This window comes from Rhinoderma darwinii, chromosome 4 (assembly GCF_050947455.1).
Source record: "Rhinoderma darwinii isolate aRhiDar2 chromosome 4, aRhiDar2.hap1, whole genome shotgun sequence".
NCBI classification, from domain to species: Eukaryota; Metazoa; Chordata; class Amphibia; order Anura; family Rhinodermatidae; genus Rhinoderma; species Rhinoderma darwinii.
This window is the reverse complement of record NC_134690.1, coordinates 29763036-29907214: the sequence shown is the minus strand read 5'-3', so window position 1 is coordinate 29907214 and position 144179 is coordinate 29763036. Positions and strand designations below refer to the sequence as shown.

General features: G+C 43.3%; 1 protein-coding gene across 5 annotated transcripts; it reads right to left on the bottom strand.

The window, feature by feature from the left end:
* Nucleotides 1-53552: 53552 nt before the first annotated feature.
* CD2AP (CD2 associated protein) lies at nucleotides 53553-139393 on the bottom strand. Of its 5 annotated transcripts, none has more exons than XM_075860968.1 (18): nucleotides 139080-139390; nucleotides 111317-111477; nucleotides 95521-95665; nucleotides 92688-92788; nucleotides 89816-89936; nucleotides 82027-82223; nucleotides 80669-80756; nucleotides 75492-75586; nucleotides 74928-75026; nucleotides 74547-74583; nucleotides 72273-72335; nucleotides 69996-70155; nucleotides 65492-65634; nucleotides 57487-57599; nucleotides 57000-57086; nucleotides 56494-56696; nucleotides 56036-56099; nucleotides 53553-54911 (listed from the first exon to the last, which is right to left on the bottom strand). In XM_075860968.1, the coding sequence occupies exons 1-18, from the start codon at nucleotides 139081-139083 to the stop codon at nucleotides 54870-54872; spliced, it is 1923 nt and encodes a 640-aa protein (XP_075717083.1). In that variant the 5' UTR covers nucleotides 139084-139390; the 3' UTR covers nucleotides 53553-54869. The 5 variants fall into 5 exon arrangements, 4 of the variants coding, with proteins under 4 accessions (XP_075717083.1, XP_075717082.1, XP_075717086.1 ...); XM_075860967.1 differs by having other exon boundaries at nucleotides 82027-82226; nucleotides 139080-139389; XM_075860971.1 differs by lacking the exon at nucleotides 111317-111477 and having other exon boundaries at nucleotides 82027-82226; nucleotides 139080-139388.
* Nucleotides 139394-144179: the final 4786 nt, after the last annotated feature.

Sequence of the window (144179 nt, the reverse complement as noted above, 5' to 3'; positions counted from 1 at the left end):
TTGGAAATATGGAGAAGTGTTACAGGTGTGTATATACAAAAATATATACATACAACATATCATATAGTTATATTAATAAATAAATAAAATAATAATATAATGTAAACACAGATTTTGTATAAATGCAAGTGCATGTTCACCAATACTCATGTATATAAACATCATAGATAAATAAATACAGATATAAATATATATATACACATACACACACAAAACATACAACCAAGGTACAAAAATATATATATATTAAAGATCATGAAAAAGATACTGTATGTACATATAAATTCGTAGGGAAATGTCCGCAGATACAGGTATATCACTAAATAATAATAAATATATACATGCACGAAGAATATATAAAAATATATACAGAAAATACAAAAAAATATATATATATTAATTGACAAATATCAGTGCAGAAAAAATCCATGCATCCATATATTAGAATCTCCGTGCATGCAATATAAAAATAGACCAGTGCGGAATAGTATCCATAATAATACCTGCACACACATACCAATAAAAACAATACATGCATACATACAATACACTACAATATATGAAATCAATTTTACACAAACATATATATATATATATAAAACGTATATACAGCAATATGGTGCCACTAGAGACCAATTTAAGCAGGTTTTTTTTTATTTTATTTTTTTTTTTATTCCCCCCCCCCCATTGTACATATACAATAAATCACCCCACCCATAGATAACATGGAATTAGTCAGGCACGTATGTATTGATAGCTTCATCTCCAAGAATCCATGACCTCCAGTGTCCCCAATGTATACGTCTCTGACAGATAACTGTATTTCTAAATGCCTTCAAAACATGAGAAAAATCCCAAAGGAGGGTAGTTAACAAAGTAATGACTATACATGTATATAAAAATAGCAACTAAACGAAGCTATATAGATAATATGATAAAAACGTAATTAAAAACTAGACCCGCAGAGAGTCAGTGGTTCAGAGGAATGGAGCGAAACTAAGGGATTCATTGAGACCTAGAGGCTGCATTGACCCAAGGGTCCAAATCCAGCGTGCTTCGCATTGTGCCAATTTTTGTTTGATATTCCCCCCTCTCATGCTTGCAACAATGTGATCAATGCCTCTCACCTTTAGCTTTGTTGGATCACAGGAATGGTATGTTTTAAAATGGCGCGGTATAGGTTTTAAAGTTTCCACGACTTCCTCACTTGCTGCTCTTCTGATGTCAGACATGTGCTCTCTCACCCGCACTTTTAGTTCCCTTGAGGTAAGGCCGACATATACTTTAGGGCATGGGCACGTTGCGTAATATACTACAGCTTTCGTAGTACAAGTTATTGCATGTGTAATGGTATATGTTTTTGTGCCTGTAACATTAGGGAAAGTTGTTATACTCTCTACGTTAGGACATGCCACACAATGCCCACAAGGGGAACATCCCCATTTGGCTCCCTTTGTCCCAAAAGGATATTTTCTCATACCTGGGTCATAGTGACTCCTCACAAGGTGATCTTTTAAATTTTTCCCACGTCTTGCTGTTATACTGGGATACCTAGTCACATAATTAGTAAGAATTGGGTCCGTGAGCAAGATTGGCCAGAACCTTTTAACAATTTCCTTCATTTGTGGCCATCTAGAGTGAAAGTTGGTTATAAACCTCACCTTGGTCTGTGTATCTTTTTTCCTTTTGGTGAATAGAAGATCATCTCTGTTAGCATGTTTGGCTCTATGATATGCTTTCTTAATGGACCGCATGCTGTAGCCTCGTTCAACGAAGCGGTTTTTTAGGTCCTTAGCTTGTTCCTCGAATATGATATCAGAGGAACATATCCTCCTTATCCTCAAAAATTGCCCAATAGGGATTGCCTGTAGGGTCTGTGGTGGATGAGAGGATGAGAAGTGCAGTAAAGAATTAACAGAGGTCTCTTTTCGAAATACGTCACTCTGCAGAAATCCATCCGAGTCCTTGGTTAGTTTAATATCCAAGAAATCAATGTACTGGCTGTTTGATTTATATGTAAATTTGAGATTGATCTGATTGTTGTTAAGATCCAACATGAATTTATCCAATTCAGATAGGGTGCCCTTCCAGATGACCAGGATGTCATCAATGAACCATGCCCAAAACAGGACCCGGTCCATTGAATCATCCTGGCCATCTGTAAAAAGGTCCCTTTCCCACAGTCCAAGGAACAAATTGGCGTATGAGGGCGCGCAGGCTGCCCCCATCGCCGTTCCCTGGAGCTGTAAGTAAAAATTGCCATTGAAGGTAAAAAAGTTATGCGTCAATGTGTATTCAAGTAGCTCAACAAGAAAATCACACATAGGTTTTTCTAGATTGGTCGTGGACAAAAAGAATTTAGTGGCCCTGATGCCATCAGCATGTCTAATACTAGTATACAGAGATTCAACATCAATCGTAACTAGTAGCATATCGTCATCAATGCTGATGCCACTGACTTTTTGGAGGAGATCCGCAGAGTCACGAATATATGAAGGGAGGTTGATAACCAAATCCTTCAAATGATGATCAATATATCTACAGCACTTCTCTGTGATACTGCCCCTACCTGAGATTGGTCTTCCAGGTGGTATTGTGTCATTCTTATGCACTTTAGGGAGCAAATACAGTGTACGGACAATGGGTTCAGCCGTTGTAAGTGCGGTTAGTAAGTCCTTGTTGATAACATCTTCTTGTAAAGCTTTTGATAGTATCTGCTGCAGTTTGGATCTAAAAGAGGATGAGGGATTAAATGTGAGTTTTTTGTAGCATTGTCTATCTCGTAATTGTTTATAGGCCTCAGCCTCGTACATATGGCAAGGCCATACCACCACATTCCCGCCTTTGTCGGCAGCCTTAAACACTACATCCTTCAATTTTTGCAAGTTATTTAAACTTTCCCGCTGTGCTGTAGTTAGATTGTCATGTCTGATATTAGCAGGAATATTTTGAAACTCTAGTGTGACCGCCTTCAAAAATGAGTCCACAGCTGAGCACAAACTAAGTGGGGGAAATTTCTTGGATTTCATACGGACACACACTGGGATTTTACCTGGTACAGTAGTGTCCTGTTCTTCCAGTAAGTCCTCTAAAATCGCTAATGCTTGTTGCTCTTCTGCAGTTGGAAAAAGGTCCGCATGATTGGATTTGTGGAACCATTTTTTGTGTATAAGTGATCGACCAAACATATTGAGATCTTTTACTGCAGAGAAAGCATCAAAGCGATTACAAGGTGAGAACGTAAGACCCTTAGCAATGACTTCTCTGTCTGTATCTGAAAAAATATGCGTAGATAGATTAATCACCTTTAGGCGATGGGTCGGATCCTGCATATCTGGTCTTTTCTTGTTTGCCATTTGTCTCTGCGTGAGTTTTCTTTTAGGACGTGAGCCAGATGATTGGTTATAGCGAGAGAATGCATTTTCTGTTTCACTAAGGGAGGATATAGAAGAAATGGAGGGTATGCGACTCCGTCCACCTATTCTATTCCTCCTCCATCTATAGACCCGATTTTATTGGAAATCTCCAACATCTCTAGTGAACTTTTTAGATTTTGTGGCTTGTATCTCTTTCTCCCACTCAGAAAATTTAGCTTCAAGGCCCAATTTAAATCTAGACATAGTCTCTGCAGATAGAAGTGCAATCAATTGAGATTGAACCTCTTCAATTTCTGTGTCCAACAAGACGAGTGTGTCTTGATTGAGTCCCACCAACAATTCCATAAACCTTTTAGAGCTATTATTGCAGACAGCTTCCCATCCAGTGATGAAATTTTCATCACTGATTGGAAATGAGGGGAAAATTTGGATCCTAAGACCTCTAGGAATAAGACATCTCTGAATGTAATTTTCTAAAAATACTTTGTTCCACCAGACTTTCATTCGTCGATGGAGTAAATTTTTGTATTTATGCTGAAGTTCGCTCACATTCTCTGAACCACTAAAACCAGACACTGTAGACTCATCCTTAAAAATTTGATCCATCAAGGATCGCCAGGCGCCATCTCTGGCTTTGTAGTCCATGGGACCCACAGTACCTGATTCTGTGTGGAACACAGAGAGAATTAATGTAGACAACCAATATGTACACAAGCAGGAATCGTGTGAACTCCAAAAAAATATATATATATATATCTTTATATGTCTATAAAAGTCAAGGTAACACACATAGTTATATCTATAGACTGAGAAGAACACACATATAACCCAATATGACCTGGTACTCTGACCATAACATTACTACGAAACCTATAGAGAAAAGAGGTCAAGTACACACAAGATATTGCAATAGAAAAGATTCTTTATTAACAAATTCAGGAAACAGGACAATTTAAAAAATGAGTCATACAATGTAAGTTGGCGTCAGCCCATGTTGTGTATAAATATTAATAGTAACACAATGTCACAAATGAGTAACAAGACCCGGGATCAGTACTGTTGTATATCAAACAGTCTTTAAATGCATATGGCTATATGTAGAAGAGCAGCAAGTGAGGAAGTCGTGGAAACTTTAAAACCTATACCGCGCCATTTTAAAACATACCATTCCTGTGATCCAACAAAGCTAAAGGTGAGAGGCATTGATCACATTGTTGCAAGCATGAGAGGGGGGAATATCAAACAAAAATTGGCACAATGCGAAGCACGCTGGATTTGGACCCTTGGGTCAATGCAGCCTCTAGGTCTCAATGAATCCCTTAGTTTCGCTCCATTCCTCTGAACCACTGACTCTCTGCGGGTCTAGTTTTTAATTACGTTTTTATCATATTAGGGATTTTTCTCATGTTTTGAAGGCATTTAGAAATACAGTTATCTGTCGGAGACGTATACATTGGGGACACTGGAGGTCATGGATTCTTGGAGATGAAGCTATCAATACATACGTGCCTGACTAATTCCATGTTATCTATGGGTGGGGTGATTTATTGTATATGTACAACGGGGGGGAAAAAAACACAAAAAAAAAACCTGCTTAAATTGGTCTCTAGTGGCACCATATTGCTGTATATTGTAGTGTATTGTATGTATGCATGTATTGTTTTTATTGGTATGTGTGTGCAGGTATTATTATGGATACTATTCCGCACTGGTCTATTTTTATATTGCATGCACGGAGATTCTAATATATGGATGCATGGATTTTTTCTGCACTGATATTTGTCAATTAATATATATATATTTTTTTGTATTTTCTGTATATATTTTTATATATTCTTCGTGCATGTATATATTTATTATTATTTAGTGATATACCTGTATCTGCGGACATTTCCCTACGAATTTATATGTACATACAGTATCTTTTTCATGATCTTTAATATATATATATATTTTTGTACCTTGGTTGTATGTTTTGTGTGTGTATGTGTATATATATATTTATATCTGTATTTATTTATCTATGATGTTTATATACATGAGTATTGGTGAACATGCACTTGCATTTATACAAAATCTGTGTTTACATTATATTATTATTTTATTTATTTATTAATATAACTATATGATATGTTGTATGTATATATTTTTGTATATACACACCTGTAACACTTCTCCATATTTCCAAGATTTGTTCACATATTATTTAACATGTCCTTTATATTTTCACTATCTAATTCATTTATTCACCACTTACACCGTTATTAATTTATTGTTCCACTTTATTTATCTATATATTCTTTGTACATAGGTACAATACACTGTACATTGGTTGTATATATATTTATATAACACTTTTTTATTATTCCACACAATTTTCACATATTTATTTATTAATTTATTCACTTTTCTTCGGTCCTCTTCCTTTATTCAATTATTTACATTTTGTATCATCCTTATTTATTATGGACCGTCTTTCATGTCACATCACATATACTTGTGTTTTCTTCTTACAATTTCCCTTATTGTTCGTTTCCTTTTCTTTTTCCTCCTTTTTGTTTTGTTTCTTCCTTTTTTTGTTTCTTGCCAATCTACCTGCACATAGATCGCAGTTGCATCCCCTACAAATAATGTTTTATCATTTTTAAGTTTCCCCAATGTACTTACATATCTTGACCGCCAATGTCATCAGTGTCTCCAAATTTGCATCTCCGCTCTGAGTACTATCTGGGAGGAGGAGGTGTGCGCTGGCGGGGGGTGGGGGAGTGGCTCACTCACTCTCGGCCGAGTCTCTGATCCTGGTTGGACGTGGGCGGCGCTGTCAGACAGCGTCCGCGCACTTCCGCCTTGATGACTCGGCACCGGAAATGGGGAGTAGCCATCTTGCTACCCCCGGCCTGTCGCGAGTACCTCCGACATTACCCACTGCCACCAATTACGGTCTAATTATGCCCATATTTAAGGGAGGGTCCCGCCGGGAAGACGCCATCCCCGGACGAAGGCATCAGCCGAAACGCGCGTCGGGACTGGCGTCTCCCCCATGTTGGCTATATGAATCCGGGTACGTAATACTACTTTCTTCCTATGCATCTGGCTATCTGCTGGTATTATGACTCAGATCTTCGACTTTCACCTGTATTTGCTTTAGTGCTACCAATCACACTCATGACTTACACTCTTCAACATTTGTAAACTGTATACCTTATATATGAATGATTTCATCCATGTGTATTGGCCACATATATTTATAACCTCTATACAACAGGCAAATAGTGGTTTCAACCTGAGGATCTGCACCACCTGCACCACCTATTCATGATATGTTACATATAGCCATATGCATTTAAAGACTGTTTGATATACAACAGTACTGATCCCGGGTCTTGTTACTCATTTGTGACATTGTGTTACTATTAATATTTATACACAACATGGGCTGACGCCAACTTACATTGTATGACTCATTTTTTAAATTGTCCTGTTTCCTGAATTTGTTAATAAAGAATCTTTTCTATTGCAATATCTTGTGTGTACTTGACCTCTTTTCTCTATAGGTTTCGTAGTAATGTTATGGTCAGAGTACCAGGTCATATTGGGTTATATGTGTGTTCTCCTCAGTCTATAGATATAACTATGTGTGTTACCTTGACTTTTATAGACATATAAAGATATATATATATTTTTTTTTGGAGTTCACACGATTCCTGCTTGTGTACATATTGGTTGTCTACTACTGTATGTAAGCCTACTACACTGTGTATTCGCTCAAAAAATGGCGACAGACAGTTTAGGAGGTTTGAACGTTCAATCCCCTCCTTTCTCCTGGCACTAGCCAGGATAAAGGAGGGGGGATACTGAGAGCTCACTAGAGCGAGTGAGTTTTCTCAAATTTTGCAGCATAAAGCAATGAGGTTGCTTTACCACATGCCAATGCTGCAATTTTGGGAATTGCTCCCTCTAGTGACCAGCACTGGGAAAGGTTATAAATTAGAATCTAATTTATAATATTTCCTGACTCGTGAAAAAATTAGAACAATATGTAATCATTTATACACTAACTGTTTAACTAAAAAAAAAAAATTCTAGCGACACATTCCCTTTAAATAATGGGGGTTTTTTTAAAGTAAAAAAAATATATTAAAAGTTCAAAAAAAAAACTTTTTTGCATATTTTCCATAAAGTCATGGTAAAAAAAAAAGTTTACATAAGTGGTATCGCCACGTCTATTACAATATAATGTTATTTAACATGCTCGGGGAACGCTGTAAAAAAAAAAAAAAAAAAAACTACAGCGGGATGAAAAAAAACTATGCCATCACGCCGCTAAATCGACGGAAAAATATAAAAGTTATGGCTCCCAGAAAGTGGTAACACTATTTTGTTTCCACAAAGTTTTTGTTTTATAAAAGTGGTAAAACATGAGAGAAACTATATAAATTTGGTATCTTTGTAATCGTATCAACCTGTAGAATAAAGTTAACATGTCAATTTTACAACACGATGTACATCGTAAATACGAAACCCAAAAAACAAGGGAGGATTCGCAGTTTTTTTCCCATTCCACACCACAAATATTTTTTTTTTCAGTTTCCCAGTACATTATATGGCACATTAAATAATGCCGTGAAAAACTACAACTTGTCCTGTAAAAAACAAGCCCCCAAACAGCGATGTCAATGAAAACATATAAAAATTATGGTTTTGGAAGGCGGGGAGGAAAAAATAAAAATGAAAATCTGAAAAACGGCTGCGTCTCCAAGGGGTTAAGCTCTACCTAGATTTACATATCAGCCATTGGACATGATGCATTATGGGAATTAAGCAAAATATAAACAAAGGGATTTCTACATTTCCATTCTAAAATATTCAAGTTTTCTTTTCATTTGTATTCGACATGGAAGTAATCAGCGTAGGGGTTTGTTTTCAAGTCTAATTGTAGAACAAAAACAAATGTGAAAAATTTACCTGAAATTTTCATTTTCTGGAGTCCGTAGGCAGCACACTTAAGGGTATGTTCACACGCTGAGAGGCAGTTACGTGTGAAAAGACAGACTGTTAACAGCTGCCTCGTTTCACACGTAAAAGCTCCTCCTCGTAATTTACGAGGCGTCTGAGACGCTCGTAAACCTTGAGCCGTGCTTCATTGATTTCAATGAAGAACGGCTCAAATTACGTGGCAAAGAAGTGCCCTGCACTTCTTTGCCGAGGCAGTAAATTTACGGGTCGTCGTTTGACAGCTGTCAAACGACGACTCGTAAATAACAGGTCGTCTGCACACTACGTCGGCAAACCCATTCAAATGAATGGGCAGATGTTTGCCGACGTATTGCAGCCCTATTTTCAGACGTAAAACGAGGCATAATACGCCTCGTATACGTCTGAAATTTGGCCGTGTGAACATACCCTAAGTGTTAAGATACTTCATCTGGCCGAATAGAAGAGACATATTACTCAGCAGTAACAATTAAACAATTAGGAGTTCCCAGGTAACCTTAAATAGAGCCCAATGCCCTTCAGAAAGCGTAGCGTATGCAGCAGTATATATATATATATATATATATATATATATATATATATATATATATATATATGGTGGGAAACTTGTGCCGCCTACGGACTCCAGGAAACGAAAATTTCAGGTAAATTTTCCACATCCTGATCATCCTACGGCAGCAAACTTAAGGGACTTAACAAGCAATGAGAATATGGGGGGGGGAGGGTTTAGGCTTTGGATGCTCCCACTAGTATTTTTTTGCCAAAAGGCAGAACCTTCAGAAGAAAATAAGTCGAGCCTATAATGTTTAATGAAGGTCGAGGAAGAAGACCAAGTGGCTGCTTTGCAGACTTGGATTCACTGGTGTGATATATGAGTAAAATATAACATTTATTTATAACTCTCTAAAAACAGGGGTACAATCACCACTGTGAAAAAGCCCCACCGTGTGTATAAAAACGTATTAAATAATAAACTCTGAGTTCTAATTCAATTGTGAACCTACTATAGCTCAGTGTTCAACAAGAATATCAATACGGAATCAGCATTTGAAAAATGGGCATAACAATACTCTTGACCCTAATTCACACTAGAGTCCGTGATAACCGCACCGGAAGTTCCTAGTGTTGAGGTATACAAACAATGCTAGTGTTCCCAATGCTAAAAAATTCCTATTCACAACCGACCCAACGCGTTTCAATACTCATCATCAGGGGTCTGTAGCTTGGTCACTCTGGCCAGGGATGCCAGCGATATTTAGTTCAGCAGCAGGTATTCTGCTGTACTCCACGGAAGCATGCTCGCATAGATGTCAGCGGCATGCTTCATTCTGGGACTCTGAGTTATTTAAAGCATCTGACTCCTCCCCCTGTCCTCGGCACCGCCAATCGAAACAGCCAAACACACTCACCAATCGAATTCGTGACACCTGTCCATGTGACTCCCGGCCATCAGCTGACAGCCAGGAACCAACATCGACCGCATCAAAAGCCGAACGCGCAGGTGCAGTAGAGGCCACAATCGAGTCGCCCATGCTGCCGGGAACTCACCACTGCAAAGAAGGAGTATATCGATATTTAAGAGTTTGGGTAAGTGTTGCGGATCAGCTCAAAACCCGCAGCTGGACTGCCATTGATAAAACAACTACACTGATAATACATATTGTGTAGATAAATGAATGTCTACCCCACTACAAGGTGTCATTGGAACACCTACTGAATAAGGAACCATAGCCAGACTGCCCACATGATGATCATTGATAATTAAGAGACCACCTGTCATGACAACCATGTGGGTCTCTTGCTATCCTGAAGGGAAAACTGGCCATGGAAATGCATGTTTAAATGAATGTTCAAATAAAACATGCATAATTTGTCTGCTCATTTAAACCCCCTGGTTGTGTGCACGCCAATCTATAGATCCACTGGGCTTCCTTTCGTAGTATGAGGTTATCCCAGTCACCTCCCCGTTTGGGAGGCCTAATGAGTTCAATTGCTTGAAATTTAAGACATTCTGCACGACCCTGATGTGTAGCGTGTACATGTTTGGATATAGGAGTATCTCTAGAATTCGCAATATCGCCAACATGTTCTCTGATCCGGCGCCGAAACTGCCGCACCGTTTTTCGCACATAATTCAGTGGACATGGACATGTTATCAGATATACCACCCCTGCTGTTTTACAATTGACAAAATCACGAATGTCATATTCCAATTGCGTAACGACACTCCTAAACTTGTCACCTTTTTGAATAACCTTTGCAGACTTGGTCTAAGGGGACATGGCATCTTTCTGCCCAGGATGTGGATGTGGATCTGGTTGAGTGGGCCCGAATATCTAAGGGGGACTCTAAGCCTTTCAAGGAGTAGCAGTCCCTGATGATTTCTTTGAGCCATCTAGCTAGTGAAGCTTTGCTGCCTTTTTTCCGCTTATTTGGCCCCTGGAATAGGAGAACCAGCCCTTCGGATTGTCTAAAGGGGGCCGTTATTTCTAGATATGCAAGTAGGGACCTCCTTACATCTAAGCATTGTGAACCAATAGGGGTATCAGAGGCTGATTCTACTGGTAGGACTGGCAAAACTATCTCTTGATTCAAGTTGGAGCTGGATGGTACTTTTGGTAAGAACCCTGGCATTGTTCTAAGGATAACACACTCGGGTAAGATCCCAAGATAAGGCTCTTTACAGGACAGAGCTTGCAACTCGCCAACCCGCCTTGCGGAGGTAATAGCTATCAAGAATAGGGTTTTATATGAGAAGCTTAAAGGGAAGGTGTCATGAATTTTTTTTTTATCATATTGCTTTTAATATGATATTAACATAAATTTTATTTATTTGTGTTCTCATGTTCTACTTTTTACTTTGTTCTTACTTTTACTTCTCTTTGGGGGCTGCCATTTTTTTTTCATCTCTGTATGTGTCGATTAACGACAGATACAGAGATGGAATACGGCACATACAACCTTATAGAGAATGCGAACGGGAGCCGTTCCATTCTCAGGAGCGTACGCTGTCTGTGTGGGAACGGCGCATGCGCCGCTCCCACACAGACCAAAACGAAGCTCGTTCGCAGAGTGAAATCCGGCGCCATTTTCATGTGGACCAGAAGGCGCTGCCGGACAGTCAGATGACGAATCCGGCCGCGGCTTCTGGCCATATGTTCAGGCACAAGGAATAGGAGCGTAGACCAGCGGAGGCGGCGGTGGCAGGTAATTTATGTTTGTGTATGTGATGTGTGTATTATGTTCATGTGAAACTGTCTGGTGAGCCCTGTATCTAATCCTCCTACACTGTGCAGTCGCTCAGAAAATGGCGGCACACAGTGTAGGAGGTTTGAAGATTCAAACCCTTCCTTCTCCTGGCACTAGCCAGAAGAAGGGAGAGGGGATTGTGTGAGGATACTAGAGAGTGTGTCCACCCAAAATTTGCAGCATAAATCAATGAGGTTGCTTTCCCACATTGACCATGCTGAAATTTTGGGAACTGCTCCCTCTAGTGCCCAGCACATGGAAATTAGAATCTAAGTTATAATACTTCCTGACTTGTGAAAAAATAAAACAATGTGTAATCACTTATATAATAATTGTTTAACTGAAAAAAGATATATATTTTCTAGCGACACATTCCCTTTAAGGCTTATACTCTGAAGTGGTTCAAATGGAGCATGGCTGACGTGCTTCAAAAGAATGGGCAACTTTCAAGAGGGCAGAGGATTGTGATAGTATGGCCTTAATTTTTGAACCGCTTTCAAGAATCTGGTTATCAGTGGATGGTTGGAGAACCTCCCCTCTGAATTGGCATTAATGGCCGTCAAATGCACTTTTAATGTATTGGGCTTGAGGCCTTTCTGGTATCCCTCTTGTAGAAACTGCAATACTATGGACACTGTATGTGGTGACCTGTCATTATCCTGACACCATTCAGAAAATTTAAGCCATATTCGAGAATATATTTTCATCGTACTGGGTTTCCTGGAGGCTAATAAAGGTATTGACTACTTCATCAGAGAAGCCCTTATTTTTTAGAGACTGTCGTTCAGTTTCCATGCCGTTAGCTGTAACCTCACTAACGTGAGATGAAACCAATCCTCCTGTAGCAGGAGATCTGGACGTAATGGAAGTTTCCAGAAGTTGCCGTTCGAGAGTTTCAACACGAGCTGAAACCATGCCCTTCTGGGCCAATGAGGAATGATCGCTATGGCCTTCACTTTCTGGTCCCTTATTTTCCTCAACACCGGAGGACTGACAGGAATGGTAGGAAAGACATATATGAAGGTCTTTTCCCAACTCAATGATAGACTGTCTATGGCATATGGGTGATCTGACCTGTTGAGGGAACAGAACTTCCTTAATTTGGCATTCTTTGCGGTCACCATGACGTCTAAAGATGGCTTGCCCATCTTTCTTGTGATTTGAAGGAAGACTTCCGGATTCAAGCTCCATTCTCTTGGTTGAATCTGCTTCCTGCTCAGCCAATCCGCTTTCAGATTCCACACTCCTCGAATGTGGACTGTGGAGACTGATCTCAGATTGCGTTCTGCCCACCGCATAAACTGACTGCATTCCTTTCTGAGGGAATTGCTTCTGGTTCCCACCTGCTTGTTTACATAAAACACTTCGGGGAGGTTGTCCAACTGAACTTGGACATCGTGACGATGGAGTAAAGTCTGAAAGTGTAATAAGGCTAGTTTGATCACCCTGAGCTCTTTCATGTTGGACGAAAGGCAGCTGTCGGATTTGGACCATTTCTTTTGCACCCATGATGTTCCCACATGTGCACCCCAGCCTGAGCCTGAGGCATCCATAGTGAGGAGCATCCGATGAACTGGTCTCAGAGATCTGCCTTGATCGAGATGGTACGGTACCAGCCACCACTGGAGGTCCCGTTTCACATCCGGAGGCACTGATATTAAGGTGTCGAGAGACACTATTCCCTTGTCCCAACTATTTAGTATGTTGTATTGTAACATTCGAATGTGTGCCCTTGCCCAGGGTCCCGCCCCAATAGCCGATGATGTTAGAAGGCCTAACACTTTCATGGCCTGACGGATAGAGCAGTGACTCAATGATATTCGTCGTTGAACTCCCTGACGGATAGAACATATCCGATCGCTGGACATTGTCAGTGACATTTTCTGTGTGTCTACCATAAAGACTAAGTATTTCAATTTGGTGCATGGTGTTAGATGAGACTTCTGGTTTATGATGAAACCATGCAAGATGAGCATGTCTAGAGTGACTTTTAGGTGTTTTATAAGCATGTCTTCTGACGGGGGTCTCACCAGCCAATCGTCCAGGTACGGACATACGAAGATCCCTTTCATGCATCGTACTGCAGACAGTATCACCGCTACCTTCGTAAACACCCTGGGTGCTGATGTTATCCCAAAGGGCAGGCAGGTAAACTGAAGATGGAAGACTTGATGATGAACAAGAACTGCTACCCAAAGAAATTTCCTGTGTTTCTTCGGGACCGGGATATGACGGTATGCATCTTGCAGACCGATAGTGGCTAGAAAATCTCCTTCCTGGATAATATTTAGGACTGATTGTATAGATTCCATTTTGAACTTTTTCTTTACAAAGAACTGGTTCAGATATGTTAAATCTATCACTAGCCACCACTTGTCTTCTTTTTTTGGAAAGGCAAAGATAGGGGAGTACACTCCCCGACCCCGCTGAAGATATGGGACTTCTTCCAATGCTCCGTTCCTTATGAAGTCTTGAATGAGACCGAGAACCCCAGGATTTCTTCCCCTGTTTATACAGAATTAGTTTTTTTGGAATGGTGTTTAGTTCCAGTGAGTAGCCATTCTGGATGGTGGATCTGACCCAGGCGTCTATGGACGTTTTCAGCCATGGGTGAACAAACTTCCCTAGTCTTCCACCTACTGGACACTCTTCTCTCTTGGCGTCATAAGTTAGCATTTCTTTGAAAGGGTTACCCTCCTGCTTGCTTTTGAATCTTTCTGCCTGTCACTCCCACAAAAATATTTTTGACGCTTAGGGGACCTTTTGGAATGGTTTTGAAAGGTTTTAAATGGCGGCCTCTTTGGAGGCCGTGGGAAGGAAATCCCTTTTTCATCATTTATCAATATAAGGATGTCTTCCAGCTGAGGGCTGAAAGAGCGAAGAGGGATGAGTAGGCTTTTTTTTTTTATATAGAATCTGCTCTGCGATCCATTGGATCCTTTAAGAGTTAGGATTCCTCTGAATGAAACAAAGATTTCTTTGATAATCTGGCGACAGCCAGATCAACCTTGGGCGGAACATCCCAGTTAGAACTGAACTTGGGATCTGTTTTGTAGGTGTGTTTAAACCTCGCCTCTTGATCGATACGTCTCTCCGGCTTATCCCAATCCTTCTGGACCCAATCTGTAACAACAGGATGGGAGGGAAGGACTCTGTCTTTGTTGACCGGAAAATATTAAAGTTGTTCCTTTTTGGGTTTATGAGACACATCTTTATCGGTCCCGACGGTCAGTTTGACTGCTTTTAGCAAGTGCGGGACCTTGTCTTTATATAACAGATAAATATTATCTACAGGTTTCCGATCAGAGTCCTCTGAATCCAGATCCTCCTCCGATAGATCATATTCGGAAGGGGAATGCGGAGAGGGCGACCGCTTTCTACCTTAAGATTTTTTCGTTATAGCAGCCGACTTAATCTCCTGAAAGGTATCTGTAAGCTGATCTTTAAACCAAGATAGAAACCCCACGGCTTCAGTGTGGAAGGATTGTTCAGGAGGTCTGCAAGAGGAGCAAAAACTCTGGTCCCAATCCCCTGGCAACGGTTGCTGACAACCTTTACACATATTGTGCTTGAAGTTCCTTTTACATTTCCTTTGAGATGCAAGACTTGCCATCTGGGAAAAAGGCATGAAATTTACAATCTTATCTGTAAGTGGCCTCAAGGAAGCAAACCCCTCTCACATTATGAAAGTTAGGTACCTTAATCTCCAGGGTCGAGCAGCTTAACCAACGCCGTAGCCCCGGTTTCACGGTCCTTTCTTGAACCGCCGGGATCCCGCGAGACTTCCGTTCTCGCACATGCGCAGACCGCACAGAAGCCGGGAGAGTGCACAGGGCATGCACCGGTGTACACCTTACCTCGGCGGTGGCCATCTTGGGACACCCGTCCGGAGGTGTATGGGATCCATGACTAGGAGCCAAGGGACAGGTAAAAACCTGTATGCCGCTCCAGAATGGAAGCGTGGCTTCTCTTTACCTCCAGGTAAGATTTTTAGAAGCCAGGCCGAGGGACCGAGAAAACCCCCAGTATACAGCCCCCCGTGTCCTCATGGGTCGCAGCTTAGGGACAGAGGAAACCCTCTGTATAAAGCATTTCGGTATAGATGTCTTCAACTATCCGTGTTCATAGAAGAGAAAAAATACACTTTCTGAAGGGATTTGGGCTCTATTTAAGGCTACCTGGGACCTCCTAATTGTTTAATTGATTACTGCTGAGTAATTTGTCTCTTCTATCTGGTCAGATGAAGTATCTTAACCCTTAAGTGTGCTGCCGTAGGACGATCTGGAAATGTTTATGCATCACATCTATTCACTTCATTTTTGCAATTTTCCTTTACAGAGGATGTTCCTTCAACATGACCATGTATTACATGGAAGACCATTCATTTCAGTAATTAACCCCGGGGCAAGAGCAAGGTCTGAGGAGGCTTCTGGACAAAACAGTGTCCAAATAATGGCACACTACAATACACAAAAAATAATGGCACCATACAATAAAAAAAAAATGATGCCACCACAATACCTAATTTACAGAGCTATAGAGTGCTTAAATAGAGCCATATATTGGCCTAATCCCTCAGTTGTGACAGATCCTGGAGGCCCATACATGGTGGAGGTGTAAATGTGGCAAAAACCAGTGCAATGTTGAATTCCACAGGTTCACCTCTATTTCAATTGCGGAAAACCTCATCAGGATGTCTCCTTACTATTCCACTGTAATGTACATACACATTTTTGTTTGTATCATGTCTCTTAATAAGGCCATAATCTTTGTACAGCTTATTTCACTGCACATAGTCCTTGAAACCTTCATTATTGGCATATTCCTCTCATACACCTTAGCTGCCGTTGGCTTGGTAATAGATGATCTTACAATGGAAGTGGTCTGTGTTCTTGTACCCACCAGCTTTTCGGTAGTGGGAAATATGGAAACTAAACCTTCTATAATTCTTGAGGTGTCCTGGCAAAAAAGTTCCAAGGAGTTTATGCTGGTAACTTTGCCTACTGACAGTGCTACATCCGGAGTCACACAGCAGCTGCCTGCCACCATACTTTGGCACAATACCCCCTTTGTTCGGGTCACCTAGCTGATCTGTGAGGTGAAGAGTTCTTACATTTTTCAAAATACTGATGTAAAGATGGGGTAGGGAGACAGACAGGTGAGCCCTAATCTACCCGCCACTCAGTCCCTGCCTACTTGCAACGGCCCGTCCTAGGTGACGGCGTACAACTGGGCGATGGTCCCTACTCTCACTATGTGCACGACAAACAAACAGACAAGGGTACAAAGAAGCTAAGGGAAATGGGGCAGATGCCCAGGCAACACCGTGAGCTACAAGAGTAGTGAACGAGCCGAGTCAAACCAGGAATGTACGAGGTACCAAACGCAGAGCGGGAGAGTAGTCAGTAAAGCCAGGGTCAATATGAAGCAGAGGACAAATAGTACAAGCAGCAGCAGAGCCAGGAAACAAGCAGAATCACAGGCAAAGGAGGAGCAGGAAATGAAGGTATAAATAGACAGAGGGCGGGAGCTGGCTCCGTCTGGCCAGGCTGTGATAGGCTCTCCCACTCCTCAGCCTCCCAGCCTGAGTGGTAGAAGAAGGAGTCACTCTATCAGACTTAGTAGCAGGTGCCGACTGACTAACCACGGGCGTCGACATAGAAGCTGTATCTGGCAGATCTATTACAGTACACCCCCTTTTATGAGGGACCACTGGACCCTTTCTAGGTGGACCTGGCTCATTGGGGCACCGAAGATGGAACCTCCTGAGCAATACCCCAGCGTGAACATCCCGGGCGGGTACCCAAGTCCTCTCCTCAGGCCCGTATCCTCTCCAATGGACCAGGTACTGGAGGGAGCCTTGGACCATCCTGCTGTCCACAATCTTGGCCACCTCGAATTCTACCCCTTCAGGGGTGAGAACAGGGACCGGAGGTTTCCTCGAGGGAGCCAAGGACGGGGAGCAGCATTTCAGGAGGGAGGCATGAAACACGTTGTGTATTCGAAAAGACGGGGGTAACTCCAGTCGGAAGGAGACAGGGTTAAGGACTTCAATGACTTTGTACGGCCCAATATACCGGGGAGCAAATTTTTTGGACGGGACTTTAAGGCGCAAATTTTTAGAAGACAGCCATACCAGATCCCCGACCACAAACAAGGGGTTAGCAGAACGTCTTCTATCTGCCTGAGTCTTTTGTATGCTCTGGGACGCCTCTAGGTTCTTCTGAACCTGGGCCCAGACTGTGCACAGTTCCTGATGAACGACATCTACCTCGGGATTGTTGGAACCACCAGGTGAAACGGAGGAGAACCATGGATTAAACCCAAAATTACAGAAAAAGGGGGAGACCCCTGACGAGTTACTGACCCGGTTATTAAGGGAAAATTCAGCGAGGGAAATGAAGGAGACCCAATCATCTTGACAGTCAGAGATAAAACACCTTAAATATTGTTCTAGAGACGGATTAGTCCTCTCAGTTTGGCCATTAGTTTCAGGATGGAAGGTCGAGGAGAAGGACAGATCATTCTCCAACTTCATACAGAAGGCTCTCCAAAACAATGAAACAAATTGTACCCCTCTGTCAGAAACAATATTAAAAGGAACCCCATGGAGACGCAGGATGTGTTTGACAAACAAGGTAGCTAACATCTTAGCATTGGGTAGTTTCTTGAGGGGCACAAAGTGGCACATCTTACTGAAGTGGTCTACTACAACCCACACCACCGACTTGCCTTGAGATGGAGGCAGATCGGTGATAAAATCCATGGAGATATGGGTCCAAGGTCTCTGGGGAATGGGCAAAGAACATAGTAAGCCCGCTGGTCGGGACCTGGGAGTCTTGGACCTTGCACAAATTTCACAAGCGGCGACGTAGGCCTTAACGTCTTTAAGCAACCCAGGCCACCAATAGTTTCTGGCAATGAGGTGCTTGGTACCCAGGATGCCTGGATGGCCAGATAGTGCAGAGTCATGATTTTCCCTGAGTACACTTAGCCGGAATTGCAGGGGAACAAACAGCTTGTTCTCAGGAAGGTTCCCGGGAGCTGAACCTTGATCAGCCGCAATTTCGGAGACTAAGTCGGAATCAACAGAGGAAATTATTATACCTGGGGGCAAAACACAAGCAGGATCTTCCTCCGAAGGAGGGCTGGCCATGAAGCTACGCGACAGTGCATCAGCTTTAATATTTTTAGACCCAGCCCTATAGGTGACCAAAAAGTTGAATCTAGTAAAAAATAACGCCCATCGAGCTTGTCTCGGGTTTAGCCTCCGGGATGATTCTAGGAAAACCATTCTTGTGGTCGGTAAGGACCGTTACCTGGTGCCTAGCCCACTCCAGGAAGTGGTGCCACTCTTCAAATGCCCATTTAATGGCTAAGAGTTCGCAGTTGCCAATGTCATAGTTACTCTCAGTGGGTGAGAACTTCCTGGAGAAATAGGCACAGGGACGGAGATGGGTGAGGGACCTGGTACCCTGGGACAAGACAGCACCCACTCCCACCTCGGAGGCATCAACCTCCACGATGAATGGCTCCATTTGGTTAGGCTGAATCAACACTGTGGCCGAGATAAAGCACTTCTTAAGGACCTCAAAAGCCTGGACCGCCTCAGGAGGCCAGTGGAGATCAGCACCTTTGCGAGTGAGATTCGTAAGAGGCTTAGCGATGACCGAGAAGTTAGCAATAAATCTCCTGTAATAATTAGCAAACCCCAGGAAGCACTGTAACGCCTTCAGGGAGGCAGGTTGGACCCATTCAGCCACAGCCTGAACCTTGGCAGGGTCCATGCGGAATTCATGAGGAGTGAGGATTTGACCCAAAAATGGTATCTCCTGCACCCCAAACACACATTTTTCGGTTTTAGCAAACAGTTTGTTTTCCCGAAGGGCCTGGAGCACCTTCCTGACATGCTCAATGTGGGAGGACCAGTCCTTGGAAAACACCAGTATGTCATCAAGGTACACTACAAGAAATACCCCCAGGTAGTCTCTTAAAATCTCATTTATGAAATTCTGGAAGACCGCGGGAGCATTACACAACCCAAAGGGCATGACGAGGTAATTGAAATGACCTTCGGGCGTGTTAAACGCAGTCTTCCACTCATCCCCCTCTTTGATGCTGATAAGGTTATAAGCCCCCCGTAGTTCAAACTTAGAGAACCATTGGGCCCCCTGAACCTGATTAAAGAGATCAGGAATCAAAGGAAGGGGATACTGGTTCCTTACAGTGACCTTATTCAAGTTTCGGTAATCGATGCATGGCCTAAGACCACAATCCTTCTTCCCTATGAAGAAGCCAGCACCTACCGGAGAAGTAGAGGGGCGAATGTAACCCTTGGCCAGGCATTCCTGGATATACTCTCTCATGGCTTCACGTTCGGGACAAGAGAGATTAAATATCCTACCCTTAGGGAGCTTAGCTCCTGGTACCAAATCGATTGCGCAATCGTACTCTCTATGAGGAGGTAACACTTCGGAGGCCTTTTTAGAAAAAACATCAGCGAAGTCCTGAATAAACTCAGGTAGAGTGTTCACCTCCTCAGGGAGAGAAATACAATTAACAGAAAAACAGGACGTCATGCATTCATTACCCCATTTGGTAAGATCCCCAGTATTCCAGTTAAACGTGGGATGATGCATCTGCAACCAGGGTAGGCCTAAAACCAAATCGGACGATAATCCCTGCATCACCAGTACAGAGCACTGCTCCAAATGCATGGAGCCAACAAGGAGTTCGAAAACATGGGTATGCTGCGTAAAATAATCATTAGCAAGAGGAGTGGAGTCGATACCCACTACCGGGACAGGTTTAGGCAATTCAATCAATGGCATAGCTAGAGACATAGCAAATTCCACAGACATAATATTAGCAGAAGACCCTGAATCCACGAAGGCACTGCCGGTATGAGACCTACCACCAAAAAAGACCTGAAAGGGAAGCAAGATCTTATTAGGTTTCATATATACGGGAAATACCTGTGCGCCCAAGCGACCTCCCCGATGGTGACTTAGGCGCGGAAGTTTTCCGGCTGCTTATTCTTACGCCTAGGACAGTTGTTCACTTGATGCTTGTCATCCCCACACTAGAAGCAGAGACCATTCTTCCTGCGGAACTCTCTACGTTATGGGGAAACACAGAGTCCCCAAGTTGCATAGGTTCATCCGAGTTTTCCGTGGAAGAACGAAGCAACGGCACCTCAGGAGCCATCATGGGGGAGCCAGAGGAGAAGGCACAAAAACGTTCAAGTTGTCGTTCCCTGAGACGTCGGTCAAGACATACCGCTAAAGCCATAACCTGATCTAGAGAGTCAGAAGAGGGATAGCTAACTAACAGGTCCTTCAGGGCGTTCGACAGACCCAATCTAAACTGGCACCTCAAGGCAGGGTCATTCCACCGAGAAGCTACACACCACTTCCTAAAGTCCGAACAGTACTCCTCAACGGGTCTCTTACCCTGACATAAGGTCACCAGCTGACTGTCGGCAAAGGCAGTCTTGTCAGTCTTGTCATATATGAGCCGGAGAGCAGAAAAAAAAAAGGTCAACAGAGGAAAGTTCAGCGGCGTCGGGAGCCAAGGAGAAGGCCCATTCTTGGGGCCCGTCCTGGAGCCGGGACATAATTATACCCACTCGCTGGCTCTCAGAACCTGAGGAGTGGGGCTTTAGACGAAAATAGAGCCTACAACTCTCCCGAAAGGAGAAAAAAGTCTTCCGGTCCCCTGAGAACCGGCCAGGTAACTTGAGGTTGGGTTCAAGAGGTGAGATGGGGGGGCACTACCAGGGTAGCATCATGCAGGTTGCCTCTCTGAGCCAGGGCTTGGACCTGTAGGGAGAGGGCCTGCATTTGCTGAGCCAAGGTCTCAAGGGGGTCCATAGTTGTGTCAGGGACCAGGGTAGAAAAGGAATATGGGCCTGTGATTAAGTAAAGATGGGGTAGGGAGACAGACAGGTGAGCCCTAATCTACCCGCCACTCAGTCCCTGCCTACTTGCAACGGCCCGTCCTAGGTGACGGCGTACAACTGGGCGACAGTCCCTACTCTCACTATGTGCACGACAAACAAACAGACAAGGATACAAAGAAGCTAAGGGAAATGGGGCAGATGCCCACGGCAACACCATGAGCTACAAGAGTAGTGAACAAGCCGAGTCAAACCAGGAGTGTACGAGGTACCAAACGCAGAGCAGGAGAGTAGTCAGTAAAGCCAGGGTCAATATGAAGCAGAGGACAAATAGTACAAGCAGCAGCAGCAGAGCCAGGAAACAAGCAGAATCACAGGCAAAGGAGGAGCAGGAAATGAAGGTATAAATAGACAGAGGGCGGGAGCTAGTGGTAGAAGAAGGAGTCACTCTATTCTATGAGACTTAGGAGCAGGTGCAGACTGACTAACTACGGGCGTCGACACAGAAGCTATGTCTGGCAGATCCATTACAACTGATGTCTTTTATACCCTTGAGAAGTTGTGAGACAGTCTTGGGGTGCCTCTTTGGTTGTCTCATGCATCCCACATTCACTCTTCTCTGTGGTACTTAATTCCCTCTGTAAGTTACTTTGGTAAATATTCCACAACATCAGACAGGCTTTTTCTAATTGTTTCAGGAGCCAGTAATACCGCTCTCCTGGCCTCTCCTTCCAGCAATAATATAGCCAATAATATAGCAAGATCCACTTCATTAGCCGGTGAGACTCCATATAAGCGTGCTGCACATTTTAGTATCTCTGTTCACAGCATGTAACAGCCATTGTATTTAGTCACACTGCCTGTTCCCGTTATCATAGGTAATAACATTGCAGGTTAGCATGGGCTTGCCCCCATATTTTCATGTAATTGTCTGTATCCTGCCGACTACGCCATAATGTAAGGGTGGCAAACCCAGTGCAAGTTTCAGCAGTTCTTAGCCTCTCTCCTGTAGCCATCTTGTCCTTGACTTGTGTCTTAGTCTCCACCGCCCTAACATAAATCTGATCCTGAATACTACATTTCTATTCAGTTCCACTGCATTTGGAAAAGAGGTTCTGCCGGAATAACCCCATATATTATACATACAATGAGAACTATTATGTGGGAAGAAATAAGACAGGTTAATATGCAACCGATAAACACAGGAGCCAAGGTCTCTACTGAGTCACCTCATCACTATTATCTACAAGATAATGGATTCGGGTGTAAGTATAAAACATTCAGTGCGGTTCAGGACCTTATATCCTCCCTCAATGGTTGTTAAGTAGATATTAACTTACACACATACTGCATATACGTTTACTGTTTAGTTGAATCACAAGATGAACATCTAGACACGTCTGGTTAGTCACATACTGTATATAGACTCAGTCATTTGTAGGAATTGTTAGAAGGAAACACCGTAATAATTTATGCCGGACATTTCGGTTCTCCCGAAGCTTTCTTGACAAAATACTTTGAAAGTGAATTGCTTAACGGAGTGCCGAATACTAGAATCTGTTGAATTATTGTAGGGGTCTGATTGGGGTATGTATTTATTTAGGGGTCTGATTGGCGCATGTATTCATTTAGGGGCCTGATTGGTGCTTGCATTCATTTATGGGTTTTTGGTCTGGGGTCTGAATTAATTTTAGCATCTGGTCTTGTGTTTACGCAGGTGACGTGGGTCCTGTTTGTGGAGGTGAAGATTATGTCCAGGCGTGCCGTGGCGGTGGAAAGAGCCTGCAGGAGCCAGAAGCAGCTGCCTGAACTGCAACTTGGTGAGAGACTTGATCTTCAGTGCAATGATTTTTTTTTATGTTGCACCACCTGCACACCTACTGTCTCATCCTTGGCCTTCCACAGGGTATCAGGGTGCATATTCCCTAGGCCACACTCCAGCACTCTCCTCCTACGGAGCTCTGCCACCTAGTCTCTCCCCCTTTTCACCTGACAGAGACCATGTCAACCTACTGTCCACAGAGCCACTGCCAGTTTGTGTCTCGCTCCTGCACCCCTCCCACCACTTTCCATTACCACTTTCTGATGGCGGCCGTAGCCAGCGTAGTCTATTGGCACCAGATGAGATGATTGCTTCTGCCACTGCTTTCATTGATGTTTACTAACACTGCTGTACATTGCCCTGTGTTGCTCTGCAAATCACGAGCTGTTCCCATGAGATAGTCCGTCACATTTATTTAATTAAAGACACATTTAAACCCATTTAAACTGTCCAGATGTTTCTACATGACGTCTTTGTATGATAATATTGGAATCTATCCAGAAGTTTGTTCCAATCACTTGGCTGACAAATTAAAATATCACTGGGAAGCGATATATTGTAAGTATGTTTTTGGTGTTTTGAGAAATAAGCATCTTCTTGAGCCATATGTATACGGTCAGCCATCTAGAATGACGGTTCAGCACTACACATGATATAAGGCGCGGTAAAACACATTTTTATAAAAAAGGTATGTGTGCGAATAATCTTATGTATTTAAAGTAAGAAAGTGATATTTAACTTAATAGGTGTGTTTTATGGATAATCGGAAAGGTCTGTGCAATACATGATTAATTATATAAATGGACCTCTGTGGTATCATAGTTCATGGCCTGAAAGAAGCCGGTCCAGGCAAAACTCCAGTCAAACTGTTTCGCTGAATGTCACATGAATTTCATATGTTGTTTTATGCCGTTTTAACTGGTTGAGGACCACCCACTTACAGTGGCCGGTACAGGTCCTTAAATCCAGCACCACATTAGATCTACAGCACAGGCTTTATCTAGCTGTCCAGTCTAAATGTCGAAGAACCTGGAGCATTTTTCACCACTTCTGTCTTCTCTGGTTTCACATACACAGCGCTCAATGTATATTGTGTACAGAATAAAGGCAGCAGCAGCAGCGCCGCTGTCTCTATCGGTCATGAGCTCTTGTCACTTGTTCTATGATGGCCGAGATGCCGGTAGTAGGAGGCGGCCGCTCCTAGAGCTAACTAGCAGTGACAATAGTCGCTAGAACACGGCTGATTTCCCTTGTAACATTTGAAAAACATGGTATAAAAGAAAAGTTAATTAATAAAGGTCTTTTCTGACCTTTGAGGGACAGACCGTAATAATAATAATAAAAAAAGTAAAAAAAAAAAAAGGCTAAAATTACATTTTAAAATAAATACCCACCCGAAAAAAAACATTCCTCGCGCCAATCACTGCCGTAACAATAGCCCTGCCACAATTACCCTAAAATAGACATGTAATATATCAAAATTTACGGTAGACAATGACGATCAAAAATAAAAGGTCTAAATTATTACCCTAAAAAATTAGCTAGAAAGTAAAAAAGAATATTTTTTACAATTATTTTCAAACTATAAGCCTAAAAATTTGAAAATTGCAAAAAGGATGTGTTTAAAAATGCTGAAAAAAACCTGCATTGTTTAGAAATATTTTTTTTTTTTGCAAGAATCAAGTCACTAGCTCAAATAATAGAGTTATAGCGGTTTCAAGAACGAGAGCTAAAAATGGCTAAATGAGGTCTGGTCCTGAAGGATCAAAATAGCCCGGTCCTGAACCGGTTAAAACAGATGTTTGTATGAATAAGTCCCACAAGAATTTTTTCAATCTGTTTGAAACTTTATTGCACTATGTCCGTATGTGTTTGGCTTTCACTAAAATAGTGCCAGCCTGCCCTATGCGACCACAATGGATGGGAGTGGAGTCGTGGGGATTGACATGTCATGCTGGAGCAGAACGAGAAATGCAACAACCCTTTCTATATCCTGGATACTGGTAGAGCGCAGTAAGAAATCGGACCCTATCTTTCAACTGTTGCTGCCCCCAATTATTATTAAAGGGGTTTTCCGAGATCTAATATTTTTTTTTTTGCCTTTTAATGAACCCCCCTGAATATATCTTTTTCGTTTTCTTTGTATTTTCGATCATTAAATCTTGTCCGTTGTCCTCCTGCTGTTTATTTACATCGCTCCGTTTCGTCAGTGCCATCTTCCGCTCGTACTGGGTATGCGCAGTGCCGTTCATTAGATTTAAAACCTAATGAAAGGGCCGATCATTGTACAGAGAATGCATGGTTCAGAGAGAGATTCTTTGAACTGCTCATGCGCAATCTTCATGCCCCGTCAACTGGGACAACCCATCTGAACGAACGTCACAGATGATGCACCGTTCAGTGAGAAGACTTTGGAAGTTCAGAAGGGCGATGAACGGTCGGGACGTCATTGGAAGTCCTGAATTCCGAAAGGGGCAGCGTCACGTGAAAGTATTTGCGATTAGAAGAAATCAAGATGTTTCAAAAGGTAAGTATATTTCAAAGTTTGTTTAATAGATATTTATTATGTGATAGTAAATCGTTTTTTTAAGTGGAAAACCCCTTTAAGCGTTTGTAGGCAAAAAAAAATTTTTATACAATGATTTGATTAACTTCAAAAAAGGTCATTAATAAAAGGACAAAACAGTGACAAATATGCAACTTTTCATGTGGGGCTGCATAGTAGCTCCATACAACATAAAACCACTGCATGCACTGTGACAAAGTTCAGATATAGCATTAGCAGGTGGCACACCCTCCAAGTCTACGGATCCTGGCAGTTTTGTACCAAATCAAGTGAATTCAAGAACATTCAGGGAAGCACCCATGACTCACTGGTAAAAGATATGGGGGAAATATGTGCCAGGCACTTCGTGTACTTTTTTTCCACTTTCAGATTATGCAGGATATGAGGCAGTCGTGAGAACATCCTGTAAGTGCCACTGAAAAATTATTTCTAAAAACACACAATTAATACCTTGCTTCACCACAATGTTTCTTACTGTTACAACTGTGTGTGATTATTCTCAGCTAAAAAGGTCACTGCCTCCCACAAGGTCAACACACTCTTCTGCTGCGGTCATCAATCCTGTGATCTGATTGGCTGCAGGGAGGTCTATACTCGCACCACCTTATGACTCTTCCCCGTCACATGCAATCCTCTTGTCATGAACAAAGCCTTATAAATAAACAGGTCACTGCCTCTTACAAGATCTGAACACTTCTCACCTTCTGCTGTCATCATTCCCATCATTTACTCCAGCCCACTTCATGAGGCTGGAGTAAATGAGGTGTAACTTGAAGCTCCTGGGGCCCAATGCTAAATCTGTCACAGGTCCCCTACCTTTCTTACTATGTGACAGGGGTGCCTTTGGTGCAACTGCAACCTCAGCTACAAAGCTTCATCCCTACTCCATCGTATACAGGCAGTCATGTCCTCACCAACATAAATCTTATAAACGGACAGATCACTGACATTCACAAGATCAACACACTCTACTCCGGCTGCGGTCATCATTGCTGGGATCTAATTGGCTGCAGGGAGTTTTATCCCCACCCACTTCATGACTTTACCCCATTTCATGTAGCACGGTCCTCAGTGACATAACCTTATTAGACAGGTCACTGGCTCCCACATGCTCAGCACACTCTTCTCCTGCTGTTGTTATTCCTGTAATTTGTTCCCTATGCCGTGCATATATATTTTTATATAGTAAAGGCCTACGCTAGCCCCTATACTGATAAAATAAAAAAATAAATAAAAAATCATGCCATATTCCACATACATACAGTGAAGGAAATAAGTATTTGATCCCTTGCTGATTTTGCAAGTTTGCCCACTGTCAAAGACATGAACAGTCTAGAATTTTTAGGCTAGGTTAATTTTACCAGTGAGAGATAGATTATATATATATAAAAAAAAAAAAGAAAATCACATTGTCAAAATTATATTTATTTGCATTGTGCACAGAGAAATAAGTATTTGATCCCCTGCCAACTATTAAGAGTTCAGCCTCCTCCAGACCAGTTACACGCTCCAAATCAACTTGGTGCCTGCATTAAAGACAGCTCTTACATGGTCACCTGTATAAAAGACTCCTGTCCACAGACTCAATTAATCAGTCTGACTCTAACCTCTACAACATGGGCAAGACCAAAGAGCTTTCTAAGGATGTCAGGGACAAGATCATAGACCTGCACAAGGCTGGAATGGGCTACAAAACCATAAGTAAGACGCTGGGTGAGAAGGAGACAACTGTTGGTGCAATAGTAAGAAATTGGAAGACATACAAAATGACTGTCAATCGACATCGATCTGGGGCTCCATGCAATATCTCACCTCGTGGGGTATCCTTGATCCTGAGGAAGGTGAGAGCTCAGCCGAAAACTAGACGGGGGGAACTTGTTAATGATCTCAAGGCAGCTGGAACCACAGTCACCAAGAAAACCATTGGTAACACATTACGCCGTAATGGATTAAAATCCTGCAGTGCCCGCAAGGTCCCCCTGCTCAAGAAGACACATGTACAGGCCCGTCTGAAGTTTGCAAATGAACATCTGGATGATTCTGAGAGTGATTGGGAGAAGGTGCTGTGGTCAGATGAGACTAAAATTGAGCTCTTTGGCATTAACTCTACTTGCCGTGTTTGGAGGAAGATAAATGCTGCCTATGACCCAAAGAACACCGTCCCCACTGTCAAGCATGGAGGTGGAAACATTATGTTTTGGGGGTGTTTCTCTGCTAAGGGCACAGGACTATTTCACCGCATCAATGGGAGAATGGATGGAGCCATGTACCGTCAAATCCTGAGTGACAACCTCCTTCCCTCCACCAGGACATTAAAAATGGCTCGTGGCTGGGTCTTCCAGCACGACAATGACCCGAAACATACAGCCAAGGCAACAAAGGAGTGGCTAAAAAAGAAGCACATTAAGGTCATGGAGTGGCCTAGCCAGTCTCCAGACCTTCATCCCATCGAAAACTTATGGAGGGAGCTGAAGATCCGAGTTGCCAAGTGACAGCCTCAAAATCTTATTGATTTACAGATGATCTGCAAAGAGGAGTGGGCCAAAATTCCATCTAACATGTGTGCATACCTCATCATCAACTACAAAAAACGTCTGACTGCTGTGCTTGCCAACAAGGGTTTTGCCACCAAGTATTAAGTCTTGTTTGCCAAAGGGATGAAATACTTATTTCTCTGTGCACAATTCAAATAAATATATATAATTTTGACAATGTGATTTTCTTTTTTTATATAATCTATCTCTCACTGGTAAAATTAACCTAGCCTAAAAATTCTAGACTGTTCATGTCTTTGACAGTGGGCAAACTTACAAAATCAGCAAGGGATCAAATACTTATTTCCTTCACTGTATATTATGAAAAGGATCACTTTGCCATACGTTTAGGCCGGTGACAACTGTGGGACACTCCAGGAATAACGTTATAGGTGGTTTTAGAAAAAAGTAACAAAAAAAAATTAAAAAAAATGACGTGACAGGCTGATATGATGCTCGCAGTGTAGAAAAAACATAGGTAATCCTAGATTGATGTATGATCTGCACAGAGGAGGTGGCCTTTCCTTTTGACACTTCATGTCTCCAGTTGTCGGGACTCAGTCCCCAAAAGCAAAATAAGTGATAAGTCCGAGACGTCTGACAAACCCCTCCATCGCCTGAGACTTTACTAAATATACTAGTTGTAAATGCCGTACAGTTGTAAACCCTCCGAAATGATCACTCCTACAATTATCACTCCCACAATGCAGCGGATCACGGGATCTGTCCGCAAATGACGTTCATTATAAAACAATATCATGTTTTTTTGTGGCTCTGGAAGACGTATCAACCTAAACTATTGAGTTTCCGCCAAAAAATGCTCAAGCAGAAGTCGTCTTGTATTTTACTGTGTCAAAGCAGAGTCTTGACCTTAGTCACGGTCAAAAACCGACACATGGATCTGAAGCAGAAGATGTTTAAAGGGTAAATACACTTTCAAAAAACTTCTGACATGTCAAGTCGGGTGACCGCTGAGCCGCTTGGTTTCTGATCGGCTTTTCTCAGAAAGCCGAGCAATTGGTGTACGGGCTCAATAGAAAATCTATACACCAAATGCTGGGCTTTCCAAGAAAAGCTGCTCAGAAAATAAGCAGCTCAGTGGTCACTCGAGCACTTCTGCCGCTGTGTTTTAGCGATCAGTGGGGGTCTCAGTGCTCGTACCCCAACCTATCAAAACTTCTGATATGTCGCTATGACATGTTAGAAGTTTTTTTTAAAGTAGCTTCACATGTCTGACCAGCAGCTGCAGAACATGTTGAAGGCTATGGCCCACAAAAGGACTTTCCATTGGTTACAAATGTCCGTTTTCTCACCACAGTTGTACTGTATAAAGCATGTAGCCAGGCCCTGCAGCTACCATGGAACTTGTGGAAAGGATTGACCCATTTTAGGTTGGCCCCATTTCCTTAACCATGGGAGGTGTCCTGTACACCCTCCAACAAGCTTCGAAATGAAGCAAGGAAGAGGTCACAGGTCATGTCATTCTTTTATCCTACAAGGGTTGGGAATGGCCAGAGGTCAATACCAGGACTTCCCATCCTGGGATGAAGGAGGTGGTTTTAAACAGCAGAGCAATGAATGGGGAAACTTCCCCCAGATTCATGCCATTCCTAGAAGAGTTGAACATTTGTGGAGGACCAAAAGGAGTGGCCTGAGCCAGCAGCACGAGGGAGGGGCGAACTGGCATATCATCCTTCCAAGCGGTTGATAATTGAGGAGGGATAAGCGTCACGGACCTTCCATCCTGGGACGAAGGGGATGGTTGGTCTGAAGAAGCAGCGCACTGGAAAGGGTAATTGGTCGCAGGGTCAAGCCATACTTCTATCTTTCAAGAGTGGAGAGGCAGGACAAATGCCAGGACCTCCCATCTTGGGATGAGGGGGGGTGTCCCAATCCAGCAGCGCAGTGGGGGGGGGGGGTAAACTGGCCCCATGGTCTTACCTTTCCTTCTATTATGGCTTAATATGGCATCAAGGTCTTCTATACTGAGATGAAGGGTGGCCTGAACCCACATCAGGAGGAAGCCTCATATTATTAGCTATTGGACCCAAATCCTCTCTCTATGTCCTCAGGCCGGGTTCCCACATAACGTAAACGCCGCAGAATTTCTGCAACGGAATTCTGTGTGAAAATTCTGCAGCATTTACAGTGGCAGCAATGTGGACGAGATTTAGAAACTCTCATGCCCACTTAGCAGGAAAAAAGCTGCAGCGTTAACATTAATAAACTGATCGGTGGTGCGGAATGTAAACCTGCAGCAGGTAAATTTTTGCTGAGTTTTTGTTGCTTTCTGTTGCGTGTTTTCAGCATTGAATTCAATGGGGATGCAAAACCCGCAACAGAAAGCTGTGATTCCGCCGCAAAAATCGCAACTCAGGAAAGAAAAAAAATGTCATACTTACCCAGAACTCTCTGCTTCTTCCTGAAGTCCGGCCTCCTGGGATGACATTTCATTCCATGTGACCGATGCAGCCAATCACAGGTTGCAGCGGTCACATGGACTGCACACAGAAGAGAGGGAGGGGGGTTAGTATAAACGTTTTTTTTCCCCCAGCGCTGCTTTCCACGGCAGAAACTCCGGCGTGGTGTGGTTTTTTGGACAGGATGTGCTGCGGGTTCCAGGTCGGATATGCTGCGTGATTTTTACGCAGCGAATCTGACCCGCAGGAACCCGGCCGTAGGCTTTAAATATTTTTGCATGGATGACCTTGACTATTCAATCACACAGAACTGTGCAATGCTTGTGCTAGCTGCTAAGAGTATATATTTATATATAATTTTTGCCGATCATGATCATATTTTAGGAATCATTCATGTAGAAATACAGATAATACCAGAGGCCTCCGGAGTCTCGTCTCATAATTGTGCTTCATCTTCAGACAAGCGTAGTAATTACGAGTCACAGGCGATGGAGGGAATAGCCGGACATCTCTGACTTGTCACTTACTTTGCTTTTGGGGAATTAGGGACTTGGCAGTTAAAGACCGGAAAGGCGACCCTTCGATGTGCGCTTTATGCATCAGTTCAGCATAACTGGAGGCACCAACTGTTTGATTCCAGCAGAAGTATACCTATACCTCAAAATAAGTGATTGCATAAGTATTCACCCCCTGGTTGACACGACCACACCAGTTACTGGAACAGCGAATCAGTTACCGCAGTTGGCAGATGTTACATTATACTGGTGAGGACTGGGAGTCGCATAAACGCTCAATAACAAATGCAAAGAAATAAAAAGATGCGGCGCTAAAACATATACAAACGTAATAATTTTATCGGACGTGGCATTACTGCGAGATTAAGGCTATGTTCACACGCTTAACAAAATATGGCTGACAATACGGAGCGGTTTTCAAGGGAAAGGCCATTTTCGGAGCTGTTTTTCTATTGAGTCAATGAAAAACGGCTGGCAAGCACTTCTATTACGGGACGTCTTTTTACACGCCATTACTTAAAAATGAGGTGTAAAATAACGCCCCGTGTTTCCGATTTTTCAGCCGTTTTTGGGTGAAAATAGCTCGTGTGAACATACCTTTACTACACTAAACGGACACCTGTCCTGGGCCTCGGCCTACAAAATTTATTCAAGATAGTTCAGTTTCTGGTATTAAGAAAAGAAAAAAAGCGCACGAAAATTTCAACGAAACATGCTTTTTTTTTTACGGTTTTCTTAGTGGCATTTTTATTTGCCATTTTGTACGTGTCTCTTTTCTGGCTTGTTTTTTTTTTTTTTTCTTATGTCCTATAGAGAAGTTAGAGGAAAATATGACGGGAAAAAAAAACTTCACACCCAGAGTAAGGTGTGGTTTTTCCAGAAACAGCCCTGACCCAAAAAAACGCCACAAACCAAAACGCTATGTATCCTTTTCAATTACTCACTATAAATATCTGGCCAGTGTTTTTAACCTAAAGAAAAAAGTTGTGAAAAACATCTTAAACTCCATGAAAAATGTAGCAAAACTGCGCGTGTGTGAACACAGCCTAAGTTTGCTTTCCCACATACTGAATGGCACCTTCTTTTGTCCGCACATCCAATTACTTCTGGGCCACACCATACCACACGATTTACCACAAATTGGTGCGATTTTGTGAGGTGATTTTTGGCAATTGATTTTTCTTTTGCCAGAACTCGTTTCACCTGTAGAAGCTGTTCAGCAATCGGCTGTGCAGAAAAAAAAAAGTGGAGAGATTTCTACCTTCCCATTTATTTCACTTTGTTAGCAGTTTTCCAGGACTGATAGCAATTGTCATGCCAAAATTGCAGTCAGGAGACATTTTTTAACCCCATGTCGTCCACATACGTATACGTATACCTTACACATTGCAATGTATCCCTTTAGACTGTGCAGTGATTGCAGCTCAGGTGTTTCCTGGCAGGTAAGAAGATTCCAGAGAAACCTGGTACATTGGTGCCATCTAGTGGTAGAGAACACCATAACCACGTTCTCACTGCTTCCAACACATCAACTTTGAGGGTATGTTCACACGGCAGCGTCAGTTACGGCTGATATTACGGGGCTGCTTTCAGGAGAAAACAGCTCCGTAATTTCATTTGCATGTTGAGGCGCTTTTTCGCTGCGTCAATTACGGACGTAAACGGAGCTGTTTTTCCATGGAGTCAATGGAAAACGCCTCCATTTAACGTCTGAAGCGACAGGCACTTCTTTGACGCGGGCGTCTATTTACGCCCCGCCTTTTGACAGCGGGGCGTAAAAAAAAATGACCGTCGGAACAGAACATCGTAAGACCCATTCAAATGAATGGGCAGATGTTTGCCGACGCTATCGAGCCGCATTTTCGGACGTAAATCGAGGCGGAAAACGCCCAAATTACATCCGTAAATAAGCCGTGTGAACATACCCCAAGAGCGGACTGTACACTCAGGGCCTAATATATCCGCCACCCCTTGTCAGGCGCCATTGTAACCAGATCATCAATGTTGTTCATTTCACCGGTCACTGGTTTTAATGTGATGGCTAAACAGTATACAGTGCTAGCCATAGCGCCCCCCCCTCCCCTGACTAACCATAGCTACAAACATTGCCAGTCTGAATGTGACCCTATAATTACGCCATTGGGTAGGAAGCGACACATGAGACGCCAGCTGCTCATAGGTCACCCCCTTCTTCTACAGGAGGCCCGGGGTGAGTGATATGTGGACATTTTCTAGCCCAGTATTGAGACATGGAGGAGTAAACAGAAGAGAACTCTGCACTAACCTCAGTGATCCCTATTGAATCTCCCAACCACCTGGTTTATATAAAAAAAAAAAAAGAAAAATGAAAAGATGATCCAGAAATATAACTCGGCACTCTTGGGTTAAATGGAAATTTATCAAAATATTTTATTTTAAACTCCAGATAATACCGGCAATATTAATATATACAACAAAGATTTAAAAAAATCTCCTGGCCAGGAAAAGAGAACATACAATAGCCCCTCTATGCATAAGCCAAATCCCCCAATGGAGAAATAACATTCATTGTATATAGATTTCTTTAACAGAGTTTTGAAAAGAAAGAAATTCAATAAAACCGCTGGGTTGTGTTCACACTTACGGTTTTCAACCATATATATGGTTTTATCCAGAGAGTGGCCAGAGTTCCTATTTCAAGTGGTTGGTAATGATGTTTTGGAGAGAATCTTTTTATACAATATAGTTCTCAACATAGGAAAATAGCCCTCTTATATTCAGGGGATACATTTTGCAGTGTTTTTTCCTCTCTTTCTATGGTCAGATCCTTGGTTTTTATAGGGATCTTATAGTAGATGGTCGTCTATTCATAGACCCTAGGGTCAATATTAGCCCTCTCGATCTTAAATTTTAGAGGAGGGCACTTTTATTGCTCATGTGGATTTTTACCTTCAACATCCAGCGAGCGCCAGGAAACCATACGTAGGGGCAACCAGCCCAACAGGCGGAATGGAAGACCTTCACCAGGTTAGCATCCACTTATATGGCCATGTATTTCGTTTAAGGCCTCCAAACCTCCACCATCACATCAAATGATGCTCTCCTTTTCGATATACGTGCATTCCATACTGCACTCCGAGAGACACGGGACCCGAAAGAGCAGGACCGCACGCCGGAAGCCAGGTAAGTTCAAAATTGTATGATATCCTTTTTCCACGTGGTGTCTCCAACATTGGACAGGGATTCACAGGGCAGGGTTTAGACGTCACTACCTGCCCTGTTTGATTAGGTCAGCTGACGCGTTTCATCCCTGAACGGGATTTCCTCAGAGCTGTTTGACGAGTGCTGCCAAATACGTTCTATTTATAGTGACCCAAAATTCATTTATTGGCTCCATAGTTACAGACGTAATCTTCCATGGAAAAGGTCTAAACTGTTATGAAAAATGTATACAGATCTTTCATAAACAACAATAATCAATTTTAACAGCAAATGAAAACAATTTTATAAGATCCAACAATTAATTCATATATCCATTAGTTCATGTTTATAAAATATTATATTCAGTATTCTCATAGAGAGGACAATCAGTGGTGCGTCCCCCCGCAATTTGATTAAATTCCTAAAGTGCAATAATTACAGACAAATGTAAGTCCTCCAAAAGAATATTCACACTACATAAATTTTAATTGTCAATTTGTGTACTTATTTCTACATGAATGGAATTGGCCGGAATTATCGGCATTTAAATCTAATAATAGTATTATGGAGAAATATGATTCTTCCAACAAAAATCCTTTTGCTACACAGTTTTAGTTATTAAATTGTATTCTTAATTATACATAAATAAGATTTAGTAAAATTTATTAGCATTTTAATATAATAGATCATTTTTAAAGGAAACAATACATTTATTCCCTCATGAATATTTTTTCAAAGTAGAAAAGAGAATTAAATAGATAACATTTATTTGATTTATACCAATCTATATATGTATGGAATTCATGAGCCATTCCAGGGGAAGCAGGGAGAGAGGACCCTTGCCTGTTAAGGCATCAGGACCCGAGTCCCCACTGACCCCGGAAATTGTCCCAAAAATATCATTAAATCAATGTAATAATAAAATACAATTTTACTACTTGATTTCGTTGTTACTTTTTTATACAACTGTTATAAATGGGAAGAGTTGTCAAGGCACTCCAGGGGGGGCAGAGAGCGAGATCTCATGCTAAGAGGGGCAATAGACCCAGAGTCCCCAACACCCATGGGAAGCTTCATGACAACTTCCCCCAATACAAAGGATTACAGGGAATGGATAGTACATTGTTTATTCACCCAATGAATTAAATATTCAATATTGGGAGTCAAATTTCTCATTCCTATTTTGCAAAAGACATTTCTTAATATATAGGAGATGGGATATTCAGACCAGAAGCATATTATCTATATCAAATTCCAAGGGAAAAATGATTAGATTTATAGATTTCATATTTCATTCCAAAAATAGTAATTAGCCTCCTACTTTTAATCTAAGCTTTTCTTTAAAAGATTATTTATTTTTTTATTTTTCTTATATTTGTGTATTTATTCAAAAGGCATTAAATGTTGGAATAAGTTCTTATAGTCCATACTGAATTCTAGATCTTTTTTGCATGGGAAATTCAAGAAGTAGGAGAGGGAAATAAGACCATTTGGATTGAATAACCAAATGCAATTCCACTAAAAAGGAGAACAAATGGAGACCACTGCGGACGCTGGTAATACAGCCATTCCAGTGGAAATCCATCAGCTCCCAACAATTTAGGCTCAGAGGAACATGTTACATTTTATTTCATTATTCAGTCCCCTAGGATTCAAAGTTCCGAATGTGTAGATCCACATGATTTATTTTTGAAGAAGTATCCGGTTACGATCGCCTCCCCTCCTGTCTCCAAATAGTTGATAAATCCCCATAAATTTCAAGCCAGTTGGTGATTGTGCATGATATGTTTTGAAATGTGCAGCTAGAGGATTTGTTATTTCACCTTTCGTGATATCCAGGATATGTTCATTTATACGTATATGTAGTTCTCGCTTCGTTTTCCCAATATATTGTTTCCCACATGGGCAAACAATAGAGTAGACGACCATAGTTGAACGGCAGTTGATAAAATTGAAGACTTTAAATAGCTTCTTATGTTCACTGTCGAAAAAGGTGTCTGATTTCAACACATACTTACAGCATCTACATGAACCACACAAACATTCCTTTTGGACGTTTCTGTAGCCATATCTCATTTTCTGGGGTTCTTCTCTTAAACTCAGAACTCACTAGCATATCCCTCAAAGTGGGGGCCTTTTTAGGAACCATGCTCGGGATATTCCCTACTATTGAGTTGATTCTTTTATCCAAGGTTAAATGTGGCCAATTTTTTATCATTACATTTCGAAGTATATTCCAATGGGACCCATACCTTGAAATAAATCTAACCCTATTGTCACTGTTGTCTTTTTTACCTCTCTTGAGGATTTCCTCTCTATTCTGTCTGAATGCCCTATTATATCCTTTCTTAATTAATTTTTGGGGATATCCCCTGTTTTCAAAGCGAGATGACAGATCTTGTGCTTCACTTTTGAAATCCTTGAAATCAGTACAATTACGATGAATTCGAAGAAATTCACTTATCGGGATCCCCTTAATTTGAGAGGGAAGATGGTGGCTACTTGCTGCTAATAGGGTATTACCTGATGTTGGTTTTCGATATGTGGTCGTTTTTAATCTATTTCCCTCCCTATGGATGTTAAGGTCAAGGAAGCTAATAGAATTTTCACTATAAGTAAAGGTCAGGAGGATATTTAGTTTGTTGACATTCAAATCCTTGATAAAATTTTCCAAAGAATCCAATGATCCCTTCCAGCATAGGAGAATATCATCCATATATCTAAGCCAAGTAGAGGCACATTTTCTGAAGAGGGGGTGCGAGTATACTATAAATTCTTCCCACCATCCAGATGTAAACAGGCGTATGATGGTGCACAGGAGGATCCCATGGCCGTTCCATGAGTCTGGCGATAGAATTTGCAATCAAAAGAAAAACAATTATAATTTAAAACGAATTCTAACATTTCTATAATTAATTCGTTCTGATGAGCCCAATCTCCTCCTCTCCTCTCCAGAAAATGTGCAACTGCTCTTAGGCCGACATCATGTGGAATTGAAGTATACAATGACTCCACATCCAATCCAACCAAAAGAAAATCTTCCTCAGAAGTCAAATTATCAATTTTGTTTAGGAGATCCCCTGTATTCAATACAAAAGAAGGGAGTGTACGCACAGGAAGGAGGACCAGTCAATGACACCTATATCCCTAAGCATGGCCTCCAAAAACGCATGCGTGAATCTATTGGAGTATATGCTTGGCATGGTACTACTCTTTTTCCACAATCCTGTATACTCTGGGATGATATCAATGAGATCCTCCTTAGGATCATCTGTATTCTCCAATGGATTACCTTCCCTCCATAACTCATACCAAAGTATTCCAATCCGTCATTTCCAAATTAGGGATCATTCCAAATTCCATTATTTCTCTCTGTGATTGTAATTCAATATTCTCATTTTGACTGTTCCCCTCATTTTTTTCCCCATGCCAAAGTCTCAAAAGGATCTTTCTAAGAAAGAGGTGGAGATCTTTACATATCTCAAATTCCTTTCCAGGGGTAACAGGTGAAAACCCTAATCCACGATTTAATAGAGAAATATGGTGTATTGATAAGGGGAAATCTGTTAAATTTATTATATTATTAACATTGTTTTCTATCTTCCCCTGCGTTGTCTTGTATTTGGGTCCTCCTTTTTTCTCTACTATTCTTTCCTCTCCGAATTTCCCTCTGTTTCGGTCCCCTAAAAAAGATACCTTTGATTGTGATTCCTCAATTCTAATGTGTTTCCCCATCTCATTGTCACTAGATGGGTCACTTGTAGTTTCCCCATCTGTTGACATAAAAGTATTCCTTCTTATTCGTAATCTACTTCTATTCTGTCTCTCCTTATTTTTTGAAAAGGAGAAAATTTGTTTTTGCTCAAAATCAAAAAGTATCCCTTTGAAAGGTTTTCCTTTTACGTGTTGATATTTCCTGAAGTTCCATTTCCACCTCTTTTTTGAGACTATCATTTAATTTTTCAAATTCTGGATCCTTACAGAATATATCCAATTTTGTAACACTCTCTTCAATTTCCATATTCATCGAGCTTAACATATTTTTCTCCTCTTCTATTAATAAATCCATCAAATTCCTTGAGTGTCTCAAGCACTCCTCATCCCATTTTTCCAAAAAGAACTCACTTTTAAAATGTGATGCAGGTATTGTACGTCTACGTAGACCTCTTGGGGTTATTTTGGACATTTTATATGCTTCTAAGCTCTGAATATCCCATTTCCGTCTCAAATGACTCAAGATTAGTCTACGATGATTTTTAAATAGACCATATATGTCTCCTCTCAAGTCCGCTGTGTTTTTATTCATTTCACAATTCAAAAGTGCAGCAATCCGAGCATCCACCTCTAAATCTAGGCAATAAGCCATACTGAGGACACACCACTGATCGTCCTCAAAACCAAAGAGAATACAAACTAATTCAACTCTCAAGGTATATAAACAAAAAAGGAGGGAAAAGACACCCTCCAAATAACTTATATAGAAAAAGGATGTGGTTATAACTAAACCATACCTAGGAAACCCAAAAATGCATTGTAACCAGATCATCAATGTTGTTCATTTCACCGGTCGCTGGTTTTAATGTGATGGCTAAACAGTATACAGTGCTAGCCATAGTGCCCCCCCCCCCTCCCCTGACTAACCATAGCTACAAACATTGCCAGTCTGAATGTGACCCTATAATTACGTCATTGGGTAGGAAGCGACACATGAGACGCCAGCTGCTCATAGGTCACCCCCTTCTTCTACAGGAGGCCCGGGGTGAGTGATATGTGGACATTTTCTAGCCCAGTATTGAGACATGGAGGAGTAAACAGAAGAGAACTCTGTACTAACCTCAGTGATCCCTATTGAATCTCTCAACCACCTGGTTTATATGCCAGCCGGACAGTTTGTGCCAGAGAGCCTTGTCCTTTAGCCCACCCTATGATTCAGTGGTCCAGAACGATGGCCTAGTTTCCCCCCCCCCCCCCATTTTACATGAACCAATTCCCCAGTCACTTCTACCTGCAGTCCTAAGAAGTTATGTTAAAGTCTGACATTAGAATAAAGTGCTCCACCCTTGAGCATAAGCGGTGTCTGGTATTGCGGCTCATCCTATTCAAGTGACAAATCAGACAACCTCAAGTTAAACAGTAAAAATATGTATATTTATTTTCACCTGTGTAGGGGCCTCTGGTGGAACCTGGAGAGGAGGATTCCTCCTCTCCAATGATAACCAACACCGGAGCTCTCAATAGGTCACTGTGGTGATTTTGCTGCCCACAAAACCACGTTTCCCTGTCTATTTGCAATCCATTTGCTAGAAAAAAACCTTCCATAGTGCACGCGCGTCATCCATATTTACGAAAAAAAATTTATGTCACCAGTTTGTCCCAACCCCCTGAGTAAGTCACATGATCCGCAAATACGGACAATAAAATGGCATGACAGTCCTGGGTTCTTGCGGCCCCCATATGGATACATATGGACGTGTGCACGGGGCCATATAAAAGAACAGGTCTGTGTGTGGTCGGTACCATCGCGGATAGCACAGTCAAGAGGTCAGGCCCAAGTTTATGCATTGCATCCAAAAACAAACAAACCGCATTCTAGTAGATTTCTAATACAGTGAAACTTTCTTCAGAGTGAAAAATTAAGGCCCCATGCACACGACCGTAGATTTTTTTCCATAATTGCGGACCCATTCATTTCTATCATTCAATCATGTTTAACCCCTTAGATGCGGCACACAATAGTGACCGCCACACCAGAGTGGTTTTAGCGGGAGGGGGCTTACTCAAACACCCTACCGGCACCCCACGATGCAATCGAGGGGTCCTAATGGTTTTTATGGCAGTCGGGGGCATAACAAAGGCTCCCAGGTCATGCCTGTTGGGCCATGTCACAGACAGAGTTTTACACGAACAGGCATAATACAGTACAATATAGAAGTATTGCAGTGTATTTTCTAAGCGATCAAAAGATCACACAATAAAATCCCCTAATGAGACTGAGGCTGGGTTCACACGACCTATTTTCAGGCGTAAACGAGGCGTATTATGCCTCGTTTTACGTCTGAAAATACGGCTACAATACATCGGCAAACATCTGCCCATTCATTTGAATGGGTTTGCCGACGTATTGTGCAGACGACCAGTAATTTATGCGTCGTCGTTTGACAGCTGTCAAACGATGACGCGTAAAATGACTGCCTTGTCAAAGAAGTGCAGGGCACTTATATACATTATATGCGGGGCACTTCTATACGTTATATGTGGGACACTTCTATACGTTATATGCGGGACACTTCTATACGTTATATGCGGGACACTTCTATACGTTATATGCGGGACACTTCTATACGTTATATGCGGGACACTTCTATACGTTATATGCGGGACACTTCTATACGTTATATGCGGGACACTTCTATACGTTATATGCGGGACACTTCTATACATTATATGCGGGACACTTCTATACATTATATGCGGGACACTTCTATACATTATATGCGGGACACTTCTATACATTATATGCGGGACACTTCTATACATTATATGCGGGACACTTATATACATTATATGCGGGACACTTCTATACATTATATGCGGGACACTTCTATACATTATATGCGGGACACTTATATACATTATATGCGGGACACTTATATACATTATATGCGGGACACTTATATACATTATATGCAGGACACTTATATACATTATATGCAGGACACTTCTATACATTATATGCGGGACACTTCTATACATTATATGCGGGACACTTATATACATTATATGCGGGACACTTATATACATTATATGCGGGACACTTATATACATTATATGCAGGACACTTATATACATTATATGCGGGACACTTATATACATTATATGCAGGACACTTATATACATTATATGCAGGACACTTATATACATTATATGCGGGACACTTATATACATTATATGCAGGACACTTATATACATTATATGCAGGACACTTATATACATTATATGCGGGACACTTCTATACATTATATGCAGGACACTTCTATACATTATATGCGGGACACTTCTATACATTATATGCAATGATAAAAGAAAAAACACGGCGCCACCTTGTGCAGATCAGTTGGTATAGGTGAGACAATAAAGCAAGAAATGTGCTCACCTGGATACAAAGTTTTTGGGGCATGTATAGCAGAAACCACAGTGCTGCTGCCAGATCCGAGTCGGTAACCAGATGGGACCGCTTAGGTACAGAGAGTTGCAGGAGAAAAAATGGATCTTTCCAGGGGCGCTGCTGTGTGGTGGAAATGATAGGAACGAAATCCAGAGATATTGATAATAAGTTCAATTTATTTGAGTGAGTGGCTACGCGTTTCAACGATGAACAATCGTCTTCCTCAGGCCATGTACACATTACAATGGACATAACTTATATAGCATGTGGGTTCAAATTACCATGAGTGAAAAAACCGCCAAATCTGTAAAGGTCAAGGTGCGATCGTGACGTAACTCCCAGTTTTTTTCATTATTCCCACCGCGAGGCAGTGGATACGTAATATATTTAGTATACAAGCCAAATAGTTATTTATAAACAGTTATACAAACAAAGGGGCAATAAAAATGATAATAAATGAATAAATGAATAAAAATGTGTGAAATATTCACAAACGTCTCAGTGTCATTAATATACGAACATGGAAACACACATTAGTCAGTTAACATAATATGATGAGAACAGTAGAATGAATATATGAAATAATAAAAAATCATTTAGACATACGGCTACAGTAGAAGTCAATGTGTTGCTGGGTTACAGTGAGAGACGCCGGGACGCGGCTTCGTTACCAGGACAACCGAGCAGAGAGCGAAGCGACAGAACCAATGGAGAGATCTGCGCTTGCTATAGGTAAGTTATTAAAAGCTTAAAAACGGTTAAAAAATGCATTGTTAGATTAGAGAATATACATGAATACTGTATTGGTCATAAACATTCTTTTGTAACTACAAGGATAAAACAAAAGTAAGAGGATTGGATTTTGCACGATTCTCAAAACTGAGAAGTCCTATTGTAAGTGGAAATACACAGTGTATTTTTAGCTCTAGTGTGTAATTCTATAAGGGGAATGATAATTTTAAAGATAGGGTACAATAAAATTAATAGTTTTGAACAAGGTTAAAATTTGCAATTATATTGCTAGGTTGACAGTGTCGGACGACGGGACCGGAGGATCCAAAGACAGTCGGGAATAAGACGGGCAGAGCATGCTGCAGGTAAGTCGATGACAAAGAATCAATCATGTTTAAAATGATTGGACGTGCAGTATTTCATATTTAATATTTAGACTAAAGAAGGAAAGGCACGGCATGAATGACCTTTGTGGATAGCACGGTTTACGTAGTAGAAAGAGAACGCATAACCTATCAGTAAATTTGCCATTCAAATTTAACAAATGTTTGTTGTTATGTAATGATTAGATTTATGGAGATTGTTTAACCTCAAGTATTAGTTTACGAATTTACGAATACTGAAGGTGTAGATTAATCCAATGATGATTCAGAGATATCATTTAGACCCCCTGGGTGCAATGTCTGCAATTTAAAGATCCAATAGTTTTCCCTCTGTTTAAGCTTATTGAATCTATTGGGAACATCATGTTGTATGTCTTCAATGGGTGTAACTGTGATTTGATTAAATTGGCATTTATGTACATGGGTGAAATGGCGAGACACACTATGTTTCAAAAAGCCTGTGTTCACATTGAATCTGTGCTTGTTTATTCTGGATCTCAGACATTGTGTCGTTCTCCCTACGTATTGGAGTTGGCATGTACATTCCATTAAATAGATTACATAGGCACTGCTGCAACTTAGGGCTGACTTGATTGGAAAAGACTCTTTTGTGACTGTCGATGTGTATGAGTATTTTTTGTTGTTGATGCTATTGCAGCATAGACATCGTGAGTGGCCACATTTGTAAGAGCCATTGGGTCTAGATAGAAAAGTGGTTGATATTGTTTTCGGTTTGCGGATTCTGCTGGGGGCCAGAATATTTTTCAGGGTCAGCGACCGTCGGAAAGTGATGCTTGGATGGGCAGGTATCGCATCTTTAAGGTAAGGGTCACTTTTTATAATGTGCCAGTATTTGTGTAAAACTGATCTAACTGTTTTGTTACCTAGATTGAAAGTTGTAATAAAATTGGTGTTGTATTTATTTGGTTCTGATTCTTTTTGTACAGGGTTTAGGCAGGAATCCTGAGATAATAATGAGGCTTTACGTCTTGCATCTTTGATTAGTTTTAGAGGAAAGTTTTTATCTCTGAATCTTCTCTCTAAAGTGTTGCATTCTGATTTAAAATTTCGGTTGGTACTACAATTTTTACGTACTCTTCTAAATTGGCCGAAGGGTACATTTGTCAGCAGTGCCTATGTAATCTATTTAATGGAATGTACGTGCCAACTCCAATACGTAGGGAGAACAACACAGTGTCTGAGATCCAGAATAAATAAACACAGATTCAATGTGAACACAGGTTTTTTGAAACATAGTGTGTCTCGCCATTTCACCCATGTACATAAATGCCAATTTAACCAAATCACAGTTACACCCATTGAAGACATACAACATGACGTTCCCAATAGATTCAATAAGCTTAAACAGAGGGAAAACTATTGGATCTTTAAATTGCAGACATTGCACCCAGGGGGTCTAAATGATATCTCTGAATCATCATTGGATTAATCTACACCTTCAGTATTCGTAAATTCGTAAACTAATACTTGAGGTTAAACAATCTCCATAAATCTAATCATTACATAACAACAAACATTTGTTAAATTTGAATGGCAAATTTACTGATAGGTTATGCGTTCTCTTTCTACTACGTAAACCGTGCTATCCACAAAGGTCATTCATGCCGTGCCTTTCCTTCTTTAGTCTAAATATTAAATATGAAATACTGCACGTCCAATCATTTTAAACATGATTGATTCTTTGTCATCGACTTACCTGCAGCATGCTCTGCCCGTCTTATTCCCGACTGTCTTTGGATCCTCCGGTCCCGTCGTCCGACACTGTCAACCTAGCAATATAATTGCAAATTTTAACCTTGTTCAAAACTATTAATTTTATTGTACCCTATCTTTAAAATTATCATTCCCCTTATAGAATTACACACTAGAGCTAAAAATACACGGTGTATTTCCACTTACAATAGGACTTCTCAGTTTTGAGAATCGTGCAAAATCCAATCCTCTTACTTTTGTTTTATCCTTGTAGTTACAAAAGAATGTTTATGACCAATACAGTATTCATGTATATTCTCTAATCTAACAATGCATTTTTTAACCGTTTTTAAGCTTTTAATAACTTACCTATAGAAAGCGCAGATCTCTCCATTGGTTCTGTCGCTTCGCTCTCTGCTCGGTTGTCCTGGTAACGAAGCCGCGTCCCGGCGTCTCTCACTGTAACCCAGCAACACATTGACTTCTACTGTAGCCGTATGTCTAAATGATTTTTTATTATTTCATATATTCATTCTACTGTTCTCATCATATTATGTTAACTGACTAATGTGTGTTTCCATGTTCGTATATTAATGACACTGAGACGTTTGTGGATATTTCACACATTTTTATTCATTTATTATCATTTTTTCATTTTTATTGCCCCTTTGTTTGTATAACTGTTTATAAATAACTATTTGGCTTGTATACTAAATATATTACGTATCCACTGCCTCGCGGTGGGAATAATGAAAAAAACCGGGAGTTACGTCACGATCGCACCTTGACCTTTACAGATTTGGCGTTTTTTTCACTCATGGTAATTTGAACCCACATGCTATATAAGTTATGTCCATTGTAATGTGTACATGGCCTGAGGAAGACGATTGTTCATCGTTGAAACGCGTAGCCACTCACTCAAATAAATTGAACTTATTATCAATATCTCTGGATTTCGTTCCTATCATTTCCACCACACAGCAGCGCCCCTGGAAAGATCCATTTTTTCTCCTGCAACTCTCTGTACCTAAGCGGTCCCATCTGGTTACCGACTCGGATCTGGCAGCAGCACTGTGGTTTCTACTATACATGCCCCAAAAACTTCGTATCCAGGTGAGCACATTTCTTGCTTTATTGTCTCACCTATACCAACTGATCTGCACAAGGTGGCGCCGTGTTTTTTCTTTTATCATTGCATATAATGTATAGAAGTGTCCCGCATATAATGTATATAAGTGTCCCGCATATAATGTATATAAGTGTCCCGCATATAATGTATATAAGTGTCCCGCATATAATGTATATAAGTGTCCCGCATATAATGTATATAAGTGTCCCGCATATAATGTATATAAGTGCCCGCATATAATGTATAGAAGTGTCCCGCATATAATGTATAGAAGTGTCCCGCATATAATGTATATAAGTGTCCAGCATATAATGTATAGAAGTGCCCCGCATATAATGTATAGAAGTGTCCCGCATATAATGTATAGAAGTGTCCCACATATAATGTATAGAAGTGTCCCGCATATAATGTATAGAAGTGTCCCGCATATAATGTATAGAAGTGTCCCGCATATAATGTATATAAGTGTCCCGCATATAATGTATAGAAGTGTCCCGCATATAATGTATAGAAGTGTCCCGCATATAATGTATATAAGTGTCCCGCATATAATGTATAGAAGTGTCCCGCATATAATGTATATAAGTGTCCCGCATATAATGTATAGAAGTGTCCCGCATATAATGTATAGAAGTGTCCTGTATATAATGTATACAAGTGTCCCGCATATAATGTATATAAGTGTCCCGCATATAATGTATATAAGTGTCCTGTATATAATGTATACAAGTGTCCCGCATATAATGTATACAAGTGTCCTGTATATAATGTATACAAGTGTCCTGCATATAATGTATAGATTATATACAGGACACTTATATACATTATATGCGGGACACTTGTATACATTATATACAGGACACTTCTATACATTATATGCAGGACACATATACATTATATGCGGGACACTTCTTTACAACGTAATTTGAGCCGTTCTTCATTGAAGTCAATGAAGAGCAGCTCAAGATTTACGAGCGTCAAACACGCCTCGCATAATGCGAGGAGCTTTTACGTCTGAAACGAGGCAGCTATTTTCTCCTGAAAACAGTCTGTCTTTTCAGACGTAAAAGCCTCTCATCGTGTGCACATACCCTTAAAGGACGGGTGTCGCAAAAAAAAATTTTTTTATATCAATTTGCTTTTAGGGTTTTATTAAAAAATGTTTTATTTATTTGTGTGTTTGTGTTTTACTTTTTTTATTTTTGAACTTTTTCTGGTCTATGGGGGCTGCCATTTTTTTTCCAACTCTGGGTGTGTCGGCACATACAGCCCCATAGAGAATGCGAACGGGACCCGTTCCATTCACTATGATGTACGCCGTCTGTGTGGGAACGGCACATGCGCCGCTCCCACAGTCAGCTGAGCGACGTCCGGCGCCATTTTCTTGTGGACCGGAAGCCGCGGCCGGACAGTAAGATGACCATTTCCGGTCGCGGCATCTGGACTTGTGTTCTGGAGCAGACGGACTGGAGGGAGCGGCAGCGGCAGGTAAGTTATGTATGTGTATGTTTGTGTTTTTTCGTGTTTTAGTGTGTGATTACTACTGTATGTAAACCTACTACACTGTGCATTCGCTCAAAAAATGGCGGCACACAGTGTAGGAGGTTTGACTGTTCAATCCCCTCGTTTCTCCCGGAACTAGCCAGGATAAAGGAGGGGGGATTCTGAGAGCTCACTAGAGCGAGTGTGTTTTCTCAAATTTGCAGCATAAAGCAATGAGGTTGCTTTACCACATGCAATGCTGCAATTTTGGGAATTGCTCCATCTAGTGACCAGCACTGGGAAATATTATAAATTAGAATCTAATTTATAATATTTCCTGACTAGTGAAAAAATTAAAAAAATTAGAACAATGTTTAATCACTTATACACTAACTGTTTAACTTAAAAAATAAAAAAAATAAAAAGGGGAACGTTACACAGATTTGGTATCGCCGCGTCTGTAACGACCCCAACTATAAAACGATTGCTTTATTTAACCCGCACGGTGAACACTGTAAAAGATAAAAAAACAATGCCAGAATTGCTGTTTTCTGTTCATCTTGCCTTAAAAAAAAAAATATGATAAAAAGTGATTATAAAGTCACCAAATCATTGTTTTGCAAGAAACAAAAGCGTAGTCGACTACACTATTGCTTCAGGCAAAACGACGGGTCCGGTGCACAACAGAGACAAACGGAAACCATGGGCTCCGGATCAGTCACCATTGAAATCAATTGTGATGGAAACGGAAACCTCCCGTTCTGATGGAGACCTCCGACAGACCGTCAGAACGGGACCCCAACGCAGATGTGAACAGAGCCTTATCGGTGTCAATTTAAGACCCAAATAAAGTGTGGCCAAATTTCAGGGTTTTTTTTCCTATTACCCCACCAAAAAGTTAATCAATAAATTATACGTACCCAAAAATGGTGCTATTAAAAAATACTTGTCTTGCATAAAACAAGTCCTTATACAACGATGTCAACAGAAAAACATTTAATAAAAGTTATAGCTCTGAATGTGGCGATGGAAAAACTTAAAAAATTGCTTGGTCATTAAGGTTTAAAACACCTTCGGTATTAAAGGGGCTTTATTTTGGAGTGATGTAAAGACATGGAGCTGCATAAAAACTGCTGCACCAAGAGAGGGCAGGGCACCGGGTAGAGAAGGTAGCCTTGATTGATCCCGGCGATCGCCAGGACAACTAACAGAGCGGCTGGGTGTAACTAGACCTAGCACAGCTCTAAGGCCCCCGCAATACGGTCCGCAATTACGGACCCGCGCGGTTCTATTGGCCACGGACACCTTTCCGTATTTTTACTGATGGTGTCCGTGCTGAAAAAAATTATAGAACCTGCCCTATTCTGGTCCGTAATTACGGCAAGAACTCTTACACAGAAGTCTACGGGAGCTTCCATAAATACGGACGGCTACTGATGTGCATCCATATACCGTCCGTATTTACAGAAGCGTCGCTAGGCAACATGCAGATGACATCATTTGCATCCTCCCTCTTTTTTACGGATCCGTATATACGGATGGAATACAGACCGTATTTACGGACAGTATTTAGGGATAGATGAAAATACGGTCGTGTGCATGGGGCCTAAGGGTAAAATCACACACAGAGTTTTGATGGTCTTTTTGTGAAGTTTTTTTTTAACTAAAGCCAGAAGTGGATCAAAGGTCTGTTGCACAAGACCGTTGTGCCACTCGGGCCGTTTTTGACGGCATCCGATAATCTTCACGGACCCATTCACTATAGCGGGTGAATCGGGTCCGTGAAAAATAGTCTGAGTCTGTGATCCGAGGAAAGACAGAACATGTCCTACAACATGTCGTGTGCATGAGGCAGAAAGGAAAGAAAAGGTAGAGAGAGAGAGAGAAGACTGACGCATCTCCGTTCTTTGGTGTCCACCCGAGTTTCGCTCAAAAAAGGGAGCCAAAAAACTGCATCAAAACTCTGTGTTCTGGTCCTGGCCTAATTATGACAAGATCAGGTCTGTTTTGCCCTGTAACTGGGGCTGCTATGCCCCAGTTAGGGCACGTTCACACCGCTTATTTTCAGCCGTTTAGCGGGCGTAAACGTGCCGAAATACGGTTGAAAATACAGAAGCTGAACGCCTCCAAACATCTGCACATTGATTTCAATGGGAAAAATGGCGTTCTGTCTGGGGTCTCTTTTACGTGGCCATTCGTAAGAACGGCGCGTAAAAAAACGCCCCCCGTAGAAAAAAAGTGCATGTAACTTCTTGAACCGTTTTTTCATTGTCTCAATAGAAAAACAGCTCCAAAAACGGCCGTAAAAAAACGCATCAAAAAAAGTCTGAAAATCAGGGGCTGATTTCACTTGAAAACCGCTCTGTATTTTACGGCCGTTTTTAGTCTGCCATGTGAACATACCCTTACAGGAAAAATATGCAGTGTTAGGGTTTGTTCACACGCAGTAGCAAAATACGTCTGAAAATACAGAGTGGTTTTCAAGCGAAAACAGCTCCTGATTTTCAGACGTTTTTGTAGCAACTCACGTTTTTTTCGGCCTATTTTATGGCCGCTTTTGGAGCGGTTTTTCAATGGAGTCAATGAAAAACAGCTCCAAAAACGTCCCAAGAAATGACCTGCACTTCTTTTTTACGCTTCTAGTTACGCACCGTATTTTGAAAACGACACGCAAAATTACGCCTCATGGGAACAGAACACCGTAAATCCCATTGCAAGCAGTGGGCAGATGTTTGGAGATGTAATGGTGCCATTTATTCAGGCGTAATTCGAGGCGTAAGCTGCCCGAATTACGTCTGAAAACACATTGTGTGAACAGACCCTTAAAAGATAAAAAATAAAAAAAATTGCTCCACAAAGGTCTGAACTGCTGGGGGGACAAATTGGTGGCAAAAAAAAAAAAAAAATAGAAGCAGAACACTTTTTTTCTAAATAAAATAAAAAGACAAAAAGAAAATAGAAAAATCCTTTCAAATAGCTTCAAGTCATGCCTCGCTTACCTCTAATTGAAAAACGTCTCACCCACGTCAGGTAGGGCCAGACATTAGGGCCAGACATTAGGGCCAGACATTAGGGCCAGACATTAGGGCCAGACATTAGGGCCAGACATTAGGGCCAGACATTAGGGCCAGACATTAGGGCCAGACATTAGGGCCAGACATTAGGGCCAGACATTAGGGCCAGACATTAGGGCCAGACATTAGGGCCAGACATTAGGGCCAGACATTAGGGCCAGACATTAGGGCCAGACATTAGGGCCAGACATTAGGGCCAGACATTAGGGCCAGACATTAGGGCCAGACATTAGGGCCAGACATTAGGGCCAGACATTAGGGCCAGACATTAGGGCCAGACATTAGGGCCAGACATTAGGGCCAGACATTAGGGCCAGACATTAGGGCCAGACATTAGGGCCAGACATTAGGGCCAGACATTAGGGCCAGACATTAGGGCCAGACATTAGGGCCAGACATTAGGGCCAGACATTAGGGCCAGACATTAGGGCCAGACATTAGGGCCAGACATTAGGGCCAGACATTAGGGCCAGACATTAGGGCCAGACATTAGGGCCAGACATTAGGGCCAGACATTAGGGCCAGACATTAGGGCCAGACATTAGGGCCAGACATTAGGGCCAGACATTAGGGCCAGACATTAGGGCCAGACATTAGGGCCAGACATTAGGGCCAGACATTAGGGCCAGACATTAGGGCCAGACATTAGGGCCAGACATTAGGGCCAGACATTAGGGCCAGACATTAGGGCCAGACATTAGGGCCAGACATTAGGGCCAGACATTAGGGCCAGACATTAGGGCCAGACATTAGGGCCAGACATTAGGGCCAGACATTAGGGCCAGACATTAGGGCCAGACATTAGGGCCAGACATTAGGGCCAGACATTAGGGCCAGACATTAGGGCCAGACATTAGGGCCAGACATTAGGGCCAGACATTAGGGCCAGACATTAGGGCCAGACATTAGGGCCAGACATTAGGGCCAGACATTAGGGCCAGACATTAGGGCCAGACATTAGGGCCAGACATTAGGGCCAGACATTAGGGCCAGACATTAGGGCCAGACATTAGGGCCAGACATTAGGGCCAGACATTAGGGCCAGACATTAGGGCCAGACATTAGGGCCAGACATTAGGGCCTCGCGCGACAGACTTTATGTGACGGGCAGCTAGAACAAGGTCGCACAGCTTCTTGTACAGCGATGTCGTCGAATAAAGATAATCAATAATAAATCCATAAACGTGAATTCAGTACATTGATCAACCATGTTCTTCACGCGCTCGTCTTTAGGGATAAGCGTCACAGTGGGTATTTGGAGCCTGCGAATGCGATGCAGAAAGACGCAGCGATGGCAACACACACACACGAGGGGTCTGAGAAAGAGATGGAAAGAAGACACGAGACACTTGTGGAAAATTCAATCATTTTATTATCTGCCCTGAAAGCATGCATTATATTACAGCACCTGTAAACAGTCAATTCAATGCGCTGACAGGAGCAGCTTTGTGGGATTTGGAATGTTTTTTAGTATAAACGCTTTTTCCTTGATAAAGTTGACATATAACGGACATTAGTGACACCCCCGGTGGCTGGAAACAGTCATAGCAGCTTACAAAGAATGATGCCAATTATCCCAATTGCACGTTTATCAAATTTATTGCTACATGAAAAAAAAAAAAAAAAAAAAAAGACCATTAAATTGTATTATTATTATTATACTGATTGTCTACATGCAAATTCCTGTTTATAGAACCAGCCTGAGCATGCTTTACAAGCAGCGATAAGCGACCCGTGACCTCAAGGGGAATTTCAAATCCCAGGACTTCAATAAAAGCTCGGTTGCTGGGACTTGTAGTCCTGCAGGCCAACTGTGACATCACAGCCGCTGGATCGGGTAAGAGATCGCGGTCATGTCTCTCAGATCCAGGATAGCAGCGGATCGCTTAGATTTTAAAATGATAGAATATTGCCCCTGAAAATAAAAATAATAATTCCCAGTAACTACAAATCCTTATAGTGATTGTCCGCTATTTAAAAAACATTTTGTTTTGGTTTTTATCAAATCTATTTTCAAAATTCTGTGCCGATTTATTTCTTAATCTAGCTTTACAACTCTGGCTGCCTGAAGTCACCACTAGGGGGAGTTTACTGCATACATTATACTACATAATAACACAGTATACAATAGGCTCCCTCTAGTGGTGGCTGCAGGCAGTTAGAATGTTATATATTAACTGCATTTCTATGCAGGGGATTTGGAGCTTTGGATCATAAAAAAGGAGCTCCAACCAATATAAAGATATATTAGGAAATGTGTCAGAACAGAATTTTGGACCTAAAAATGTCATGTGTTAAAAGGTGGACATTCACTTTAAGTTTTCCCTCTCCTGTAAAGTTGTTAAATAGTTAATGCAGCCATTTTTTAGTGGGTGGAAACAAATATGGCTACCATAACAGCTCACGTAGATTTCCCAGACTTTTTTCCAATATGGCGGCAGCGCACAGATCTCTGTAGGATTTGCTGTTCAGGACTCTAGACGCGCTGAGTGACACCACAGTAAAAGCTGAATGGCGGCCATATTGGTTATCACACTTTTTTTTTTTTTGCTGTAAACAAAATTATTAAGCTGCTTGACAGAAGAGGGAGACTCAAGGACTTCTATTTACTGGAGATGGACATGCCCTTTAAGTTGACCATAGCAGGTGTACGAAATATAAGAAAAATACAAGTCAGACAAGACATTGATTACCGTTTCCCCCCCATAGACAATCACACATACCATAGAAGTTAAGAAAATTTGTGAAAAAATAATTTGAAACCAAAATTGTATACATGGTCATTTAGCTGAACAGTTTTTTTTTAGTTTTTTTTATAAAATATACATATTTATATATCTCAATGACGTGGGAATAAATGAATTTACACTTCTTATTGGGAAAGGGTTAAAAACGTATAAAGTATTGCATAGTGCTAAACAGTCTCTTCTCTACTGGAGGCTAAAAAAAATAGCCCCGTGTTAAAGTGGCAGATCTCATCTTTACAAGGAGGAGGAAACCAAATGGGTGGAAAGAGATTTCTAGGTGAATTTGGGAATAAACCACGTGCAATGCTCCTACTCCGCTGCGTATACCGCGAGACAGCCGCACTTTACACAGGAGCAATGCACAAGAAGCGCAGAAAGGGTTAACCCAGTAGGCGTTTCGATCGTCCCCTTTACAGACCCTCGTACCGGAGTTAAAGGGGTTGTCCAGTTTCACCAAACAAAAAGTTATCCACTGTATAATAAAAAGTTATACAATTTTCCAAAATACCTTCTGTATCTATGCCTCACGGTTTTCAAGATCTCTGCTTGCAGTCATTTAATAAGAACCTTCATTGTTTACTTCCAGTGACTAAATCTGTCCTGGTCATGTGATGGGCACACAGGTGCATGGTTTGTTACAGTACAGTTATCAGAGCTGTGTACTGATCACACAGGTGCATGGCTCGTTACAGGACATTTAGGGTGCATTCACAAGGTGTGGTTTTGTCGGGACCTTTGTTGCGAGGCCAAAGACCGCGCCGTTTTTTTGGCGCGGTTTGCGCCTGTGTGAATACAGCCTTAAATCAGAGCTGTGTCTTGTAACGAGTCACGCACTTGTGTAATCAAGACACCGCTCTGATAACTGCTGTAACAATCCATAAACCTGTGTGATCACCACGTGACCAGGACAGATTTATATACACCAGAAGCAAGCAATAAGGGTTCTTATTGAAGGACAGCAAGCAGAGATCCTGAAAACCGTCAGACATTGATACATCGAAAGCATATTGGCAAAATGTCTGCCTTTTCATTATACAAAGCCTCATATGTTTAAAGGGACAGTACGCAGTATCCATTCGCCAGCGGGACAGAACAGTGTCCATCAGCATTGCTGAAAACCGTCTCAGCGTCATGTCGCACTTTAGTGGCAGCCTCCTGTCTAACGTGCAGCGGTCTCAGGACAACGCACTCTGACACAATCCCTTCAATATATCCTAGTGCAAGTGACTTGATGTCCAGGTATATATATTTAAAAAAAAATGCATATATGAGATGCTTCCAACATACAGGATATTAACATATAACCATTTAATATAAATCTAATTATACACAGCTTGTCGTGAATACTCAAGCTGCGCGCAGGCACAACCGTGGGCGATTCTGGGTAAGAAAGCTAAAATATACAAAAAAAATAATAATAATCTATATATATTTCCCTGTGTAGGAAAATACGAGCTAGCGATGATCTAAGGCTATTGTAGACCCCTGACAGGACTATATTACAGATTATCCCCTTATTCAGAGCATAGACATAGGTTTTAAAAAAAAAAAAATTACAATTAGAAGTTTTCAATAAAAGTCTGATACACAACTCCCTCTCTTTACATACAGTTCAGTAGTATATTCAAGCAAACCCAGTTACGCACAGGAGGGTCGCGGTTCCAGCACAGTAAGAAGTTAAGGCCCCTTTTATCTTAACGGCAAAAAAAACTAAAAAAAAAAAAATACGAAAAACAAAAAAAAATCATGAAAAATATTGTCTTTAAAAAAAAAAAAATCTGTATAATGTAATAGGTTTAATTATTATGCATCAGGGAATGGGAAAAATAACAGATCATTGAATATCTGGGAAGGACTTTAAACTCTGACGTGGCAGGAGCCGGGCGCCTCAGGACATCTGTATGGCTTTCTTCAGCTTGTCGATCTCGCTCTGCATGGGATAAACCAAGAATGAGCTTTGGTTACTAAGAATCATGGCGAGGTGTGTATGTGCGAGACATAGGGCAGAAGACTTGCAGTGCGGGAATCTAGATGTAAGACGTGGGTCCCTCTCCCGCTATTAAGTCAGAGTACAAACAAAATACCTGACCTGTTTATCTATTACATGGACACCATTCATTCAAATGTAGAAAACACATTTTCATAAACCCTAATATGAGTTAATAGACGGGAGTCTTCTCTTCAGGGTCCTCATCTCTTGGCCAGAGTGGAGAGTGGTTACAAATAGCATCTCTCTGGAGGACCTGTATTACTTAATTTCACCTGTGGTGGCACTGCAGGGAAAATGAACACTTACGGTCAGGTTTCCCCACAGATTACAGCTGATCGCTGGGGGTACCAGCAAGGGGACACTTGGTGACCAGCTTATTGGCAAGGAACCCTTCTAAGTAGGGACTATCCAAAGCGGAAAATCCCCCTTAAGACGAGTCTGAAGAATACATTGTGTACCAGGAACTTGTACCCCCCCCCCCCCCCCCAAGGTGGCACTGAACAAAACAGAACTCATCAGCTATGATCAGCTCCAACATTGTGCAGCGCCATAAGGAGCATGAAACCCCATAGATTTCAAGGGAGAATTTTCCATATCCCCATTTTAGTGGGGATGTAGCTCCCAAAAAACGCAACAAATAAATCTTCTGACATCACAATGACATTGAGCTCCATTCAGAAGCTGCCGTGAAGATAGTAGTATGTGCTGTGCAGCCTTGTTTACCCTTCCTGAATCTTCTCAGACAGTAAAAAATGTATCATCATCTTATAATGTTATGACATATCGCTCAGATATGACAGGTAGAAGTACGACCTGGGGGACCCCCATCGATGATGCGAATGGTTGGGATCAGGTCCGAAATGCCATAGGTACTCCAGTATACCAACCCCCTGTACATCAGAACTTGCTTCAGGAGGATGAATACATTGAGGGACTACACGGCCACATTTTCTCTATGAAATACTTATAGGACAACTTCATTACCGGCTATGTGGCCCTTAGGCTCCTGGATTAGGAAATTCTGTGGCCCCTCCCCCACAATACAGACCACAAAATTCACTCACTTCTAGACTGCTCCGCAGCACTCTTTCCTCTTCTAAATCTCTTTTTATTTTATCCAGTTCATTCCTAGGGGAAAAAAAAAAAAAAGTACAAATAAAACGTGAGTTTTGGTCTGCGGAGATCAATACTCCGAGCAGGCGTGTGCCAAGAGTGGGAACTTTTGTCATTCGTCTGGGCAGGGATGAGTCATAACTTTTTATCTATGAATAGTGCAGTCATTTATACTTCTCAATCCAGAGACATCCTGCGGGAAACAACACATACCGCGCAGTCTAGGATTCTTCATCAGGAGTCTATGCAACGGCAGCGCAACAACCGCATACGTCGGGGCTTTATATTTGGCACAAATGTCGGGAGAGTTTCTCGGCGTATGAACCAAACGTAAAGATTAAATGCGATGTGAACAGAGCCCATCACCCCCTACATTATACCGTTCTATATATATAGCAGCCCCAGTTACCTATGTTCTTTCCTGAGCGCGTGCACTATAGTCAGCAGCTCGCTGATCTGAGCTCGTAACTCCTCCACCTCGTTTTTTCTTCCATCCGTGAGATCAAATTTTGGTTTAAAGTCAAGAATGACAGGACTCAAAGGGGCCGGGCTGGGTTTGGAGACGGTCGACGTGGGTGTGAATATCGACGTGGAGGCCGTGGTCACTGATGGCTGAAAAAGAAATAAAAGGGTACGTTACAAAATAGACGATTGAAGTCTTTTCACTTTTATCCTCAGCAGGAAACATTAGGGCCACTTGTAAGTCGCGGTAAAGCTGCAATATTACCCCGTGGTCCCGAGCCGGAATAAAGCGGTGTTACAATTGCCAACCCATACGTGTCTGAGAGTGGGGATGCCACTAATGCTTTACTAAGCACCGGCGGCCTCTCCATTATAGGCATTAGTGGGGGAGATGGCGGTCTAAGCAGTTGAACCCCCCTGATCTGATGGGACACAGACGACATTGCTGGATACCTTCTTTACTTCCGGCGTGAATGGTTTGACACTTTCCTCCTCATCCTCATGATGTATCTTTTGGTCCTCAGTCAAGTGTTTATTTTGCTACAACAAAAAATAAAAACGTCCATTAGTCTGTCACGATCAGGCAACGAATGCTATTAAAGGGGTAGTCGCATTATACACTTTACTGGCATATAGCCAAGATATACCACAGATGTACTATCGGCGGGGCCCTGACCGCTGCAGTACCTGCGATGGCTGGTGGTAGAAAAGCAAAAGTGAATGGCTGTCCATGCGGCCACTCGGAAAAAGGCTACCCAGCGCCTTTGCCACTTTGGTTCAGCAATTGGGGGGGGGGGGTCGCACAGCAGTCGGAGCAATGACACCAGTGTAAATAGAGCTTTAGGATGAGATTAAGATGAGATTAGGATGAGATTAGGATGAGATTAGGATGTGGCTAGTACCTCCTCAAGAACTGATCTCGGCCATTCATTGTACTTACAGAATGCAAACCATTGAAACGTCCCGGTGGTCTCTTGCCGGGCATCTTTGGTCTGCTGGCAGTGGGGTGGGAAAGGTTTTCTGAGGTAGTCGGCACATCGTCAAAGCTGATTTCTGAGGGAGCCAAGGAACGGAAGAGAGAACAGATGTTATTGTCTCTGAATTAAGGCATTGGCTGGTCTGTGCAGTATATAGGAGAATTGCTTAAATAGCACCAACCCAAAACAATGCATATTAGGGACACGTAGGCATAGACACCGACGGCAATTCCACTTTGCAGCGGCAGATTTGGATCGCTCCCACAGCCAAGGGATCAAAATTAAAAAATTAAAATTATTTAGGGGATTGTCATTTAAGCAATTCTCTGATATATTCTGCAAACAAGCCCTCAAATCATAAAAGTATAGATCTATTTTTACCACTATTTATCATATATAATAAACCAGACACAAATATGCCATGTAAGACCCACATGCAACAGCTCTGCGGGCACGTCAATGACGTATTTGCTGCTTTTTTGAGGAGAACCACCTCACACGTATGTAGATTAGAGAGAAAACAATTCACACAAAATGATGTTGATACAGGTTTGTGAGCATTCCTATAAAATCATGTTCTGTGTCCAGCCATGCAGTCAAAATACAATTGGATATGTGAACAACAAGTAAATCTGTACAGTTTTCTATTTTCTGATATGTCATAGACCAGACCTGGACAAAATCAGGGCCCAGGTCGAATAGAAAATCCACCCTGACATTAGCTTTTTGTCCATCATGCATTTGCCGGCCGGCCGGCTGGCTTGCTGTGACTACTGGGAGGAAGGAAGACTTATTGCGACTATTGGAGAGCGGCTTGATTTGGGGGGTTTGCTGTTAATGACTACCGGGAAGCAGCTTGCTGTTAAGATTGTTTTACTACTAGGAGGTGAGGGGAGGTCACTGCTGGAACTACATATACTTTATTCTGACTACTGGGGGTGCAAAACCAGGCTTGCATTTCCCCAGTTGCAGGGTGCACCCGTCCTTACAGCAGGTCATTGCTGGCCTCTAACTTATGGAGCTGGCATCTAAACCTGGCAAAAAAAATTCTGTGCCAGACATAGACCCGTATAAGAAGTTGGTTGCTGAGTGAAGCCGATGGGGCAATGTGCTTGGACCCCTACTGATACTAAATTTCTCAGGTTATTCATCATAAAATAACATTACACTAATGGCCTGTTCACATCTGCGTTGAAGGCTCCATTAGGGGCTTCCGTCGCAGATCCGTCCAAAAATAGCGGAAACAATAGCGAGGCATGCTGCGCTATTGTTTCCGGTAAAACCACGGACACCCCGACAGAAATCCATTAAATTCAATTCCATCGGCGCCGGTTATCTCCCTCGTTCAACGGAATTTCGTTGTTCTGCTTCTGTGACGGAGCAGAACAATGGAAACCCGAACGCACATGTGAACAGTCCCTAAATAATAGTTTTCTACATTCACATCCAGAGCTGCATTCAAAATTCTGCTGGTTGCTGGAAAACAGTTTAGCCCCACTCTGCTGCAAGTCATGTGATGCCTTACATTAACTGTGTAACTGCCCTCAGAACTCCCAGAATGCATTGCTCTCTGCTTACAGCAATCAAACAGAATTCTGAATTCAGCTTTAGGCATGAATGGAGAAGAAAATATTATGTAACTCCAAACCGATACAAGGTAAAATTTATACCTGTCAGGTCTTGGGAATAAAAGGAATTTTTCTTAACTACCGCTTATGCCCAGAGATAAAAGGTCATGAAAAATTTCCTTAAAGAGGCTCTGTCACCACATTATAAGTGCCGTATCTCCTACATAATGTGATCGGCGCTGTAATGTAGGTGACCGCAGTGCTTTATATTTAGAAAAATTATCTATTTTTACCACGTTAGGAGCGATTTTAGCTTTATGCTAATTAGTTTCTTAATGCCCAAGTGGGCGTGTTTTTACTTTAGACCAAGTGAGCGTTGTACAGAGGAGTGTATGACGCTGACCAATCAGTGACCAATCAGCGTCATGCACTTCTCTCCATTCATTTAGTTAGCGCATAGTGACACTGCGTTGTTCGCTATGTGCTGTCTTATTCTAACATATTAACGTTACTGAAGTGTTCAGACAGTGAATAGACATTCCTTCCAGACAGGACAGGATGTCTATTCACAATCCCGGCACTTCGTTAACGTTTGTTTGGTACTTACAGCAGAGCAAAGCGTAATCTCCCTGTAACCTGTCATTTACAGCGAGATCTCGCTTTGCTCTGCTGTAAGTACCACAGAAACATTAACGAAGTGCAGAGATTGTGAATAGACATCCCATCCTGGCTGGAAGGAATGTCTATTCACTGTCTAAACACTTCAGTAACGTTAATATGTCTGTATAAGCCAGCACATAGTGACACTGTGTTGTTCAATATGCACTCACTAAATGAATGGAGAGAAGTGCAGGATGCTGATTGGTCACTGATTGGTCAGCGTCATACACTCCTCTGTACAACTCCCACTTGGTCTAAAGTAAAAACACGCCCACTTGGGCATTAAGAAACTAATTAGCATAAAGCTAAAATCGCTGCTAATGTGGTGAAAACAGATCGTTTTTCTAAATAAAAAGCATCACTGTCACCTACATTATAGCGCCCATCTCCGTATGTAGGAGACAGGGCACTTATAATGTGGTGACAGAGTCTCTTTAAAGAGGCTCTGTCACCAGATTATAAGTGCCATATCTCCTACATAATATGATCGGTGCTGTAATGTAGATAACAGTGGTTTTTATTTTGAAAAACGATCATTTTTGATCGAGTTATGAGCAATTTTAGATCTCGATGTGCTGTCATTAAAGAGGCTCTGTCACCAGATTCTCAAATCCCTATCTCCTATTGCATGTGATCGGCGCTGCAATGTAGAGAAGAGTAAAGATTTGTTTTTTGTTTTTTTTAAACGTTCATTTTTGGCCAAGTTATGAGCTATTTTATATATATGAAAATGAGCTTTGAAATGGACAACTGGGCGTTTTTAACTGGGCGTGTTTACGTGTATGACGCTGACCAATCAGTGACCAGTCAGCGTCATACACTCCTCTACATTTATTTACACAGCAGCGATGTGCAGCCACATACACAGAGATTAACGTTAATCAAGTGTCCTGATAATGAATACACATGAAATCCAGCCTGGACGTCATGTGTATTCACAATCCTGACACTTCTGACTCTTTTCTGTGAGATTCCAGCAACGGATACGAAATCTCGTTTACCTCCGTAATCTCGCGAGATTTTGTTTCACTTGCTGGAATCTCACAGAAAAGAGTCAGAAGTGTCAGGATTCTGAGTACACATGACGTCCAGGCTGGATTTCATGTGTATTCCTTATCAGGACACTTGATTAACGTTAATCTCTGTTTATGTGGCTGCACATCGCTGCTGTGTAAATGAATGGAGATGAGCGTATGATGCTGACTGGTCACTGATTGGTCAGCGTCATACACGTAAACACGCCCAGTTAAAAACACAATACACGCCCAGTTGGACATAACGAAAAAAAAACCGCCCAGTTGTCCATTTCAAAGCTGATTTGCATATATATATATATATATATATATATAAAATAGCTCATAACTTGGCCAAAAATGAACGTTTTAAAAAAAAAAAAACAAAAAAAAAAACTTTACTATTATCTACATTGCAGCGCCGATCACATGCAATAAGAGATAGGGATTTGAGAATCTGGTGACAGAGCCTCTTTAAGTCCCACACAAACTTTACCGAAGTGTCGGGAGTGTGAATGGACATCGCGTCCTGGCTGGAGGTGATATCTATTCACTTTCAAGACACTTCAGTAAAGTTAATGTGGGAGTATGTGACAGCACAGCGAGATCACGCTGTGCAGGGAGTACAAATGGACATGAATGGAGAGAAGCGTATGACGCTGATTGGTCAGCGTCATACACTCCTCTTTACAACGCCCAGTTGGACATTAAGAAACTAATTAGCATAAATATAAAATTGCTCATAACTTGCTCAAAAATGATTGTTTTTCCAAATAAAAACCACTGTGATCTACATTACAGCGCTGATCACATTATGTAGGAGATAGGACACTTATAATCTGGTGACAGAGTCTCTTTAAACAATATGGATGTAAAAGGCGGAATATGTGAACACAGGATATAATTACTTATCTGCCCTACAGAAAGTTGCTACAGTTTATGAAGTTATTATATGTTAGTAGTGTAATATAATCTATAAACGTACAAATCAGGCAAGTCTCTGAGCAGCGTGATGTGCCCTTATAGATACATGGTTAAAACATAAAATTCTGTCTGCCTGAAGCCACCACTAGAGGGAGCTCCCTGCATACTGTTGTTATAAAGGTCAATGTATAAACAGCATAAAGTAATCTCTGCCTAGTGACAGAATCTTATCCTTTAACCCCTTGTAGGCACGGCCAATTTTTATCTTCGCTTTCCATCGTCTTATTCCAAAAGTCGTAACTCTTTATTTTACCGTCAACATAGCCGTATGAGGGCTTGTTTTTATTGTGGGACAAAGATATCGTTTTTAAATGGCACTATTTAATGTACCATATAGCATAATGGGGGAAAAGCTGCAATCCCTCCATTGTTTTTTGGGGTTTTGCTTTTACGGAGCTGACCATGCAATAAAAATTTCATGTTAAATTTATTCTGCAGGTCAACATGATTACGGTGATACCAAATTTATATAGGTTCATTTATGTTTGAATACTTTTAAAAAAAAAAATTGTTTTGAGAACCATAACTTTATTTCTTTTTCCATCGATGGAGAGGTACGAGGGCTTGTTTTTTTGCGGGGTGATCTGTATTTTTAATTGGTGCCATTTTGGGGTACAGGCAACTTTTTGATGATTTTTTTTTTTTCTGTGCGTTAGCGAAGTGACCAAAAAACAGCATTGTGATATTTTTTTTTTTTCACCTGGCGGGTTCAATAACATAATTATTTAATAGCTTGAATTCATACAGACGCGGCAATACCAATTATGTTTTCCTTTTTTTATTGCTTACATGATTATTTATGAAAAGTGGGAAAAGGAGGGATTTTTGAACTTTTAGTTCTCTTCTATATATTTTTTAAATTTTAAATTAAAGATTTTTTTTCCCTCAGGGGTCTTCACCATGTGATCATTAGACCGGTCATACAACACCCTGGCAAGGCTTAATAATAGAACACAGAAGGCAGACCTGGATGCCTTCAATAGGCCTCCGGGTGCCATGGTAACTGATCGACACCGCACGATCAGGGGTGTCATTTGGGCTAATAGTAAAGCGGGCCTCTGCATAGTATGTTGACAGATCCACTTTAACTCTAGGATTATAAACACAGAGCTCCGTATTTTCACAGAGGTTAAACCCTTTAAAGATTTTTTTAAGCCAATAATCAATACAGGACCTATTAATAAAAAAAGGAACGGTGTTCAAGGTGGACATTTACTTGAAGTCTCAGGTGCATGGATGACTTCAAGCTCATGCACACAAAATCATCAATATAATTATTTTTTTTATGAATACACTGGTGATCACAGGACTGTTCCAATTTGGACTGTGATCGCAGGTTCACCAAATAGTATGACAACATCATGGAGGAGATAAGTAGGAGAGAGTAACCCCGTTGTTAGGAATCTTCTATGCAGTTTACACCTTCACCTCTAAATCTCAAATCTAAAAAAAAAGGATGACTCTGGTGAGAGAATATGATCTTACCAAAATGGAGAAGGGTAGGGGAAGTTCCTGATACGAAAGAAAGGATACATGGCAAACAGGAGAGGAAACAAAATCTGGAAAGAAAAGTCAAGGAGAGGAATGTCTAGAACAAAGATTGTGAACTAAAATTATACTTTGCAAAGCAGAAAAAAAAGAGAAAACATTTGAAGGAGAAGTAGATTCTGGACATGCTGAGAAAGGAAGAGACGCAGGCAGAAGGAGAACCAATCCCCCTGGGGCCAGGATGTCATGTGGAAGATCAATGAAGACCGTACATGTGGGACGCACCCTGACGGGATTCCACCTTTATGTTCTATAGATCTCTATACATACAAAGCTCCACATGTTTTAATGCTGCGTAACCTTATAAATTATTTTTTTCCCATAATGCGTGCTGATCTTCAGTACCTTCTACTCCATTCACATCCTAAGCTGCACTTAAAACTCAGCTGGTTTCCACGTCTGCCACATCTTTCTGCTTGTGTGCACAGAGGGTAGAGTGGTGATAATGCAGAGGGTACATAAAGTACCAAAAGCTTGAAACAATACATAGGCATCAAAGAATCTCAGATCCTTGCAGTTATGGGTGTTTGTCAGCCCAGCGCTGATAGACTTCAAGTGGATGATCTCTGAATTCTGATTGCAGCTCTGGATGTGACTGGCATATGGAAAGGCATTGAAATAGCGTGCTAAAATGGAAAGACATCTGTGATTTTAATCTGTCACATTACCTGTGATTTCAATGTTAAGACAACAGAAACGATGATGAACGATTTCCCCAAAAAGTAGGGATCAGAGGGCCAGAAAAAGTGAGCCCCACTCCTGAAACCTTAGAAATAGGACCCCTCCCCCCTTTCCTGGAGCCAGAAAAGTGACATATTACCCTTATAGTTCTGCTAAAAAGCGGTGAGGGCTCACAGAGGTGCGCAGCTCATGTAACAAGCTTTTTCAGACCCTGTGAACGCCCCACGGTAATGGGTCAAAATGCGCCCTCTAGTGTTCATAGGAATTCCCAAAGATGTAATAGACAAATTGTCTGGGCTAGTAGGAGATAGTCTATAGAGACCTTTAACATGGAAAAACTATTTTTATATAGGTTTGTCATTACCTGGAGCTTAAAAAAAACAAACAAAAACACACAATACTTTGAATAAAATAACAAAGATTGCATCTGAAACTTATTACATTTTTAGATCCCCTGATATGCAGTTTTCTATCTGCTCCTAGTTTCAGACTTTTCTCATTTAGCCGTGTCCTTGTTGGATGTGAGATGTGTGTCCAGGATGCTGCTGCCTCCACTATAGCTCTCATGTATCAGCACAGCCTCATCCCTGTACTGCTTTCTCCTACTAAAGCCCATGAAGCATTTACGACCTAGTCCTGACAGACACTGATGTGGAGGAGAGTGTGACTTTCCCCTCCCTCCCCCTGCAGAGCGTCCGTTGGTTCTCTCTTCTCTGTACACTGATACGCAACCGGTGTCATCTCTCCACCCCCCTCAATCCCACATACTGGTATGTGTGCTTTCCTCTCTATCAATACTCTGATACTGACAGCCTGTGTGATCTGCCCTCCCTGAAGACTTGGATGCTCTCCCCCACTCTAATCTGCTGTGTATAGCGAGAGCAGATTAGTCAGCCACGACAGAAGCAGCGTTCTGTCGGATCAATGTCAGAAGCATCAGGACAACCAGCTATGCACAGGAGTTACACAGACTCTACAGCAGCAAAATGGCAAGACATTTTTAATGCAGAATTTTTAGAAAGTTGCCAAATTTAGTACAAAAGGCGTCCATAGCCTTTAAGTTCTATTTTTATAATGGACATCTTGGAGGGAGAACAGGACGCCAAAACGTATATGCAGTGCGAATATTGGCCCTGCATAGTAGTAAACAAGCTATTGTAACAATGTTACTTCCAGGCTCCAGGTGAGCAGCTCATTGCAAACAAATATGCATGCGTGGCAAAAACCTTATCAAGAAGAGACAGGGATGAAGTGCATGCTCCAGAACCGTGCCAGAAACGTGTGAGCTACTGAACCGTCACAGGTAGCATGCAAACCGAATACAGAAAACCGTGAGGAGTAAAGTAGCACGTTCCATGGAGAATATTATTATTATTGGGCATAAATGGGCTCAGGATTATCGGGGACAGAATGAGAGCGGTGATGATTAACACGTCCACTCGGCACACAGAGGTCATGCAGCGGAGACGGACTACCGCCAAATATAGACAGCTGCCGTATCTCCACCTACTTACCCTGTTCTTTTGGACTTTTTAATGCACTCTGTTCCACCTCCGCAGATTTCGGTCGACTCAGAATATGTTCTAGATCCATTTTCGTTTTACTAAAAGGCTCAGGATCAGCCTTTGGTCGATGAAGAGGCGAATCCCCATTAGACCTAAAATGAAATGAGCAGAGATATAATTATCTGTAGAGCGACTATGAAAGACATGATAATGTGCTTAGCTGTAATGTCTATTACAATTCCCTAGGTGGAGCTGTATGCCCAGGTGTAATGTCTATTATATTCCAATAGATGGAGCTATATGCCCTGCCAAGAACATCTGAGCTCGGACCAAAAAACAAAGCCTATAAAAAAATAAATCTAAATATAAACTTAAAAAACGTTGTGTAGCTCTGAGTAGGTGGCCACTAAGCTGCAATTACTGGCAAAGCCCATGGACAGGGGTGGAGCTAAAAAAAATTATAGGGGTCATGGCCACTTTCTCAGTCATGTACCACCCCCCTTAAAAGTGAACATATACTTTGAACAGTTTTAAGTGATGCAATGTATTTGCAAAGTTACTGATCCTGAATTACATCCCAACGCTGCATTTACAATTCTGATGGTTGTCATTGGCAAGTCAAAAAGCTTGATGTCAGACACACCCCTAACGAGCTGAACAAGCTCTGTGCAGACACTAAACAAGATGGAAATATTGGGAGATTTCAGCTCTAAAGCCTACAGAATTGTGAATGAAGCTCAGGAATATAATACATGGAATGTAAATTTGGTAGAAATGCTAGGGCAGCTTTGTGAAATGCAACTTAAAACTGAATTTTCAAATAGTAGGTAAGGATCAGACAGAGAGTCCCCCTAGAGCATTAAACAGGAGTGTCCAGGATTAAAAAAAAAAAAAAAAATTTCTTCCAAAAATAGTGCCACACATGTTGGCAGGTTGTGTCTGGTATTACAGCCTATGCTGTAAAATAAAGCTAAGCGGCAATACCAGAAACAACTGATCGAGCCTTTCACGTACACAGTTGGTGTATAACTGTAGCATCCGTGACTACCTAGGCAGCCTTGTAGCTGCGGACTGTGTGCTAAAACGTAATCTAGCTAAAGAAACAAAGGGCATTCTGAGAATTGTAGTTCTACAGCAGCATAAGAGACACAGGTGACCAAATTGCTTATGAATAACAGATAAAAGGCTGTAAATGTAAATCAATAGATTAAATGTATCGTATATCATTCATAATCCATTTATATACCAGGGATTGGGGAACAAGAAAACTAATCTGCATGATCAACTCAATCATTACATCTCATTCACAGTTTATGATAGTATAGCAGAGCTGACAGATCCTCTATACTGCACCACACAGGAGAGCAGACAGCTCCTCTATACTACACCACACAGGAGAGCTGACAGCTCCTCTATACTACATCACACAGGAGAGCTGACAGCTCCTCTATACTACACCACACAGGAGAATAGAGAGCTCCTCTATACTACACCACACAGGAGAGCTGATAGCTCCTCTATACTACACCACACAGGAGAGCTGACAGCTCCTCTATACTACACCACACAGGAGAGCTGACAGATTCTCTATACTACACCACACAGGAGAGCTGACAGCTCCTCTATACTACACCACACAGGAGAGCTGACAGCTCCTCTATACTACATCACACAGGAGAGCTGACAGCTCCTCTATACTACACCACACAGGAGAGCTGACAGGTCCTCTATACTACACCACACAGGAGAGCTGACAGCTCCTCTATACTACACCACACAGGAGAGCAGACAGCTCCTCTATACTACACCACACAGGAGAGCAGACAGCTCCTCTATACTACACCACACAGGAGAGCTGACAGATCCTCTATACTACACCACACAAAAGAGCTGACAGCTCCTCTATACTACACCACACAGGAGAGCTGACAGATTCTCTATACCACACCACACAGGAGAGCTGACAGCTTCTCTATACTACACCACACAGGAGAGCTGACAGATTCTCTATACTACACCACACAGGAGAACTGACAGATCCTCTATACTACACCACACAGGAGAGCTGATAGATCCTCTATACTACACCACACAGGAGAGCTGATAGATCCTCTATACTACACCACACAAGAGAGCTGACAGATCCTCTATACTACACCACACAGGAGAGCTGACAGATCCTCTATACTACACCACACAGGAGAGCTGACAGATCCTCTATACTACACCACACAGGAGAGCTGACAGCTCCTCTATACCACACCACACAGGAGAGCTGACAGATCCTCTATACTACACCACACAGGAGAGCTGACAGCTCCTCTATACTACACCACACAGGAGAGCTGACCTGTCCTCTATACCACACAGGAGAGCTGATAGATCCTCTATACTACACCACACAAGAGAGCTGACAGATCCTCTATACTACACCACACAGGAGAGCGGACAGATCCTCTATACTACACCACACAGGAGAGCTGACAGATCCTCTATACTATACCACACAGGAGAGCTAACAGCTCCTCTATACTACACCACACAGGAGAGCTGACAGATCCTCTATACTACACCACACAGGAGAACTGACAGATTCTCTATACTACACCATACAGGAGAGATGACAGCTCCTCTATACTACACCACACAGGAGAGCTGACAGATCCTCTATATTACTCCACACAGGAGAGCTGACAGCTCCTCTATACTACACCACACAGGAGAGCTGACAGATCCTCTATACTACACCACACAGGAGAGCGGACAGCACCTCTATACTACACCACACAGGAGAGCTAACAGCTCCTCTATACTACACCACACAGGAGAGCTGACAGCTCCTCTATACTACACCACACAGGAGAGCTGAAATATCCTCTATACAACACCACACAGGAGAGCTGACAGCTCCTCTATACAACACCACACAGGAGAACTGACAGATCCTCTATATTACTCCACACAGGAGAGCTGACCTGTCCTCTATACCACAAAGGAGAGCTGACAGATCCTCTATACTACACCACACAGGAGAGCTGACAGATCCTCTATACTACACCACACAGGAGAGCTGACAGATTCTCTATACTACACCACGCAGGAGAGCTGACATGTCCTTTATACTACACCACACTGGAGAACTGACAGATCCTCTATACTACACCACACAGGAGAACTGACCGCTCCTCTATACTACACCACACAGGAGAGCTGACAGATCCTCTATACTACACCACACAGGACAGCTGACAGATCCTCTATAATACACCACACAGGAGAGCTGACAGCTCCTCTATACTACACCACACAGGAGAGCTGACATGTCCTCTATACAACACCACACAGGAGACCTGACAGATTCTCTATACTACACCATACAGGAGAGCTGACCGCTCCTCTATACTACACCACACAGGAGAACTGACAGATCCTCTATACTACACCACACAGGAGAGCTGACAGATCCTCTATACTACACCACACAGGAGACCTGACAGATCCTCTATACTACACCACACAGGAGAGCTGACAGCTCCTCTATACTACACCACACAGGAGAGCTGAAATATCCTCTATACAACACCACACAGGAGAGCTGACAGCTCCTCTATACAACACCACACAGGAGAACTGACAGATCCTCTATATTACTCCACACAGGAGAGCTGACCTGTCCTCTATACCACAAAGGAGAGCTGACAGATCCTCTATACTACACCACACAGGAGAGCTGACAGATCCTCTATACTACACCACACAGGAGAGCTGACAGCTCCTCTATACTACACCACACAGGAGAGCTGACAGATCCTCTATACTACACCACACAGGAGAGCTGACAGATTCTCTATACTACACCACGCAGGAGAGCTGACATGTCCTTTATACTACACCACGGAGAACTGACAGATCCTCTATACTACACCACACAGGAGAACTGACCGCTCCTCTATACTACACCACACAGGAGAGCTGACAGATCCTCTATACTACACCACACAGGACAGCTGACAGATCCTCTATAATACACCACACAGGAGAGCTGACAGCTCCTCTATACTACACCACACAGGAGAGCTGACATGTCCTCTATACAACACCACACAGGAGAGCTGACAGATTCTCTATACTACACCATACAGGAGAGCTGACAGATCCTCTATACTACACCAAACAGGAGAGCTGACCTGTCCTCTATACCACACAGGAGAGCTGAGTGTTGTACTCTTAATTATTAAATTCATAGAGCAAAAATATCTAGAAAATGTTGAGAAATTAAAAACACATCGTACAATACAAATTTGTACAACTTTTCATTATTCAACGGTCACATGTGTGGGGCCGTTGCGACTGACTTGATGCCACGATCAGGACACTGGTAAACGCCTGGGTCACGGAGTCAATAAATGGCCTAAATATTTTTTTTCATGAAAAATATGCAGTTCATAAGTGAACATAAGCTTTACCCTAGTACTTTCCTATTACTATTGAGATACAGCCCATAAAAACTTACTTGGATGGAGGCGTGGAGAAGGATGGCTTTTCTGGTCTTTTAGGTGGGATGCAGGCCGGCTTTGGTAGGCTATTCGACTTGTTTACAAGTGTGGGCTTCTTGGGAGGTACCTGAGGAGCGGCTGGTTTGGAAGGCTTCGGTTCCGGAGATGGCTTTTCATCTATAATAAGGTGATGGAGAGATAAGAGACACTCCTGCAGACACATGAAATCATTCCTACCACCTCCTTATAGAACCCATATTATTTTACATTTCCCCCATACCACCTTCCATTTGTTTTATTTTTTAATCCTTTTCTTCACTGTAGAAAATATTGTATGCAGCCAGTAGTTCTGGTAATTTCATGTTACTATGAAGCCTGGATGAGGCATCACATAGGAGTTTTGTCAGATCACAACTAGCAGTAGCTAAAGTTATATGGTGCAATCAGATATGTGAGCAGTGTACAGGAGAGCCAAGGATGCCGGTCTCAGACACAGAGAAATGCACTGGATAAGCTGCAGACTGTCTGCGCAGCAGCATGCATGTCACATGCAGTGTGCAAATTCCAATCTACTGCAGTGAGGGTATTTGGTTGGCAATATTATTACATCATCTGCAGGAAAAAGTAAGAATTGCTATGCAATGACCCAGAGACATTCTGCCTGGTAATTTATCATGTGTAAACCTACAAGAGACAGCAGTGACAATCATTCCTCAGATTTAAGCAAGCCCTGATCATCAGCGGAGGGAAGCTCTGCGAATCCCCTTAGTCCCCTGCAGTGACCCTGTAGCATTATATGGCAAACCATGGAATACATGGTCACGCTGTGTCCGCCAAAGCAGGAGTCTCTTTTTTGCAGCAACTCACCTTTCTGGCTCATAAAGGGTGGTCCCTATGATTTCCAAAAAGCCTAGTAGGGCATATGGACAGCGGTTGTCTAGATGAGACAACTTAGTGTTATCTCTAAAAGTGCATCTCCACCTTTAGGCCCTTAAAGGGAACCTGTCACCAGCATTTCTCCTATTAAACCAGCAATACCTGGAGGTTGTGGGTGAAAAATCATTTCTATATAACCTATAATTTATCTTCTAAGTAGTTCTGCACATTTAGTATTCAGAATTTGTGTTCCCGTGCTGTATGCTAATGAGCATTCAAGAGTCACATCTTCATTTCTCAAGTCTTTCCGAGTTCACCGAGTTTTCTTACACGGTTAGGCTTCGTTCACATCTGCGTTGGGGTCTCGTTCTGACCTTCCGTCTGAGGTTTCCATCAGGACGGGACCCTGAACAGACACAAACTGACAATACGCTATTGCTTTGACGGGTCCGGCGCACAACAGACACAAACGGAAACCATGGCACCGGATCCGTCCCCATTGAAATCAATGGTGATGGAAACGGAAACCTCTGGTGTCAGTTTGTGTCTGTTCAGGGTCCCGTTCTGATGTCAGAACGGGACCCCAACGCAGATGTGAACGAAGCCTTAATGGAGCTGTGTAAGCGCTTATTTTTTGCAGTAGAAGTTTTAGTTGGTATCATTTTGGGGAGCATAAGACTTTTTGATTACTTTTTTGGGAGAGGAGATGACCAAAACATAGCAGTTCTGCAGGGAAGATTATCTTGAGGCTACATTCAGACTGGCGTATCAGATTCCCGCGCGTGAATCTGGTCCGTTATGCAGCAGTGCTTTGCGAGTAGCATGCGTTAGTCACGCACTCGCACATCTTTTTTTCTTTCTTTATTATTTTCAATTGAATTGATGCGCAAATCACGCAACGCACACGGATGTGCATCCCTGTGCGGTGCGTAATTTTCACGCACCCATTGTCTCCAATGGGCGATAGTGCGTGAAAAACGCACCAATATAGGACACGCAGTGAGTTTTACGCAATGTACACAAGCTGCATGAAAACTCCTGCATGTGTGAACGGCCCTAATGAAATCAATGGGTCCGCGTGCTGCGCGTGATTTCCCTGTGCAGCACACGGACGTTATTCACGTTCGTGTGAATGGGCCCTTAAGTTTAGTATAGGGGGATGAAAAAAGAAAATGAAAAAAACTAATTTTATAATTCATTAATTTCACATGAAAAACACTCGGAAGCTCTGACATAATAGAGAAGTGAAAATGAATATGGATTATAAAACCGTGAGAGCTCCACTAGGAGATGCTCCTCGGCTCTTCAGAAGCTCCAACGTTTGCGTTCAAACACCTCAGCCTTTCATGAACAATAATTTGAGTGAATATACAAATCATCATCATCATCATCATCATCCAAACATCTGCCAACCTCACCTCTCTCTTCTGGTTTCAGTGGAGTAAACCTTTTGTCCCCTAAACGAAGCTCCGGCTTTGGCACTATTTGAATGAAGAGAAAACGTGAGTCTGACAAATTGACCAACTTCTTAGAATAATCATATAAAAAAATTTTACGTAAAAATCCTCCCCTCTCCCACTTATCTGAATAGTGCGGACTGGATTATAAAGGAAATAAATGTGTAATAACTGCACAGCAACAACTCATGAGATAGAACAGAGATGGTGATCACTTTTCTAAGGATTTAGTGTCAAGCGATGGTCCCCTTGCTAGGGGGAGAAATACATAATGTTGTCTACGATGGTGTACGCAAAAATAGAATGGACTCCCCCTCTTTCGCTGTAATAATGTAGGTACAGATAATTCTAACTTCTGTCTCTCCCTGTAAATTATATATGTGCCTATAGAACTGCAGATAATGTTTATATCATTATAGGCAGAGAAAGAAAGGCAGTACTACTACTACTACTACTACTACAATCTTTCTTCCAGTGAAAATTAAGAAGGCACCAATAGTACTGCCTCCCTGTAAATGAAGAAGGCAGATAGTACTGCCTCCCTGTGAATGATGTAGGTATAGATAGTACTGCCTCCCTGTGAATGATGTAGGTATAGATAGTACTGCCTCCCTGTGAATGATGTAGGTACAGATAGTACTGCCTCCCTGTGAATGATGTAGGTACAGATAGTACTGCCTCCCTGTGAATGATGTAGGTACAGATAGTACTGCCTCCCTGTGAATGATGTAGGTACAGATAGTACTGCCTCCCTGTGAATGATATAGGTATAGATAGTACTGCCTCCCTGTGAATGATATAGGTATATATAGTACAGCCTCCCTGTGAATGATGTTAGTATAGATAGTACAGCCTCCCTGTGAATGATGTAGGTATAGATAGTACAGCCTCCCTGTAAATGATGTAGGCACAGACAGTACAGGCTGTCTCTCACTGTAAATTATAGAAGGCACAGATCGTACTGCCTCCCTGTAAGAGATGTAGGTACAGATAGTACTGCCTCCGTGTCTCTCCCCATAAATTATGTAGGTACAGACAATACTGCCTCCCTGTAAATTATGTAGGTACAGATAGTACTGCCTCCGTCTCTTCCTGTAAATGATGTAGGAAAAGATAGCACTGACTGTCTCACTGTAAATTGGTACCGCCTCCCTGTAAATTATGTAAGTACAGATAGTATTGCTTTACTGTAAATGATGTAGGTACAGCTAGTACTGCCTCATCCTGTAAATTCTGTAGTTACAGATAGTATTCCTTCCATGTCTCTCCCTGTAAATGATGTAGCTGTAGATAGTACTGCCTCCTTGTCTCTTACACTATGTAAATGATATGTGTAGATAGTACCGCCTCCTTGTCTCTCCCTGTAAATGATGTAGGTACAGATAGTACAACCTCCCTGTCACTCCCTGTAAATGATGTAGCTGTAGATAGTACCGCCTCCTTGTCTCTCTTACACTATGTAAATGATGTAGGTACAGATAGTACTTCCTCCTTGTCTCTCCCTGTAAATGATGTAGGTACAGATAGCACTTCCTTTCCCCGTTTGGTAAAACATGCTGCAGCCTTAGGCTGGGTTCACACGAGCACATTAACGTCCGTAATGGACGGACGTATTTCGGCCGGAAGTCCCGGACCGAACTCAGTGCAGGGAGCCGGGCTCCTAGCATCATAGTTATGTACGACGCTAGGAGTCCCTGCCTCTCCGTGGAACTACTGTCCCGTATTGAAAACATGATTACAGTACGGGACAGTTGTCCTGCAGCGAGGCAGGGACTCCTAGCATCGTACATAACTATGATGCTAGGAGCCCGGCTCCCTGCACTGAGTTCGGTCCGGGACTTCCGGCCGAAATACGTCCGTCCATTACGGACGTTAATGTGCTCGTGTGAACCCAGCCTAACATTCATTCTCACAGCATGGAGCACTGAAAGCACCATTGGAGGAAACATAAGGCAGCTGGGCACAAAAACTAAAAGACTATTGTTTTAAAAAGTAAGTGAATGTCGGATATCCACGAAGGGTGCCCTTTTTTTAAATCACCATTAATATCAGGCAAAGATTGTGTGATAGGAACGGTGACAGGGGACAGTAACTGGTGATGGTCTTCAGCCAAGCACAGGACGGAGATGTCAGCAGCAGGAGAGGCTATGCAGAGAAATACAAACCCACAACACAGCCCTATATCTAATAATGGACACGTCCAAAAATGTATAGTGGCAAAATGTTGTTACATACCCGGACTTTTTATAGGAGGTGGGGGCTTCTTTGGCTTCTGTAAGAAAACAAATCACCCGTAATTATAAAGTATATGAGACATCTGAACACGCCTGATACATATAATCTAATATACAAGTACTACACAGTACTAGCCACGGGCAAATAGTGGAAAATTATATCAAATATTTCCCCTGCAATCTATAATAAATCACACAGGAAAAAGCGGTATGAGGCTCCATGCACACGACAGCATTTTTAGGTGAGAAATCATGTCTCTTGGCGGATATTTCAGTAACTAGGCCCAACATGCTGTACTTCTCATGTCCCCCTGCTGACCAGCTCAGGAATTGTCACAGCCGCGGTCATTATTATTAAATGAAGATAACAGACCCCACTTACTTCCTTTTCAGACTCTTGGATTATAGCAGCAAAGTTGTCAGGAAAGACGCCCTCCTTTCCATTGAGCTCACCTCTCCACCAGCCCGGATCTCCGGTGTCCTGAGAACACATCATTTTCAGCAATGCACGAGAATAATGCAGATCTCCAATGTATTCCATCACCCCTCCCCCATCATACATCCCCAAAGGTCTTTACTCTCAAGTGCTCTCTTTTATCTGCCATTAAAAACTAAACCTGTACTGTTCCTAAATGGACAGTAAAACCTCCGCCCTTCTGAGAACCTCCAGACCAATTACACACACACGTACCCCAGCCACATTTTAGCATTCGTAGACTTGACACCCCAACCCTTGAAGCTCTAATGAAGTGAACTTCGATCACCCTGGGGTTATATGGCTATGACTAAGTTTGGTTCACTAGAACTGTAGGGGTCCGGCAGTGGTACTATAGACATTAAATGCCGCTGTAATATGGCAAGTCCTAGAAAGAGGCCTTCTTTTCTTTAAAGCATTTTGAAATGGTTCTCTTTTAACCCTTTGTCAAAATCAGGGTCAAAAACTTACTTTACTTATTAGGTGGATGAGGTCTCCTTCTTTAAAACTAAGCTCATCATCAATGGTCCCATCGTAGTTGTAAAGTGCCCGGCACATCTCTTTGGCTGTGAAGATAGAATATAAATTATGAAAAATCCTTATAGTGCAGCTAAACGTTTGACAAACCTCTGACATGTCATAGTGACATATCAGAAGTTTGGATTGGTGGGGGTCCGAGCACTGAGACCCTGACCAATCGCTAGAACAAAGCAGCTGAAGCCCTCGTGTGAGCGCTCAGCCGCTTCTTGTCTGTTTGCCTTTTTCTGGATATAAATGTATCGGTGTACGGACTCAATAGAAAGTCTATGAGCCCGAACTCCGATACTGCGGCTTTCCAGAAAAAGCCGAAACAGACACGAAGCCTCTGAGCGCTCACACGAATGCTTCAGCTGCTTCGTTCTAGCGATTGGTCAGGGTCTCAGTGCTCGGACCCCCACCAATCCAAACTTCTGATATGTCACTATGACGTCAGAAGTTTGTCGAACATATAGCTACACTTTAAAGAGGCTCTGTCACCAGATTTTGCAACCCCTATCTCCTATTGCAGCAGATCGGCGCTGCAATGTAGATTTTTTAAAAACGAGCATTTTTGGCCAAGTTATGACCATTTTTATATTTATGCAAATGAGGCATTCTAAAGTCCAAGTGGGCGTGTTTAAAGTAAAAGTACATCTGGGCGTGTATTGTGTGTGTACATCTGGGCGTGTTTACTTCTTTTACTAGCTGGGCGTTGTGAATGGGAGTGTATGATGCTGACGAATCAGCATCATCCACTTCTCTTCGTTAACACCCAGCTTCTGGCAGTGCAAAGACACAGCGTGTTCTCGAGATCACGCTGTGTCGTCACTCACTTCCTGCCCCAGGTCCTGCATCATGTCAGACGAGCGAGGACACATCGGCACCAGAGGCTACAGTTGATTCTGCAGCAGCATCAGCGTTTGCAGGTAAGTCGATGTAGCCTCTGGTGCCGATGTGTCCTCGCTCGTCCAACACGATGCAGGACCTGGGGCAGGAAGTGAGTGACGACACAGCGTGATCTCGAGAACACGCTGTGTCTTTGCACTGCCAGAAGCTGGGTGTTAACGAAGAGAAGTGGATGATGCTGATTCGTCAGCATCATACACTCCCATTCACAACGCCCAGCTAGTAAAAGAAGTAAACACGCCCAGATGTACACACACAATACACGCCCAGATGTACTTTTACTTTAAACACGCCCACTTGGACTTTTGCAAGCCTCATTTGCATAAATACAAAAATGGTCATAACTTGGCCAAAAATGCTTGTTTAAAAAAAAAAAAAACAAACGTTACTCTTATCTCCATTGCAGCGCCGATCTGCTGCAATAGGAGATAGGGGTTGCAAAATCTGGTGACAGAGCCTCTTTAAGTCCCATTTCTTTTATATGTAAAGGACTATGCCAAATAAATAAAACTGCACATAGGGGGCAGTATTATAGTAGTTATATTCTTGTATATAGGGGGCAGTATTATAGTAGTTATATTCTTGTATATAGGGAGCAGTATTATAGTAGTTATAGTCTTGTATATAGGAGGAGAATTATAGTAGTTATGTTCTTGTATATAGGAGCAGTATTATAGTAGTTATATTCTTGTATATAGGGGGCAGTATTATAGTAGTTATATTCTTGTATATAGAGGCAGTATTATAGTAGTTCTATTCTTTTATATAGGGGGCAGTATTATAGTGGTTATATTCTTGTATATAGGGACAGTATTATAGTAGTTATATTCTTGTATATAGGAGCAGTATTATAGTGGTTATATTCTTGTATATAGGGGGCAGTATTATAGTGGTTATATTCTTGTATATAGGGGGCAGTATTATAGTGGTTATATTCTTGTATATAGGGGGCAGTATTTTAGTAGTTATATTCTTGTATATAGGAGCAGTATTATAGTAGTTATATTCTTGTATATAGGAGCAGTATTATAGTAGTTATATTCTTGTATATAGGAGCAGTATTATAGTGGTTATATTCTTGTATATAGGGGGCAGTATTATAGTGGTTATATTCTTGTATATAGGGGGCAGTATTTTAGTAGTTATATTCTTGTATATAGGAGCAGTATTATAGTAGTTATATTCTTGTATATAGGAGCAGTATTATAGTAGTTATATTCTTGTATATAGGGGCAGTATTATAGTAGTTATATTCTTGTATATAGGGGCAGTATTATAGTAGTTATATTCTTGTATATAGGGAGTAGTATTATAGTAGTTATATTCTTGTACATAGGGGAAGTATTATAGTAGTTATATTCTTGTATATAGGGAGCAGTATTATAGTAGTTATATTCTTGTATATAGGGACAGTATTATAGTAGTTATATTCTTGTATATAGGAGCAGTATTATAGTGGTTATATTCTTGTATATAGGAGCAGTATTATAGTAGTTATATTCTTGTATATAGGGAGCAGTATTATAGTAGTTATATTCTTGTACATAGGAGGCAGTATTATAGTAGTTATATGCTTGTATATAGGGGCAGTATTATAGCAGTTATATTCTTGTATATAGGGGCAGTATTATAGCAGTTATATTCTTGTATATAGGAGCAATATTATAGTAGTTATATTCTTGTATATAGGAGCAATATTATAGTAGTTATATTCTTGTATATAGGGGCAGTATTATAGTAGTTATATTCTTGTACATACAGGGCAGTATATAGTAGTTATATTCTTGTATATAGGGAGCAGTATTATAGTAGTTATATTCTTGTACATGGGGGGCAGTATTATAGTAGTTATATTCTTGTATATAGGAGGCAGTATTATAGTAGTTATATTCTTGTATATAGGGGGCAGTATTATAGTAGTTATATTCTTGTATATAGGGGGAAGTATTATAGTAGTTATATTCTTGTATATAGGGAGCAGTATTATAGTAGTTATATTCTTGTATATAGGGGCAGTATTATAGTAGTTATATTCTTGTATATAGCGGTAGTATTATAGTAGTTATATTCTTGTATATAGGGGGCAGTATTATAGCAGTTATATTCTTTTACTTTAAACACGCCCACTTGGACTTTTGCAAGCCTCATTTGCATAAATACAAAAATGGTCATAACTTGGCCAAAAATGCTAGTTTAAAAAAAAAAAAAAAACAACCGTTACTCTTCTCTCCATTGCAGCGCCGATCTGCTGCAATAGGAGATAGGGGTTGCAAAATCTGGTGAAAGAGCCTCTTTAAGTCCCATTTCTTTTATATGTAAAGAACTATGCCAAATAAATAAAACTGCACATAGGGGGCAGTATTATAGTAGTTATATTCTTGTATATAGGGGGCAGTATTATAGTAGTTATATTATTGTATATAGGGGCAGTATTATATTAGTTATATTATTGTATATAGGGAGCAGTATTATAGTAGTTATATTCTTGTACATGGGGGGCAGTATTATAGTAGTTATATTCTTGTATATAGGAGGCAGTATTATAGTAGTTATATTCTTGTATATAGGGAGCAGTATTATAGTAGTTATATTCTTGTATATAGGAGCAGTATTATAGTAGTTATATTCTTGTATATAGGAGCAGTATTATAGTAGTTATATTCTTGTATATAGGGAGTAGTATTATAGTAGTTATATTCTTGTACATAGGAGCAGTATTATAGTAGTTATATTCTTGTATATAGGGGGCAGTATTATAGTAGTTATATTCTTGTATATAGGATCAGTATTATAGTAGTTATATTCTTGTATATAGGGAGTAGTATTATAGTAGTTATATTCTTGTACATAGGGGAAGTATTATAGTAGTTATATTCTTGTATATAGGGAGCAGTATTATAGTAGTTATATTCTTGTATATAGGGACAGTATTATAGTAGTTATATTCTTGTATATAGGAGCAGTATTATAGTAGTTATATTCTTGTATATAGGTAGCAGTATTATAGTAGTTATATTCTTGTATATAGGGAGCAGTATTATAGTAGTTATATTCTTGTATATAGGGGCAGTATTCTAGTAGTTATATTCTTGTATATAGCGGTAGTATTCTAGTAGTTACATTCGTGTATATAGGGGCAGTATTATAGTAGTTCTATTCTTGTATATAGGGGCAGTATTATAGTAGTTATATTCTTGTATATAGGGGGCAGTATTATAGTAGTTCTATTCTTGTATATAGGAGCAGTATTATAGTAGTTATATTCTTGTATATAGGGGGCAGTATTATAGTAGTTATATTCTTGTATATAGGGGGCAGTATTATAGCAGTTATATTCTTGTACATAGGGGAAGTATTATAGTAGTTATATTCTTGTACATAGGAGGCAGCATTATAGTAGTTATATTCTTGTACATAGGGGAAGTATTATAGTAGTTATATTCTTGTACATAGGAGGCAGTATTATAGTAGTTATGTTATTGTATATAGGAGGCAGTATTATAGTAGTTATATTCTTGTATATAGGGGCAGTATTATAGTAGTTATATTCTTGTACATAGGGGGCAGTATTATAGTAGTTATATTCTTGTATATAGGGGGCAGTATTATAGTAGTTATATTCTTGTATATAGAGGCAGTATTATAGTAGTTATATTCTTGTATATAGGGGCAGTATTATAGTAGTTATATTCTTGTATATAGGGGGCAGTATTATAGTAGTTATATTCTTGTATATAGGGGCAGTATTATAGTAGTTATATTCTTGTATATAGGGGGCAGTATTATAGTAGTTATATTCTTGTATATAGGGGGCAGTATTATAGCAGTTATATTCTTGTACATAGGGGAAGTATTATAGTAGTTCTATTCTTGTATATAGGGAGCAGTATTATAGAAGTTATATTCTTGTATATAGGAGGAGTATTATAGTAGTTATGTTCTTGTATATAGGAGCAGTATTATAGTAGTTATATTCTTGTATATAGGGGGCAGTATTATAGCAGTTATATTCTTGTACATAGGGGAAGTATTATAGTACTTCTATTCTTGTATATAGGAAGCAGTATTATAGTAGTTATATTCTTGTATATAGGGGCAGTATTATAGTAGTTATATTCTTGTATTATAGCAGTTATATTGTTGTACATAGGGGGCAGTCTTAAGCAGGAGATGGGTTAAAATATTGGCACTTCTAGCCCTTACATCCCATAGAGAAAACAAACCTTTAGGTTTGCTGTCTGTTTCCGTCCTGGAGAGATCTGAACTTATAGTTCGAGCTACTTTAGTCGGAGGTGTCGGAGTGGGTGATGGCTGCAAAAGAGTAAAGTAAAGCCAAACTAAAAACCATGCAAACAAAATTCAGCTCTCATTGAGATTCAGCTACTGTACGTTTAAAGGGTTAATTCTATCACAGAAAATGATGGCACATTGCTAGGACATGCCATCACTTTCTGATCAGTGGGGGTCTGACTGCTAGGACTACCATGATCCTGAAATTGAAGCGCTGCATCCACTACAAAGTTTTTCCCTACACAGCGGTGCTCGTGGCCACTAGCAGGAAAAACAATGAAGGGGCTACAGTGCTAGACTAGTACCGTGGCACAATCATTTTTAGGATTGGTGGGGGTCCTAGAGGTCGGACCACCAACAATCAGAAAGTGATAACATATCCTAGCCATCGGTGATGAGAATAACCCTTTAAATGTGAGATATTGAAGGGAGAACAATACATTATGCAATAATGACCAGTACCTCACTTTAAATCAAATTGAACCAGGATTATATAATTCTAAAATCTCTTCAGGTCTGAAAAAAACTCTAAACTGTTTCTCCTGGGCGCTCGCTCCGTCTGTGTGAGGCTTATTCGACGTGACGTCTCATGATCACATCCTCCAATAGCAGCGATGAAGATTAGGTCCCTCTGTACAAAAATACCATGCCGCCCCTGCTATTAAAGAATGGAGCCACATGACGTAACATGGACAAATCATCACAGAAGCAAAGGGAGCACGTGGGAAAGACAGAGGACGTTTTCAGAAGGTAAGAATACGGTGTCTTTCTGTTTTTATTTATTCCCAACAGGCTGTGCCTATTTTTAAAAGGCCAGATTATCCACTTTTATTACACCGTTTCCAATATTGTTTTACCCCCTACAGATCACTCCATTGCTAGAAGCAGAATGGTAAAGAAAAGTCAATGCTGGAGGAGAGATAACTCCCTCCATCTGCTACATCACCCGTGCCCTACTTTCTATTCTTAGGTCATGTGTTCTCAGGCTGCGTAGCAATAACTGTGCTCCATATCCAGTTTCTTAGATTACACCCAGAAACTTCAGGTTCGTTAGATTATGGAGGGCGAGTGTGTACAGGAGTTGGAGCACCGGGATTACAGACCATTCTTGCAGAGAAATCACAGGACGGCTGAGCAAGAAGGGAGAACCATGAAGCTGCATTTTACTCCAGTAATGAAAAACTACCAACCACCACCTATCCCATGTGCCCACCTAAGGGCTGAAGGGCAATACAGTGCCTTTCACCCGCAGCTTGTCTCGTGGAGCTGGTACCATATCCAGCCCGTTTACCTTGTCAGGCCTTTTCACTTCCGGTTCAGAGTTGGGTATCCTCGTTTTGAGCCTTACAGAACCTTCTTTGAAAATGTCTCCAAAACCGACTCCCATGACTTTCTTTGGCTGTGCCACAGACAGAGGAGGCACTTCTGGGTGAATAGCTGGAGATAATATTGGAGATGCAGGGGAGGCAACAGTGGCAGCCGCTGATTCTGCTATAAAACAAAGAGCGCGTGAATATCCAGACTCATGTAGACCGCAGAAAAACATTCTCCCATCGATACAATGCGCGTTCCATTCTTTATTTGTTTGATTAGAACGCTCACTAAGAAAAGAAAGTTAAAGCGTACCTACAACTTGAGGTGACTTTCCCAAATAATCTGTCATGTTTGTACATGAGGAATAACACTATTCCTGACCATTATATGACTTGTATTCTGCATTATTTAGCAGTTTTTCCCTTTGCAAGCTCTCTCTCTAAGGCCTCATGCACACGACCGTATTTTTGTCCACCCATAAATACAGGCGTAAATACGGGTCCTTGGTCACACGTATTCGACCCGTATTGTGCCAGTATTTACAGACCCGTGCCCGTAAATACGGGTCCGGTGTCACCCGTATTCCACCCGTATTTACGGGCACGTTTTCTCTGCAAAATTACACTGCACTAATCGGCAGCCCCTTCTCTCTATCAGTGCAGGATCGAGAGAAGGGGCAGCCCTTTCCGTAATAAAAGTAAAAGAAATTCATACTTACCGGCCGTTGTCTTGGTGACGCGTCCCTCTCTTGACATCCAGTCCGACCTCCCTGGATGACGCGGCAGTCCATGTGACCGCTGCAGCCTGTGATTGGCCTGTGATTGGCTGCAGCGGTCACATGGGCTGTAACGTCATCCCAGGAGGCCGGACTGGAGGAAGAAGCAGGGAGTTCTGGGTAAGTATGAATGTCTTTTTTTTTTTTTTTTTTTTTACAGCTTTATCTATATTGTGATCGGCAGTCACTGTCCCTGGTGCTGAAAGAGTTACTGCCGATCGTTTAACTCTTTCAGCACCCTGGACAGGGACTATACACAGACGTCGCCTAGCAACGCTCCCGTAATAACGGGTGCACACACGTAGTCACCCGTAATTACGGGAGCCCCATAGACTTCTATGGGCTGCCCGTGCCGTAATTACGGCCAGAAATAGGACATGTTCTATCTTTTTCAACGGAACGGGCACCTTCCCGTAAGCATACAGGGAGGTACCCGGGGCCAATAGAAGTCTATGGGCCCGTAATTACGGGCGTTTTTACGGTCGTGTGCATGGGGCCTAAGGGTATGTTCACATGCAAACAAAAAAAAACGGCTGTAAAATACAAAGCTGTTTTCAAGGGAAAACAGCCTCTAATTAACGGCCGTTTATCTATTGACACAATGAAAAACTGCTCCAAAAACGGCTCAAGAAGTGACGTGAACTTCTTTTTACACGCCGTTTTTCAAACGGACGTGTAAAAAACGCCCCGTCGGAATGAAGCGCTGTTTTTTCCATTGAAATCAATTGGCAGATGTTTGGAGGCGTTAAGCTTCCGTTTTTTTCAGTCGCTTTTTCAGGGCGTTTACGGAGTCAAAAACGACAGAAAAAAAGCAGTGCGAACATACCTAAATTTCACATTTTCCCTGAGCTAGTGGATGAAGCCAAACTAATATCATGTCTTCTATACACAGCGAAGTGAACATCCTGCTCTCCTATCTCTGTCGATCAGAAATACAGAAGCTGCAGCAGCATGGAAGAGATTACACAGAAGTGATGAGCAGTGGAGCAGTGAATCCAGCACTGGGGTAACATATACATCTTACTATGAGCAGCTGGAGCCCATCTGTCAGTCTCCCTCCCTCTCTTACTCTGCTCCTGCTCCCTCCCCCCCCCCCCACTCCTCTCCATATCCTTCTATGGGCAGTTATAACCTGATCGCTCAGTGAGTCACCAGCCTAATAAATTCAGAGAGTGAAAAGTTGGGATAAAAATAAAAAACAATTCTCTCTAATCAGCTATATTCCAAAGTTTCTTACATTCTCTTGTACTATTGATTCATGCAAAGTTTGATCAAAGTGCAGAGACTATTTAAGCAATATCTTAATATACATGGAGCTAAGGCTATGTTCACATCTGTGTCAGGGCTCCGTTACATCGGAGCTTTCTATCGGAATGGAGCCCTGACTGACACAAACCGAAACCAAATGTTTCCGTTTCCATCACCATTGACTTCAATGGTGACTGGTCCGGTGCCAATGGTTTCAGTTTGCCTCCATTTTGCAAGGTTTCCTTCGTTTTGACGGGATGAATACCGCAGTGGACTACAGTATTCATCCTGTCAAAACGACGGAACCCCTGCACAACGGAAGCAAACTGAAACCATTGGCATCGGACCAGTCACCATTGAAGTCAATGGTGATGGAAACCTTTGGTTTCGGTTTGTGTCAGTCAGGGTTCCATTCTGACAGAAAGCTCAGACGGAACGGAGCCCTGACGCAGATGTGAACGAAGCCTAATTCCTCACAGGTTAAGATCGCTGCTTGTAGTCGTTGAACGGAAGCCTTCATTGATTAGTTCCAGAGGATATAAATCTGTCCTGGTCATGTAATGGATGGAGACACAGGTGCACTGCTTGTTACAGTACAGTTATCAGAGCTTCATCCTGTAATGAGTCGTGCACCCGTGTGTCCACCACAAGACCAAATTTAAAAATCAGAGATCTTGAAAACTGAGTGAACGATCCATATTAAGAAATTGCATAACTTGTCATTATGCAATGAATACGCTTTAAAAAGGAGTTGCTCTACAAAAAGTCTAGGTGTAGACCTGGCCGTACACTGCGAGATCATCATTACGATTACTCAAAACTCGTCAAACATGAGGTTCTCGGCCGCACAGCACTCGCCTGCTGCACGTGTGGGCACCATAAATGAAAGATGCTAAACATATTGGGGAGATTAAATCTTAAAACCGCTTAAAACTAGACCAGGCAGGGTAAAAAGTGCACCAAATCTATCACAATGGCACATGCTATATGGTCACTTTGGCGCATCCTGCTAGATACGTGTAAGCACTTCCTTACGCCACCTCTTGGTTGGCTTACCTTAGAGCAATTTTCTTGTGCGATTCAGCGCATCTAAGCCACACCCCTTGTAAATTCTGGCGCATTTCGCTTAGTAAATCTCCACCACTGTTTAAAATGTATGAAACTTGATCGATCACACATCAAAATTAGTGTTTGTCCAATCGTGACGTGTCAACGACCGACTCCAGAATGCTCCCGTTATGCCAGGATCACACACCGTTTTGGTTCAGTTGTTGGTGCCGTTTTTTGAGTCATAACCAGAAGTGGATCGAAAAAAAAAAAAGTTTCCACTCCTGTGCGTGTGATCCTGGCTCTACCAGTAGTATAATCAGATTTTCTTTATGCTCATGCTTTTGAGGTTGCGGATTACAAGAACTGAAACACGATGGAGTTGTCTTTTGGATCACCGTTCATATAAGTGATCTCCAACACGCGGCCGTCCAGCTGCTTCTAAACTACAACTCCCAACATGCCCTGATCATTACTGGTTTACACCTCACAATGGTAGTAATAATGGCGATGGTTAGCAGTGTCTCTTATTGACCGTCACCATCCAGATGGGTCCGCTTTCTTATTCCGGACAGTCCACTTGTCTGCTATTTCAGGTCACCCAGTGTGTATGGAGACAACACGTTATTTACATTGGCTTCTAACTCAGCAGAGCGGAAAGTGCCATCTGTTCTACGCAAAGCAGGACACGACTAGTTTATTATCTCTGAGATCTCAGACATCGTCCGGTGACCAGGGTATTACCATATAAGCCAGCTCTGCGCCACACTGCGGGCATACTGCAGAGACTATAGAGCCCCCACACCCACTCAATGGATCGGACATTTCTTATGCACTTTAGTAATAATCTACAGTCTATTATTGTAATCCTGTTTGCATTGGGTTACATGAAGCCACGTGGCAGCAGGAGCGTTCACAGTAAAGCTCTGCACCAGAAGACGCTGGGGTACTTTCCTGTCAACCGGCACTGCCATCCATATGTTTTACCAAGCATGGCAAAGGACAAATTGCTCCTAAATCCCTGATTCTTGCTGATGCTCGTACACCCTGTGCTTTCTGGATCAAAAATATATATATGTCCTTCTCAATTAATGAAATTCCTTTTTGATGATATTCGATTTCAGTAACTCAATTCAAAAAGTGAAACTCGTATATTCTATAGATTCATTACACAGAGAGGGATCTATTTCCAGCATTATTTTATTTTAATGTTGTTGATTATGGTAACAGTTAATGAAAACCCAAAATGTTAAATATTACATAAGCCCAATTTCAAAAACGATTTTTAATAACGAAATGTTGTTCTACTGAAAAGTATGTACAGGATATGCCCTCAATACTTGGTCAGGGCTCCTATCTTGCATGAATTACTGTAGCAATGCGGCGTGGCATGGAGGCGATCAGCCTGTGGCACTGCTGAGGTGTTATCAATGCGGCGTGGCATGGAGGCGATCAGCCTGTGGCACTGCTGAGGTGTTATCAATGCGGCGTGGCATGGAGGCGATCAGCCTGTGGCACTGCTGAGGTGTTATCAATGTGGTGTGGCATGGAGGCGATCAGCCTGTGGCACTGCTGAGGTGTTATCAATGCGGTGTGGCATGGAGGCGATCAGCCTGTGGCACTGCTGAGGTGTTATCAATGCGGTGTGGCATGGAGGCGATCAGCCTGTGGCACTGCTGAGGTGTTATCAATGTGGTGTGGCATGGAGACGATCAGCCTGTGGCACTGCTGAGGTGAAAGGGAAGCCCAGGTTGCTTTGATAGTGACCTTCAGCTCGTCTGCATTGTTGGGTCTGGTGTCTCATCTTCCACTTGACAATACCCCATAGATTCTCTATGGGGTTTAGGTCAGGCGAGTTTGCTGGCCAGTCAAGCACAGAGATACTGTGGCCATCATGCTTACCACAGTTATATAGCAAACTGAATAGCAAATTTATCAACAACGCCATAAAAAGATTTAGATACACCACCCCCCCTCAAATTTTTTAAAAATCAACGCAGGTATGAGACCTTGCTGCAGATTTGTTCTGAATTTGCTGCAGACTTCATCTACCCTACTGGAGGTGATATCTATGGAACATCTAGGGTTAACAGGGCTGGCAAAGTACCCCTCCACCATAACCAGAGCAGGCAGAGTGCCCGAACACACAATGCCGCCAGCAGTGTCCCACATAAATAATAGAACCAGCAGGGTGCTTCCCTTCACACAGCCATAGACTTAAATGAAAACATTCTGGCTCCCTGCAGCTGCCACTAGGGGGAGCTCACTGCAAACCTATTGAAGACAACCTGCAGTAAGCTAGTGGTGTCTACCCGCAGCCTTCGCACGTGACACGCCTGCTTCGAGAGCCTCCTGGACTTGCCGGAAGTGTAGGCTAACCCTAGTCTTTCTAGGCGTCTGCAGGTTGAACAAACTCCCTCAACGCTAACCACCACCTCCTAAACAAACCTCAGCTTATCGTGTGCAGCTGGCAAACACTCCTGTGATGAGAGGCAAAGTCGTGGGACTGATTGACAAGTGGTGGAAGAATGATCATTGATCAAAAGGTATTGGCAGAGTGTGGAAATGTGCATTGTACCCGGATACCCTATTAGATCGGATCAGCTGCTGTTAATGCAAAAAAAGTGGGAAAACACTGGCAGATAATATACAATACCGCATAAAAAAAGACTTAGAAAATAACCCCTATAAAGAAATCGGGTACAGTGCCAAGACTGGGAGCTGTGTACGAGTTCTCACGCCAGCGGGCAGGATATGCTGACATCACAGAAAACAATGGAAAGTAAATGAGTAATCTTACAATTGGTTAGAAGCAGGCGGCTGTGCACACTACTGCTCGGGCTGCTTTAACTGGGCAAATATTTGGCCAAGGCGCCATGTAGAACGTATGCTTCCAGCTCGATTCAAAACATATGCAATGACTGCATCTTATTTATTGCCGGCCACGTGAACCGGGTGAGCCTTGCCTGCCTAAAATCCCTGCTAACATAAGAGGCTCTCGCTGTAGAAATATCATGGCCTGAAGTCATTACACAAACTTCAAAGTGTTATGTGAAGGGGTTAAATCTGCACTCTGCCAGAAAATGAGAAAGAAATTCACAACAAAGGAAAGCAGCTGCGGTAAGTCATAAATGGTCAGAATGGTCTACAGCTGATCAAGTGGTTTATATAGATCACAGTCTACGATCTAGGTCGCTGCCAGATCCTGTGTAGTAGACACACAGAGAAGAAATGCCTCCCGACAGACACCCTCCCGACAGCCAGGCACCCGCCCTCCGCCTCCCGACAGCCGCCCTCCGCCTCCCGACAGCCAGGCAGGCAGGCGCCCTCCACCTCCCGACAGCCAGGCAGGCAGCCGCCCTCCGCCTCCCGACAGCCAGGCAGGCAGCCGCCCTCCCGACAGCCAGCTGCCTCCCGACAGCCAGGCAGCCGCCCCCCGCCTCCCGACAGCCAGGCAGCCGCCCTCCCGACAGCCAGGCAGGCAGCCGCCCTCCCGACAGCCAGGTAGGCAGCCGCCCTCCCGACAGCCAGGTAGGCAGCCGCCCTCCCGACAGCCAGGTAGGCAGCCGCCCTCCCGACAGCCAGGCAGGCAGCCGCCCTCCACCTCCCAGGCAGCCACCCAGGCAGCCACCCCCCCCCCGCCTCCCAGGCAGCCACCCCCCCCGCCTCCCAGGCAGCCAACCCCCCCGCCTCCCAGGCAGCCAACCCCCCGCCTCCCAGGCAGCCAACCCCCCGCCTTCTTGCTGGCTCTCAGCTGCAACATATTGGAGTGCTTTCTAGGACAGAACTTACTAATAATTAAAGGAACACTCCAGGCAAAAGTTATTAACCGCGTGATGTCCAGTCCTGGATATAAAAACCATCAGAGAGAAAATACCCTGTGTCATGTGGTGTTCCCCCTCCCTCAGGTTCTGCACTGGGCATAAGGCAGCATGCCCTCAAATCTGCAGCGCAAAATATCCGGTACGTGTGAATGAGGGTTTTGAAAAACCTTTTCACACGTGTAATGTATATTGCTAAGCGAAAAGGATTCCCATTATCAGAACAGGTCAATTTCAGCACAACAGACGAAAAAGTAATAAATGTTAATGATTGACATTACATCTATGGCGCGCACACCTCACCGCAATGTAAATGTAATATTAAAAGGCACTCATTTAAACCACTGAGCGAGCATGCAATACATGAGCGCAACGAGTCCTACAAGGGTGCTCCAATTTGTGTAATGGAGGCTAGTCCCCCTCTGACTGACAGGACATCTGGAAAGTGATGCATCATCACGATAGAATATCATTTCCGCCACAACAAGCACCGTCCAGAGTACATGCAGTCATCCCATAATCCTCTGATCTGTCAAACCATGAAAACGACAGGACGATACAGATGAAAGCGGTGACATCACGGAGGTATAAAACAGGCAATAGAAAAGACAAAACCGTAATTCAACCTCCGCTCATCAGATCACTACGAGTTACTAGCGTCAACAAGGAATTCCAATCTGTGGTGAAACTACAACTCCCAGCCTCTGGAGGTCAGGGCATACTGAGAGTTGTCGTTCTGCAACATTTGGAGCGCCACAGGTGGAAGATCACTGACCTAACTGCTAAGATACAAACTAATCCACTGCACAAATATCTCAGCTACATAAACACAATGGTGTTAATACCGGAGGGAGGGGAATGCAAAAAAAAGTTACCTGGATCTTCAGAACTTTCCTGACTTTCTCCATCGTCTGACAGCTCCTGTTCTTTCACAAAGTTTGATGGAAACAGCCCTGATCGTCCGTGGACAGTCCCGCTCCACCAGCCTTCTTCAACCTTCATAATAAAGAGTGAAAAAACAAGAGACAAAGATTCATCACGAAATACAGCTTTAGGCTCTGTTCACACTTCGTCATTGAACTCCAAACACTCCCAACATGTCCATAGGGCACATTCACCGGGATATACCAGAAGAGTGTCCTCTAGTCTATTACTATTCCACGCAGAGGCATCCGATATAAAAATTTATACTGCGCGGTATGTCTTTAATGTGGGATCCTTTGGGCGAGATTATTCCCATTGCCTTTTGTCAGAAATATATAAAGTCTTACATGGGCTTCTGCAATGTACCCTCCAGAGACATCTATAGTCTTAATGGGCTTCTCCGCTTTAGACAATTCCTTCTGGTTAGAAGGGTCTTTGACAATAAGCGGATGACAAAGTGTCCCCCTGCTCTGACCCCCAGCGATCAGCTGTAATCTGTGGGGGAACCGGTCAGTAAGTGTTCACAATGTCCAATTATATCAATGTGGTGTCTAATGTAGGGACAGGACAGGTCCTCCAGAGCGAGAGCCTTTTTTAACCATTCTCCACTCCGGACAAGAGATGAGGATCCTGAACATAGGACCCCCGCTTTAGTAACTCACAATTCCCGAATAGGTTCTATATAACCTCTTAAAAGGGTTATTTTAGGAAAATTCTTCCCCATTTATAAAATATCCACTTGCTATTAGGACAAGGAAATATTCGTGTTAACAGCCAGGAGCTGGAAAACGCTGTAAACCCACTAGGCTTCCTGTAAATGCATCCATTCACCGACAGCAAGTAGAGATCTTGGTCGTCAGCAACACTGCATCCATGGGGATCTAATGTTATATCGTTGCCTTATTCCTTCACTGCTGCGGGATGTTTTATCGCTGTGGACGCACATTTACTAAAGACTAGTCCATACACGGGCCTGACGGGGTCAGGCTCAAATTTCGACGGCAATTTCTTTATATTTTACAGGTTGCGGCTATTAGCGGTGAACTTTACATCGTGAATGAATACGCAGTGGCTGCTGCATCTCTATGTAAAACGGATTGGTTAGCACTTGGCTACTGTAAGTAGAGTTAGGAGCTACTGGCCACAATAGCACCAGGCATGTCGCTGTATTACTAAACCCTGGCACCAGGCTATAGCTGGCCACAGACATAAGATAATGATTTCCCCAGTTGCTTACTCAATGAGTGACTGTATACAAGGCTGACAATCTACAGACGGCCAAATGATATACATGATCAAGATAAGAACCGGAACCAGTGAGACGGATTCTGGAGAGAGAGTACAACACGTGGCAGGCTGAGGAGCTGCAGACGTGAGCGCGCCGAGAGCTCACATCACAATGTGTTCTACATTACAAGAGAATGGCTGCAGAGCTGTAATCATACACAGACCACATGTACTGCAACTCACCGCAAGCAAATAGACTACAATCATTTACTGCTTTATCTCTATGCCATGGTTAACATGGGTCATGCCAGCCTACACAGCCTCACCTCACTACTAGAGACATGCCAAACGACAGCATTGGCGCAGAACTCACAGCGCACCCAGCACCCTTATAGGTCAGGTTTTTCTGATCTCTGATCTACTCCTCTTTATTGACTTCAATGAATCTCTTTCCAAATCCCCATTCAGGTCACGCTTTTTTTGCACCAGTTTTTTTAAACTAAAAACTGCAGTAAAAATCATGGAAAAAAAAAAAAAAAGTGAGCACAAACAGGAAGTATCCATTACGAAATATAATGATCGTTTGGGGGTCTGCTTAGCGGGTAGAGTTGCTGATTATACGGTAGTATCCCCAGTGACGATCGCCACCGCATCTCCCGCCAGTAGTTTAGAAGTGACGACGATATGCAGCTTAGCGAGCGGGTGGTTGGGTCGCTTAGTAAACCTAGGCTGTGCGATGCTGGAAGCCCCTCCTGAAAATGAGCTTCGATGTTTGATCATTGGGGGGGGGGGGGGGGGGGGGTTGATGCAGTGCCAATGTAAACAATGAATCGTCCGTGGAATCGCTATGAATGATCCCACCAGCTGTATAATGAACTGACCGGTCAGGGAGTCCATTTAAATAACCACGGACTCCCTGGGGCCAGAGCCAGGGGGAGATGATCGTCCAAGATCGACTGATCATGCCATACACTTGTAATTTGAGCAGAAATCGGCTGAAATTCTCCAACCAAACCGATCACATTTTTGTCAGACCGCAGTCCACCCGTCAGCAATCACAAATGATCATTTTCATCACTTTTGCACATGATGGTAGGCAGCTATGGTCAAAATCAGCCAACGTTAATCTCATGTGTACGGCCAGCTTTAATCTCCCACCAGTTTTACTATAGACACATACTGCATGATCCTCACCGCCGTTTTCTGTAAACTAGTGAGAAGGGTATCAGATGTAGCAGAGCGGAGTTTACTGTAACTACCATTAAGGAGAGCTCTTTTCTGATTACTGTGGGGGGGGGGGGGCTCTCATTCATTAGCCAGCGCAGAGAGCCTCTCTGACTATGGAGGACCTGGTTACCTCACGGACATCAATATTCGCCATACAATGCTTCATGAGAATCTTCCTGCGCAATATGTTTGGGGGGTCCTGGCAGAGGAACCCCTAAGGAGCACCAAGACAGACTTTGTCAGAGTTAGGCGGTGTCCTAATAATCATTACCTAGAGATGCTAGAACATCCAATAATTGCGGCTTCTAAAACAAATCACACGGCACGTACAAGCAGCTACACAAATGTCTCCGCGCGCTGGCCGCTCACCTCCTCAGTGATCTCCAGGACATCTCCCACTTTCAGCTCCAACTCGTCCTCGTTCTGTGGAATGTAGTCGAATAATGCTTTACATTGCCTCTTCTTGGATTCTGGAAGAAGAATAATGAATATATTAAGAACTGGGTCACAATGTACCTCCATACACGTAAACCCTGCACTGTAACAACACACTGGTGAACTAAGGGGCGCACACACACACATACACTCGCCATGTGTAAGGGGCGCACACACACACATACACTCGCCATGTGTAAGGGGCGCACACACACACATACACTCGCCATGTGTAAGGGGCGCACACACACACATACACTCGCCATGTGTAAGGGGCGCACACACACACATACACTCGCCATGTGTAAGGGGCGCACACACACACATACACTCGCCATGTGTAAGGGGCGCACACACACACATACACTCGCCATGTGTAAGGGGCGCACACACACACACTCGCCATGTGTAAGGGGCGCACACACACACACTCGCCATGTGTAAGGGGCGCACACACACACACTCGCCATGTGTAAGGGGCGCACACACACACACACACACACACACACACTCGCCATGTGTAAGGGGCGCACACACACACACACACACTCGCCATGTGTAAGGGGCGCACACACACACACACACACACACACACACACTCGCCATGTGTAAGGGGCGCACACACTCGCCATGTGTAAGGGGCGCACACACTCGCCATGTGTAAGGGGGGCGCACACACTCGCCATGTGTAAGGGGGGCGCACACACTCGCCATGTGTAAGGGGGGCGCACACACTCGCCATGTGTAAGGGGGGCGCACACACTCGCCATGTGTAAGGGGGGCGCACACACTCGCCATGTGTAAGGGGGGCGCACACACTCGCCATGTGTAAGGGGGGCGCACACACTCGCCATGTGTAAGGGGGGCGCACACACTCGCCATGTGTAAGGGGGGCGCACACACTCGCCATGTGTAAGGGGGGCGCACACACTCGCCATGTGTAAGGGGGGCGCACACACTCGCCATGTGTAAGGGGGGCGCACACACTCGCCATGTGTAAGGGGGGCGCACACACTCGCCATGTGTAAGGGGGGCGCACACACTCGCCATGTGTAAGGGGGGCGCACACACTCGCCATGTGTAAGGGGCGCACACACTCGCCATGTGTAAGGGGCGCACACACTCGCCATGTGTAAAGGGCACACACTCGCCATGTGTAAAGGGCACACACTCGCCATGTGTAAAGGGCACACACTCGCCATGTGTAAAGGGCACACACTCGCCATGTGTAAGGGTCACACACTCACCATGTGTAAGGGTCACACACTCACCATGTGTAAGGGTCACACACTCACCATGTGTAAGGGTCACACACTCACCATGTGTAAGGGTCACACACTCACCATGTGTAAGGGTCACACACTCACCATGTGTAAGGGTCACACACTCACCATGTGTAAGGGTCACACACTCACCATGTGTAAGGGGCACACACTCACCATGTGTAAGGGGCACACACTCACCATGTGTAAGGGGCACACACTCACCATGTGTAAAGGGCATACACTCACCATGTGTAAAGGGCATACACTCACCATGTGTAAAGGGCATACACTCACCATGTGTAAAGGGCATACACTCACTATGTGTAAAGGGCATACACTCACCATGTGTAAAGGGCATACACTCACTATGTGTAAAGGGCATACACTCACTATGTGTAAGGGGCATCTACCAAACTCTAAACTTTCCGTCAAAAAAAGCTGTAGACCTGAAAGTGACAAACAAAAGTACGGCCAAGATCTTCAATGTCTACAAGCTCCATACAAAAATTATCTGTGTTGACTATGAATATGGGGGGTAGTGGTGTCGGTACTGGAATTACCAGTGACCGCTCCTCCACGTCGACATATTAATATGGCACTAAAAAATGGAGGAGTGTGGTTTGAGCCTGATCAAGGCTCGTCCTTCCCGTCTCCCATCACAGACCGGAGTCATCTGAGATTGACTGGTTGCTATGGAACTACCAGACAACCCCATGGACAAGACTGCAGTTGTTAGGTACTGTATACCTAGCAACCAGACTGTAAGATGGCATAGATGTCCAGCTCAAAGCTGTACCGGCAGTGACAGCAGGAAAGAGCTACCAATATCGGGCAGCTCTCCCACCTGCAAGGCCCCACGAAACAACGTTAATTACATTAATCTGGTGAATTCCTTTAAAAAAAAAAAGAAACACATCAGGTATAAATCATACATTGGGTTATATGTAGTGCAGTGCCCGAGGGGGCAGAGCATGACTGACTCAAAGATCACCAAGATAGAAGTCAAGCTCCACCCCCTGAGGCCCTGTATAGGGCACAGCACAGTGTCTCCGTTCCTATAAGACAAAAGTCCTATGACAGGTTTAATATGACTGTTCAGTACAATGTACAGTATTAAGGTACTTTTCCACCTGCCCATTTTGGCCGATGCAATGAGCGCCGATGAGCGCTCGTTTGCTCCTTTCACAAGGAGCTAGAATGGGGACGAGCGATTGCTACTATGATCGCTCATCCCCATAAATTTGTTTAATGTCGGCGGTACATCTCGCTGTTTCCACATAGAGATGTGCTGCAGGCAACCATAATATTTTTTTACATTTAAAAAACAATACGATCAGCAGATGAAAGAGAGCTCGCTCGTTCATCGGCTGATCACTGCCCTGTTTACACAAGGGAATTACCGGCAGCGAGCGTTATATAACCGCTTGTCTGCCCGATAATTGGCCGGTGTGAAAGGGCCTTTACAGAAGACACTTCAGTGATGGAGAACGGGGCGGACATACTTTTTTTGGAGGATCTGCTCGGAGGCGGTTGTCCCATGCCAGGAATCCCGATCACACTCATCCGCTGCACCAGGTTGGCAACATTTCCAGACTTCTCCCTTTTATGTAAATTCTCATCCTTTGGTTCCGCGTCTTTCTTCATTTCCTATAGGGAACACAAAACCTAAAAATCAGCATAACAATAACTGGGTGACATTGCAAAGACTTCAGATCAACCAGTGGATAGAAGTCCTCGAGACGTCGTCCTTGTCAATTCGATTTTGAGGTTTTTAGCTTATAGGAAAGCTGAGTGACCACCAATACGGCTGCTTTCACAGCACCTATAGGGGGCAACACCCAACTTATCCTAAAGAGCAAATCTGCCTAGTAAAGCAGTGCCGAGGCTGTACAGGACTGTATACTGGTCACCCCCCAGCTCTCCCAGAAACAGATATAACCAAGGACAAGCTGGAAACAATTCTCCAAAGAAAATGTTCTTCAAGAGTGCGCTGCTAAAACTCATGCGGTTTTCCAGCGAATCTGCGATGCAGTTTTTGCGGACACGGCTTTTACAGGAGAAGCGCAAGAAAACGTATCAATTCAAGCCACAGCACTTCAAAGCAAAATTGTGTAGTACGCGATCGTGTCTATTCACACTCATATTGCTGATTTTGCACGATTTCCGAAAAAGAAACGTGACAAAACGAAGGTGGTTTGCAATTATTTAGCTAAAATTGTGGCAAAAAAAACTGTATGGAATTGCAGTGTGAATAGACCCTGAGAGATACATGCTAGTAATGATGATCTGTTGCTCTATGACAGGAAACAAGGCATAACAATAGAAGCCAGAGCCAAGGATCAGAGAGCAGATAGGACAGTGACTGATCTATATCAGGAGGTGATGGAATGTAAGTAACGCCGGCAGCAGGAGAGCGCTTGTCTGGACAGCTCCACAACGTAACTACATCACACCATGAGAAAGAAAAGACATACCGTCAGCTCGTAGTCACCGGGATCACTAAACCTAAAATTGCAGCTTATAAATACGGCCGTCAAACTCTTGTTCTCCCAACTCCCTATAAACATTCATAGTACGAGCACGTATGAGCGTCGCGGCTCCCTCAATACAGCTGGTGCCGGTAGTCTGACCCCACTGATGAGATATTAATGGCCTATCCTCAGGATAGGCCATCAATTTCTTATGACTGGACAACCCCTTTAAAAGAAGGCGTTACCATCCCCCTTGTCAAACTGACCCTGTCCAACCAGTACGGACATTGATAGACTGTGTAGGGTCACACCCTTGGGAATGGTACCGCTGAGTAGTCAACTTACTAAAAGTTCCAGGAGGAATAACAGAGGATTGGCTCCAACACAAGATGGTTAAAAGATTTGGGTAAAGTAATATCTGCAAAACTAATAAAAAGATGCATCCTACACTGCAACAATTTACCCTTTAGTCGCCCCCACCTACAACATTACGCCACGTCTGACAGTATTTTGGGAACGTCACAAACAAAAAACGTTAATCACGATCATACTACAGAAATTTGGTGCATTAACGTTTCACCTTTTTTTTTAATTTTTTTTTTACTTCACTCCAAAACACTGCCCGTGTAGACCTGTTTAGACGTTTCCCTGCGTGTATAAAAGGATGGAGCGGCTTAAACGGAATGTATCACCTAGATTTTTTTTTTCCTAATTAAAACTGGATAGTGATACATCTTTTTTTTCTAATCGGTTTTTATTTTTTTATTGTAGGTATTTTTTTATTCTTTGTTCTGTACATGATTAGGAGAGCGGCCATCTTGCTTGAGCTGCTGTTAACAGCATTTAGAGATATGCTTTACAGCAGCCACATGGACCATAGGAACCTCTGAACAGGAGATGACCCATTGACTTGTGGGAGAGTGTAGTGAGCATGCTCTATGACCGATGCAGAGGTCATTGTGTAGGGAGGGGGAGGAGAGGAGTTGTGTCCATCACCTATTGTCAATAGTGGACCCGGTGTTATCTATATAGGGGTGTTACCAGTCATTGTAATCCTGCCTGTGATTATAATGTCATGACTACTGAGAAGGGATCTCTATGGAACAGGAAGGAGCAGTCTATTATGAATAGTGGATCCTGTGTCATCTATATATAGATAGATATATATATATATATATCTATCTATCTATCTATCTCTCACACAAGAGGATGGCGACCGCACACTGCGAACACCAATGTCACCTAAGCCGCTAAATAGAAATAAATATGCATTGCTGCTAAATCTACTTACAATAGGGAGGTTCTTAGCGCACATTTTGATCAAATTGTGTGAGCCCACCTGCCATGACAAGGTGACCTCCATGAGGTGGGAACCTACGCTGCACATACACCCAGAACTGGGACTAAGCCTACATATATCTGGGGATGGTAGGAACCAGCATTAAACAAATTAAAATGACCCAGGGCAGAATGGGAGGAGTGCAAGATCCAAAAAAATGGAGACAGACAATCACTAACCCCACATATATGGATCACATAAAACACAAAAGTTTGAACAGCAAATTCCAACAAAATGAAAGAAAACGTTTAGACAGGTGCAAGAACGTCTGTGACTGCAAATATACAGCACACAAGAAAACAGGAAGGAAAAGTTCATTAAGAACATAGAAAAAAAAAAACAAGAAAAACCACCAACAATTTAAACAGAAAAACTTGGTTTCGGCCTCATGCACACGACCGTATTTTTTCCCACCCGTAAATACTGGCGTAAATACGGGTCCGGTGTCACACGTATTTACGGGCACGTTTTTGGCTGCAAAATTACACTGCACTAATCGGCAGCCCCTTCTCTCTATCAGTGCAGGATAGAGAGAAGGGACAGCCCTTTCTGTAATAAAAGTTAAAGAAATTCATACTTACCCGGCCGTTGCCTTGGTGACACGTCCCTCTCTTCACATCCAGCCCCGACCTCCCTGGAGGACGCGGCAGTCCATGTGACCGCTGCAGCCTGTGATTGACCTGTGATTGGCTGCAGCGATCACATGGCCTGAAACGTCATCCAGGAATGTCGGGCCGGATGTCGAGAGGGACGCGTCACCAAGGCAACGGCCGGGAGACCGGACTGGAGGAAGCAGAAAGTTCTCGGTAAGTATGAACGTCTTATTTTTATTTTTTTACAGGTTGCTGTATATTCTGATCGGAATTCACTGTCCAGGGTGCTGAAAGAGTTACTGCCGATCAGTTAACTCTTTCAGCACCCTGGACAGTGACTATTTACGGACGTCGCCTAGCAACGCTGCCATAATGACGGGTGCACACATGTAGCCACCCGTCATTACGAGAGCTCCATAGACTTCTGCCCGTGCCGTTATTACGGCCTGAAATAGGACATGTTCTATCTTTTTCAACAGCACGGGCACCTTCCCGTAAGAAAACGGGAAGGTATCCGTGGCCAATAGAAGTCTATGAGCCCGTTATTACGGGTCGTAATTACGACCCGTAATAACGGGTGTTTTTACGGTCGTGTGCATGAGGCCTAAAACAGTAGGTCATTTTCTGATGACACTTTCCCTTTAAGGTGCCCACACACATTAGCTAAAAGTTGGCTGAACCTGGCATGACCAGCTGAGTAATGTGCAAGGGGGTGTCCCGACTCTGGTTCCACTCCGTGGATAGATGGGCATGTTGGATTTTAACAAGCCCGATCCTTTGTTCCCGCAGAAGAGAAGCCTTATATAAGTCTTATTTCCCTCTCCAGATTTAAAACGCAGTCGCGAATGTCCGGCTGACAATCATGTAAAGTGAATTAGCAGTTTTACATTGATCTCTATGGATCTGCAGATCCACCAATACAGAAGTGTAGGATTGTGACGACATTATAGCAGGAGCACATCCTGGCAGAGACGACACATTCACTCATCAGAATTTCAGATTCTCAGCTGTTGTGTATTATTAATGAAGTTCGTTAAGGCGTAATTATTGCTTAATTCTGGCATTCACTAGTTTTACTAGAAGATACCCTACACCGTGCTGCAGGGACGTGTAGTCTGGGAGGAGAATAGCAAATGGCTGTGGAACAGAGGTGGCCGAGGTAAACAAACCAGAGCGGCTGCAGCATCCGGACACTAATGGTCCTTTTACACCAGCCAATTCGTACCAAAGACGAGCGCCGATCAATGAGACACAAGGAGCTATGATCAGTAATGTATGGAGGTGAGCGATTGTTACTACGATCGCTCATCCCCATACATCTCCATCAGGTAGATGTTCTGCCGACAACCAGAATATTTTCTGCTGCATAAACAATACAATCAGCCGATGAACGAGAGTTTTCCCGATCGGCTGATCGTTGCCCTGTTTACACAGGGCAACGATCGGGCACGAGTGATTATATGAATGATAGTTTGTCCGATCATTGTCCGTGTAAAAGGGCCTTAAGGAAATTTACTGAACAAGGTATTTGGGCAGCATGAATAGATACAACACAGCAGCAATAAACCATTTTAAACATTTGAAAATGAAGTCGTAGATATAACAAACTAATTAGCAGAGAATGCAGGACCGATACGGATAAAAAAAAAAACTGTAGAGATTAAAGGGGTTCTCCGCGTTTGAACAATAAGCTGATCACAAAGTGTCCCCCTGCTGAGACCTCCAGGGATCAGCTGCAATCTGTGGAGAAACTTGGCAGTGAAAGTTCAATTTCCCTGCAGCGCCACCACAGGGGAAATGAAGCATTACACAGCAGCCTTCCATTTTAATGGGTTGTCTGTGTAATGCAGGACAGGACAGGATCTCCAGAGTGACTTGTAACTACTCCCCATCCCGATCTTACTAAATACATAAAAAGAAAGCACAAACTATAGTGAAGAAACGGGGCCACTAAGGAAGTGTAATGGCTGCCATTAGTGGTCACTCATTTAGGAGACCCAGGTACAGATATGAAAAGGACAGAGTATTAAAAGTCTACAGACAAGAGAATTCTACGCTTTTTATAATGTTCTATTTATCATCTTACCTCCCATCTAATTGAACCCCCATACCAGGACCATAGGCGAAGTTCAGACGGGGCGGATATGCTACGCAGGGCACGCAGCGTATCCGCCCAGTGCGCCACAGGGAATTCCAGGCAAAAAACAGCATGAAAAACTGTGATGCCCGGAATCTCTGCGGCGTAAAACTGCAGTACTTGCCGGCCTGCTAGCAGGCCGTCCTCCTGGGATGACGTTTCACATGGAAAGTAGCGCCATCCCAGGAGGCCGCCCCTCTGACGTCATCTAGGCTGTGTCATCCCATGTGACTGCCGCTACAGCTTGGAGGGAGGAATTGCTGGGAACCCGCCGCAAAAAATGCAACAACTGCTATATGTTGCGGGATTTACCTCCCCATTGAATTCAATGGGGAAAACCTGCAACAAGTAAGTAGCGTTTAAGCAAATACAAGAGACATGCTGCGGAATAAAACTCCACACCGCACTTCCATTTCTGAGTGTTTTTTCCGCTCAGTATTTATGCAGCGTGTGGATGAGACACTATTTGCGGCGGACTTTCCGAAACAAATTCAGTTGCGGAAAAACTGCAGTATTTACGCAACGTCTGAACTGACCCTTACAGTTAATAGCGCCTCTTTCCTCAACAAAAATGCTTGTTCATGTCGTCATCTCCTCCCGCCTGGACTACGGCAACATCCTTCTAAAATAGTTATGAGACAGCAAGTCATGGACAAATTGCAACCATTTTTTTGTTGCACGATCAAAGTTCTAGTGTAGCCCCGGCCTAACAATGGCATCCTCAACTCTGCTGCCCTGTTAAACCTTCCCGGACCACGGTCTTCAGATGCCAGAAGGTCCACAGCAAATTCATCTTCCGGAATGACACATGTCAAAAAGGTGAATATGTTTTGTGTTTTATACTTTGAGTGTTTCTTTTTTCTTTCTTTGCAGCACAGGTGGGGCATTAAAGGGGTTATGTGGGGACCAAAAATGCAACTGCAGTACACTCGCTGATCTACATTAGTCTTCTGTGATGACGCTACGACTCTCCGTCATGTGACCTTATGTACAAGCAGTAGCGCATCGATTACATAAAGTACAGCGGGGCCGGTCACATTACAAAGAATCGTATATTAGTGATTGTGCTCACATTCTGCAGTGACTACACTGCTAATCATTTTTGGTCCCCACAGAATCCCATTAACGAGTAGGGCTACATGCACACGTTGCGTATTTTGCTGCGGAAAATATGCAGCAAAACCGCGTAAATCGCAGCGTTTTCATGTTGCGGGTTTTGCTGCGTAGAACTACAGGGATATCATTTGCATGCGGAATAAATGGACATGCCACGGTTTCGAGAATACGCACCGCGGGTCAAATTTACGTCCCAAAAAATACTGCAGCGTCTACAGGAGTTTCCTTGGAATGTCATGGTTCATGCTGGTGCTGCTGCGGTTTTACCGCATGGAATGCGCATTGTGTGCATTGACCCTTACGGTTATTTCATAAAACATTTGTCAGAAGTTTTGATCAGTGGGGTCCGGGTGCAAAGACCTCAACCGCACAACAAAGGGGCACAACACTTTAATGAGGAACCAAAACAAAGCCGGTATCTGTTCTTTTTTTTTATTTTTTATATTGGGTAAAAATAGCTAAAATTTGGAAATAAAAGAACACTCCCCCCCCCCTTTTTTTAGAATTTAAATGAATTACTTAAGCCCAAAAAAAACTAGACTTTATAGCGCAATATAATCCTCTTAGGTGTAGGACAATACCAATTATGTGTACTTTGCACAACATACATAGTTGCTATAACGCCCAAGAACAAAGGACCCCATATTTATTCCAGCGTGTCCCCCACCGTTCAGTATTATACAGGATCTGTAAATGGTGGCGAAGGACCGGTGTACATCAGGTGTTAAATAATTAAGTCACTACTTTTCTTCTGTGTGGATTTGGGGGTAACATATTTTGTATGATCTGGACACATTACTACAAGGGTGCAAAACGCGTATCTAAGGCTTCGTTCACATCTGCGGCAAGGTCCCGTTCTGGCGTTCCGTCGGAGCTTCCCGTCAGAACGGAGCCCTGACTGAAACAAACGGAAACCATAGGTTTCAGTTTGCATCACCATCACGTTCTGACGGGAAGCTCCGACGGAACCCTGACGTGAACGAAGCCTAAAAGTGCCTAAAAGACGACATGTTTCTGGACCGGACTGGTCCCTTCGTCAGGCCAGTATCCGTTACTGACCTGACGAAGGGACCAGTCCGGTCCAGAAACGCGTCGTCTTCTCAATAAAAGATCTCCTAGATCTTATGCACTTGACTCCGTTCCTCTTCAGCCTGGCGCCGATACCCGTAATTACACTGCATTTTTTTTCTCTTCACCTTCTGACTCTCACCTTGTCCCAGGTACTAAGGATTTAGCACCAAGGGACTGCAGTGGGTGGCAGCCGGCTATCTACACTTCACCACCTCATAAGAGTCTCGGAGGAGCGCCGCCATCCCCTCACGTTTTTGCTGTACTAACTCAAATATGACAGGAGTCCTCCAGACATAGGCCTCGTACACTGCAGACATAGTGTAAACACGGCCTAAGCTGGGAGGACATGATCCGTTTCCTCCCCGCACCCTTCTGTATATAATCTCAATTAACATGGATTTGCATACAGAGGAATGCTGGGAGGACACAGATCACGTCCTCCCAGCATGCTCCTCTCCTCCATGTCACAGTTGGAAGCCGGTGACATCTTCGTGCGGTCACGGGTTTCCATGGCAATAGTCCAAAGTGCAGGAAAGAAGCTTTGTGCATTCGGGTCCCCGTACTAAAAACAGAACAGTGTTCACATTGAGAAATGTTTTTACAGCGTGATCGGTTATTAAAGTTAGATACGCCCTGGCTGCACCGGGCATCAGCGGCTGGGACGTATATCTACAGAGTGGCAGCTGGAAGGGTTTACTCTGCCAGTCCCATCACGGGCTATCCATTGCCCAGCAAATTCATTTAAAAAACAAAGGCTATGTTCACACCTGCGTTGGAGGTCATGTTCGGAGCCTCCGTCGCAGTTTACTCTAATTTGACAAGTAAAATATATATGCAACGCTTTTTTTCCCCATCAAAACCATAGACACCTCGGCGGAATGCGTCAAGTCTTCCGCCAATGCAGGTTTAACAGAGACTAACAATGCAAAAGGCAGCCCACAACCTGTCCGCTCCTTAAAAAAACAACCTGAAAACTCGAGACACCACTGCTGGGATCTTTTGACAAAAAAAATATGAACTTCCAGAAAATATTGGGGCATGTCCCCTTTAAGGCTGGGGCTACACATAGAAATAAGACTTTAGCGCCGCCCCACGTCTCTTGCACAACTATTTTTAAGCCACAGAACCTTTGAAACGAACGCTTGAGATAACCGAAAACATGAGATTATGAGATTTATTCTAATGCAGCATATTGAGAGATGTAGCAGTGCTGAGTTTGTCATTCAGCACAACCCATGATGACATCACAATGTCGTTTTTATTACTGCATTGAAGTGAAAGTCCAGTCCAGGCAACCTCGTCGTGGCATAACGAGTAAATATAAGGAGGGGCTCCCCCAATCACGACCCCCACCCCCTTTATAAATAAGGGGAGAGCCACTGTAAAAAGCAGCTGGAGGATCCACCGCACCCAATGTAACGAAAGTACAACCTGAAAAACAGTAGCTGAACGCCTACAAACATCTGCCCATTAAAATCAGTGGGGAAAAACGGAGTTTCGTTCAGACGGGGCATTTTATTACGCCGCCGTTTTTTAAAAAAATGCTGCGTAAAAAGGAGCATGTCACTTCTTGAGCCACTTTTGGAGCGTTTCTTCATTGTGTAAATGGAAAAACAGATCCAAAAGTGGCTCAAAAAAACATTTTTTAGCTTCAAAAACGGCTGAAAATCAGAGGCCGTTTTCTCTAAAAACAGCTCTGTAATGTTCAGCAGTTTTTGATTGTGTGTGTGAACACACCCGAATAGTAATAGAACGCAGTATTTACGCTTCCTTTCCCCTGAAGCAACGTCAGCATTGGATGCCAGGTTCTCACAGCTGATCTTGTGGGGTCCAAGCAGCTGGACTACTCCCCCCCCACCTTGTGATTTGCATTGTGATCAATGAGTTAAAAGGGTTTGTCCATTTTGCACAACCCCTTTAAATAAAATAAAAAAAAAGACAAACCACCACCTTTAGCTCTGCTACATCGGTGTACATGTGTTTTACACTAATCCATATTATTAGACTACTGATGTGATTTAGTTTGCATTTCGGTGACCCCCAAATGACCATAACAAAAAGGCTAACCAATCAGAAACCGCTAAAACTATACAGGACGATAGTAATGTATACAGGACGCCGCAGCTTACCGTTAAATTAGGCATTGTTCCGAGTGTGTGTCACTTCCCGCCGGATAATCCCATAAAGCACATTAACCACCATTGTCCTGTGTCATTTACATATCCCCGAGAATGTAACGAGGAGCAGCAGCAGCCGCAGCTCTCAGCGGGCCCGGAGACAGGTCTGCCTGTCCACACCCTGCAGGGAGCGCTGCCTGTGGGAGGAGTGGACTGCATGACAGGACTTGTCTACAGGTGGAGTCACTCACCTGCACGGACAGAAACACATAGTAGTGATCACTACTGCAGAAGCTCCACAACACACACTACAACTCCCAGCATGCACCGTTCAGGCAATCTATTCTGAGAGTTGTAGTTCTACAATGGCTGGCGACACACACGTTGCAGACCAAGATGAATTGAAAAGTTCAGAAACTTTATCATATACTTGGAGTTTAAATGTTCAAGTTTTTGTTTTTTTTACTGTCAGTGAATAGAAACATTTTTGTTCATATCCAGAAGTTAAATAAATGTCAGAGCTGAGAGTTTGTTACAAATGTATCCAGTCTAGACGGTCCTCAACGAGCCATATACATCAGTAGCGCAAATCGCTCTCCTGTGCGGATACATTTTACCAGCACTGACACATTGTAACAAAGTATCAGCCTGGAGTCAAGACGGTTCAGCTCACAGAGAATTGTCTAGACTGGATACGATTGCAACAAACTCTGTGCTGTTAGAAGTAATGAGTCTGTACAGGTTTTCTGCCACTGGATGTAAACAAAAATTGCCATTTATTGACAGCAAGCACAGATCTTAAAAATGGTAAAGACTTGAAATACAAAGTCTATTATAAAGTCGCAGAACATTTGTTTTTTTGCAAAAACAGAAAACACATAAAAAGAAAATAAAAAAAGTATAAAAAAATAAAAAACTCTACCAACTTCACAACTGGGAACTTCTACAACAGAAATAAGGGCCGTTCTATTAACCCTGCCTGATTGTCATCATTACTACAGACATGTTTATGAAAAGAACAGAAAAGCTGCAGTATAAAGCATGGGGGCAGAGAAACAACATGAATTGGAGGGGAAATTTGATTCTCAGGCTCCCATTAGACAATACAGTGGAACTATCACAAGAGTTTGGAGAAGTGGATGTGTCCCTGGCTGACCCGTGCCGCATTGATAGACAGCGACCTGTTCATATTCAGGCTGGAATTGGGCAAATTAATAATTACAATGTGAAACTCAAGTTTGTGATGTACTTCACCCAGACTGCCACCATCCCGGGATGTGCCCAGTGTCGCCTGCATATGACTTGGAGTCGCCCTATACAGGGCGTGCCTGCTCCTCAGTGCCTGGACCAGAGTGGCATGTTGTATATAGACAGTGTGTGGTCTATAGGAAGATACAGGTGATCTAATAGGAGCAGACGGCCTCCCCCGCCAGGAACTAACAGGAATGTTCCCATATTTCTTATCTGATAAACTATTCCAACAATGCAGAGCTCTTCCTGCGGAGACCAGGCTCTGTCCTGTACATTTCTGCAAACCTGCAGCTTACCAACACAATTTCACCACATAAGAGGCCGTCAGCACAACATCACACGGTTTCCTTCAAAAGCGCTCTGCCCGATTATAGGGCCCCTTTTCATCACATTGGGGAAATCCACTCTCCTGTCCGTCTTTTCATTCAAAAACAGGATCAGATATCAGTACACACTGTAAACATTTTCTTATGCATGTATTGTGAATGTATTGTGTCTATATCCGATCCTTATTTCGATTAAAAAAGACATATTTGAGAGTGCCCCCCCCCCCAAAGGGATCAGAAAGCGGGAATAGAGTATTACAGTCTGAACAAGATGAGCATATCTCACTTCCACAAGAAAGGCAGATATTAACCCCTACCCTAGACCACCAGGGATGCTAGAATTAACAACTACACTAGACCACCAGGGATTCAGACATTGACCCCCTACTCTAGACCACCAGGGATGCTAGCAGTAACGACTACCCTAGACCACCAGGCATGCAGGTATTGACCCCTACCCTAGACCACCAGGGATGCTAGCAGTAACAACTACCCTAGACCACCAGGGATGCAGGTATTAACCCCTACCCTAGACCACCAGGGATGCAGGTATTGACCCCTACCCTAGACCACCAGGGATGCTAGCCGTAACAACTACCCTAGACCACCAGGGATGCAGGTATTAACCCCTACCCTAGACCACCAGGGATGCAGGTATTGACCCCTACCCTAGACCACCAGGGATGCTAACAGTAACAACTACCCTAGACCACCAGGGATTCAGACATTGACCCCTACTCTAGACCACCAGGGATGCTAGCAGTAACGACTACCCTAGACCACCAGGCATGCAGGTATTAACCCCTACCCTAGACCACCAGGAATGCAGGTATTGACCCATACTCTAGACCACCAGGGATGGGGGCATTAAATTACTACCCTAGACCACCAGGCATGCACGCATTAGTCCCTACACTAGACCACCAGGGATGCAGACATTTACAACTACCCTAGACCACCAGGCATTAACCCTGCTCCCTCATACGTCCATATACAGTACAACGAGGTCAACGATGAGATAACAAGAGCTCTGGCACTGCAGTCTGCACAGTCCATCAATGGCACCTCAGGCATTATATAATAGACAATGGGAAGATTCATAAACTACAGAAGGAAAGAAATCACATCGCATGTAGAAGTAATGTCAGCAATCAAAGGCAAATTTGGTAATACATTATACTTTATGCTCATGATTTGTGCGAAGCCGCCCATCTATGAACAGCAATAGAGGTGCCACAGTGCGCACGAGTATTCATCAATCACTTTGATAAAAGAGAAGACCGTGTGGAGTGTGAAGCTTCCCCTGTTCTAGCATTCTGTGTGATGTTATTCTTCTTTTGTCAGCCAGTCATGCTTCAGACCTCTTCTTTCATTCGTAATTGTTGCATGTAAAAGGCAAGATACAGTGGCTATTTTTAGCAGCTATGGAGTATGCATTTTGTCACAGTCACCCGGGCTTCAAAGAAATGCCTAGTCCCTGCTCTCTCTTCTGCTATATAGCTCAAAATTTTAAATTTTATACAGAGTTTATTACAATGTCTGTTCTGCGGCAGGGCGGGAGTAGAAAGCTGCAAACATCTAGTAAGGCCCCATGCACACAAACATATTTTTTTCCTGGCGTAAATACGGGTCCTTTGTCACCCGTATTTACGGACCCGTTTTCTCTGCACTAAATTGGCAGCCCCGTCTCTCTATCAGTGCTGGATAGAGAGAAGGGGCAGCCCTTTCGCTGTCCAGGGTGCTGAGAGAGTTACTGCTGATCAGTGAAGCCCCTTCTCTCTGTCCCGCACTGATCGTTTAACTCTCTCAGCACCCTGGACAGTGACTATCCCTTGACGTCGCCTAGCAACACTCCAGTAATTACGGGTGCACACATGTAGCCACCCGTAATTGCGGGAGCTCCATAGACTTCTATGGGCCTGCCCGTGCCGTAATTATGGCCTGAAATAGGACATGTTCATAGCCTTCAGCTATGACATGTCATTTAGAAAGGAGAAGCTTCACTTTAGTGCAACAGGAGATCTGATATAATGAGGGTGGTTTAGAAGCTGGGGGGGGGCTAGTAGTGGAAAAAAATATCATTACCATAATTCACTTGGATCGCCCGTCGCTACTTCTGGTCACCAAGCTGAGAATCGGAGGGGCTGGCGGCACAGCCACATTTTTAAAAGGACATTATAAAGTTTATCCTAATATTGTGAGCCTGTAGGAACCTATTCTTAGGAGTCGGAAGATGTGTAACCCCCTTTAATCCACTACTCTTTATTCCATGGCTGGTGTGCCTTAAAGGGAATGTGTTGCGAGTTTTTTTTAAATTGAACAGTTAGTGTAAAAATGATTAAACATTGTTCTAATTTTTTACTTTTTTTCCACTAGTCAGGAAATATTATAAATTAGATTCTAATTTATAACACTTCCCAGTGCTGGTCACTAGATGGAGCAATTCCCAAAATTGCAGCATTGCATGTGGTAAAGCAACCACATTGCTTTATGCTGCAAAATTTGGGAAAACTCACTCGCTCTAGTGAGCTCTCAGAATCCCCCCCTCCTTTATCCTGGCTAGTGCCGGGAGAAACGAGGGGTTTGAACGGTCTAACCTCCTACACTGTGTGTCGCCATTTTTTGAGCTAACACACAGTGTAGAAGGTTTACATACACTAGTAAACACACACACTGAAACACGAACATACATAGAAATCACTTACCTGCTCCTGCCGCCGCCGCTCCCTCCGGTCCATCCGCTCCGTCTGCTGCCGCTGCTCCATGTGCACAAGTCCGGAAGCCGCGACTTCCGGTCTACAGGAAAATGGCGCCGGATGGCGCACAGTTCAACTTGGACTGTGTGGGAGTGGCGCATGCGCAGTTCCCACACAGACGGCGTACAGCATAGTGGATGGAACGGGCCCCGTTCGCATTCACTATGGGACTGGGGCTGCCGTATTCCATGTCTGTATGTGTCGTTAATCGACACATACAGAAATGGAAAAAAAAAAAAATGGCAGCCCCCATAGGGAAGAAAAAGTAAAAATAAAAAAAAATAAAACAAAAACACACAAATAAAGATAAAAGTTTTTAATAGAACACTAAAACCAAACGGATGTAAAAAAAAAAAAAATTTGTGATACTGTTCCTTTAAAGGGGGTGTCCATCCGCTTTGCAAAATCCCCTTCTGTTAGAGGGGTCTCCAGATAAAACACTGATCACAGAGTTTCCAGCTGCTGGAACACAGTGATCAGCTGGAACATGTGGGGGAACCGGTCACTAAGTGTTCAATTACCCTGCAGCGCCACCATAGGGGAAAATAAGCATTACACAGTTCTCTTTAAAATCAATTAGCAGTCCATGTAATGCACTGACGGGACGATCCTTAGGGTAAGAATACACGTGGCATAAACACAGCGAATTTTCCACAACGGATTCATTGCGGAATTTCCGCAGCGTATTACAGTAGCAGAAGTGTGGGTGAGATTTCAACACACTGCGGTGAGACTCGTCCCCACACTGCGGAAAAATGCAGCCGAAAAAAAAACGCACATAAATTGACCAGCGATGCAGTTACTTCAACTGCAGCATGTCCATTAATGCTGCGGAATCTGTTGTGGGTTTTCCCATTGAATTCAATGGGGTGCTTAAACCCGCAATAAAGTGGTGAGTGTTGCGACACTTGTGGTGGAATCAGTGATTCTGTGAACAGGTGTGGTGCTATTCATGGAAGAAAGCAGCATGTTTATCTAATCCTGTACAACCCATTTAACGAGGATCTGTCACTAGTTTAATCATTCCCTATCTCCTCACTAATCTTATGATGCCGATAACTACAGTGTGATTTGTTTTAAAAAAACCAAAACGTTTATTAGTTGGAGTATTAAGCATTTTCTAAATATGCTGATGTGGCTCCAATAACCAAATAGGAGGTGACTCTTTTCTTTTCACTCTGGGCAGCCTAATGTTTTCTGTATGACGCTGTCCAATCAGCAAACAGCTTCTCCCCCTTCCCTGCCCAGCAACACAGTGTGATCATATAGTATACAGATCCCATTCCCGACTGTGTATTCAACTGGTGATATCTCCTGTTGTTTCACAGCTAATGTCATATGCCACCAGAACCGCTGTTCTAGGAGGTCCACAGCCCGATATATGGCTATTTGAAGTGCTCCCCCTTCCCTCCAGCCTCAGTCTCTCACACTGTGTGAAGCAGCTTCATGCTGATAGGACAACGTCAGAGGCTGGGAGGAGGCTCCACCTCAGGACAATCACTGGTGTGACACACACTTGTCTAGTATAGGCTCATTTGTATATTTAGAAAAAAAAGCTCATAACTTTTAAAATAAAACGTATTAGGTCACCATTTTCATTAGCATTATCAGTGTGGCAGCGCCTATTAGATTAGATAGGAGATTGGGCATTACTAAACTAGTGACAGATCCCCTTTAAATACAGGCAGCAGGATCACCAGGACCGCTTTGCATAGTCAATTAAATAAAAAAAAAAATTATGAAACCCCAGAAAATAAGCAGTGTGCATGTGAAGACATCTGGATGACATTTCACCGCTGGAAGGATGCGTCCTCCGGTCAGTCACTCCAAAATTCCGGAGGTTTATCAAGTCTGAATGTGGCACGGTCGGTTACATAGACGATAGGAACATTCATTCGCTCAAAGGTGGCATTAGGCGCTATATTATCAGTCGAATAGCACGATTCGCACTGTATCTGCTGGCCGTTTTGTTGTCGTATGTGTTTGCCCCTTATGCCAGCTCCAAGTAGATAATAACGCCCTAAGAAAGCACATGGACAATCTGCACTTGTTCTGATGCATCTCCCCCATTATACAGAGCATGGCCACAGACATTGGGGGTATGGAAGGTCTTCTGCTTACCTTAACAAAGTTATCCGGAAAAGCCCCTCGCTTGCCATGGATCTCCCCTTCCATCCAGCCTTCCTCATCCAGTTTCTTGACGTTCTTGATGACGTCCCCCACCCGCAACGTCAGCTCATCCTCGTGTACCGCCTCATAGTCATATTCCACAACGTATTCAACTGGAAAGACACAAAGACAAGGAATTCCCACATCAGTTTATTTGTACTTCATTAGTATTCATTTCTGTCATGTCAGCGTTTCAGCCATATTTTCTCTTAATGCCCTTTTACACGGGCCGATGACGCACATTTGAACGCTTGTTCCCGATCATTTCCCAGTGTAAAGATGCCCAGCGATCAGCCGACAGATGAGGAAATGCTTGTTTGTCGGCTGTCGCATCTTTTCTGCGGGCATTAAAATAATTGGTGGCCAGAAACGCATTTTCCAATAATAAGAAAATTGACGATCATTTGGCCACATATAGTTCCGATAAACGTTCCATGTAAATGGAGCTAAAAAAAAAGCGCCAATTAACTTGCTATATTGTCGATCAGGGCGCTCGTTACAGGCGGACAATCTGCCAGTGTAAAAGAACCTTAAGGCCGCATGCACACGTTGCGCATTATGTGCGGTTTTGCAGCAAAACCGAAGTGTAATACAGTACCAGCAAAGTCTATGAGAATCCAGGTAATCTCACGTCCACACTGCGCTAATTTTCAGGACGTAAATTGACCCGCGGTGCGTATTTCCGAAAACGCAGCATGTCCGTTTATCTCGCGATTCCGCGTAATGAATTCTATCCCTGTACCTTCAGGTGCGTTTTCCATGTGAGTTTGTTACGGTTTCGCAGCGTATTTTCCGCAGCAAAATCCGCAACGTGTGCATGTAGCCTAAGGCACATTTTTCCTCTCGTATTTGCATGCCGCAGTACCAGCATAGTCAATGACATTGCAGGAAATCTCATGTTCACGATGCAGTACAGGGATTAGGTGCGGATTTTACCTGCAAATTTCCTGCGTATTGCTGCGGATTTTCCCCAGCAAAATATGCAACGTGTGCATGTGGCCTAAGGTCGGGCTCCCACGCAGTGTAAACGCTGCAGAATTTCCGGAACGGAATTCTGTGCGGAAATTCCGCAGCATTTACAGCAGCAGCAAAGTGGATGAGATTTTTAAAAAAAAGATGTCCAAAAATCTTAGATTTAGTAAATCTCATGCCCACGCTGCGGAAAAAAAACCGCAGCATAAACGTTAATAATTTGACCTGCGGTGCGGAATTTAAATCCACAGCATGTCAATTTATGCTGCGTTTTTGTTGATTTTCTGTTGCGGGTTTTCCCCATTAAATTCAATGGGGATGCAAAACACGCAACAGAAAGGCAAGTGCTTGTCGACTTTTGCGGCGTAATAGCGGTGATTACGCCACAAACAAAAAACGCAACCCTGGGAAAAATTAAATAAATAAATAAATAAAAACACTTACCCAGCACGCTCTCCCCCTTCCTGCAGTCTGGCCTCCTGGGATGACGTTTCATCCCATGTGACCGTCACATGGCCTGCAACGTCATCGTAGGAGGCCGGATAATGCGCAGAGAAGACGGCGGTGGTAAGTATGAGCACTTTCTTCCGCAGCGGAAATGCCGTTTGATAAACCGCACCACAATGTGGTGTGATTTTTCAGACGGAATGAACTGCGGGTTCCAGGTCCGACACGCGGCGTGATTTTTACGCAGCGTATCCGACCCATGGGAACCCGACCTAAGTGTTCAAAAAGGAGCAGCGACACATTTATAGGGGCGATGGCTGCCTGGTTATTGGGGAGTCACAAGCACTGCGAAAATGCCTCAATGACCCTCGTAGAGGCGTTACCGCGACCTCTGACCACAGAATGGTATATAATGTGCCAATGTCCGGGTCTCCCCATCTCTCAGGACACATGATCTCCTATCTGAACAGCGCTGATAGGTCGTGTGTCATCTTGCCAAAAATAAAAACACTGCAAAATCTGCGACAGCCCCCCAACGCCCATGTCCTATGTATTTTGTGGTCTTCTTATGTGACAAAGGGGCTGGGCCCAAATGTAACTGCTACCTCTGTACCCCATGTAGACCTTGGCGTCTATATCCGTCCGATACAAATTCTGTGTCTTTTAAAGTCGTCATGTCCCAGGCTGCCAGCTATATTGATTTATATGGAAAGACAAGCAGGTGAAGAAGCTGGCTACTTCCTCTCTCGCCCTAACATTCCTTTTTTTTCAACTTTTTGTTACAGGGTATAAAACTTAAGCTGACCCTAGGTACGATCTCTCAAGTAGACTCAACCCACAATCTCATGAGACAAGCCAACCATCGTATAATCAACCCCCTTCCCCCGAATAAGCATCATGGCCTCTTCATACTAAGCATCAACGGGGTTCACGACTCTCAGATTGTGAATATTTCCTTTTTTTAAGCAGAGTGCCGACAAAATAAAATTGTTAAACAGAATTGCAATAAGGGGTGATGACATCATTTGTAGGTCAAGGGGTAGGAACGTAGTGAGCAAAACGTAAAAATGACAACACTGCACCAGCGCGGGTCATACCAAGAACAAAACGCAGAAAGGGGAACTCTGATTCAAGCAAAACTCCCAGCCCCGATGTGCCCCAGGTCAGCCGCACCGGAGTAGATTACCCAGGTCACTCCTTGTGTTTTGTGAACTAGTTCTGTATTGATGTTTTCCTCATGAAGACCCAGGGAGGGCGACTACTGTCACCGCCATCTGCACATCCATACAAGAAGTGTAGGGAAAGACGACAACGTGACCGCCTGTAACCTGTGCAAAGCCGAACAGCCGGGGAAATCGGAAGAAGATGTAGATTCCGAATTTTAAAAAAATAAAATAAAAAAAACCTCGAAAAGGAAGTAAAACAAGACCATAAACGAGGCTCAGCAAGTTTCAGTTCAGCCAATCTTTATATAGAATTTGATTACAAGTTTTTTCATTTCTAATACGGAAAACGATGTGTGTTGAGAGTGAGAGGAATGTGAAAGTGGAGAAGGGCATCTTGGGTAATCTCAATGTCCCTGTAATTGTCCTAAACACGCGCCAGCAGGGTGTATACAGCTACATCAGGACACAAGTTTAACACTTTAGGGGCATCATGTGGATCTTTAGCCAAGAGAAGGGGGCAGCGAGCGGCTGTGCCGGAGCTGTTGGTGCAGCACGAGTAGAGCCTGGTCTGCAGGCAGGTGTCCTTCAAATTGACGTGTGATTGGACAATTAGAGCACGGTCACATACTGGTTAAAATTAGGGAGACTATTTACTGCGACACAACAGCCGTAGAAGGGGATCAAAAATATAACACACAATGTTCTAAATACAGAATATATGAAATGTAACTGAGTATACAGTGCCCCCTTCCGAATATCTTCAATTTTTTTTTTTATAACACCATTCGACAAAAATAACCCAAGTAAAGACAAAATGTTTTTTTTTTAAATTATGATTTCACCTTGTCCTGTGTGAAAAAGTAAATGCCCCCGTAGCTGCTTAATCAACCAGTTAACCAAATTCAATTGGGCTAAATTTTACCAGCCACATCCAGGCATGATCACTGCCAGACCTGTTGAATCTAAAGCATCACTTTAATAGAACCCGTCTGGTAATATGAAGCCGGCGACAAAGGCCTCAAAAAGCCGCACACGATGCCACGTCCTAAAGAGATTCAAATACAGATGTCAAACAAATTCAATGAAATCTACCAGTCGGGAACGGGTTACAAAGCCATTGTCAAGGCTCTAGGACTCCGGCGAACACCAGTGAGAACCATTATCCACAAATGGAGAAAACCTGGAACAAGGGTGAACCGTCTCAGAAGTGGCCGGGCCTACCAAAAATTCACCATGAGCTCATCGACGACTCATTCAGGAGCTCACAAAAGAGCCCATACCGATATCTAAGAACTGCAGTGCTCACTTGTCTCAGTTGAGGTTAATGTACACGATTCCACAATAAGAAAGACACTGGGAAAAAATGGTATCCATGGGAGAGTTACAAGGCACAAACCACTGCTGACCAAAGCTCGTCTCACGTTTGCCAAATATCCCCTAGATGACACCCAAGACTTCTGGGACAATATTTTGTGGACTGATGAGTCAAAGGTGGAACTTTTTGGCAGACATGGATCTTGTGACATCTGGCCTAAAGTGAACACCTCATTCTACCATAAGAACTTCATACCAAAAGTCAGACATGGTGGTGGTGCGATGGTCTGACAGGGTGGTGGTGGTGCGATGGTCTGACAGGGTGGTGGTGGTGCGATGGTCTGACAGGGTGGTGGTGGTGCGATGGTCTGACAGGGTGGTGGTGGTGCGATGGTCTGACAGGGTGGTGGTGGTGCGATGGTCTGACAGGGTGGTGCGATGGTCTGACAGGGTGGTGCGATGGTCTGACAGGGTGGTGCGATGGTCTGACAGGGTGGTGCGATGGTCTGACAGGGTGGTGCGATGGTCTGACAGGGTGGTGCGATGGTCTGACAGAGTGGTGCGATGGTCTGACAGGGTGGTGCGATGGTCTGACAGGGTGGTGCGATGGTCTGACAGGGTGGTGGTAGTGTGATGGTCTCACGTGGTGGTGGTGTGATGGTCTCACATGGTGGTTGTGGTGGTGTGATGGTCTCACATGGTGGTTGTGGTGGTGTGATGGTCTCACATGGTGGTGGTGGTGTGATGGTCTCACATGGTGGTGGTGGTGTGATGGTCTCACATGGTGGTGGTGGTGTGATGGTCTCACATGGTGGTGGTGGTGGTAGTAGTGTTTTGGTCTGACGTGGTGGTAGTAGTGTGATGGTCTGACATGGTGGTGGTGGTAGTGTGATGGTCTGCGGCTTCTTTACTTCTGCAGGACCTGGACGACTTGTCACAATTGGTGGAACCATGAATTCTGCTAGATCACAAAATCCTGAAGGAGAATGTCCGCCTGTCAGTTTGTGACATAAATCTCAAGCACCGTTGGGTTATACAGCAGGACAAGGATCTGAAGAACACAAGCAAGTCCACCTCTGAATGGCTCAAATTAATGAAAATAAAGGTTTTGGAGCGGCCGAGTGAAAGTCCTTGACTTTAATCCCATTGAGATGCTGTGGTAAGACCTTGTTCAGGCCCGAAAACCCTCCAATGTAGCCGAATAAAAACAATTCTGCAAAGAAGAGAGAGGGCCACAATTCCTCCACAGCAATGTAAAAGGTTCATCGAAAGTTGTCGCAAATGTTGTATTGCAGTTGTTACTGCCAGGTGGGGCACAATTACTTTTTCACATTGATGTTATAGGTTTTGAATAAATCTTTATCCTCAATAAATGGAATGATCATATTAAAAAAAAAAAAAGCTGAATTTTGTGTTTATTAAAATTAGTTGGATGATCTCAAACATTGAAATGTGACAAAATTAGCAAAAATAGACGATATGGGGTGGGGGGGGGGCAAATGCTTTTTTACTTTATGTACAGCGCTGCAAAAAAGTAATACATTACTACACAGAGGAAACACGTCAGCAGGGTGACATGTGCTGCCCATCTGGAGCCTATACACAGAAACACGGCGCACACATTCACATCGTAGAATGCTGATAACCAGCCACTTCGCTTAATAGAGGAGAATCTGAACGGAGGAATCCTCATATTCGACATCCAAAATTCCCTTGATAGGGCAGAAGGACAGGAGTTGGGGTTCTCTTATACGACCCGACGTGGGCCGTGTAAACGAGCGCCGATCAGCAAGACAGCTCGTTGATCAGCGAGTTTGCTCCTTTTACACGGACCGTTATTCCGATCGCTCGTCCTCATCCATTATCATCATGTCGGCAGCACGTCTCCCTGTTTACACAGAGATGTGCTGCCGACAACCAGAATATTTTTGGCTGCAAAAGACGATACAACCCATGTTTGCTCGCTCATCGGGTGATCGTTGCCCTGTTTACACAGGGCACAATTATTCTGTGAATGCTCGTTTACCCGATAATTGGCCCGTGTAAAATGGCCTTTAGTCAGCCCGGACACAATCCCTTTAAAGCCAGAGGAGTATAAATCCCAGAACTCAAGCTGCCAATGTGTCCAAAAAGTTAGAAGCCATCTGCACATTTTTGGTCATTCAGCTAACTTTCGAGCACATAGAGGGCCACTGATCAAATGAGACAATTAGCAGGTCACCTAATCTCCTCGATTATCTGGAAGCATTGTGTCATGTTACCGCACAAAAGGGCAACGTTATGGAAAGCACCCAATGACCGTTCTAAGGGTCTACTCACAATGCATTATAAAAAAATAAAATACTGTGGAATATAAATTTTCTTGCGGAATTCCTCTATATGGAAAAAAGGGTGTACTGTAACCGACCTATGCCAGTCCAACAGCCAAAACGACAGTCTTAAAGCGTCTCTGTCACCAGATTATAAGTGGTCTATCTCATAATCTGATCGGCGCTGTAATGTAGATAAGTGTTTTTTATTTTGAAAAACTATCATTTTTGAGCAAGTTATGAGCACTTTTAGATTTATGCTAATTAGTTTCTTAATGCCCAACTGGGTGTTTAACTTTTGACCAAGTGGGCGTTGTAAAGAGAAGTGTATGACGCTGACCAATCAGCGTCATACACTTCTCTCCATTCATGTCCATTTGTACTCAGCACAGAGTGATCTTGCGAGATCACGCTGTGCTGTCACATTCACACACACACTAACGTTACTGAAGTGTCTTGAGAGTGAATAGACATCACCTCCAGCCAGGATGGGATGTCAATTCAAACTCCCGACACTTCGGTAAAGTTTATGTGAGACTTACTCACAGAACTGCGTGATCTCGCGAGGTCATGCTGTGCTGTGCGATTAAGTCCCACATAAACTTTGGATCGAGCGGTTACCGATCACATCTAAGTTCATAACTTGGATGTGATGGATGACACTTGGATCCTGCGTGACCTGCTGACACTGAACCAGTCAGTCCCACTGACCTGACGGATTCAGGTCTCACCGCCAGATACAACTGCTCTGTCTACAGGAAACAAAGAAGCTGTATCTCAAAAAGTAAAAATAATTTATACTAAAAAGGAATTAGAAAGCTGCACCAATCACACTGATAAACATTTTTATAAAAAAATATTATATATATATATATATATACATATTTCAAAAGGCGTACATGAACTTTTAAACCTGCAACTACAAATTAGTGAACTGCATAAAGAGCAATCCCCTATCACTTAGCTTGTCGCAGCTCCTTCTTCAGACTGTCTCCCTCCTCTTACATATTAGTGGCTATCAATCCTACAGAAGTGGCACATACAAAAGATCCCTAAAACAATAAAACATTATTACCGATAGACTGTCCGCAATCTGATATACAGGCACTCGGGGACCGTGAACTGGTTCTCCGACATCTGGATAAAGAACACAGGGAGGTTCTGGGTGTGGGCACAAATTAAGATTGTAAAGGGAATCTCCAAGAACAATCTGTAGTCATTACCATAAATAATCATTATATAATGACCAACAATAAAAGTCACAGCCTGGTCAGTCCTGGTGTGAAAGTAGAGGAGGACAATGGATCTCCAGCGGGCCGACAATGGATCTCCAGCGGGCCATACACCACATCATAATATGCAGCTTCACCTGTTTTTGACAGGATCCATCACCGTTCTGACACCACAGGTCTGGGGTGCACAACCGCTTCTTGTTCGAGGGCCACATGGTCAGAATGTTCCACTCCCAGGGGCCTAAATAAATTCCTCCAAACCTCGCTAGACCTGATTGACTATAGGAACATTGCTGTAATGTTTGTTATTTTTTTCTTTTGAAGTATTCAAACATTATGGAGAATTAATGGGGTCCGTCCTATTTCTTTGCCCAGTCTATATAGGAAAGTAAAGCCTTGGTTGGCCTTTGATAGACCCATACCTATATATTGGGGAACATCAACTCTCTTACATATTCCGATTATAGTATCGCTCGACACACCAGCAGGAGTGAAATAAAAAAGAGCAGTAAAAACATTAGGGAAGGCGAGTGCCAGCAGCATCAGTGGACATCGGCTGTTTTAGGACAGTCTGTCTCTGCTGTTCTACTCCTGCATCATCATGTCGCTTATAAAGGAGAACGGTCGCCATCTCGAAATACTAGGGAATGATCGTTTATGCTGCTGAACCCACATTAGAAGAGTTAAGCTGGTTTATCCGGGCAGATGTGCCCAAAACTAGAACTGATCATTACGTGTCAATCGACGCTCGTTTACACGGGTCAATGTAAATTGTATCAGCACGAACCACCATTAATACGATCACTTTCACCCTATACAGTTTACATATTGTCGGCCACACAGCCTGTGGATTACACGGGGAGATTTCTTAAAGATTACTATAATTTTCTGGTCGTGTAAAAGATTAAATCAGCAGATGAATGAGAAAACAAGTTTGCTCATTCGACGTCTGATCGCTGCTCTGTTTACACAGGGCAATGATCGGGATCACTCATTCGCCCGATCATTTGTCCATGTTGATTAACTTCATCAAATCAAGAGCCAGTATAACAAGCACATGAACACACACACAGTATAAATGACCAAAAAAAAAAAGACTATCGGACCCCACTGATCAAAGACGGATGGCCTATTTTTAGTATCGGCCATTAATGCTATAGCCCCAGAGAACCCCCTTAATCCACAGGAATACCCCCCAACCATACATTAGGATGGTGATCTCCGGGGCAGTAAAGAAGCCAAATTCTGATTGACCTCATAACCGGGGGAGAATAATATGTTCTGGTATAGATGAGCGGGTGTAGTTTCTATAAAGAGGCGCTCGTATTACTGAGCAGCATTCACATTAGCCTTCGATCATGTGCTGTATGACATCAGAGGAGACTCACACCTCAATCACGCTGCCAGCCGTATGTATATCACATGAATGGGAGTGCCTTGTTATCACGTCTGAGCGGAACAGATACCCAAGGAAATCATTCCGACATTATTTCCAGTGCAAATTATCACAAAGTCAAGAAATTAAAAAAGACATCTGTGGGACTGTGATACAGGAGACAAGTCTATAATGAATTCTTTATACAGGCATTACAACAGGCTGTGTGTGCTTTATGGCGGTAAAAAAAATAAAATAGGAGGGGGGGCAATAAAGACAGAAGTAGTACCATAGGCTCATATAGGAGTAGTGCGGATGTGTAAAACAGAGCAGACACATCCCCACTGCGCTATTGTCAGTGGTGTAATCCTGCCTATCTAGTCTCCAGCAGCATAACGGGTCCTTCACACATTGTAGCCCCTCTCCCAAGTGACAAATGAGGAGGCTTCTAATATTAACAGCAAAGCTAAGGCCGGCCATACATCTAAGGCTTTGTTCACATCTGCGCTAGGGTCCCCTTCAGACGTTCCGTCTGAGCTTTCCGACGGAACGGGACCCTGACAGACACAAACAAACCATTGGCACCAGATCCTTCACCAATGGTGATAGAAACTGAAAACTTTGGTTTCCGTTTGTGTCAGTCAGGGTCCCGTTCCGAAGGAAGGCTCAGACGGAACAGGACCCTAGCGCAGATGTGAAGGAAGCCTTAGACAGCCGTCGGCCGAACGATAGTTCAGCCGACAGTTATTCCTCACGACCACATACACGTATACGCTCGGCAGAGTACGCATGCGTTCCCAATAGAGATAAGGAATAAAGCCGCAGCCAGACACCTCTGGCAGCGACATATCTCCTTGCAAACAAAAGGATCAAATGTTGGAATCCAACTCCCCAATCCTTATCTCCCCTGACATCTACCACTGGGGGAAGAGTCGGGACAGCGCCATACACTTTAGATGGTTAGCCAGTCACGCCCAAATAAGCGGGTTCGGCCAACTTATATTTGATGTGTATGGCCACTTTTACAATCTCGACGTCAATGCGAGAACTGTAACTTATTTTTTGGAAAACCTGAGAAATGCGTGTTAAGGGTCAAAATGCGCTGCTAGGTCATAAATCAGGTTTATGTACGAAGTGTAGAATAATGAACCAATCAAATAAGACCTGGAATATGTCTCTCTTCTTCTTTAGATCTCATTCACACTTCCGTATTGCGGATCCGAATGAATTCCGTATTTCTTCATAGACAAAATGGTGCCAATACATTTAAATGGCTTTTCACATTTCCACTTTTTATTCACATGGCATTTCATTCAATACGCAGCACGATCCAGCAGGTCTGTATTTTTACTGTTTTAAGCCCACAGAAGTCAATGGGTTGGTTTTAAAAAAAAAAACATGGTCTTTTTTTGCACAGTTCACATGTGCGCATCCGTTTTTTTACATCTGTATTGCAGCAACATTACAATAAGAGTGACAAAATGAGGAATCCTTGAACAAAAAAACTGAACTAATACGGAGAACTTAGAAGGCAATCCAATACAGAAACAAAAACAGAACAAATTGTAAAAAATAAAAAAAAATTAAAAAAAAATACCTGTATTGCACATTCGTATTTGATCCGTATTTTCATACGCAAGTGTGAATGAGCCTTTATAATGAAGAAACCAATTTGAGACAAATTAGGCTTAGCTTACAATTGTGTTGCAGATTGTCACTCTTGGCTAATTGTTGCAAAATTTTACATCCCCATTGAATTCCATGGGGAAATCCCGCACCAGAAAAGCATTGAAAACGCTGAATAAATGGACCTGCTGCATATTTAAAATCTGCACCGCAGGTAAATTAAATTTTCACTGTGGTTTTTTTTCTGCAGCGTGGGAATGAGATTTTCTGCATGTAGAGCGCCACCCAGTGGAAACAATATTCATTTTAGAGTGTAACCGACCCAATGATTGCCACTTCATAGAGATAGTCCGGTATCACCGGTATAGTCATAGACACGTCTACAAATCCTCCTCCACTCGTGACAGGATTTTCTTCTATAAAACAGCTCGTGCTTACTGACAACATACAGCAGCTAAGAATAGCCCCGTCACAGCTGGCGGAGGACTATGAAGGTCTGGCATTGTATGGATAGGTCTTGTGACCTGCGCTCTGCACACCTCTGTGGTGTTTACCTGTAGTGCCCCTCCCCACACCCAGTAACCACAGGTATGCTCACCCCCACCCCATTATACAGATCCCCACACAGGGTGACGTCACCAGCTGAAATAGAGCCAGGAAACGAAAGAAAAAACAAAACAAAAAGGCCAGAACAAAAAGTAGGGGACAAGCCTAGAGGGGGCAAACACGGCAGAGCTGAGGGCGAGCCGGGGGCAAACACGGCAGAGCTGAGGGCGAGCCGGGGGCAAACACGGCAGAGCTGAGGGCAAGCCGAATAAAGGCCAGAACAAAAAGAAGTAGGAGAGGGCAAAGAGGGAGACAGAAAATAATAGTTGGTGAGCCTGAAGCCGGCATACAGAACAGAGCAGTGAGCGGGAAAGAAACGGATAATAAAAGGACAGAGCACAGGGTGAGCTCTAAGGGGGGGGTAAAACTAAAAAGAGCAAATAGTATTGATGGGATTGGGTTTTACCTGGTACCCGTGAGATGGTGACAAGTCCCCCGAGTCGTCCTGTCTACCTCCTGGTTTTGTAACACTGCAGCCCGATGGTCACCCTTATCTTTCTTAGCCTTTGTCCCCTTTGCAGAATAGGAGTGTCGCCTGTAAGGCGCAGTGTGCCACCGCATCATGGTAAATGTAATAACCTTGGCTCTATAGGTAGCGATTACTGGCACTCATTGGTCTTTGATCAGGCTGAGAAGAGTTTGCGGAGTTTACCATCTTACTGTAAATGTGACAGCTCTCGTCACGCCCGTCTTCTACAGAACCACTGGCCACGCTCTCCAAAAAACCGAGGCTCCCTAAAATAGTGGGTCACAGTCTTCAGGAAAGCTGTGGGTATTTTCCATGGTAAAATCGGTCACCATGTTTTATCCTCACAAACCACAGTAATGGCCGCATTGGTCAAAAGATGCCAATTTCAGATACGCCATTTTTTTTATTGGATCTCACCAGAATTGCCATGTAATAATCCCGCAAATAGTGCCAGCGCTTTATACTAATGTAGAGCAGTCCCCAACCACGCTGCCACTCTTGTCTGCCCTGCTTCCTGAATAGTCATATATTTGTCTAGTTGGGGAGCCCCACACGATTTGCTGAAGGGCGGCCGGTGACGTCGGCAGCCGTGCTTCTATCAATCACAGAGGATAGTGGACATTGCCTGGGCCAATTTACATACTGGAGGACTCCTAAACTCGGCGATATCATTAAGTGGACTTCTAGGTGCTTCTGAGTGCGGACCAACACTGGGATCACAGCGGGGGATGGCTAGTGTGTAGCCAAACAATATTCTGAATCAGGGTCTTTGCACCTACAGGCTTTGGTCACATGGATCGCATACGCTGCGGAAAAGTAAAAAGTAACCATGGATGAAATTAATTCACGACGAGTAAGATCACGCACTATAAAAGATCACATGGGAACAGCTGTGCAGTGAAGAAATCGTTTATTACAGACATTACACAACGGACCCTCCTCTGCTTGCTGCCGATCTGAAAATGTATAACTCTCTGGACATCAGAATCAAATTCTATGATCCCCCAATAAAGATTTTTATGAAAATAAAAAAAAGCTCCATTGTAATTATCATGATGGACTAATTATATATATATATATATATGAGATAAGGGCTCAGACATCAGGCCCCGGCTTAGCAATAGAGGAGGGAGCCTTTTGGGGAAAAGTCTGGGACGTTACACTCACGTGGAGATCCAAAGGTGTCACTCACAGGTGACTAGAAGTATCGGTGCAGCATCTTCATCCATGTCAATAGCTCCTCTGGTCCCAGTGAGGGGGACATGGTAATGGGGATCCAGTGCTGGATTTCTATAATTCAGCACTAGACTACTTAAAAAGGGGTTGTCCAGGGTTAGAAAAACATGGCTGCTTTCTTACAAAAACAGCACCAAACCTGTCCAGAGGTTGAGTGTGGTATTGCAGCTTAGCCCTACTCACTTCAATGGAGCAAAGCTGTAATACCACACACAACACACAGACAGGTGAGGTGCTGTTTTTTGGAAGAGAGCAGCCATGTTTTTCTACCCCTGGACAACCCCTTATTTATTCGGCTCCTGTAACCCCCATCGGTCAGATGTCCGGGTCCATTAATGTAGAACCCACTCTTTGTTTAGTGGCTCTCTAGTGCTGGGTGATAAGACAGGCGGCAGAGTGTCTCAGACTAACGAACCACAGTGTGCATCGGGTAGTCCGAGAAGCTGCGGCCATCTTTATATAACACCAGAGGGTTGCTTTAAGTCTGCAATTTACCCCAAAAGTGTCAGCCCCTGTGGACGCGGTCTTCTGGGGAATTCTGGTTGGAAACTGCAGACCTGTGAAGCTACGGCACCATCAAGATCACTCAAATTTTTAATCATTGACATATCATTGCGTACCCCATTTAATAGGCAAGCCAGATTATCTATGATGTGGTAGCAGTGTGGTGGGAAGTCCAAAAAAATCAGCCCTACAAATGGCGCTATTCCCTTGTAAAAAGATGCAAAATTAGTTCCTTGGTGCCGCATTGCAAGGAAACAAACAATGTATCTTGAAAGTTCTTTAATGATAAAGATAGATACAAGCGACGCGTTTCAGAGCCGGACCGGCTCCTTCCTCACGCAATCTCTGTGATAGACGCTCCGAGCACGACACCACCAGGTGAGCATATCACTACAACACTTTCCATTCCACATCGCTTGTGGGTAATGCCCTATGTTTGCGCCATGTTTTTCCTTTCAGCTCCAGATTATCTATGATGACAGCAGAAAAAAAAACAGCAACTCCATTATAAGACAATTCTTCCTGTAGAAACCAGTTCTACCCAAACAATAATCTGTGTGTAAACAGTCTGCTCAGTCTAACGTGTATGGCCAGATATAGGGTCATCGAGCAGATAGACACAGAACATTATCTAGACAATCAAATCATGGCAACGACATTGGCATAAAATGAGCGTATTGGTCTTGTAGAAGGAAGTGACCTGTCCACTTCCGTGATGTCATCAGTGAGGTCAGATGAGGAGCGTTATACCATACCTAAGCAGAGGTTTAACAGCCGGTGAGACGTGCTATTCCTCAGGTCCGCTATACTTCAGCAGGGCAGTGAGGGGTATGGTAATCTTTACTATTAACAAAGCGTTCAATATCTTCCTCATACACAGCAAGTTACAACAAAACCAAATCCACCCTGTAGGCAAAGCGGACATACTTCTTCATAAGTTGTTTTTTTTATGGCATACCTCCATTTATATTTCTTTATTAGAGTAGGTACATTTTTGCTCTAACGCACCAATGAAGCAACTAAAAATTCTCCAACCGTTTTGGATCTGCCATGCAGACCTATGTGTCTCCATGGTAACAGACTACAAACAAACCTCAAGTGTAGTCTGGACCTGCAGTCATGTGTTCTTCCATCTGTCGCCTACAGGTTGCTAACCTACCGAATTTATGTTGTACTAAAATGTCAGCGCATGCTACTGGAACGCTCCCATAGCCCTCTCCTAGTGAGATCATTAGGATTGTATGAAGCTCCTATTAACCTCAGCTCGCACCCAGTGCGATCCAATGCACAGTCTGTCTGAAATGTCCATTTTGGCCAGACTAAGAAGCTTTCCTCTCCTATTCCCAGTACATAATACCACCATTACTCACAGACGTGCATTCATTAAAAGCTGATCTACAGCTCATCTGATGCATGATGTAATTTATAGTAATACTCAGGGCACTTAAAAAGTCAACCTTCACTTTTGAGATTCAATTTACATCTAGAGATTATCTTCATAAAGTATTAAGTATTTTTCATCCTTGTTCAGACTCCTGGATTCCAGTTAGCTCTCAGGTTGCAGGACCTCATAGATCGCTGCCCTCTACTGGCCCCACGCAGCTTTGTCTGCTGTACGGTATTGTGCGAGATGTGGCTGTTACACCAGAGACCTTATGTAGAAAGACAACATCTCCAAGAACGCAATGCAAAACAGTGCACTGCAGTATAGCAGCCCACCTTAGCTGTTCGATTGCTACACATAAACCTAAGTAACAGCCAGCAGAATTGTGAATGCAGCTCTGGATGTATCTGGGAGTATAAAGTTTCCCATACATATAATTTTTTACAGGATACTGCCAGCAATCTGATGTGTATGGAGGTCAAACTAACCGTCTCCTCGACAGCAGATGTAAGGCGAAGGGGAAATCAGCTTGTGTAATGTTTATAGGGAGGTCAGCGCAGATAGCTGCCAGAGAAATTCATTTTGCTAACTTTATGCTTTACTTTACCAACCAATGCATCTTAAAAAAAAAAAAATAATAATAATTAAGCAACTTTGAACCATCTCTGAGAATTTTGCAAATACAGTTCCTATACAAACCCAAGTGTCTCTGGTCTCTATGGTAACAGACTACAACTTCTCTGTGTAGTCTGATCCTGCAGTCATACTCTCATCTGACCCCTACCTCTTACTAACCTACCAAATATATGTAACAGGTGGTAGGGGACAGATAGAAGCAGGACTGCAGAATCAGACTATACAGGGTTTATTTGTAACCACGTAAACATATAGGCGTCATAGGAGCTGTAAACACAAAAGCAGATTATTTATCAAGACAAATGCCATAAAGTGATACAAAAAAAGTTGCAGTGGTAACCATATACTTTGCAGTAGTCTGTTCTTTTTTAACAAGGAGAAATGTATGGGGACATGCGACCGTTACTCCCATCGCTCGTCCCAATACATTTCTGTCATGTCGGCAGCACATCTTGTTTACACAGGGAGATGAGCTGCTGACAACGATAAGATTTTCTGCTGCATAAACTATACGATCAGTCGATGATCGAGGGTTTGTGATTACACGCGGCAATGATCGGAAATGAGCGTTCATATCAACATTCGTTTGCTCTATAATTGGCCCATGTAAAAGGGCCTTAAAGAATTTGGCAAGTTGCAGTATTCTGATCAAATGAAAAATGAGAAGCAAACCTTACACATTGTCTTAAGATTTCTCATTAGGGTATGTTCACACCCACCAAACGGCACCATTACGCCTCCAAACATCGGCCCATTGCTTGCAATGGGATTTACAGTGTTCGGTTCCCACGAGGGTTAATTTTAAGCGAAAAAGAAGTGCATTTCACTTCTTGGGACGTTTTTCATTGACTCCATTGAAAAACAGCTCCAATAACGGGCGTAAAATACGCAGCGAAAAACGTGAGTTGTTACAAAAACGTCTGAAAATCAGGAGCTTTTGAAAAAGCGTGTGAACATACCCTTAGGATCTCGCCAATTGCAGTTGTTTTTACTCAGGGAACCATTTATGAAAAAAAGAGGTGGTGATCCAGCACTACTTCTCTTCCTTGATCTATTCAGCTGTGACTTTGCAGGATCCGTGCACCAGGGGACACATCCGCTATTCAGAGAGAGCGAAAGAGAGAGCGAAAGAGAGAGCGAAAGAGAGAGCGAAAGAGAGAGCGAAAGAGAGAGCGAAAGAGAGAGCGAAAGAGAGAGCGAAAGAGAGAGCGAAGCATTTTTCGTGGCATTTTTTAATGGTGTTTTTTTAGTGCAGTCAGATGTTTTGTTGTTAGTATTGGTTTTTTTTCCCCCCAAAACGCATTTCTGGGTATGGTGTGTTTTCGGTTTTGTTTTTTTCCCATAGGCTACTTTAAAAAAGGACCTCAAAAATGGCAGGGAAAAAAAAATAAAAAATCATGTACAAAATTACACACTTGAGTGTGAGGGAAGCATAAAGCGGCATACCCACTTTAGATATTTATGAAAGATCCATGCCATAAAGGTCTGATAGATGCAGGTGCCAGGTCTGGGACCCACAACTATCTAGAGAATGAAGGTCCTATTACACAGCCCTATATGGGCCGTGAAAACGAGCGCCGATCAAACTAAACAGCACACTGATTGGCGTTAATTTGCTCCATTCACAAAAAGCAATGATCAGTTACGTATGGGGACGAGCGACTGCTACGATTGTTCGTCCCCGCACATTTCTATCATATCGGCAGCACATCTGTTGACACAGGGAGATGCGCCGACGACTAGAGACCATTTTATTGGCCGCATAAATGATACAATCAGCCGATGAATGAGCGTTTGCTTGTTCATCAGCTCATCGTTGCCCTGTTTACACATGGCAATGATCCGGAACGAGTATTCATATGAACACTCGTTTGCCCGATCATTGGCCCGTGTAAGAGGGCCTGTAGAGTCACCCAACCCACTTTCCACCTCAATGGAGCGGTGGCCGCGCATGTGCGGGGCTCTCTCCATTGATTCCTATGGGAGTTACGAAAACAGCTGCACAAGCGAACTCCCATAGGAAGCGATAGAAAGCGCCGCGCACATGTTCTGCCACCACATAAATGTCTATGGTGGGAAGATCTTTGAAGAAGGGGGTGGAAATGAGTCACGTGTAAAATACAACGCAAACAAGTCACAACTAAAGCATAGGGTTCAGTTTACACAGAAGTTCTGACCAACCAGGAGACCGCTGGCTCCACCAGTTTTCATACTTGGGTTGTACTCACTGAAGCAATTATGGCCGCCCCTGCCTGCTGGTTACAGGTGTTTGTGGGTACATGAGACGTTGGTTCAGCGATGACATCAGCGCTCGCAGACAGCACAGTTCTTTCCTACCCCCACGTGGAGGAAGCAACTGTAACCTCCAGAGCTGTAACTGCTCAGACTACATTGCAAGAATGCCACCGACGGGCCCGTATAACAGGTCTTCACAGAACACAATAAATACTACTACACCTGCAGGCCTTTAGTGTCAAGGTCAACGCAAAAAGCAAGTCAAAGCATATAAAGGCAAATTAATTAATATTGTACATTAATCAAAGCCGGACCGGTCAATGGCCACAATGCTGCCCCATCAACGCCTCAGCCAATCGGCATCACTGGGAGTGTTTGAGCATTGCCGATTGGCTGAAAGCAGCTGATGAACAGAACTCTGCTTCACTGTGCTCCTCTCAAAAGTCCTTTTCAGGTTAATGCCAGACACAGAGGATAGATCAGATAGACAGATAAGCACCGCACTATTGTAACTAGATATAGCAGCAATGCCGTTTATTTATTTAGATTTAGCAGTTTAGGTGACATTGGTGTTCGCAGTGTGCGGTCGCCATTTTCTTGCGTGCTGTATAAATTTGCAGTCACAGGCGTTCTTGCACCTGTATACACAATTTGATCAAAATGTGCTTTAAGAACCTCCCTATTGTAAGTAGATTTAGCAGTCATGCAGATTTATTTATAGCGTTTAGGTGACATTGGTGTTCGCAGTGTGCTGTCGCCAATTCCTTGATAGATAACCCCCAGCAGCTTGTATCCAGGGAGGTTAGGTTAAAAAGGAGCCTTCAAAAATAAGAAAATGTGGATTCTTCTGAATAAGGAAAGAGAGTAAGGACATTCTTAAGATGTAAAACTTCTTTCTATTTATATCTCAGGAAGCCCAAGATTGAAGAAGAAAATGCAACAGGAAAGTGACTGGTGCGAGATGTAAATCTGAGCCAAGGCATGCTGCAATAGACAAGCACCGAGCGGACGCATGGCCAGAAACCCCTGCCCCGAAAATCCCTGCCCCCTCAATGATCACACCATACAAGTGTTGTAAAAGAAAACACCTGAAGTACATGTTAACTTAAAAGGGGTTTACTGGAACAGTAAGGGTATGTTCACATGCACTGTTTTCAGACGTAATTCGGGTGTTTTACGCCTTGAATTACGCCTGAAAAGACGGCTCCATTACGCCTACAAATATCTCCCCATTGCTTACAATGGGTTTTACAGTGTTCGATTCAGACGAGGTGTAATTTTACTCCCGCGTCAAAAGTGCAGGACACTTGGGACATTTTGAGCCGTTTTTCATTGACTCCATTGAAAAACAGCTCCAATTACGTCCGTAATTGACGCCGCGAAAAACGCGAGTACTTGCAAAAACGTCTGAAATTCAGGAGCTGTTTTCAACTGAAAACAGCTCCGTAATTTCAGACGTATTTTGCGTTTGCATGTGAACATACCCCAATACTGATAGTCTATCCTTAGGGTAGGCCATCAATATTTGATCGTGGGGTTCCGATTCCCAGAACCCCAGCCGATCAGATGAAGGAAGGGGCAGTGTGTTCTGAATTGTTTACCCAGGCACAGCGCCGTAAACACTGTTGCGGTTATGTCTGGTATTACAGCACAGTCCCATTCTCTTGAATAAAGGAAAATAAGCAGAAATCATATAGAAGACCTTTGTGATGTATCCTATTATGAGTTATCTCTGTATATACTTGTTGTCTGAATGTGCTGTGGATAGAATAACTTAATAGTACCCCCTTATAAACCAGGTCAACACCACAATACATGGACATAACTTTTTTTTTGTCATGTAGAACCATAATCTAAGAGCTGAATACAATATAAAACAAGTTTGCCATAAAGTTATTCACTTGAATGGGCTGGAATTGCAATTCACTACACAGCGCCTGGTGGTGACTGATAGGGGTCTCAGTAGTCGAATGCCCACTCGTCAGCATGGTATATTCTACATTACGCCATCACTTGCCAAGTTGAGAAAACCCCATGTTTCAGAAAGCCCCTGGTAACCAAGTTTTCTTATGTCAGAGATAAGACATAATCCCCAGAAACCATTGCAAGAGCCGCTTGTTCCCATATGACCATGGAGAGAAACGCCACGCACAAACCCAGCGTCTACAGCCGCACAGGAGCTGTATGGTACAGAGGATGGTGGATAAACTGGAAAAGTGCAAGATCTCAGGTCCCGTGATCTCCAAAGAAAACCAGACTTCATAGGATTTTGCACCTGGTCCTATTCTGCCCTAAGAAGCCTTTTATAGATTCAGAAAGCCAAGAAAGTATAAGGAGGCGGTGAGGTAGCACATTCCTGAGACGCAGGGGAAGAAAAGGAGGGAGCGTCACTAAGAAAGAAATAAAGGCTGCACTGAAATCACAAGGGCATCCCCTGCCTCCATGTCCAGGTCAATGGCAGATAACAGATGTGCAGTCATTGAGCTGCTACTAGGTCAGTCCTCCACCATAAAAAGCAGGGGAGGACAAAGAACAGCTGAGGGCCCCTTACTGCTAACATATCCAGAGATCTTCTCATATTTGAAATAATGACTGTAAAAAAAAAAAAAAAAAAAAATCGGCTTGGGAAGACTGCCAAATCGGTAACATCCCTGATGGTCTAGGACAGTGTAGAGGATAATGATAAAATCCCTGGTGGTCTAGTGTAGTGGATAATAACATCCCTGGTGGTCTAGTGTAGCGTAGAGGCTAATGATAACATCCATGGTGGTCTAGGGTAATGAAGAAGATAATGGTAACATCCCTGGTGGTCTAGTGTAGTGTAGTGTAGAGGATAATGGTAACATCCCTGGTGGTCTATTGTAGTGCAGAGGATAATGGTAATATCCCTGGTGGTCCAGTGTAGCATAGAGGATAATGATAACATCCCTGGTGGTCTAGGGCAGCATAATGAAGGGATTATCTATCTGTACTGAAAGGAAGGAATTGTTGGCATAGCAACCTGACGCTTAACAAAGCAGCGTGGTACGATTTAGCCTCCAAGTTTTGTTAATTGTAAACTATATTTTCTAGATCAACAATGAATAACATGGCGAGTGGAATTAGATGTAGAACCATAGTGGATTGAAATGAATTTACTTATAATGTATTGTCTCGCTAGGTCTGTAAAAGCAGTGTGCTTACGGCAGGCTGAAATGGTGAGATGATCGGTCGGCACGGCAATAGCTCAAATCCTGACGATAAAAAACCACCTGTCTGAAAAACTTTATTGGGAATAGTCTGGGAAGGGGAGTATAAAGAAATACGGTACATTGTTATCGGTTACCAACATTGTGTCGGTTACGTATCTGTATTGAACACCTGCGCTCACAGAAATAAGTAAATTCATCAATAAAATATACATACACACACACATATATATATATATATATATCACACATATTACACTTCTACAACACATTCTCTATGATGTATGTATATTTTGTAAGTAAAGGCAAATAATCCCCTAATGAATAGTAATCTCCACCGTTCGTAATGATGATTCTGATTGATGGTTAAATAATTGGGGTATCTATTCGTGACTCTTCAAACAATGATTTGATCGGGTTGGACATACTGAAGCCTCATATACAGAGATTTTAGATGAAATGACATATATGCAAAGTAATAATTGTTTGAAAATATGATAATTTGATCAAAATATGATCTATTCTTTAAAAATACTGTGGAAATAAGTTTAGATGAGACAGATTGTGTCGGGTTTGGAGAAGGGTGAAGTAATAGTCTCTGTAACTTCATTCAGACCCAACAGGACCAGTGCGCTTCATTCATAGACCTAAAAGACCTCGCGTTTACATAGAGAAGTGAAACGTTCCGGTGGTTTTCGTCTATTTGGTCTATAGGTAAGATGGAGAAACATTTAATATCCCCATCATACTGGATGTCGCAATTTGTTAAATAGAGTTTAGTTTTTTCTTAATTTTAAAGATTTTTCCTGTATGTTGAGAGTGAAACACGGTTACATTGTTGCCAATAGCCTGGCAGCACAGACATCTTTTAGGGCCTGTTCACATCAGCGTTGGCTTTCCGTTCAGGGGTTCCGTCAGAGGTTTCCGCCGCAACGGAAAGTCAAACGGAAACCACAGCTTCCGTTTGCATCGCCAGTGATATCAATGGTGACGGACACACTGCTAATGGTTTCAGTTTGTCACCGTTCCGGCAGGTTTCAGTTTTTCCGACGGAATCAATAGCGAGTCTAATAATTTTGCAGAATATGCCAATGTTTGTTCAAACACGGTCTGATCTTTTGGTGAACAAAACAGTATTTTGTAACAAAATTGCAATTGAAATTAGTCTTTTCTATGAGAGACCTATGGAAAGTAAGTGTGAGCAGGGGAGGGGGTAAGAGACGAACGTTAAATGTTTCAATACCCACTGTGGCCCCCGTCTGAGCCCCTGTGCAGCTGAACAGGCTATATGTCCGCCAACAAAGTAATGGGGGGATTCCACTGTATTATAAGCAGGACAGACAATAAGGACTTTCATAGACCTCAATAGAGATTATCCAAAAAGTTGGGTCCAGGGAACAAGCTTCTCAAGGAACTGTTCGTTCGATCCTGATTAGGCCATCGCTCCATGGCGTTATATCACGCGTGATGTGTTGCGATCTTATAGGACACGTGATCCGCGTTTATTGGTACTACAACTTTGAAAATTAAAGGGGGGATTCAAATTTAGCATCTATCTATGAAATAAGTGACAATTGTTATATTAGTCGGGGGTCCAACCATTCCCCCTCCTATAGATGGCTGCAGTAGGCAGAAGTCCTATGCAGCAATGGCTGAAATCCCCTCCAATTCTACCAATTGATTGTCGGCCCCAGATGTTAGACCACCAGCGATATATATGAGTGGTGGGAAAACAAAATTGCAAATAACCTTTTCATTTTCTTTTGTCTTCCCATAGTATGACCGCTTTAACGGAATTCATATTTTTTTAGTACGGACCGCAGTACTGACCGGTTGACCAGGCAATGACAGCCACTCTGCTGTGGGTGATCAACAGGGCGCAGTTGCAGTGCCTGCGAGATCATCCCATTGTGAATATATGTCAAGTTGCGGGAACTAATCATTCTCCGCACCATGTACATAGGAGACCGAGCAAGAAAAGAGAAAGAAAGTATCGGAATTCGCCAGATAAGGGACAGGTTGTGGCCAGCTTTACATGCTCTGTCTGCGGGATGGATTGGGGAGGACTTGTGTATGGATACAATACGTTTGGTGGTCTTATATATTTATTGTATATGTCCTATCCATACAAAGCAAATGGGCCAATCACTTGAAGCACAAGTAAACAATGCCCCCACCCCCAACCACTATGGTCCCAGAAGAGGTGATCTACCCAGTTAATGTACAGAAAACCCCTAATCCAATGTTTCACTGGTAAACATAATCCGTCTGGCACCGGGAGCAGCTGTCCTAGGAGTAGACCGCACAGGAATGAATAGGGACTACTTTGTAAATAGACAGAGGCGCAGTCCAGGACCAGACCTCCACATCAGACCGCAGCCGCGAACCTCGGGAAGCCGACAAGAAACACATTGCCCCATCATTTCCTGCTAATCACAGCACGAGACTGATCCTTATCTGTATGGATTTGTACGTGCCTGTCCTCACTTCTACCCCAGCCCATCCTGCAGCATCACAGGCCGCAGTGCTTCTGGAGCCCCCCAAAAAAGATTGCGGTGTGGGGTGCAGGACTGCTTATTGATGGTAAACGCAGGTTTTACCAATCTCAGCATTTTATTTGTCTCCTTCCACAATAATACTCCTCCTATCTGGAGGAAACCTGTGATCCTGAGCCTCTTGGTTCATGAACAGAATACCAGAACTACAGTGAAGACTGACACAGGTAGAACAGTGACAAAGAGGAAAAAACACAGCATTACTGATAAACAAATTCCAGCCATTCAAGGTTTGTGAAAAGCTGGAGGCTCCTTGTTGTCCGGTATGGAAGATACCCTCTTACGGCTGGGAGTTAATAGGGAAGGGAGTCCCTCATTTAGAACCTTGATCTCGGTGGGTCTTGCACATCCATCATGATATCGACAGCCCATAGATTTCATTCAGCAGAATGTTATACTTAATATCCCCTGCAGGGGTGCTGCAGGGAAATTAAACACTTGCTGTCAAGTTTCCACACAGATTACGGGGGGCTCCAGCATCGGGGCACCTTATTATGAGGGTGCCCTCCTAGCAAAAAGGGAGGGCCCAAAGTGGGGAACCTTTCCATGTCTGAAATGTCATACTGTGTACACAGTACTAGTATTTGTCATTGGTCAGACACTATTTATAAATCTTTAAATGTTAGGGTGACAATTCCTGCCTGTCTGGACTCGAAGTGAAGTCATTATACTGGAGAACATGCTGAGCCTGAGCGGCCCGTGCCCTCCGGCCAGGGTATGGGAACGTACAAAGAGCTGACGTCCCTTGTTTATACTGTAAGCTCCTCAGAAATGTGAGGCACGGTTATATGGGAACCAGCGGCAATAAACTGCTGTGGTTTCCAGGACCGAGCCTGCAGCGAAGGGATCATCACTGGGGACGGGACAGATAGATGGACAGGACTCACAAATCCACAACAATTCACCAGTATTGGTGAATGCGCAAATCCAGACCGGAAAATAACATATCCTGCTACGCGGCCCCCGCACCGATCCATGTAAAAGCACAGTCGTGTGTGTGGGGCCAAAGAAAAGAACGGGTCCGCAATTCATTCTCAAAAATGCAGATAAATTGCTGCTGCAAAACAACGGTCGTGTGAATGAGGCCTTAGGGTATGTTCACACAGTTTATTGCCATGATTTTTGCCACGGAAACAGTGTTGAGAACAGTGGCAAAAATAGTCCAAAATCGCGTCCCATTGATTTCGAGTGGAAAAAAAACGCTCACGGGAAAAAGCGGCGTGCCCTTTCTTCGGGCGTTTCCGTCTGACGTCCCATTGACATCATTGGGAGGCAAACAAAAACGTTTTCTGCGGCAAATACACAGCGAAAAACGCAGCAAATAGCGTGCCGGCAGGTTAAAACTTGCATCAAAAGGGCAGATTTTTCTGCCTGCAAAAAACTTAACAGGGCCTAGGTTCACACAGGGTTTTTTGACGTGGAAACCGCGTCAGAAAATGCGCCAAAAAACATCCGAAAATGCCTCCCATGCTCGTGGGAATAAGGAGGGACATGCCCTATCTTTGGGTGTTTACGCCTCTGACCTCCCATTGACATCAATGGGAGGCAGAGAAAATGTATTTCGGTGTTTTATGCCCGCGGCGCTCAATAGCCGCAGGCGAAAAACGCCGCGAAAATCTGCGTGCAGGCAGAGGAAAATCTGCCTTGAAATTCCAAACTGAATTTTGAGGCAGATTTTCCTCCTACAAAAAACTAAAACAATAAAAAGTTACTATTATTATTTACAAACAAAAAATGCTAAATATTGACGTTCCCGGGCTTCACATAAAACACGTGACGGCTTCTTATGAGGCAATAAACCACAGAATACTAGAAATCTTTACTGCCATCTACAACCCTTCACCCGGTTCCTGCAGGAACTACTGCCCAGAACTGTTCCTCAAGAGAACAACCCGCTGCCGACAAGGACTACTCCAGAGCACAGATCACTGACAGACGATCAGTATACAGAATGATCCCCCACATATGGAGACACTCAATAAGAGAGACCTATAGAGCAACACACGTGCCCAAGGAGGGGGCAGCAGAAAATTACTTGTATTTCCCTTAAAATAACAATTCTTGAGCATATTTTCTTAGAACTCTGCGTCGTGCCGTTCCTCTGTTATTCCTCCTAGAAATGTATGAATAAATTGACAACTAGGTGTTATCAGTTGGAGGAGTCTCCCTGCACAATCTGACAATGTCAGCACTGATTGGATAGACTGAGAGTGTAGGGACACGCCCCTTTGACAAGTGAGAAGCACTCAGTTGTCGATTTATTTATATTTCTAGTAGGAATAACAGAGGAATAACACAACACAAAATTCTAAGAAAAGATGCTCCAGAATTGTTATGTCATGGGGAATACAAGTATTTACTAAAACAGACAGGTCAGGAAAGGTGACAAGGTACTCTGACTAGTTTCCGACCCAGGATGAGAATAATCGTCCTGAGCGGCGGGTACTTCGCGCATTAGGACGAGCATTCTCTTCCTGGGCGACAGCCGAGTCCGCGTGCGATCAGGACCGGGGCAACGGCTGTAATAGACAGTCACAGCCCACCTCTAACGGTGGAGAGAAGAGAAACCATTTCTCCACCATTAACCCCTTGAATACCGCAATCAAAGCAGATTGCAGCATTCAAAGTAAATAAAAGAAGGAGGAACTGGCCTTTGATCACGTCACAGAACATCCCTGTGACGCGATCAAAGCCCATAACTGTATGGTGAGACAGCCCAGGGTCCATTGAAGGACCCCAGGGCTGTCTGACCATATTTCCTGTTGTTAGGGCATACTGAGGTACGTCCTAACAACCGCCTGTGTACAATCAGTGTATAGAGATATGCCAGGACATTACAGTTAAAAAATACCTTTAATGGGATTAAAAATAAAAAATAAAATTACATGAATTTAAAAAAAATTAATGTTAAATAAAAATATATATATAGTAAAATAATACACAGAAACACGCACTCTTTACAATATATAAAAGTTTTAAAATATAAGTCCCAAAACATGAAATAATAGACATATTTGGTATCGCCACGACCGTGACAACCTGTACAACAAATGAATAACATTCTCTATGATGATCGGTGTACAAAAAAAATATATATTATATATATATATATATAAACTGCAGTGGAACTGCTTTTTTTCTGCATTTTCGCCAAAATCAATATTTATATAAATTAAACGATAATATATTTGTACCAAAAAAATGGTACCTACATAAAGTACAACTCGTCCGGCAAAAAAGTCTCATGCAACTACGTCTAATAAAAAAACGTAAAAAATGTATGAGGGAAATATAAAAAAAATTGTTCTGTGCTCAAGGCCAAAATTGGCCGTGTCCTTAAGGGGTTAAATAGACTGTTTATGTCTAGGCCGGTTTCAGAGGACTGTAACGTGGACCACACATTTAAGCATTTTTATTATGGTAGAAATATCTGGACCTCCCGTGGCTCTACTCAACAAGACTTCGATCACCATATAATCCTTTGTGGTTCTCCTGAATGTAGATCACCAGATGGTCAAGGTATTGGGGCTGTAACAGACAGTAGTAGACCGCGGCCGCATCACAGCCCACATCACCTTGTATGCGGGAGGGGCACAGGTCGCCTCTGTATATTGTCTGGGGTCCATGACCACTTCTGCCACACGTAGAAACATCGCAGTATTATGAAAGTAAAAGCTGACAAAGTGGAGCGGTCGTCCATAGCAACCAATGACATCAACACATGGTCCATTGCATCAGCTATATAGAAAAGTCACCACTGCCCACTAGTATTCTTATTAAAGGGCCCTGCACCCGTGTTATCACTACATATACATTTTTATGGTAGGACTACCCCTTTAATGCATCATACAGCCAAATATCTCCAGGAAAGGCAGTGCACCCGAAAAGTCAATAACGTCTCCACCGACGTCTGGGAAATAAAGTTGTAGGATTTCAAAACTGATGCAAAGGAGACGAGTCGTTGCACATAGCAACCAATCAGATTCCACCTCTCAATCTTTGGAAAACGAAAGCAGCAACCTGATTGGTTGCTACGGGCAACTACCCCCACTACTCCTTTGCCTCAGTTCTGATGAATCTCCCCCATTATGTTATACACACGACATCATGTGAATTGTGCGCCGCTTCTGGGTTTTTTCCCCAAAAAAAAGTTAATTGGGGGGTGGCCTGCCTTAAAGGGGTCACCTAAACAAGACATTCCCTTAAAGGGGCTACACTGCCCCAGAAAACTGAATGGACACACGAAAGCACATTTTCTATCAACACACCCCCCCCCTCCTAAATCTCACCACTAAAAGTTGGGGTTCAGTCACACCACACTGACAGAACCCACCCCCTGCAGCCAGACTGTATCCCCCCCCCCAGTGACTACTAATCCCCACCATACCAGTCAGCGCTGGTCATGTGACCTCCCCAGGTGTGTCTCTTCCACACAGGCCCTGGTCTGGGATATATACTCACCCATGCTGCCTGTCCCTCTCCGGCCTCTCACTCCCCTCAGACAGCGCACTCAGCCCATCAAAATCCGCTCGGTCCTGTCCCCGGGATCCTCCACACGGTGTCACGTCCCCCTCCCGCCCGCCGCTGACGCTGACACAACCTCCAAGAAGAAGACGACTACTAACTAGAACGCCAGCTCGGAGCCCGGCGCTGTCACGTGATGCGCGCCAGCCAATAGCAGCCCTCCTCCAAGTCCCGGCTCGTTTCCCTGCTCTCCACACAGGGAGACTCCGGCCTGCCCGCTGTTACCAGGTGTGCTGACGTCACCGCCTGCTACGTCACTCGTCCCGTAGCCTGCCACTGTCGCCGCATCCTGGTCCCTGCCCTGTGTGATATACTGATAATACTCCTGCATATAATGTATACAACTATGAATATACCGCTAGTAATAATATATATATATATATTCACTGCCGCTGCTACCAGCATAGTTGCCAACATTTGTTCTTTTTTGGCAGGGACACTTAGGGTGTGCCTTCATTGGTGGGCGTGGTTTATATGGTGGCTGTTGCTGGTGGGCGTGGTTTATATGGTGGCTGTTGCTGGTGGGCGTGGCTTTCTTCCCAGCATTTCTAGTTACAAATAAAGGAAAAAACATTTCTGCACCGGTTTGGCTGACAACTATTGTGGTGGCCGGTGTCTCTCTCTGGTTATCTGGTTGTTTACAGGCAGGTGATGTCTCACTTTATCACTGGGGCTAGGTGATATGTGCTGACCACTAATGGCAGTGTAAAAACCAGCGTAGATAGTGCCATGCACTGCTCCCTGTAGATAATGCCACAGTGCCCTCTAGATAATGCCACAGTGCCCTCTGTAGATAATGCCACAGTGCCCTCTAGATAATGCCACAATGCCCTCTGTAGATAAAGCCACAGTGCCCCCTCTGTAGATAGCGCCACAGTGCCCTCTGTAGATAATGCCACAGTGCCCTCTGTAGATAATGCCACAGTGCCCTCTGTAGATAATGCCACAGTGCCCTCTAGATAATGCCACAGTGCCCTCTGTAGATAATGCCACAGTGCCCTCTGTAGATAATGCCACAGTGCCCTCTGTAGATAATGCCACAGTGCCCTCTGTAGATAATGCCACAGTGCCCTCTAGATAATGCCACAGTGCCCTCTGTAGATAATGCCACAGTGCCCTCTAGATAATGCCACAATGCCCTCTGTAGATAAAGCCACAGTGCCCTCTGTAGATAATGCCACAGTGCCCTCTGTAGATAATGCCACAGTGCCCTCTGTAGATAATGCCACAGTGCCCTCTGTAGATAATGCCACAGTGCCCTCTAGATAATGCCACATTGCCCTCTGTAGATAATGCCACATTGCCCCCTGTAGATAATGCCACATTGCCCCCTGTAGATAATGCCACATTGCCCTCTGTAGATAATGCCACAGTGCCCTCTGTAGATAATGCCACATTGCCCTCTGTAGATAATGCCACATTGCCCCCTGTAGATAATGCCACATTGCCCTCTGTAGATAATGCCACAGTGCCCTCTAGATAATGCCACATTGCCCTCTGTAGATAGCGCCACAGTGCCCTCTGTAGATAATGCCACAGTGCCCCCTGTAGATAATACCACAGTGCCGTCTGCAGATAATGCCACACTGCCCTCTGTAGATACTACCACAGAGCCCCCTGTAGATAATGCCACAGTGCCCTCTGTAGATAATGCCACAGTGCCCCCTGTAGATAATGCCACAGTGCCCTCTGTAGATACTACCACAGTGCCCCCTGTAGATAATGCCACAGTGCCCTCTGTAGATAATGCCACAGTGCCCTCTGTAGATAATGCCACAGTGCCCCCTGTAGATAATGCCACAGTGCCCTCTGTAGATAGCGCCACAGTGCCCCCTCTAGATAATGCCACAGTGCCCTCTGTAGATAATGCCACAGTGCCCTCTGTAGATAATGCCACAGTGCCCCCTGTAGATAATGCCACAGTGCCCTCTGTAGGTAACGCCACAGTGCCCTCTGTAGATAGCGCCACAGTGCCCTCTGTAGATAATGCCACAGTGCCCCCTCTAGATAATGCCACAGTGCCCTCTGTAGATAATGCCACAGTGCCCTCTGTAGATACTGCCACAGTGCCATCTGCAGATAATGCCACACTGCCCTCTGTAGATACTACCACAGTGCCCTCTGTAGATACTACCACAGTGCCCTCTGTAGATAATGCCACACTGCCCTCTGTAGATACTACCACAGTGCCCTCTGTAGATAGCGCCACAGTGCCCTCTGTAGATAATGCCACAGTGCCCTCTGTAGATAATGCCACAGTGCCCCCTGTAGATAATGCCACAGTGCCCTCTGTAGATAACGCCACAGTGCCCTCTGTAGATAGCACCACAGTGCCCTCTGTAGATAGCCGCCACAGTGCCCCCTCTAGATAGCGCCACAGTGCCCTCTGTAGATAATGCCACAGTGCCCTCTGTAGATAATGCCACAGTGCCCTCTGTAGATAATGTCACAGTGCCCTTTGTAGATAATGCCACACTGCCCTCTGTAGATACTACCACAGTGCCCTCTGTAGATAATGCCACAGTGCCCTCTGTAGATAATGCCACACTGACCTCTATAGATAATGCCACAGTGCCCTATGTAGATAATGCCACAGTGCCCCCTGTAGATAATGCCACAGTGCCCTCTGTAGATAATGCCACAGTGCCCTCTGTAGATAACGCCACAGTGCCCTCTGTAGATACTGCCACACTGACCTCTATAGATAATGCCACAGTGCCCTATGTAGATAATGCCACAGTCCCCCCTGTAGATAATGCCACAGTGCCCTCTGTAGATAATGCCACAGTGCCCTCTGTAGATAATGCCACAGTGCCCTCTGTAGATAGTGCCACAGTGTCCTCTGAAGATAATGCCACAGTGCCCCCTGTAGATAATGCCACAGTGCCCCCTGTAGATAATGCCACAGTGCCCTCTGTAGATAAAGCCACAGTGCCTCCGGTAGATAGCGCCACAGTGCCCTCTGTAGATAATGCCACAGTGCCCTCTGTAGATAATGCCACAGTGCCCTCTGTAGATAATGTCACAGTGTCCTCTGTAGATAATGCCACAGTTCCCTCTGTAGATAATGTCACAGTGCCCCCTGTAGCTAATGCCACAGTGCCCTCTGTAGATAATGCCACAGTGCCCTCTGTAGATAATGCCACAGTGCCCTCTGTAGATAATGCCACAGTGCCCCCTGTAGATAATGCCACAGTGCCCCCTGTAGACAATGCCACAGTGCCCTCTGTAGATAATGCCACAGTGCCCTCTGTAGATAGCGCCACAGTGTCCTCTGTAGATAATGCCACAGTGCCCCCTGTAGATAATGCCACAGTGCCCTCTGTAGACAATGCCACAGTGCCCTCTGTAGATAGTGCCACAGTGCCCTCTGTAGATAATGCCACAGTGCCCCCTCTAGATAATGCCACAGTCCCCTCTGTAGATAATGCCACAGTGCCCTCTGTAGATAATGCCACAGTGCCCTCTGTAGATAATGCCACACTGCCCTCTGTAGATAATGCCACAGTGCCCTCTGTAGATAATGTCACACTGCCCTCTGTAGATACTACCACAGTGCCCTCTGTAGATAATGCCACAGTGCCCCCTGTAGATAATGCCACAGTGCCCTCTGTAGATAATGCCACAGTGCCCCCTCTAGATAATGCCACAGTGCCCTCTGTAGATAATGCCACAGTGCCCTCTGTAGATAATGCCACAGTGCCCTCTGTAGATAATGCCACAGTGCCCTCTGTAGATAATGCCACAGTGCCCCCTCTAGATAATGCCACAGTGCCCTCTGTAGATAATGCCACAGTGCCCTCTGTAGATAATGCCACAGTGCCCTCTGTAGATAATGCCACAGTGCCCTCTGTAGATCCTGCCACAGTGCCCTCTGTAGATAATGCCACAGTGCCCTCTGTAGATAATGCCACACTGCCCTCTGTAGATACTACCACAGTGCCCTCTGTAGATAATGCCACAGGGCCCTCTGTAGATAATGCCACAGTGCCCTCTGTAGATACTGCCACAGTGTCCTCTGTAGATAATGCCACAGTGCCCCCTGTAGATAATGCCACAGCTCCCTCTGTAGATAATGCCACAGGGCCCCCTGTAGATAATGCCACAATGCCCTCTGTAGATAATGCCACAGTGCCCTCTGTAGATAATGCCACAGTGCCCTCTGTAGATAATGCCACAGTGCCCTCTGTAGATAGCGCCACAGTGCCCTCTGTAGATAATGCCATACTGCCCTCTGTAGATGCTGCCACAGTGCCCTCTGTAGATAATGCCACAGTGCCCCCTCTAGATAATGCCACAGTGCCCTCTGTAGATAATGCCACAGTGCCCTCAGTAGATAATGCCACAGTGTCCTCAGTAGATAATGCCACAGTGCCCTCTGTAGATTCTGCCACAGAGCCCCCTGTAGATACTGCCACAGTGCTCTCTGTAGATAGCGCCCCACATCCCCCACTCTGACGACAACGCTACACCCCCCTTCCGCACTTTCTACGGGGGCTGTGTGGGGCGCTATCTACAGGGGATTCAGGTCCAGGAGGAGCCATTCACCTTACTGTCCATATATGGACAGTGACATCAGGGGTTACCTGTAGGAGCGGAATCCCCGGCCAGAGCGTTGGCAATGCCCTGGCCAGGGATTCCGCTCCAGGAGGAGTGAATGGCAGAGCTGGGAGCGGATAGATTCCTGCTCAGCCATAATATTGAATTGTATCTGCATCCTGAGGAGGCAGATACAATTAAATAAGGCAGTTGCCGGGACAGTAAATTGCCGGGACTGTCCCCACCGCTTGCCACTGTCACCACATCCTGATCCCTGCCCTGTGCGATTTACATGTAAAACTATAAACATACCACGAGTAATAATAATATTTATAGTTATGCAAAACACATCATTATAACGTTATATTACACATTTAAACGATGATAAATACACAACTAGTAGTAATGATTATAATTATGGTTTAAAAACATCATCATAAAGTTTACATCTGTGTAGGAGGCTCGTGTCGCAGATTCTGTCAAATTCGAGAGAAAAAT

Bases quoted from the DNA above. Each gene is read 5' to 3' on its own strand.
- CD2AP (XM_075860967.1), bottom strand. The intron at 92,789-95,520 runs GTATGTCCGCCC...TTCTTCTTCCAG, and splicing joins GAGCAGATCCTCCAAAAAAA to AATCCAAGAAGAGGCAATGT. The intron at 75,587-80,668 runs GTTTGTTTTCTC...CTATCTTCACAG, and splicing joins AACAGACAGCAAACCTAAAG to CCAAAGAGATGTGCCGGGCA.